Source organism: Natator depressus, chromosome 20 (assembly GCF_965152275.1).
Source record: "Natator depressus isolate rNatDep1 chromosome 20, rNatDep2.hap1, whole genome shotgun sequence".
In the NCBI taxonomy this organism is placed as follows: domain Eukaryota; kingdom Metazoa; phylum Chordata; order Testudines; family Cheloniidae; genus Natator; species Natator depressus.
This window is the reverse complement of record NC_134253.1, coordinates 1,553,479-1,687,673: the sequence shown is the minus strand read 5'-3', so window position 1 is coordinate 1,687,673 and position 134,195 is coordinate 1,553,479. Positions and strand designations below refer to the sequence as shown.

The following is a 134,195-nucleotide window of genomic DNA, read 5'->3' as shown; positions in this document are numbered from 1 at the left end:
AAACAGGGCTTCCACCTAAGCACACCTCTCGATAGCTACAAAGACAGCCTGCCCCATTTGAAATCTGAGCATGGCACATCTGCAATAAGTCGCCTGCTGGGACGGCACCGAGCAAGTTCTCATATCTGTTATTAACCTTGAGAGAAAGCTCCACATCTTATAACAAATACTAAGTCATGGCCACAGAGGCATCCTGCTTGTCTCCAGGCGCTGGGGAGCAGGGAATGCTTTGCATAGCTCAACAGTGTCTCCTCTGGCTGGCTGAGGGGTGGCATTGGCAAGTTTCTGTGAAGACCCATATCAGAGGAGATGTACCGCAGCTGGGCAGTATGCGGCCTCAAGAGCCAGGGATTCAAATGGATTTGGGATTCAAATTCAAACACAGAGCAAGCCCCCAGTCCAAGTTCAAGAGTTAAAGCTGGCAGGCTGAGATGAAGGCTCTGCAACAAGCCCCTTCTCCCTGGGTTTCAGGCTGTCTTTGAGGGTCTCCTGGGAAAAGGCAGTTGTGCCAGGAAAGCAGCAACCGGTAGCCCTTGCCCTCCCAGAGTGTTTTCTAGGTGAGTGTGGCCCTGCTAAACACGTCGAGCAGGGTGCTTTTTGCATCTGTCGGGCCCATCTGCGGGACAGAGCGAGGCCCGTCGACTGCTGTTTGGTTCCCTTGTGTGTGCTTTGAGGAGGGGGCCTTTCCAGGTGGGGGAGACAGGCAGCAGGCTCTGGCCCACCAGCAACCTGCGGCTTTGCCTTGCAGCTTTTTAAAAGGCCTGCACTGCAACCATCGTCCAGTGCCCAGGCCTGCCCTGCCAGGTCCCTCCCCCTAAAACCTTATGTGGGTTATAAGATTTTGGCACTGCAGATACCTGTCAAGTTTGCAACACGCCACATGCCCACACGCCAAAGGCTCACAAGAGGGCACAGGGGCTCTCACTGCCATTATCACTCCACACCACTGAAGTGCAAATAAATATCGCTGTGGAGCTGCTCTAGCTGGACTGGCCCATCCCCAGCAATCCCCCAATGCTTCTGCCCTGCCTTCAGTGACAGCAGAGTCAGCTCAAACCCAGGCTCTGTCACCCGCCAGTCACACCTCCCAGCTGCAGGCAGGTCCCAGAGAAGCCCAGGTTTGGGAATAAAGAAACTAGACCATGTAGCCCCTTTTTAAAACCAGGTTATTATTATTGGTGCCTATGGACTCCCCCCTCCCCTGTTGAGGGGGCTACAGAGGGTGAGAGCCCTTGCCCCTTGGCCTCTGGGCAGACTGGGTGCCGTGCAAGGGGGGGGAGATGGGTCCCCCGCTCCTGCTGCCTGCACTTTGCCTAAGGAAACGGGAATCTAGGCAACGCTGCTAGGCCAGGCTGCTGCTGTCGGGGTGGGCCTTGCACAGAGGTGAACAACAAACCCGCCACGCTGGGGCCCAGCTCCCCAAAAGAGAAGGGGGAAGGGAGCTAGACTCCTCTGGGTGCAACTGAGAAGGCGGAGGCTAGAGGGGAGCTCAGCACAGGGGGTCAGACACAGGGACAGCAGGGGGAAGGAGAGACAGGAGGATGAAAGGATAAGGTAAGTACTGAGGGGTCCAGTGTTTGCAGGAAGATGTTTGCAGGCAGTGTCCCTGGCTGGAGGGGTGTGCTGCTTCCCAGTGTGCCCCTGCCAAGGGGCGGAGGTTACAGGGTGATGGGGGGGGGGTCAGTGCCACAGCGGGTGTCCAGGGGGCAGTGGGTGCTGCTGTGGCGTGTGCCCGGACTGGCAGGGAGGGCGTTTGGAGAAGCACTGGTTCCCCTTTCTCTCTCCCCTGAGCATGCTTCCCTTCTGGCTCGGAGTGTCAATCCGGAGTGCTTCCCCCAGGAGTAACCCGTCTGTGAGCCCAGACCCCGCTCAGCCCCCTGCTCCCCGCTGGGGTTTCTTTGCTCCCCCGCCATGCCCATGGGAGCCAGGCTGAGCCATTCCTGCCCCTGCTGCCGCATTTTTCCTCTGCAGCCTGGAGCCGCAGTCCCAGTCAGGCGGCCTGGCCCGTCTCCCCCGCCCTGCACACAGCTCTGCAGCTTGCTCCATTATTGATGGCATCCGGGAACCCAGACCCGGCTGCCCGTCCTCTTCTTCAGCCAGCCTCATCCTCCGCCCACGGGGTTGCAGTTTTACTGGTTTGATTTTAAAGCTGAGGACAAAGGCTGGCTGTGCTGCCATGCAGGCCGCACAAAGCCCCTCCTAATGCAGCAGCTGCAATTCGCGATCTGGGCGCTTGACAGACGCTTGCAAAGTTGCATTTTTCTCTGGTGGCGCCGCATCTAAGCTGGCACCTGCGGGGAGGGGGCGAGGGGCTGGGGCTGGAGCTTCAGCTGTGGCTCAGCCTGAAACTATCCCAGTTATTTGGAAGCCAAATGTGCAGAGAAGCCCCTGGCAGCTGCCAGACATTTGTCTTCGCCACCCACGGGGGGCCAGCAGCGCCCGCCTGGCTTGGGGGGATCTAGTTAAAACCCCAGCCCGCTCTGGCCTGGACTGAACGGGCCCTTTGTTTCAAACGCTGGTTTCCCACGTGTGGCCCTGGGGGTCTGTGGAGGGGTCTACGGGGTCTGTGACCCGCCCTCATGAGCCTAGATCAGCGGTTCCCCCCCCCGGGGGGCTTGACAAAGGGGGCTGCAGCGCAGGTTGCGGGGGGCTACAGAGGAGCCAGGCTGAGCAGCCTGGTTTATGCAGCCGCCAGCGTGGGGTGCGTACAGCGCCGTGCACATGCACCCACCCACCCACGCCCCGGCCCCCGATCGGCCCCGCCTGTCCCCCTGGCACGGGGGGGGGTGGGCTGTCTGCCTTTGGGGCCCGCCCTGCAATCCGGGGGGCACTGGGGTACCCCAGCTCTGGCTGCTGGGGGGGTGTCCCGGGGTGGGGGGGCGCTGGCTCCTGGGAGCCCCCAGCTCTGCGCTGAGCAGCGGGGGGGGCGGACTCGATTTTGGGGGGGCGCCCCTAAACCCAGATCTTCTGGTGGGGGAGGGGCCGCCTGGGGGGTCAGTTGAGGGAGACCCCCAACGCCCAGCTAAACACGGGGTCGTTTCCCCCCCCCCCAGCAGCCCCCGCATTGTGAGCTGACAGACGGACGGGCCCGCCAGCCAATGGCGGCCGGGCTCGGGGCTGACGCGGGCGGCCGGGCCCCGCCCCCCCGGGGACGGGGGTAGAAAAGCAGCCGCCGGCGCCCGCCCGCCTCACTCGGTTACTTCCAGCGACTCTTCGCTTGTCGGGAGAAGTAACGTCCCCGCCCGCCCGCTGCCTGCGCCCGCCCGCCCCGCAGCATGGTGAGCTGGGGGAGGGGTGTTGGGGGCGAAAGGGGGGGGGAAATCTGGCGAGGTGAGGGAGGGGCCCGGATTGCGGCAGGGGGAGCGCATGGGGGCTGCGGGTTGGCGCCAACTCCTGAGGGGAGGGCGCGCGCCCCCCCGGCTCCCCTTGGCCCCTCCCCGCCGGCCGTTACCTTTCCCGCGCGCGGGCAAGGGCTCGGGCGCGTGGCGGCGGCCGGCTGCGCGCGCACCCCGTCGCTGCAGATGGGGCGGGGGGGGAAAGTGTGAAAAGGCCACGTGTTGAGTCTTGTCTGCACGGGCGTGGCGCCCCGCCGCTGCAGCCGGGTCCTTGCACAACGTGTTGTATAAGCCCCCCCCCCCCCCCCCCTGCAAACTCCCCAGCCTGGGAATGCTTCACCGCCCCTGTGCAACACTCCTCATTGCAGACCCCCCCCCCGCAGTGCTGCCAGCCCCCCCCCCCCCCGGTCCCTGCAAACTCCCTAGCCTGGGAATGCTTCACCGCCCCTGTGCAACACTCCTCATTGCAGACCCCCCCCCCGCAGTGCTGCCAGCCCCCCCCCCCCGTCCCTGCAAACTCCCCAGCCTGGGAATGCTTCACTGCCCCTTTGCACGCTCCTCATTGCAGACCCCCCCCCATCCCTGCAAACTCCCCAGCCTGGGAATGCTTCACCGCCCCTCTGCACGCTCCTCATTGCAGACCCCCCCCCCCCGCAGTGCTGCCAGCCCCCCCCCCCATCCCTGCAAACTCCCCAGCCTGGGAATGCTTCACTGCCCCTTTGCACGCTCCTCATTGCAGACCCCCCCCCCCATCCCTGCAAACTCCCCAGCCTGGGAATGCTTCACCGCCCCTCTGTACGCTCCTCATTGCAGACCCCCCCCCCCGCAGTGCTGCCAGCCCCCCCCCCCCATCCCTGCAAACTCCCCAGCCTGGGAATGCTTCACTGCCCCTTTGCATGCTCCTCATTGCAGACCCCCCCCCCCATCCCTGCAAACTCCCCAGCCTGGGAATGCTTCACCGCCCCTCTGCACGCTCCTCATTGCAGACCCCCCCCCCGCAGTGCTGCCCTAATTCCCCCACAGACCCCCCCACTGCAGCTCCCTCTGCATCCAGCCCTGCGTGGCCCCTTTTGGGGGGGGGGCACCGAAAGCCCTCCATGCTGGGTAATGCTATGGGGTTGGTGTCAAGAAAAACCCTCTCCCCTGGCTGGAAAGGACCAAGTGTGGCACTGAGGGGTGGGGCTACTGGGGAACAGGGTGGCTCTTCCTTGTTGCTTTCTTGCTCAAATAAATCCCTCCTCCTGCAGCCATTTGAAATGAAATGGCCACTGGTCTATTACGTAAGCGCTGCATTTGTGGGGGGTTTTTACTGGATGCTGCAAAAGCTTGTAATTCCCTTGTCTTAGATTTGTTAAACTCCAGAGGGGGCAGTCGCAGCTGAGGAGTGCCATCTGTCCCTGCTGACTCCTTGCAGAGGCAGAGAGAAATGTGTTGGAGCAGGTGATGTGTTCAGCAAGGGTGGGGTGTGTGCCTTAGGAACGTAAGTGGATTGTAAGGGGGAAAGCTGTAGGCTAAATCTAGATCTAGGCCTCGGGTAATCCTAGGAGTGGGCCACTGGTGGCAGATGTTCCTGCAGAGAGTAAATCTGGGTGTAGGAGGAGAGAGAATTTGCTTAGACCTTTCTGCTTTGCAGATGTGGAAGTTGACTGCATCAGTTCCATTTTTTGGGAGTGGGGAGATGGTCTGCTGATGGCTTGCAAGTGGTGTGATTGCTGGTAAACCACTCAGAGGCTGGCTGCAGACACTGCAGTTGCTGCTTCATGCTGAATAGTTCATTCATTTAAAAAAAAAAAATTTTTTTTACTAGACCACAGGGTGGAAAATTCAATGCATATTGCCTCCTTCTCCTCTGACTAAAGACTGTTCTTCCTGTGTTTTTGAGAAATGTGATCATGGTATGAGTTGAAGCTTTCTTTATTTAGCTAAATAAAGAAATTGCCTCCCTGAGTCCGTGGAGGGGCAGGTACAGGGTGGGAAAGGGGGCACATCCAGACCAGAATCTGAATGCAAAATGGTAATGCAATCCCAATGTGTGTCATAGGAAATCTGGCCAGAGATTAGTTCACTAACTACAGATACAAAACTTACTCCTTCATGAACCCAGACATTCAGAGGCCATGCTGTGACTCAAAAGATCTCACTGAAGCACTGACCACGATATCAGGGCCTTTGGTCCCAATCTCCAGTAGCGTGTGATCTATAGACATTGAAGGTGAATTAAAAAAACTATTCCTGGCTTGTTACTGGGGAAAACAAGGCACCGAGCTTGCAATTTGGGGGAGCTGATTCCCTCACTCCCAGTGCTGTGCCGGGTCTGTCCATTGGACCACATCACCCTGTTCCCTTATGTCACAGAGATGGATGCTGCCCTTTGAATACGGTGAGAGGAGGTCCTTGTTCCAAAGGGCATAGTCTAACCTGGAGCAACGAGGTACTTGGGAGTAATGGTTCAGGGACACTGTAGACACTGATTATAATGAAGTCATGGCACTAACTGGTTCCTTCTTTCTCCCCGCAGCGTGAGTGCATCTCTATCCACGTAGGCCAGGCTGGTGTACAGATCGGCAATGCCTGCTGGGAGCTCTACTGCCTGGAACATGGGATCCAGCCTGATGGCCAGATGCCCAGCGACAAGACCATCGGCGGAGGAGACGACTCCTTCAACACCTTCTTCAGTGAGACGGGCGCTGGCAAGCACGTCCCCAGAGCCGTCTTTGTGGACTTGGAGCCAACAGTCATAGGTGAGTGTGCAAAGCCATCATCTTGATTGCTTTCTGGGCTCCCTTGTAAACTCATGTGCCTAGAGCAGACAGCTGCTGTGCATGGACAGCGGGGAGACAAACTCTCTGCCTTTCCTCTCCCCAGATGAAGTGCGCACTGGAACCTACCGCCAGCTCTTCCACCCTGAGCAGCTCATCACTGGCAAGGAAGATGCTGCCAACAACTATGCCCGTGGGCACTACACCATTGGGAAAGAAATCATCGACCTGGTTCTCGACAGGATCCGCAAGCTGGTAAATACCACTCATCTGAGGGGTTTTGTTCAGTGTCTTTATTGGTGTGTGGTGGGGAAGGGAGAAACCTTCAATCTGTAGGACCCCTCCCTCTGGTTACACTTGAGGGAGCAGCTGCCATACCAGAAGAGTCTAGAGACCGCACTTGTCGCCCAGCAGCTTGGTGGTTCGTTCCTGGAGGGTTCGAGATCTGTACTGGTGCGAGCTGGGCGTGGCTCTGAAGGAATGTTTACATTTGGTGGAGATCTCTGCAACTTCTAGCACAGGGATGTCTAATGTCAGGGCCACTTGATATATTTGTGACTCAAGTGACTTGTGATCTGTAGAATAAGCTTTCATTACAACAATGTTTCAATCCTCATGGCTGTAAAGTTGACCTTTCACATATGGGACTGTAAACCAATGCAAGGCACTGTCTGCCTGTGTCTGCAGACTGGCTGGAATGGCAGCTCTGAGAGGTGAGAACTCCTCTTCTCTTCTTCCCCCCCTCCCCTCCCCCCCAACACAGATGCTTCTACCAACCTCTCACTGGGTGGTCGCTCAAACTTAACAGTAACATCTTGCCTGTCAACCACTCACATTCCTGAGCACTTTGTCTGATAGGCTAGGACGTGGCATGGCTGGGAGCTGGTGCAGGTGAGGAGAGGTAATTTAGGCAGGGAAACAAAGGATGGGGAAATCAGCAGCCCTAACCGGAGCACATCCTCCCCACTGATGATCAGAGTGCAGTGAATACTGAGAAAATAACTAGAACCCTAATTACTGCATACAAGAAACGTGCTACCCTTGGTCTCTGCAAATCTCACACTGACACAACTCCTTTACCTATACAACTGGAATTTGGCCCCCTCAAAAGTGGTCTGCCTGCTGTCCTTGCACCTGTATGTCTAATGGGAGGGAGAACTGGTGACTCTGGGTGATGCTTGCATTGAGAGATTCATCCCCCTTCCTAGGGTATCTGATCTGCTTGAGTGACTTTGGCTCTCTTGTAAAGAGGAAGGAGCTGGGCGACACAATTAAACTACTCTGTGGCCCTCCTAAGACTGCTGCCCTAGAAAGGGTTTTCAACAATGTGAGGCTGAGGGAGTCTCCTGCATCCCAGCTACTGCAGCCTGCGGAGTTAGATGTGTGCAGTAGCTACACTTCGTTCTTTCTCCTTTCTAGAGAACTGAATTTGCTGGCTGACCTCCAGCAGCTGGGCAGTGATCATTGCTAAGGCAAATCTTCCACTGTATGTAAAAGGAGGCATCTCATGGGATCAGGAGGAGGAGCCATGTCTTAGGATGAGCTTTCTATGGGGTGGGAATTTCCACCTGGCAGATGTCACCAAAGAGGAGCAGTATGGCCTCTGATACTGCAAATCTGTTCAGACCCCCCACAGCCCGGAGGCATAGTGGTATCCCTGGCAGTGTCTCATGCTACAGCTCCATCTAGGGATGAATGCTTGACAGTTCAGTACGTGTGATGGATCAGTATTAGGTGGATCTCTAATCAAAGCCAGTCTGTCTGGAGTTTTCTGCCCCCAGCACAAAAGGGACAGAGGTGTAGTGCATTTAACTGACTGGGGACTAACTAGAGCCTGTGCTGTAGCCAAGATTTAAACTATGCTGGGGGTGAGGAAAATACACTTTGTCTCCAACCTCAAGCCCTACATTCAGGCATCTCATCTTCAACAAACACTTAAATTTGGAAGAAAATTGTCAGCGGTGTGGGATGGAAGACTGTGTTCTTCTCCCATTCTAGATTGTACAAGTTGTGCCGCAAATACAGGCTAACTCCTCTTGCTTTTCTTTCCCCTTTCTTCTAGGCCGACCAGTGCACAGGTCTCCAGGGCTTCCTGGTCTTCCACAGCTTTGGAGGTGGCACTGGTTCTGGGTTCACCTCCCTGCTGATGGAGCGTCTGTCTGTGGACTATGGCAAGAAGTCCAAGCTGGAGTTCTCCATCTACCCCGCTCCTCAGGTCTCCACCGCAGTGGTGGAGCCCTACAACTCCATCCTGACCACCCACACCACCCTGGAGCACTCTGACTGCGCCTTCATGGTAGACAACGAGGCCATCTATGACATCTGCCGCAGGAACCTGGACATTGAGCGCCCCACCTACACCAACCTGAACCGTCTTATTAGCCAGATCGTGTCCTCCATCACCGCCTCCCTCCGATTTGATGGTGCCCTGAATGTAGATCTGACAGAGTTCCAGACCAACTTGGTGCCCTACCCCCGTATCCACTTCCCTCTGGCCACCTATGCCCCGGTCATCTCTGCTGAGAAAGCTTACCATGAGCAGCTTTCTGTAGCAGAGATCACAAATGCTTGCTTTGAGCCAGCCAACCAGATGGTGAAATGTGACCCCCGCCACGGGAAATACATGGCCTGCTGCCTCTTGTACCGTGGGGACGTGGTGCCCAAAGATGTCAATGCTGCTATTGCCACCATCAAAACCAAGCGCAGCATCCAGTTTGTGGACTGGTGCCCAACTGGCTTCAAGGTTGGTATCAACTACCAGCCCCCCACTGTGGTTCCTGGCGGTGACCTGGCCAAGGTGCAGCGGGCCGTGTGCATGCTCAGCAACACCACAGCCATAGCTGAGGCCTGGGCTCGTCTGGACCACAAGTTTGACCTGATGTACGCCAAGCGTGCCTTTGTTCACTGGTACGTAGGGGAGGGGATGGAGGAAGGCGAGTTCTCGGAGGCTCGGGAGGACATGGCTGCCCTAGAGAAGGATTACGAAGAGGTTGGTGTGGATTCTGTTGAAGGGGAGGGTGAAGAGGAAGGGGAGGAATAGAGTAATGCTCTTAAATCCCTGCAGCATGTTCTGTGTCCACAAAGCTTCATCTTAAAACACTTAGCTTACTTGTTAACTAGGGAAGCGATGGATGGTATCACAATGGTATGAAGGAGCCTTTAAGGAGTACAGCAATCTGACTAGTTCCCACTGTTTCAGAATCTGATCATGTCAGTTTTCCATTTGTCTTTGTAAACATATCATGTTTGTGAAATAAAGGCTTTAAAAAAAAAAGGTTGCTCTGTGTGTCTAATACAACTAGAGTGTATGTCCCAGAGTGCATGTGGAGTCCCAACTGTAGGCCCACAGAGCAGCCGTTTCAAGCTGCAGTGAACAACTCTGGCCAGTTCCTTCCCTAATGCCTCTGTCCTTAAATGTTGGCTTCCAATGAAGACTAAACACAAGCCCTGGGCGTGGGCATGTGCCTCCTGCCCCTCCTTCCACTGAGAGCCACCCTGTGAATGAGAATCTCTGCTCTCCCTTGCTTTAAGCTGACCTGCCAAGCTCTCCCTCGAGCCGCTTAAAACAAGCATGGATGGTAAAGCACTTGGCTGCCTGCTTTTCTGCTCTGCAGGTTCTGTGCCTGGCAAGCTAAAAACATGAACTCAAGACCCCACATTGTGAACAAGGGCCTTCACTTACTCAATTGTGGCATAAAAGGGACCAGCTGGAATGTTCATAATTGAAAGCTAGGCTTTACTACACAACCGTCCCACCTGCTGGATCATGGTGTATGCAGAAGAGGTCCAGTCGGGCCTGATGAATGTGCTTCTGGCTGACCAGCCCTTCCGAGTGGCTCTGCTTGTTACAGGTTTCACAGAGCCGTGTATTGAACACTAGGATTTAAGATGCTCTGAAGGCCGGCTCCATGCATTGGACACTTGCCATAGTCCAGCAGAACCGAGCTCCAGCAGCACTTCAAATAAAGCAGTTTGTGACATGGCAGCCGGGCCTCTCACCATAGTCCCAGGAGCCGAACAATCAGGTAAAGATTCAATGTCTACCTCGGGTGGGAGGTAGATCAGCTTTCTTGGCACAAACTCCAAGCATCCTTTGCTCCACAGCATCTCCCAAGTGAGGTGTGGGAATTCCTGTCCTGCCGAGGGATTATGCAGCAGCTCTTTCTGCCAAGCAAGCGTGGGGAGCTGGAATCGCTGTCTAAGTTGGTGCGTAACAGAGTATCTGATAGGCAATGGGGCTCTTTTATTCCTTGCTTCTATTCCTTGCTGCTGCTGCAGCACCTCCTTCCCGCCCTGGTCATCTGAATCGCCTGCCTTCTGTGACTCCAACTCCCCCGCTTGCTGCAGCTCCGAATGCCCTCGGTTCATGTAGACGCTAGTGAAAGTCCTAGGGCCTGTCTGCATTAGGGGACCCTGCACCAACGTAGCTCTCTTACTGCATCTACGAGGGAAGTTTATATTGAACGGTGATCTGCTCTGGTAACAGAGCTGAGCAAGCACCATCTTCTACTACCTAAGCCCCAATACAGCTACGCTGGTGGAAAGGCCCCCATTGTGGATAGACTCCAAGGACTTGCTGTTGTCCATCTTAAGTGATCGCTCTCCTTACAGGGTATATGGTAACACCCATTGTTTCATGTTCTCTGTGCATGTAAATCTCCCCACTGTATTTTCCACTGCATGCATCTGATGAAGTGAGCTGTAGCTCACGAAAGCTTATGCTCAAATAAATTGGTTAGTCTCTAAGGTGCCACAAGTCCTCCTTTTTCTTTTTGTTGTCCATGGTCACCTCTGGCTCCATCCAGCCATATCACTATTTCTTTTAAATGAAAAACACAATTGAGGGTGTTAACCATCCCCTAAGTGCTGTATTTCTGAAATGCTGGGGCAGGCCCTAGGTCCCAAGCATAAAATGGAAAGGAGGAGGTTAGGGAGTCATTTTTTTTTTTTTTTTTCCTCCCCACTATTTCAAAATAGTAAAAAAGTACATTTAATTTTTATATATATCTTTCCTGTAAGGGGAATTGCCATTTTAAGAAAATATACCCTAGGAGTGAACTAGGGGATGTAAATACAACCATGTTTTAAAATATAATATGCATAATCCTATACAATGTTTTATAATCTATAAAGCAGATGAGAGCATCCAGCAATGCTCATGTTGTGTGCTGGAGACAATAGGCTTTCCTGTGCCTGGCTATACAGCTAATGGCTGTTCAGGGTTAGCATGTGGTCTAACGGGTTTGGACATTCTCACTCCTACCAGGTATCGCCTCCCAAGGAAATTCAGCAAGCACTGTCAGCATGGGATTGCTTGTAGAAGTAGGATCACGTGTTCGCTGCCTGAGACCGTTAATCTGCTTCAGCCGGAACACGGTGGCTGTTACATCATGGTATATAATGTTCCTGGGAAAAGTGCTTCTCTTCTGAAGTGAGGGAGTGGGAAGGAAGCAAGTGTGTCTTTGGAGCATGAGAAGCAACTTGTAGAAGGTGGGGGTAGCAGGAACACATGCAGAGGGATTTGAGAAGCTTGAAAGTAAAGATGAGAGTGGGGAGAGCAAACAGGTACTGGGATTTGGAGTGGAGAGAAATCTGGAGTAAGAGGAGTTGCACAGAACTGGCCAGGTTGCATGTGAAAATGTTTTCAGTTTTTACTTAGAAGGTGAGACCTCTGGGGCAGGGGCTGTCTGTGTTCTGTGTGTGTGCGCGTCGCCTGACACTGGGGCTCCTAGGCATGGCACAATTCACATAATTAAATAATCCCCATTCGGTAACAAAGATCGCAAATCCAATTATCGTGGAGATCATTCTTGGTGGGTGAGGTCACATCTTTTACTGGACCAACTTCTGGTGGTGGGGAGAGACAAGCTGTCGAACTTACACAAAAGACCTAAAGATGAGCTCGCCGTAAACTTGGAAGTTTGCCTCTTTCACCACCAGCAGTTGGTCCAGTCCCTCACCCACCTGGTCTCTCTCATATGCAGGGACCAACCCGGCCACAACAGCAGCAGCCTCCCGTAATTACTGTTCTTCTCACTCCTCCTGGGCCGGCAGATGGTGCTATTTGCACATGGCTCTTCCTGGGGAAAGCCAGGCCTGGATCAGGGCCTGGCCTGGGTGGTGTGAGCTCTGGCCTGGGAATTGCACGAGCTATGACTGGTCATCAGAAGAGAATGAAAGCGGGATGTTCTTGCGGCAGGCCCTGTGTTGTTACCCTGCATTATATAATAACCTGCTGTTTGCATTTCTACTGGGCCTGGTACCCCCTCATTAGGCGACATTACATATTCTAGAACATGGACCCTTCTTAATGACAGATATTGTCCGGTTTTAAGTTTCTGGGTTTTTTTTCCTCCCCAACTTTGTTTTTTGAAGAGGTAAAATGCAGTTGCTCACCGCATGTATTAAAAAAATCAATTTTTAGTCTCCCCTACCCCCCCCCCCCAAAAAAAAAAAAAACCCATGTGCTCGGCTTACAAGTCATGAGGATTGTAATAACAGCTGGGGTGGTTTGATTTGCCTTTTGGTGCTGCAGCCTTTCACGTTTACATTTTGTGCGTGACCATGCAGACTAGAAGCCGTTTTGTTAGTTACAGGCGAGGTTCTCCTCTCAATGATGTGACCCTGCTTTAAGAAAAGCACCGAATACTGTGAGACTATAAAATCATGAGACTGGTAACAATTTAGTCATTTTCCAGCCCCCAGTTTCAATTCCTGGGGAAAGCACTTCGGGGGGGCCAGACTAGCACTGGAGACAGAGAGTGGGAGCAGAAGCAAACCCAGGTCAAAGGGCAGAGCCAAGCTTAGCTCTGGCTTGACTCTAGGCTCCTGGGTCTTTCTGATCCAGTTTAGTGCCCCTCTCTATCCATTACCACCCCAGCACCTGTTAGGGCATTAGATTCAAAGTAGTAACCCCCTTTCCAAAGCCAGTGTCTAAGAACCATTTATATTTCTTATAGAATGAGGCCAAAGCTTGAAATTTACCCCCCTCCTTCCCATTGGTGAAATCTGCCCACAAAGGGTGTCATGAAACCAACTGAATGGGCCTGCCTCCCACCCCCTCCGGCTTCCGAGGGGCTCATCCCAGGAGCAGACACACCAATGAAAACCCATGCCTAACTGACAGCTGGGGGAGGAGGGGCTGGGGGGTGTACGCCCCCCAGGGTGGGTGTAGGGAAATCCGCTCTCCAGGTACCAGCCACCTGGTAAAGTGGGGAACTGAGGCACAAGCTCAGTCACGCGGGAAGCATGGGGTGACCCCAGCTCTCCTGGGCTCGTGGCCAAACACGGGCCCCACCCCGGTCTCTGGGACCGTCCCCCAAGTCTGCCGCTGCTCGCAGCCAGCTGGGCCCCGATCCTTGCCCCGGGCCCAGCCTCGGGCGGGGGCGGAGCTGCGAGCTCGGCCTATCGGGTACAGCTCCCGTCCCAGCCAATGAGCAGCGGCCGATTCAACCTCCTGCAGCCAATGAGCCCTTCGCATTGCCGGCGTCACCCCGCCCCCGCGCCCCGCCGGCCTGGCCCGCGGCTGCGGGCCCTTTAAGAGTGGAACGCGGCGCGCCCCGCGCGGATACAGTGTAGCCAGCGCCGGGCAGCGCCTTAAAGGGGCCGCCGCAGCCGGACGGGCCGCCGCGGACTGAGCCGGGAGGCGACCCCAGCCATGCGGGGCGGGGAATGGAGCCGGCGGAGCTCGACGTGCTGGGGCTGCGGGAGCAGCTGTTCCACGAGCGGGTGCGGGAGTGCCTGGTGAGTGGGGCTAGAGGACCGGGGGCCTGAGAGGGTGCGGGGCGATACCACGGGGATGGGCTCGGGAGAGGCAGGGCCAGCCTTGTGGTCCGCATCTGCTGCTGGTGGGGCACGTGATGGGGGGGGGAGCTGGGCAGAACAGGGGGGATGGAGGGTCTGAGGGGTCCCAGGGGGGTCCCTGCCCCCTTGGTGGAGCCCTGGGGTGGCAATAATGGGGGTGCTGGCCAGGGCCCTTGAATCCCGCCAGGGGTTCAAGTGCCTGGCCCAGGTCGGTGTTGGTGGGGCTGGGCCAGCGCTGGGAGAGGGGCTGGGAAGTGCAAGGCGAATGCAGCCTGATCTGGGAAAGTGCCTGGCTCCGAGTTGGAGCAAGAAAAACAAAACTTTTCCCTCCCTCCAGCCCCCCGGCTTTGGTGCCCTGCCGAACACAGTCTGTGGGTTTGTAACGTGTTTCACCCCGAACCAGCGTGTGAAGTGCCTGCAGGAGCTGCTGCTTCGGCCCTGCTGACATGCAACCACTTCTGGTGCGTGGCGTGGCAGGACCCCGACAGGTGCACACGCTGCCTGTTGGGATGGGACATTGAGAGTCCTTGGGTCAAACTGCCCAAGCCTCCATGTTGCCACCCTCCCACCCCACTGTCCCACAGAAAGGGGGAGCCTTTGGGAGCCCTAGGAGCAAAGAAGCAGCCGGGTGAGGCTCGGGTCTGAGTTACTTGTGGTCGCTGGGACTTGCCTTGGCCCCCGCCCTGTGCCGTTACCCCCGGCTTTGGACATCTTGCTCTTCTGTGACCATTCTCTCTGCTAGACACCTCTCCCTCTCCCCATGCCCTGCTTATCTCCCTTGGAGGCATCTTGAGCTGTGGCTTCCTTTAAAGATTGCGCCCTTACTGAGTCTGCCAAGCCCTTTCCCCCAGCCCAAGAAGGGCTGCCCTGTGGTGGATCAGGGGAGCCACCCGTGGCCGACACCCGTGTCAAATATCACGGTTGGCCCCGTGTCAGTGGGGACCAGGCTGCACTCGGGTGCAGGTCACAGTGCTGCTGCGTCACGACAATATCAGCTGAGGGCTGTGTTTGGACACCTGATGCCGGCCGTGGCTCAGTTTCCCAGCGTCCGCTAGAAAGCAGGGAGGTCTAACAAGAAACTTTTTTTGGGACATGCCTCTGCTCCCTGGGCATCTAACCCATCCCCGTGTGGCTGGATATTCCTCACCCTTGTCCAAGGGGACTCCAGCCTCTGAGCAGGGTTTCAAGTGTGGTAGCAGCGACCATGATCTGCTTCGCAGAGAGAGTTAGCTGGGTTTTGTGCAGTGTAAGTGGATGTCCTGAGGGCACCGTTTCTGCACAGAGACTGGACTTTCACGGGGTATTGTCCCCGGTACCTGAAAACATCTAGGCAGATGAATTCTCCCTCCGCAAACCATGCAGTGCCATCTGGGAGTCCTTCTCCACGGGACAGTGCAGCAGCACCAGCTTGTACAGCTGGCACCAAGGTGATAGCTTTCAGCAAGATTGTAGCCAGTTTTTTTGGGAATTTGGACGCTCCTGGCAGGATCCCCGCCTCCCTGGCCAGCTGCAGTCATGAGTAGGAACATGCCCTCTTGCCAGCAGGGCTCTGGGGTCAGGGGGAAAAAACATGCTAGAACCCTTTGACATCTGTGTCCTAACCAGCCCACAGAGACTCCAGCGTCAGCTGGGTGATGGGGGTTTCTAGCCCCCCCTCTGCCAGTGTCGGCAGCCCCTTGACTTGGGTCCTGACGACGCTGTGACACTAGCTGTGTTGGGGAGTGGGGAGCCTTGGTTACAGATGGCAGCCCTCTGTTACCCCAGGGCTCAGTCTTGCAGGAATCCTGGCTCCTGGCATTTGTACCCCCCCACCCCCAGCCCCACATGGTGCATTGGGTGGCTTGGAGGGGGCCTTCCCGAGTGGAGGCCCTTGGGTCAGCTGGTCTGAAACAGCCCAGTGCTTGGAGCAAGGCAGACTCTGCTCCCGAGCCAACCCCGCACTGCGAGCTGTGCCAGAGAAACTGGAGCTGAGGGCCCAGAGGCGGGCAGCTGGCACACCAGGGCCCGGCTATCCTGCTTGGCAGGCGAGGGGGAGCAGGAGGGAAGCAGCTGGGTTTGTTTTTCCTGCTGAATTGACATCAGTTAAAGGGTTCAGGGCTGAAGACTTTCCCAGCCTGATCTGTCCGCACGTAGCCTGAGCCCCTCCCGTTGGACTGGGAGGTCCACATGGCTGCTGCTCCATGGGGGAGGGGCGCTATTCAGTGGGCTCCCCTCCCCCCCACAGGTTGGTAAAATAATGTTACTTTATTAAGACTGAAGCACCTCCGGGCGAAGGTGGGTTGGCGTCAGCGTGAGGGGACAGGGGTCACAGAACACTCAATGCTGAAGGGAGTCGAGAACCCAGGAGTCCTGGCTCCCTGTCCCCTCCTGTAACGCCTAGGCCATGCTCCCTGTCTGGGGAAGAGAACCCAGGAGTCCTGGCTCGCCTATCTCTTGCTGTAGCCACGAGGTGACGCTGGCTCCTGTCAATGGCGGGTCCCCCGAAGAGGAGCGTTGGTGGCTGGCTGTTGAAGGTGGCGCTAGTGGGAGCCGCCAGGTTCTGTGGCGGGCACAACCATTCATGGAGTCGTGAGGGCTGGTTGCTTGGGGGGGCCCCACAGGGTTGGGCAGGCCTGGCAGCTAAAGCAGGGCAGTGGCTTCAGGATGCCTGGGTTCTGGTTTCCCTGCTCTGCCACTGACTCACCGTGACACCTTGGTTGAGTCACTCACCTGTGTGGGAAGGGGATGAGGATGCTGCTCTGCTGCCCTGGGTGGGGCGTGGGGGAGGAGAACCGTCTGGGATTGCCCGCGATCCCTGGAGGAAGGAGCACTGCTCTGTTCGCCCTGGCCTGGGGCCCGTGGCAGGGAGGGAGGGGGAAGTCAGAGTCCAGGACCCGCTCAACCCTTCCTGTCCCCTCCCCCCCGCCCCACCCAAGCAGAGCCCTGCCTGGCTCTGTTGCTGGGGCAGCACAAACTCCTTCGCTTGGCACAGTGACGGGGCGCTAACTTGACCTTCCAGCGCACACGCTGTGCCCTGCCTAAGACTTAGCAGGTCGGTGCCAGGGGAGCTAACCCTGCTGGGAATGCAGGTGCCATGCACCAAGTGTCTCTGCTTAGCCCTTTCTCCCGGGGCTGTAAGCTGGGGGACCCCCCGGATCATTCAGCAGCTTTGCACCAGGGTCTGTGCTCACTGGGTGGAGGCAAAGGGGGAGCCCTTGTGGTCACCGTGGTGCGCGGGCGCTGCTGAATGGCAGTCGCGCTCAGGCTCTGCCCCTCTCCAGCCCTGTCGCACATCGAGGATTCCTACTGACCCCATCGCCCCGGGGGCGCTAAGGCATGGGGCGGGGGGGGGGGTCGGGGCAAGTCTGGATGGTGCTGAAGGCTCTGGGAGTGTTGGTGGATTTGCAAATGGCTTTTATTTCCCTGCATCCCCGCTGCTCCCGTCACAGAAACCCTGTTAATTCCTTTCCTGCCTGGCATCCCTGGAATTCCAAGCTGGAAAAGACTTACCTGGGTCCCCCACTCCCTCTGCCAGTAGAGGAAGGGCTAGGGGCATGCAGGCCAACGCGTGTACCGGCCCTAGGGCTAGGGGCTGACGTGGCCTGCGGTGGAGGGAATGGGGCCTGGGCTGTCCGCGCCTGCCGGTCCCTGAGGGGGGTATAAAGAGCCACGCAGAGCATTAGCTCCCTGCGGGGTGCGTGGGTGTCAGGGAGGGGAGGTTCTGCTGAGAACCGAGGTCACAGCCCTTCAGCACTTGCGGCTGCATCTGGGAGCTGCAGGCTGCTGCCCTTTATTCCCCGCTGGCTGCGCGCGCTCGCTCTCTGGCATGGCGTGATGCCCCGCTGGGGTGGCAGGGGAATTGCTGTGGAGCTGGAATTGCTGCTTCCCCTCGAGCAGGGCTAGGGGCCGAGGGATCCTCCCGGGGGGCTGAACTGGGGCAGAAGGGGGACCCTGGACAGCTCTCCTTTCAGGATCCATCGACCCGGAGAGGGGCCAGGCCAGGAAGCTGAGGCCCAGCTGGCCCCTTCCAGCCCTCCAGAAGGCCCCCAGCCTGAGCCCCCCGTGCTGCATCCGAACCACCCTGCTGGCTGGACCCTTGAGCCGTCCTGTGTGGGCTCAGGAGCCAGACTGTGCCCAGGGCTCTAGCAGCTCCCTGCTAGCTAAGCTCCTCTCACCGCTGCTCAGACCCGCACTAGAGAGGAGGGAGAGTTCTCTGCTCTCCTGGGATGAATCTCTCGTCCCTTCCCTGAAGCCGTTGGCACTGATGGTCTAACACTGGGTAGGTTGGTTGTCCATGCAGCTGTCCAGTCCCTTTTTGAATTCTGCTAAATCCCGTGGCAGGGAGTTCCACAGGCTAATCAAGTATTGTATGATTAACAGGTTTCCTTTGTACGTGTTGAACTGGCCACCCTTTAATTTCTGAACCCCTGTGTCCGAAGGATCCTGGGTAGGGCTGGGCTGCAGGGCCCGCGGGGCCTTCCCCCGCCTGCTCCCTGCTGGAGGTGCTGGCTGGCTCCCAGCAGCAAGAGAGAGGTCAAATCAGTCTCTGCCAGCTTCCAGCACTGACCTACTAGAAGCATGTCAGGATCGGCGCAGCCCCGAGCCTTCAGGCGGGTGCGGCCTTCGAGGGGTTAACCCTGGGCCAGTTCTTAGAGAGCCCTAAATTTCAACCACCCAAACCTGAATGGCTGGGTGGCTGGCGGCTGCTGTGAGCTCCAGGCTGGGACGCCTGATGGGTGCAGCCCCCGAGACCAGCTCGTTGGCACTACAGCCGCTGCGGCCTCTCTGCAGGGGCATTCCCTTGGCCCGGGGAAGCAGAACCGGCCGCGCTTGGACCCGACCTGGGTTTTCTCCAGCCGCTGAGCGCTTCGCAGCGGTCGGCCTCTTGTGTAATTGGGGTTTTATTTTGCCCTGTGGCTCTAGGGGGGCTGGCCTGCCAGCGGGGCATGCTGCTTCTGGAGGGGTTCAGGCTGTGCCGGGGTCCAGGGAGTCCCCATGCCTGCTAGGGCACGATCCAGAGTGCAGTGGGAGTCAGCCGGCACTCTCCTGGCGAGCCCGGGCAGTCGGCACTTCTCAAGGCAGGGCTCAGAAACAGACCTGGCGGGGGGGGGACAGGCGTGAGCTGGGGGGTGGGAAGGGTAATGAATCTGTGCTGATGCAATGAAGCCGATGGGTTCAAGTCAACCTTTGCGCCCGGCCTGTCTGACACACGCTGCGAGTGATCAAAGGTCCTTGTGTTCTTAAACGTAGCCCTGCTCTGCTTGGACCTCGGAGCGCGGCTCGGGGGCGGGTCAGCCGTGTGCCCGGTGCTGCCTGCCGGCTTCCTTCCAATCACGGCAATGGCTCTAGTGCTGGTGGCAGGCGGGACTGACCACACCGAGCCCCGCTGTGTGTATAGCACAGGCAGGGGCTGGCCACGCTTCCCTGGACCCCTCGGAATCCCCCAAGAAGGGGCAAATTACAGAGCAGGGGCATTCCATGTGGCCAGACATCTGCCACCAGACATTTTCTGGCCTGCTTGGCATGGCCTGGCTTGGACCCGGCAAAGAGGAATGCCAGCAGTGAGCGTGAATGGCCAGCCTGCCAGCCCGACTGCCATGTTGCGGTTAGCCAGGCCCCGGTGACGCAAATTCGGAGCCTAAACACCTTTGTGGGCCCGGGCCAAAATGTACCCTGTTTGTTCAGAGACTGATTTCTCCGGCTTGCCGTGAAATTTATCTGCCCCCGCTACGCCCTGCTCCAATTGCCCCTGCAAAATGCAAACCCCACCAACACAATACCCTCCCTCCCTGCCTTATCCTGTCCTGTTGCCCTCTGCAGCAAATACCCACGCGGGCAGGTTATGGGCTGAGCTCACAGCCAGGCCTCGCGGGTCATTTTCGGGCGACGGACGCTGTGGAGCGGCAGGGCGGGGACGTACCTGAATAGAGCCCAGCATGGTGCAGAGTCTGACAATGAACCTGGGGGCATCCTGAGCCTCTTGGCCAAAGGAGCCCCAGAAACATGTCACGGGGGCATCCAAAGATACTGGCAAAATGTCTGGAACTTCTGGCGTGTGCATGTGCGGGGCCTCTGGGCCGCCATGCTGGTCGCGTCCGCAGTGCAAAGGCTTGGTGCTGGGGGTGGCCGCTTCGTGGGAGGTTCCCTTGTGGGTCCAGGCCCAGACTTCCGAAAAGAGCCCCAGGCTGGCAGCTCTGGATTGGAGGGTACCTTTAAACTGGAGTTGTCATCCCCCCCACCCCCCCTTCTGCTCGGCTGCAGGAGCAACCTGCAAGGGCCTCCAGGCTTCAGGGCGTCCCATTTCCAGCTGGCATGGGGTCAGGCAGAAATCCGTATAGAAACCCTGCCCCCAGTGCAGCACTGGGTATTGTGTGGCGGCAGGTGGGGGGCTGCTGCCCTGAGAGACACCCAGCGCGAGCTGTTCCTGGCAGGGGCACCAGAGCTCGGAGCTGGGATTCCTGCCCGGGGTGTCAGCGCTTTCCCTGCAGCTGTTCTGCAGGGCTTGGATAGTAGCAAATGGGGGCGTGGGGGTGGGTTGAGGAGGGGAGGATTGGGGTGGGAGGGAATGGGGAGCACGACGGGTGTGATCCAGCTGCCTGGGCCACCTCTGACCCTCCGTCCCTCCCTCCCTCTCTGCAGATCTGCACGCTGCTCTTCGCCAGCCTCTATATCCTGAGCCACTTCGTTATAACCTGCTTCAAGAAACACACGGACTTCGCCACAGGTAACCGGCCTGGCTCTGGCCAGGCCCCTGGCTCTGGCTGCCCCCTCCCTGCACGGGGCTCTTGTTGAATTCCAACTCCAGGGCCCCCAGCAGCTCCCCCCTCCCCCGGGGCTGCTTGAGCCAGGGGCCAAACCTCCTGCAGCAGCTTTGCTGTGTGCTGTTTGGTGCATCCCCAGGGGAGACCCCGTCCTGCTGGGGAGGGCCCCCCTTGGTTTGTTTACATTGCTGCTGTGTTGCGGTTGCCATGGGCAACATTCCCCCCCCCCCCCGGGGGATCTGGGCTCAGAGACCAGCATCTCCCGAGTGTTGCCCGGTTCTGTTGCTAAGCGTGGTGTCGTCACCATGGCGCTTCCCTCCCCGGGGCTGTGCAGCGAGCCCAGAGCCAGATGCTGGGGGGCCTGGGCGGGGAGCAGGGGGATGGGGCCGAAACACCAGGCCCCCTAGGCAGAGCCCGTGGCAGGAGAGCCGCATGGTGGCCCCTCCACCTGACCCCGCACCGTCCTTGCCCTCCCTGAGGAGTTGTCTTACCAAAGGCCGAACCCGTCCCGTCCCCGGGGGTCCCCCCACCATGCTGGGGGCTGAGTGGGATGGAGCCAGGCTGCCCGGCATCCTGTGAGCTGGGGTGGGCAGGAGCCAAGGGCGCATCTGGGCACAGAATGGGAGAGGGGGCTGCAGGTTCTGTTGAGAGCCAGGAAGGGGGACCCCTCTGCCCTCCGCCGCCCCCGCATCTCGGAGCGGAAGCTCCACTCCCTGGGGGGAAGCCCAATGGCGAGGATCCTCACGCTGCAGGGTCAGCCTGGTGCTTGTGCCATGGGTGTCCTTGGCTGTGCCTTGTGCGTTGGGGTGGGTAGCGCATTCCCCGCCAACGGGGCCCCCTTGCACACGGCTCCCCTGCAGGGTCTGCGGACCCATGGATCTGGCCCGATGCACTGCGTTCCCCGGGGCGCAGACCCCCATGTGGGCAGGGACTCATGTGCTGAGGCCAGGACTTGGCTTCTGCTGTGCCTGGCAGGGGTCCCTGGGCTGCTCCCCACTGGCTTGGGAGGGGACCCCGCGTCTCCCCGTGATGTGTGCACCCCAGCTCTCGCCAAGGCCCTGCTGGCAGGCCTATACATAAATAAGAATTGACCCATAGGTGTCGTCCCCCCCCCCCCGCCAATGCATATGTTGACCCTGGCTCCTCTGGCCACCTGCTGTCTTACCCTCCCCCCACTATGCTCCTTTGCCCCCACAAGCCAGCCCGGGTGGCTCAGGGCCCAAGCATCTGGTCTGAAATCCAGGGGGGACCCCCCCAGCACCATACACACACGGCCCCTGGGTTCCTGTCTCAGGTGGGCTGGTGCAGCCACTCGCGCTGAGGCGAGTCCGGAGTCCTGTCGTCCCCCACCCCTCCCAGCCCCATCTGCGTCTTTCCAGATGGTGCATTTCCCGGTCGAGTGACAGCTCCACCGTCTGTCGTGTCTGGTGAGGGTGGAAACGCCTGGTGGAGATTCTGTCGGGAGAGCGCTTCCCTCTGAGCCGAATCCGGTCTCTGTGGGAGGGTGTGAAACCGAGCTCCTGGCCCGGCGGTGGAGATCCTGGGACCCTTTTCAGGAGGGTCGGGGTCTTGTGTCCGACACGCTGGCCAAATGCCACATCTGGGGAGGCAGAATGTGACTCCTGTTGCGGCCATTTCAGTGGGCTGCAGGATGGGCAGCGATGCTGTGGGCCATTAATCAGCGGCTGTGCCCCACCCCAGAGGTGGCTGCTTTTCAGGCTGGGGGAAGCAATACCTTACCTGCTGTGCACAGAGGATGTGAGGCTTAACTGGTGTCTGTAAAGGACTTCAAACCTTTGGCCGAGAGAGGAGGGGGTATTGCAGTGGCTGGGGGTTGCCTTACAGTGCTGACAATGCCTGTGTACCCTGCTCCCCTTCCCCACTGCGCTGCCCCAATGCCCCTCCCACCCCCCGTGCTTGCTGGCTCTTTTCCATGGGAGTTGCTACCCCTGAGGAAACTCTCTGCCCAGAATAGCTTTCCTGATGGGACCATTCCACCCTCTGCCAGGGACTCTGGGTGCCCTGTGGGGCTTGGGGATTCCTGTGCCAGGGTGGGGAGTGACAGTGCCCCGCTTTCATTTCGGTGTGCTGCCCCTGCTTTGGGGGTGCTTGGGGCCAGACAAGCCCTTGGAAACGCAGAGCCACCCCGGAGCAGGAGCGGGGTTGCGACCTGGGGGTGCAGCTGGGGACAGAGTCGAGCGGGCTGTTGCAGCCTCGCTGCCCCGCGCTCTGACTGCGTCGCTGGGCCGCTTTCACGCAGTTCTTTGTGCAGCATTTCTGTAGTTTTTACTGCTGCCCTGCAGCGGCCACGGTGCCGAACCCTGTGCCGTGTCAGGGCTGAAACGCCCGGCGCTGAGCCGCCTGCCGCACGGACGGCGTGCGGGGAACGGCTGCCGGGGTTGGGGAGTTGGTGAGGGTCAGGGGATGGGAGCTGGCTGTGAGCATTCAGCTTGGCACGGAGCCAGGCGGGGCTGGCCAGGGAACGGGGAGAGGAGACGTGTGACCTGAATACGGATGGGAGCTGCTGGCGGCTTGGTGGGAGCGAAGGCGGAGTGGAGATGGGGGAGGGGGCTGCTGAGCCCTTTGTTAGGCGGTGCTGTCTTGTCACTTCCCCCCCTTCCCCTTTTCCCATCGCTCAGCCCCCCGCAGCCTTGGGCCATCTCTGTTTTGACTCTGTGAAATCCAAGCCCAGGATGATTTCTGGGGGTCAGGGTGGGAGCTGCGCCCGGGCTGGACAGAGCTGCCCCCCGCCCACCTGGCCTGGGTCAGCTGGGCCTGGCCTATGTGGCTGCCAGGCCCTGGGGGGTGGTCAGGCAGCCAGGTGCAGCACATGGGAGCCTGCCTTTGGGGAGACACCAGCGGGCACCTGGGCTTGTCTGAGTCACCCATGCCCCCGTCTCTGTGTGGCACGTGGGTGGAAATCGATGAGCCCACGTTCCCGTCCCTGAGGTTACTCCTTTGATTGAACCCGCTGGGGGTGCCAGTCACTGCTTGGAGGGTCGGCTCCTTTACTAAGAAAATGTCAAATAATCCCAGTCAACCAGATTTACTGAGTGTGAGCCAGATTAATTGGCACAAATACGGGAGGGGGGGAATCTTCCCCGAGCCAGGGGTACAACCAGCAGTGCAATGCTGCCAAGGTGTCTGTCTACACACACACCTGAGCCTGCTACCATGGGCACAAACTCCCCAAAATGCCTTGGTGCCCTCTGACCCTAGTACTTCAGTTCCCGGGCACAAGGCTCTTGGAAATCCGCGCCGAGTTTTTAGCAACAATTCTGTCCGTTTGTATCATTGTCACAAAGCTCAGCACAGGTCTCTGCGTGCCCCCAGAACAAAAGCTTACGGGCCGTTTTTAATGTGGTTCGGTACAGAGATGCAGGGGCCGTGGGCTCGCTTTAGCATAAACCTGGATTCTCTTAAAAACACAGAATATTGGCTGAATAATTCTGGACATCTGGCTGCAGGGCAGCAAGGGAGGGATCTGTCTGGGACAAGCTGCTGGCCTGGGTATGCTGGCATCACCTGGGACCCCCGCTGTGACCAGGTGCAGAGAGACCCTGCCCCCGAGCAGTGCCCATTTCCCGTAGGCGAGGCAGAGGCCCCTTCTTCCCATCTCAGAGCTGGGGGCAGAGGGGCTTCGCCCTGGGCCTTGCAGGAGTCTAGCAGAGCTGAGTCCCGGCCTGGCAACCCCTGGGCCATGAAACCTCCCGCCCCACCCACGCCCCCACAAAACCTTGTTGTGGCTCTTGGCCGAAGCTTCCCCGACTCTGTCCCGTGAGGTGTAACGAGCGTGAGGGTCTCTGCCGAGCTAACGGCTTTTCTCCCCCATCTCTCTGCAGTTGAGGATGACGAGGATGCCGCTGTCGACAGAATTGCGTAAGCTCCTGGCTGTCCTTCGCCCCTTCCCGTATTGACGCATTTCCCCCCCCAGCGTGCTGGGACAGGGCAGGTTTGAGGATCGCAGGTTGAGCAGGGTGATGGGGCTCAGGACTCCTGCGTTCTCTCCCCAGCTCTGGGGGGGGCAGCGGCTAACGCGTCTCTCCCCGAGGCACGTGCTGGTTTGAGTCTCGCTGAGCTGCTCCACGCGCTGAGACCTGGCAGAACTCGCGTCGCCGGCTGCCTCGAGGCGCGGCCGGCACTCCCACCCCTGGGTGCTGCCCGCTCACATTCCAGCCACGGCGGGTCCCCTCGCTCCCCGCTGGCTTTGCCCTGCGCCCTGGGGGCCGTTCGGGAGGCTGGCCAGGGAAGGGGTGGAGGAGCCAAGCTCATGCTCACCCCCCGCCCCCCTCAGGCTGTCGCTGTGCACCTTCACGCTGGCCGTCTCGCTGGGCGCCCTGCTGCTGGTGCCCTTCTCCATCCTCGCCAACGAGGTACTGCTGCTCTTCCCGCACAACGACTACATCCAGTGGCTGAACGGCTCGCTGATCCACGGTGAGCACCCGCCCCGCCCCGCCCCACCCCGCCCCGCTCCGCCAGCCTGGGTGTGGCCCGGGGGGCTGGGCTCGGGGGGGCTCACCTGCCCGTCTCTCTCCAGGCCTCTGGAACCTGGTCTTCCTCTTCTCCAACCTCTCGCTGGTCTTCCTCATGCCCTTCGCGTATTTCTTCACCGAGGCCGAGGGCTTCGCGGGATCCAAGAAGGTACCAGCTGCCGGGTCTGTCTCCCCTGCTGTCCTTGGTGCCACCCGCACCGTGTTAAATTCTACCCCCCCCCCCCGCAGGGCATCCTGGCCCGAGTCTACGAGACCTTCGTGGAGCTGCTGCTGCTGACCCTGCTGGTGCTGGGGATGGTCTGGGTGGCGTCAGCCATTGTGGACGAGGACACGGGCAGCCGGGAATCCCTCTACGGCGAGTGGCCGGGCAGCGCGAGCTCCCCACGGGGCAGTGATGGTGGGAGGGGGGTTGGACAGGACGGAGGGACAGGACTCCTGGGTTCTTTTCCCAGCTCTGGGAAAAGGGAGTGTGGTCCAGGGGCTAGGGTCCAGACTCCTGGGTTGAATTTTTCATCTCTGCCAGTGGCTTGTTATGAGGGGGGCAAAACTCTGCCTTGCCCCATGCCTCAGTTTCCCTATCTGCACAGTGGGGTGATTGGTACCCAACCCCCCTTGCTGTGATGCTCTGGGGTGACAAGCCTTATCAGACGTGCTAGTTAATGTCCTCCCCCCCAGCCCACCCATACCCTGCTCCGGTGGGAGTGACCATCTCCTGAGTGCCAAGGAATCCCATTCCCGGCCCCCTGCCCAGCCCTGGCACTGAGGGTCTTCTGGGCCCCATGGCTTACCCCAGCCTGGGTGTGTAATGTTAACCCTCTCCTCTCCACAGACCTGTGGGAATACTACCTCCCCTACCTCTACTCCTGCATCTCGCTCTTTGGGGGGCTGCTGCTGTTGTGTAAGTGGATGGTTTGATTTCTTTGGGGGCTGAGGGGGGATCTGTGGGGTCCAAGCTGAGTTTCCAGCCCTCCCCCTGAACAAATGCAAGGGGGCAGGCCGGCCGTATGGTTCCTGGCTTCCGTTCCTGTCTGACACAGACTGCTCGGGTGACCTGGGGGGAGTCTCTGATGAAATGGGGCTTGCGTAGTTAGACTGGGAGCTTTTTCGGGGTGGAGCCTGTCCCTTCCTCCAAACAAAGGCCCATGCAAGCCTCTGTAGCCAGACTCTGCCTCCAGCCCTGATCCGTGTGTCTCCTGCTCGGTCTGGTGGACGTTTTCCAGGAGCTTCCAAGCTGGCTCTGGTCCGGAAAAGTCTGAATGCAGGGGCTGGAATTCAGGATCTCCCTCCCCCGCCGCCCCACCCCCCCGCCCTGGATAACCTGTTGGATTTTCCTGACCAATCCCTTTTGGGTGGTGCCGGGGTCTCCCTGACAGACGGGCTGATGCCAGGCCAGGTACCCACGGGGTGGAGCATGCACTCTAGCCAGGCCTGCTCCTGGGGGGGCAGTGTCGTCCCCCCCCACCCCCCGGACACCCTGCCACGCCTCATGGCCACAGAACCGAGCGACTGTGTGTTCATCAGAGGTGTCTCCCTCTGCTCTCGGAGCCCGATGCGGGTTCGGAAAGGAACTGTGGGAGGGGGGCTGATTTCAGGGCAGGGACCTCTCCAGCTCTGGGTGCCGAGACCATGAAGGCCCCAAGCTTGAACCCGCCCCACTGGCAGACACAGAAAGGGCCCGATCCCTTTGGTTCCTTTTGCCAATAGAAGGGGGGGCCGGTGCCTGTTCTCACCCTGCTCCTTTGCTCTCTGCCCCCCCCGCAGTGTGCACGCCTGTCGGCCTCTCCCGCATGTTCACCGTCACCGGGAAGCTGCTGGTCAAGCCCAGGGTAAGGCTCCCTGTTCCTGCCCCGCCCTCGCCCCCACCGGGGGACGCTGAGTGGAGAGGTTAACCCCTTGTTTGCTGGGGGTCGAGCCCACCGTGGGGGAGGGATGGGGTGTTGCTGTCCCAGCTGCGTGGTGGCTAACGGGCGCCGTGCTCTCCCTCTGTCGTCCCCCCTGCAGCTGCTGGAGGATCTGGACGAGCAGCTGAACTGCACAAGGTTCGAGGAAGCCGCCCTCTCCCACAAGATCTCTGCCAGTGAGTGTGTCCCCCATGCCCCGCCCCGGGTGCTGGAGGGGCGTGATCCCGGCTCACTCCAACGGGCCCCTTCCCGGAGGGGCTCAGGCCCCCCATCCCCCAGTTCACCCCTCGGGACTCTCTTCTTCTGCAGGTCCCACCTCCTGCTGGCTGAACTTGAGCGCGGCCGTGCTCCAGGAGCAGTCCCTGGCCATCCAGAGCCGGAGACTGGCGCTGGGTAAGGAGCGGGGCTGGGGAGACAGAGAGCTCGGGGCGGGCGGGGGATGGAGCGGGACTCCTGGGTTCTCTCCCCGCTTGCTGGGCGGCGAGATCAGTTGGATGCTCTGGTCTGGGTGGGGGAGGGGGGCAGTGTTCATTCTCAAGGGGGCAGGCGGTGACCACTCTTGACCACTTGCTCACCCGGGGCGTGTCCTGTGCTTCCCGGCAGAGCTGCGGCGCTGTGCCTCGCCCTGGCAGCGGAACCTGGCCTACCCCCTGGCCATGTTGTGCCTCCTGGCGCTGACGGTAGGTGCTGGGGGGGGAGACGGGGGGGGCCTGCCTGATGTCTGTGCCTCAGTTTCCCTGCTTGTCGGGGGTGGGGGGGTTATTCTCTGTGGAGCTCCCTGGGGAAGGACCCCCGAGGGTGCGAGGAGGAGGCCGCACTGACCTCCCTTCTGGTCCTTCCCAGGCCATCTCTGTGCTCGTTGTCTGTTTTCACACGCTGGAGCTGCTGCTGGATGATGCCGCAATGCCGCGGGGGATTCAGGTACCGCGGGGGGGGGGGGGGGGTCTGAGCTGAGTTTAACCCTTCCCTCTCTGCCATGGGCCCATGCATGGGACGAGTTTGCTGGGTCTCAGCCCAGCTCCCAGTAGACGCACCATCAGCAATGGGGAGACCCAGCTATCTAGCCCCCTACCGGGCCTCTCCAGGTCTGGGGGTTCACCCTGCACTGCATGGTCTGTGCCTTCCCCATGGATCCATGCGGGGGGAAGTGCTCACCAGGTGACAGCATGAAGGGGCTCTGGGACATGAGCCCAGAGCTGGCTGATCGGTTCCTGCTCCAATCTGCCCCCCACACCGACCCTCTTCTCTGCTCTCTCTCCCTGCAGGACGCACCCCTGGGGCAGGTATCCTTCTCCATCTTCGGGTCCTTCGGCGCTGCCCTGCAGGTGGTTCTCATCTTGTATCCTTGGGATGTGCAGCCCCAGCCCCTCCGTCTGATCCCTGCAGGGGGGCTGCTCTCTCTGGGGCAGGGCCTGGGTTTGCTAGCCCAGTCCCCCCTTCCCTGTCCCTCTGGGTGCCGTGCCCCCATCCCAGTCCCTGCATCAGCTCCCTGGGCCCAACAGATTCCACCCCCCCACTCCGTTATTCCTCCTTAACCCCTGGACTCAGCTATCTGATGGTCTCCTCCGTTGTGGGCTTCTACAGCTCCCCCCTGTTCATGAGGCTGCTCCCCGTGAGGCAGGATACCCCCATGACCAAGGTAAGTGGTACCTGCCCCTCCGCCACCGGGTGCCCCCTGCCTCCATGCAGCCAGAGCCGCTTGCTACCCGCGTGGAGCCACTAGGGACACGGTGTGGTGGGCCCAGCACCAGGGCTGCACTCAGGACGCCTGGGTTCTATTCCCAGCCCTGGGGGCGGCTGCATTGCATCATCTCGCCACACGAGGGCGCCATGGCTCCGGCGCCAGGCTGGATGGGGAGAAGCCTCGCTGTGAGCTGCCCCGTCAGGTGCCCCCCAGTTAGACATGGATGCGCAGCGGGAGCCCCCAGCCTGCCCCAGAGCCAGAGTCCAGCTGGGGATCTTGGTTCCCTAATTCCAGGGGTGGGGCTGCTGATCCTGGCCAGAGGGGCCCGCAGGTGTCTTGTGGCTCGCTGGGTGGCGGATACGGAGTTGTGGCGGGGTTCTGGGGGGCGGGAGGGGTCCTGTGCCCACACGTGGGGGGAGGGGGAGTCTGGCTCCCAGGTTCAAGGCCTGTCTCTTCCCCCTCCGCCCAGATCATTGGGAACTGTGTGTCCCTGCTGGTCCTCAGCTCCGCGCTGCCCGTCTTCTCCAGAACGCTGGGTGAGTCTCCTGCGGCCATGCTGGGCTCCGGGGAACCGCGCGCCCCTGGGGCGGACCTGAGTGGCTCCCAATACGCACGCGCACCCCTGGACTGGGCCAGCAGAACTGCCCCACCCTGGAGGCCCGTCCCGTTGGCCAGGGGTTGGAGCTCTGGAGCAGCCGCTTAAGGGCTGTAGGCTGGGATTGAGGGGCAGAGGCATGGCTGGAATAACAAGGGGCTGTGGGTCAGGAAGGGGGGTGTTGGGGGAGCCCAGGCCTGGGGCTGCAGGGGGAGGTACAGTGGGGTCCAGCCCCCCTGAGGGGAGCGCTCAGCCTCTCTCTCTTGCAGGAATCACACGGTTTGACCTCCTGGGCGACTTTGGCAGGTTTAACTGGCTGGGGAATTTCTACATTGTTTTCTTCTACAACATGCTCTTCGCTGCCCTCACCACACTATGCCTGGTGAAGAAGTTTACGTGGGCAGTGCGGGCCGAGCTCATCCGAGCCTTCGGTGAGTCCAGGGCCTGCCGCCTGCACCCCTGGGGGCAGCTGGTCCCCGGGCCAGGGAGCCTGGTGTGTCCGTGTCACAGGCCTGCAGGGCCCTGGGGGAGGCGATTTGCCGGTGAGCCAGGGCTGTGGGTGAATGGGCCCCTGGCCCCAGCCCAGGCTGCCAGCAGGGGGATGGACATGGAGGGGAAATGTCACCATGGCCCCTAACCCGTGTCTCCCCTGGCCAGGTTTGCACAAGCTGCCCCTGCCCGTGACGCGCACCCGCCAGCCCAGCAAGCTCTGCTAGGACGAGTCTGGCGCCAGCCAACGACTGGGAAATGGGGGCTGCTGCGGCCCCTCCAGGCCGTGGGGCGGGGGGCAGCCCCCCCCTCCCGACTCGATGGATTTATTTGTGTCTCCTGCATTCTGAGCCGAAGGGCCGGGGCCTGGCTGACTCCGCCCAATGGTCTGCTGACGAGGAGGGGCCAGTATCCTCCTGTGGTGCGGATGCTGCAAAGGGATGGGGCGGATTGAGGCCCCCCCCCTCCCCTTGCATTCGATCCCCGGCGGGGGGAGACAGGAGAATTCTCTGCTGGGACTGCTGCTGAGCCGTCACCCCCCCCCCCCAGTCCTCTCCCCACTGCTGCAGCCTCCTGGGGGGGAAGGCAGCTCCAGGCACCCTGCAGGAAGATGTTGGGGACTATAATGGTTGCTGTTGGCCAGCAGGGGGCGCTGTGGGGGCAGCTCCCTGCGAGTCCAGTCCCAGCCTCTCCCAGCAGGGGCCGCTGCGGGGAGCGGGGGTTTAGCACTAGAGTTGTTGCCCCGAGCCCCCCAGGGCCCGGCCCTGCCCCGTGCAGACCCCCCGGCGCCACGGTTACATACCTCACTCAAGCACACTAGGCGGCCACGGGCCGCGCATTCGTCTGCTTCGCTGGCTGCGTTTCCTGTGTGGGCAATTTTTATTTTATTTATTTTTTTTTTGAACAGCTGCTGCCCTGATGTCTTATGGGTGAAAGACCCCCCCTGCTCTGAGACCCTCCCCACTCCCCTCACCCAGTGAGCTCAGCCCCTCCCTGCTCTGTCTGCCTGCCCCCCTCAGCCCCAGGCTGCTCCTGTCTCTCTGACACTAAGTGACTTAGGACTGGCCTTCAACTGAGCGGGGCTCCCGGGTGGGGCAGGGACCCAGGGAGGTGTCGGTGGGGGTGGGGAGGTTTGTCATTCAAACACCTGGGGGCTTCTCTTTCTCACCCTGGGTTGTAGGGGGAGGAGCTCTGGCTACAGACACATCTTAGCCAGCACGGGTCAGGCTGGTGCCTGATCCTGCCTCTGAGGGGGAGGAGTTGGGGGGGAATGTATTTGTGTGGGGGGGGGGAAGGCTGTAAATGTGAATCCCCCCCGGCATTAGCATTGGGGTGGGGAGACAGAGCTGAAAGGGGTGTGGGCCTGGATCTCCAGTCCTTCCTGCTGTGTTCCTGCCCTGAAGCATGGGAGCCTAGGGCAAGCTTTGCTTTGTCTAATGAGTGTGTCAGGTCTCTGCGCTGTCAGCTGATAGTGACAGTGCAGATCAGCTGTCAACTGCTGTGTGTGTTTTTTATTTAAATAATAAAAAGTGTCTTTTAATACATGGTGGGAGGCTAGCGGCTTGTGAGACACCAGCTCCCTCTGTTGAAATTCCTGCTGGGAAATGTGCTTCCCAGCTCCTGGAGTGCTGTGTGGGCACACACCCACCCGCTGCTGCACCTGGACACCCCTGTGCCTGCCCCCTGGTTTCCTGCTGCTGGAGCTGGGCACAACTGGTTCCTTCCCCAGGTGCTGGGGCATGTGCAAAACTGCACCCACCCAACTCTGGGCCTGCTTGGGCTGTTGGGGGAAGCTGGGGCTGCTGCAGCAGGAGCAGGCTCTGCTCTCTGGCGTATCCAAATGGGTGTGTGAATATACACCCCCAGCTTCCCTCCTCCCCCCACCCCATCCTGGAAGGTGCCACACCCTGTCTGACTCCCCCTTTGCTTTTGGGTGTAATTACCCATTTTCCTGGCTGTAGCGAACAAGCCTCTTCCACCCTCCCCCCAGCCCTGGGTGAGGCAGCAGAAACAGAGTCAGGGCAAAGGTGAGGGCTGGGCTGCTGGGTGGGTTCCTGGCTTTCAGGGGCCCGTTTTCCCTGCTTTCCCCTTCCCCGTGCCCATAGTCAGAGTCCCTGGAGGGTTCTATGGGCCAGAGGGGGCCCAGGCTGGGCTAGAGTGCCAGCAGCAGCTCCGGGCTAGCTGAGAAGGGGGGCAGGCAATCTGTCACTGGGAGCTTTGGGGCTCTAGGTTGGGATTGAGGGGCAGCAACAGAGCTGTGGGGGAAGGGAGACCAAGGGGGGCTGTGGGTCAGGACTGCAGGGGGGAAGGGAGCCAGGGGTGCCATGGACGATGACTTGTTCACCTTTCAGCCCAGCTCCAGTCTGCTCCATAGGCCTCTTGGGTCCCTAGCCCCGTGTGCCTTTTGAACATCAGAGGGGGTCAAACCCAAGGTCTGTCCTGTCTGCCGACAGTGGCCAGGGCTGGGGCTCCCGAGGGAACGAACAGAACAGGGAGTCCTCAAGTGATCCATCCCCTCACCCATTCCCAATCTCTGGCAAACAGAGGCTAGGGCCACCATCCCTGCCCAGCCTGGCTAATAGCCAATGATGGACCTGTCCTCCAGGAACTGATCTAGTTCTCTTTTGAACCCTGTCATAACCTTTGCCTTCACAACACCCTATATTGGGGGGGGGGGGAGGTTGTGTGAGGGGGCAGTGATGCCTCCGGCTGCAAGCCCAGTTTCATGGGGTGTTTGTCACTCTGAGCACAGAGGAAACTGCCCTAGTGCCAAACCTTCCCACCCATCCTGCCCCGGCTCTCCGGATGGGGGGAGCGGCCGCAGGGGGCTGGGAACCGGCCTGGCCTGGCTGTCACAGCTGGGAGTTTGCTGTCTCTTCCCTGCCCTGCCCAACCTCTCCTGTTTTTACAGGGGCTGATCAGGAAGCTGGGTGTATATTGCAGGAAATGTGGCCATGGCTACCCGGCTTCCCTGGAACATGCTCTTCTCCCAGCTGCCCCGGCCTGGCACTGATCCACCCGCCAGTGGGCGCTGCTTGGTGCACCTGCCCCAGCCTGTGTCTCCCACCTGGGGGCCACGGCACTGGGGGGAGCTGGCTCAGCCTGCTCAGAGCTGGGCCCCCCCCACCGGGCCTTGGACCTCCAACCTGCTCGGTAGGCGCCCAAGTGACCCTGGGGACCTGAGGGGGGGAGGGCCCTGGGGCACAGGTCCGGCTGGGAGCCCGGGTGCCCGGCCCAGGGGAGGGCAGAGGTCGCTCTGGGCTCTTCCCCTTTCGTGGTGAATTTATTCAACTTTGGGTCCTTTGAACTGCAACAAAAGGCAAATTAGGATGAGAGGAGCCTGCCCTCTGCTGGCCAGAGCCGGAAATGCTGCTGCAGGACACGCCCCGACCCCCGCCCGCGGGGGGGGGGGGGGATCTGCAGTTTTCAAAAGTGGCTGCTGAATTTTTGGGGCCCCCACCCTGGAAGCTGCACCTCCCCCGCTCCTGGGGCCTGGCCGCCGACTCCAGCAGGGACCCCCTGGGCGAGCAGGGTTGCCAACCCTCCAGGGTTGTCCTGGGGTCTCCAGGAGTTCCAGGCCTGTGGCACCGGATAGACTAACGGGTATTGGAGCGTGAGCCTTCGTGGGGGGACCCCCACTGCGTCGGATGGCATGTGAGGACGCCGCCAGGAATACGCCTACCGCCTACCGGGCGAGGCAGGTGCTGGATGTCGGGGTGCGGGGGAGACGGGGGGACACGCCCTGGGGCAGGCCAGGCTGGCTCGGACCAGGGCCCATCTCCCCGGGTCTCCAACAGTGGCCGGAGCCAGCGGCTCCAGAGGAGAGCGCCGGCGGTTGAGGGCCCCCTGCTCCCAGGCTAAATTCTCACTTGACACCCCCCCCCCCCACGAGAGAGACAGGCCCCGGCGTGGGGGGCTATAGCCCTGTGGGGGAGGGGGACTCCAGATCAGTTGGGGCGGCCACTTTCCCCCCTGAGAATTAGGCTCTTTAACTCTCCTGGCTGGGATGGGGGGGGGCCTAGATCTCCTGCAATGGGGGCACCCGAGCTCCCCCTCCCTGGGTGCAGGCAACCCCTGGGAGACCAGAGGTGGGTTTACACTGACCCGTAGGGGCCTGCTGCGGACTGTGCCCCGGAGGATAGGGGGTGCAGGAGACGAGGTGCAAAGGGGAGCTGGGGAGCGAGAAGGGGAGAAGGAAACGCACTGGGGTGGGAAGAGGGAAGGGGGGGCATGGGCTGGGGTGCTGAGAAGGGGAGGAGGGTGCAGTGGGGGGTGGAAGACTCCGGGGTGCAGGGAGTGGGGTGCGATGAGGGCTTGGGGGGCCGGCAATGGGGGTGCGCTGGGCCGCACTGTGACAGGGGTAAGGACACCTGTCAGGAGCGCGCTTCGGAGAAAGGCAGAGCCGCGTTCCCGCTGGGGCCAGGTGGGGCGCGCCGCAGGTGAAAGGGCGGGAGCGCGCTCAGGTGCACCGAGGCCGGTAGTGCGCGAGGACGCGCATGCAGGATCCAGAGGGGTTACGCGCGGGAGCACAAGAAGAGGTTACGCGGGGACGCGCGCTGGGTGCTGGGTGCAGGGCGCGCCAGTGACCGCTGGCCCGGGCTCCGCGGGGGCGGCACCGGGGGGATGTGGCCGCCGCTCCCGGGTGACGGACTCTTAAAGGCGGAGCCGGGAGCCTGGCAGGGGCAGCAGCAGCGAAAGACCCGGCGGGGCTGCCCAGTGCCTGGCAGCAGCAGGGGGATGCTGCCCGGGGCGCGCGGCTGGCACCCAAGGGTCCCCGCAGCAGAGGGCGCAGCCGAGCACCCAGGGTACCTGGGCATGGCAGTGCCAGGAGGGGTCCCCGGGCCCTAGGGGAAGCGGTGCCAGGAGAGGTCCCCGGGCCCTAGGGGAGCGGTGCCAGGAGAGGTCCCCGGGCCCTAGGGGAAGCGGTGCCAGGAGGGGTCCCCGGGCCCTAGGGCAGCGGTGCCAGGAGAGGTCCCCGGGCCCTAGGGCAGCGGTGCCAGGAGCGGTCCCCGGGCCCTAGGGCAGCGGTGCCAGGAGCGGTCCCCGGGCCCTAGGGGAGCGGTGCCAGGAGAGGTCCCCGGGCCCTAGGGGAAGCGGTGCCAGGAGGGGTCCCCGGGCCCTAGGGCAGCGGTGCCAGGAGGGGTCCCCGGGCCCTAGGGCAGCGGTGCCAGGAGCGGTCCCCGGGCCCTAGGGCAGCGGTGCCAGGAGCGGTCCCCGGGCCCTAGGGCAGCGGTGCCAGGAGCGGTCCCCGGGCGCTACGGGCTGGCGGCGCCCGGGGGGGCCCCGGGGCTGTCGGGGGTACCTGGCTCCGCCCCGATGCGGGACCCCGGAGCCGCGGGAGGCAGCTGAGCCGTCGGCCAGACCCCGCGATGCCCTGGCACGCCCCGCTGGCGCTCAGCCTGCTCTGCCTGGCCTGCTGCCTGCTGCCGCCGGGCCGGGGCTGCGGGCCGGGCCGGGGCCCGCCGGGGCGCAGGCGACAGGCCCGGAGACACCTGGTCCCACTGCGCTACAAGCAGTTCGTGCCCGGCGTGCCCGAGCAGAGCCTGGCTGCGAGCGGGCGGGCCGAGGGCCGGCTGGGGCGCCGCGCCGAGCGCTTCGGGGACCTGGTGCCCAGCTACAACCCCGACATCATCTTCAAGGACGAGGAGAACACGGGGGCCGACCGGCTCATGAGCCAGGTAAGGGGCGCCCGGCCCTGGCCCCCGGGGGCGCCCCTCTGCGGGGGCTGGTCCCGCCCTCGCTGAGCCGGGAGCTTTGCCCCGCTCCCCGTTACCCATTAACCCGGCCCCTGGCGGCTTGTCCCTGGCGCGGCTGGTGCCCGGGGCCCGGGTGCTTTGCAGGGCGAGTCCAGGGGCCGGAGCCGTCCAGGTACAAGGGGGAGCGAATTGGGAGACCGGGGTCGCTCTCCGGGGGGCTGCCCGGCAGCGAGACCTTTGGAGCTGGATCCCGAGCGGCTGGACCCCCGCCCCGCCCCTCCCGGGGGGGGGGCTGTTCCCAGTCCGTCCCCCGAGTCGGCGGTGACCGGCCTGGACCCGCCTGCAGCTTGTTCCCAGACCGGAGCGGGCTTCCCTGAACCCCCCGGCGATTTGCTGCCCCTTCGCTCCGGGATTTGGCTGGGTTGAGAACTCCCAGCGGCTGCGCGGAGCTGGTCTGGCGGCCCCCGTCCCTTGCACCCCCCGACTCTGCACCCCCCGCCGGCCCCCCGACTCTGCGACCCCCTGGCTCTGCACCCCCCCGACCCCTCGACTCTGCACCCCCCCCCCGACTCTGCACCCCCGGACTCTGCACCCCCTCCCCGGGTGTTCCAGCCCCAACTCGGAGGGCTGGGAACCCCCTCAGCAGCAAGGACCGCTGGAGGCTCCGGGGAAGGGTCCAGCTGTTGGGGGGCGAAGGGCTGGGGGCCCCTCCCGCCGTTCTCTGTGACAGGTGAATAGCGGCCGATGGAATCGCTGCTCTGTCCTGCCCCAGCCCCGGGAGCCGCCTCGGACCCTGATGCCTTGGAGCATCCCGGGCTCTGAAAGCACCTGGCCGGCTCCAGTTCAGCGTTTCCACCTCCTCAGAGCCTAGCTCCTACAGACTCCCCCATTTCACCGACAGGGACACTGAGGCAGGCCCCTGGGCCCAGGTGATATGGGGCATCTGTGCTAGACACAAGCATCGTGGCTCCCAGCCCTGTGCCCTGTGGCCCTTGCCCGGTCTTCACCCAGGGCCTGCTGCAGGGCTGAGCAAACAGGGGCAGACCCCTCTGTCTATGTGGGGTGCAGAGATTCGATCCCAGACCCCCCAGGCTCCCCAGGGACCCATTGGAGCCGAAACGAAGTGAGAAAAATGAACACGAAGTGGTTTGTGAGACCTTTTGGGGAGACTGACCCAGCGCTGGAGGGAGCCTGGGGGGGCTGCAGCTGGTGAGATGGGGGTTGGATTAGTGCAGAGGAGCTGGGGACTAGTTCTGGCTCTGGTATGTGGAGGTGGGGCGGATGGGGGAGAGGTTGTTCGATGTAAATCTGGAATATCTCCCTTGAAGCCAGTCCAGATTTACACTGGGAGAGGAGCTCGGGACCTGGTCCTTGGCGTCCCCATCTGACTCGGACCCCGAGATGGTTGGCACCCTGGTCACTTTGTCTTCAGCGGCAGCATCTGGGCTGCCAGCAGACTGGGGGAGGAGTCCAGCAGGGTCACCCCTGGGTGCTTGCTCTCCCGCTGTCAGAGCCCAGTGGAGACAGGGCCCAGGGAGCTTCCCCCCATGTTGCCAGGCCGGGGCGTGGCTCCTGCCCACGACCGATTTGGCCTCACCATGGCACGGGCCCAGCTGCCGGAGCCCTGTCTCCACTGGGACGCAGTAATAGTCCCACTGCAAGAACCGCCCTGTCTCGGCAGCGAAGCTCGGGCCGAGGTGGCAGCTCCTTGGGCGGGGGGAGAGCAGGGACGTCCCATCCCATTTCACCTCCCCGCGGAGGGCTCCATGGCTCAGCAGGGGTGGCGAAGCGGTGCCAGGGGCCTGGCGAGCAAGAAAGCTATTGCTGGCCCCTGCTAGCTGGGTTCAGGGTTGCATGCACTTTAACAACAGGGCCCAGGGAATCCTGCACCTGACCCCATTTCCACCCCTCCCCTGGACGTGTTCTCCAGGCAGAGACGCGGGCGGCCCTGGGGACATTCACTGGGGGCTTCTGTGTTGCTCTGGTTTGTTGCACAGGTTACGAGGAGACGGCTGGCCCAGTGGCTTGGCCCTGGGAGACCCGGGGTCCGGTCACAGCTCTGCCACAGACTGTATGAACACAAACCAGTCATGCGGCTTCTCTGTGCCTCAGTTTCTCCACTGCACCAATGGGGATAATGGCCCTGCCCAGCCCCCCAGGAGGGTTGTGACTAGAGAGGTGCTGGGACACTACGGCAACGGGGGGCAGATAAGTCCCTTGCATGGCTGGAACAGGGCCCCTAACAGGTCTGTTAGCTAGGGAGTGGCTGCCTGGGGGCTGAAGGTTCCAGGGCTGAAACATGTACAAAGCAGAGTTTCAGATCCCAGCACAGCTGAGTGCGCTTTCTGCGTCTGAACAATCCTGGGGCAGTGAGTTCCACGGGTGAACATGATGCTAGCAACACGTAGAAGTAGATGGGCCAGGACTGGCTAGCTGTTCCATCAGCCCCACCCACCGGGACTGACCCCATTGCAGTGACAGGGGCCTGGCAATGAGCAATGTAATACGACGGAGGGGCTGCAGCTGTGCGGGAAGCCCCCCGGGCACCCTGGCGGGGGAGGTGCAGGCCCTTCTGGGGGCAGGAGGTGCCCCAGGGCCAGGCTGTGCCCCAGAGAGGGGGACATGGTCGTGCCATGCCCCTTAGTCATGATAGTTGATGTAACCGCCCCCAGGGTGGCCAATGCCAGGTCCCAGCGGTGCCAGGGGAACTGTGGCTCCCGGGCTGTGCGAGCCGGTGACATTTCTGCCTCTCGTGTGTCCGTGGGTGGGCATGCTGACTGCATCGCAGATTCATTTCCTCCTGCTGAGTCACCCGATGCCCGTTGCCTGGGCGAGGGGGGAGGCTGGCAGCCAGACTGGGTCTGGATGGCACAGGGTGGTGGGCGCGCCAGCTCTGGGAGGAGAATGAGCTGGCTGTGCCGGAGGAGAGACAATGGGGCGTGGGGGTGCATGGAGAGCGCCAGGAACCTGGAGCGCCGGGGTGGGTGTTTCCTGCCGCTCATGCTGCAGCACTGGGGTGAGGAGGGGAGTCTGCGTTCGGTGAGGGGGCCACACTCTGGGGTGGGCCCTTCCCTCCCAGGAAGGAACCAGGACGCTGGACTATTCAAGCCTTAGCAAACCGGGAGCGGGAGGTTGATGGGATGTGTCCGGTGCTGGTTGCCATGGGAGCTGGGACTCCTGGGTTCCATTTGCAGCAGTGGGAGGGGGTGGGGTCTAGTGGCTGGAGAGCCATAGACACTAAAATTGGAAAAACCCGAAGTCCCTCTTCCTGGGCGCATTAGTCCACTACAGCCGCTCCTCGCCTGACCGATTCAGCTCCATCCTTGGGGTTTGCACTTTGGGGATCCTCAGCGTATCAGCCCCGGTGCCAGGTGCTTCAGAGGGACTGGACGGAACAGGGAATTAGCGAGTGATCCACCCCCTGTGGGCCAGGCCCAGGTTGAGGGTCCCTCTCAAGTTCCTCACGGTCTTCACTAACCTCAGCAACGTGGTGTCCTCCTTCACCCCCTGCTCAGCTCCTCTTCCAGGTCATTAATAATGGCTGGCTTCTATCCCTGCCTGCAGCCTGGACTCACTGGCTAGTTCCTGCCCTGCTCTGTGCCTCAGTTTCCCCAGCTCTGAAGTGGGGATACAATGGTACCTATATCCCAGGGCTGCTCTGAGGCATCAGGACTGTGCTTGGAGAGTCTCAGGTGAGGGGGAACTGGCAGGTCACTGGGGCGCGAGCTGTGCTGGGCAGGGTCTGTGCAGTGCCCAGACTCCTCCCGCAGAGGGGTTTTGCAGTTGGGGTGTCAATCCCCTGCCCCGGCAGCACTTGCTGCTTCTCTTGGTTTCCCCGTCCCTGCCTCAGAGGTGCCTGAAAATGCCCCTATTCAGCTGCTCCAGGACCGTGGTCCTGGCAGCCTCTGGCCCTCGGAGCCAGGCAGCTGGTGACCTGTGGCTGCCTCTGCAGGTCAGAGCTCCCATGGCCATGCAGCTGGGCTTGGCCGGCTGCCACGGGGGCGTGGGGGGACTCGGAATAGAAAGCAAAGGTCAGGGGGTCCCATGCCCTCACTGGGGCAAATGGCCGGCGGGGAGAGCTGGCAGGAGGGAAGTTCTGTGTCTCCCCATCCTAGGAGGCTGGGGCAGCGAGGGGGATGCCCGTATCCTGTTGCCATGGTGATGGAGGAGGCTGCCTCAGGCTCCCCTGGTCCAGGCTGCTTGGCTCTGTCTCCGTTCTCTGTCCATCCACCCTTCCCTTGTTCTCCCGCTCTCGCTCTTTTCACTGCCTGTCCCTCTCCCTCCTTCCCATGCTCCCGGCTGCCCTGCCCGCCGCACCAGTCTCGCCCTCCTGGTATGAGAATAATGTCAAGGCTATAGCGAAGTGGTTACTTTTTTCTTTATTTGATTATTCGTTTAGTGATAAACCTCCTCTCCCAGCCGGAGCTTCCCAGCTGGTACGATTTCCCCTTGCTCCTGTCTTGCCTTCTTCTGGGCTGCTTCCCCCTGAGGCTGCCATGCTGTGGGCAGGGACCCAGAGGGCATCGTATTCTTGCTGGGGCAGGGCATTGGGGTATCTCAGGGGGATGGAAGGAACCCAGTTTTCAACAACCCCTAACTGCAGCCCAGGGGTCTGTGGGAGGACTTGAAAGGCAGCTATCCCCACTCCGCAGCCATGTGACAGATCACCCTGGCAGAGACCCCATCGCCCATGCTACTCAAATGCCGCCACCTCTGGGGCAGAACGCAGAAGCTGTTCCAGAGTCGCACAGCAAAAGGGATCACTTGCCCAGCACTGAGATGCAGCCTCCTCTGGGGTGGAGTGTGGCGGCTGTTTAGGATGAATATTATCCAGCTGTAAGTGTGGTGGCCGGTGGTGCTGCTGAGTGGATTAGCCACCTTGAAATTTGGCTGCTGCACCCTGACTTTCATGGGGTGTCTGGCCACTAGGGTTCAGGGCCTGGGAGTTCATCCATCCTTTGGCTGATCTGGGTACCCCAGCCACTCTGTTCACCCCTATGGAAAGTGCATGCTCTGGGGCAGGGGGATCCCCAGCCTAGGTGCATGCTGGGAGGGTGAGTCAAGCTAAAAGGGTCCCCCCCCCCCAAGCACTCCTCCCCGCCAGGGGATATTCTGCTCTCCCTCCAGCCCGACACCCCCTGGTGGCCAGCACACCAACCTCTCCTGTCCACTGCTCCAGCCCCCACCCTTGCAGGGCCCCAATCCTGGTCAGTGGCTGCTGCAGTCCTGCAGAGAGGGAGACTGGCCGGGGAGTGGGGTCCCGTGGCTGCCCCTCCCACGGTGCGCTGTCCCCCTTGCTGACACCGGCTGGGGGGTGCAAGGCCGCTGAATGGGCCCTTTGTGGCAAAGCTGATGACTTTGCTGTTCTTTCTCTGTTGAACCGGAGGATCTGAAATTCTCGCCGAGTTAAGTAATTCTCGGGCTGGAAAACAGCTATTGTGCTGTGAGGGGAGAGAAGCGCGGCACATTCCTGCTCCGGCCCTTCCCTCCTCCCCGGCACGCCATCAATCTGACTTTGTTCCCTTTCCAGTTGGTTTAAATGCCACCCATGCCCCCCCGCCATCTCTCCGTCTGTCCCTCTCTCGTTCCTTCCCCTCACTGCTCCCCGCCCACCTTGCCTGCCCCCAAGGCCCCAGCTCTGCTATCCGGCTGCAGGACTTCCCCCGACTTTTCCTAGGCCTGAGCCGGGGTGGGCTGCAGCCACAGGTCACTCAGCGCTGAAGGGGTCAGTGGCAGGAGCCCAGGAGGAGGGAGGGAAGAAGGAAGGAAAGCGGCTGCCAGGAGTGAAAGCTGCAGGAGATAGTTAATGATCCTGGGGGGGACAGATCTGGGGGAGTGCTGGGGGTGAAGAGAAGAGGCAGTATGGGCTGAGACTCTGGATGTTTGCTGCCACTCCAGCCTTTCTCTTTGCCTCTCCTTGCTGAGCTTATCTCAGGCTCTGCCTCTTGTTGCCAGTTGTTGCAGTCCCGCATCGGGAGAGACTCGGCGGGATTCTGATTTTCATGCACTGTTTTTAAAACAATCTGCTCTGCAGCGTTGGTGTTATACAGAGTTGCTCCACCTCGCCCCAGAGGTGGCTGCAGTTCTGTGCGGGAGGAATGGTATAACAGATAAATAACCTGGAAACTGTTTGAGGGCAAAGTGTACATGGGTCTGCAGCAGGATGGATGAATCTATCACCTTTCAATCAAGAGTTTCATTGCTTTGCAAAGGCGGGGAAGCATGGCTATCCCCACGGCCCCCGAAAAGGGGAGTGATTGGCACAAGGTCACAGAGGGAGACAATTCCAGAGCCAGGGATAGGACCCAGGAGTTTGGGTTCCCGCCCGCCCCCTGCCCAGCCCGGCTCAACCTCAAACAAGTCTGATGCTCCTGAAACACGGATTAGCCATTCCCTCTGGGTCTGACCCGAGTTAATGAATCACCCATTAAGGATCTGGTCTGCGTGTTTCTGTGGGGAGCTGGTGAGCTCTGGTTTGGGCCGGGTGGGGGCAGACAGACCCAGTTTAATCTTTATTCTCTCTCCCCACCCCCTCAGCTTTGGTTCTTCAGCCAGACCCAGGCATGTCCCGTCCCCGGGTGGCGCCATCCCCAGCATGGCTCTGTGGGGCCGTGCGGCGTCTGTGCCCGCCGGGGTCCCTGCCCAGGGGATTAGGTTGCCAGCTTCTGACGACAAGCCAGGGCCTGGAAAAACGCCCCCCTGGCCCCCCCCCGGTCTCACTGGAGAGCTCAGAATTGGGGTGGGGGGGTCACCACAGCCCCCCCTGCCTTTTGTCCCACGCAGGAGCTCGGGGAGCCAGCCTGACTCGGGGGGTAGGGCACTGGCCGGGTGGTTCTATCCCTGGCAGTGCTGCTGCCCCACGGCAACGTCCCTTCCCCTCTGTGGGCTTATTCCCTGCCCACCTGCGTCCACCTGGTCCATAGGCCTTTGCTGTGCTGCAGAGACAGGTGTGCCCTTCGCCCAGGCTGGCTCCGGGCGACCCTGGTCTGCCAAGCCGGGGGAGTCAGGCGGGTCTCCTGGCGCTGAGCGCATCTTTCATTTCTTACTGGAGACCAGGCCCTCGCCGGTGAGCCGCTGTGGGTCTCAGTGTCTGTGCAGGGCCCGGCATGACAGTGCCCCCGTCTCGGCTGAAATGCCTCTGAAACCCTGCCCCCGCACCTGGTGGCACTGCCTGGCTTTCCAGGGCGTATGTGCGCCAGTCGGGAGAAGGAATTAGGCTTGTGAACCCGCAAAGCTGTGGGACCATGGGGATGCTGCTGCCTTTGCCCTCCCCTGTCTTCCCCCTGCTCGCTGTCCCTGTCAGTGAAAATGGCCTGGCCTCTGCCCCCTGCAGCAGCATCTCCTTCATCTGGGTGCCCCCCGCAGCACCCCAGGGCAGGGCAGGGCTGTCCAAATCTCTTAGCACAAATCTCAAACTGGGGGTCGGGACCCCTCAGGGGATCGCGAGGTTATTACATGGGGGGTCGCAAGCTGTCAGCCTCCACCCCAAACCCTGCTTTGCCTCCAGCATTTATAATGGTGTTAAAAATATAAAAAAGTGTTTTTAATTTATAAGGGGGGGGTCACACTCAGAGGCTAGCTATGTGAAAGGGGTCACCAGTACAAAAGTTTGAGAACCACTGTCTGACCGTTCCTCCTCTGATGTCAGGGTCCCCTCTCCTTGCAGCCCCCCGGCAAGCTGTGCATTCTCCTCTTGTAATGCAGCTCCCTTCCGTCTGCCCCACTGCATCCCCCGCGCCTCCGGAGCAGTAAGGGTTAATGTATGAGGAGAGATTAATAAGGCTGGGACTTCTCAGCTTGGAAAACAGACGACTAAGGGGGGATGTGATAGAGGTCTATAAAATCATGACTGGTGGGGAGAAAGTAAATAAGTGGTATTTACTCCTTCTCATAATACAAGAACTAGGGGCCACCATATGAAATGAATAGGCAGCAGGTTTAAAACGAACCAAAGGAAGTATTTTTTTTACACAACACACTGTCAACCTGTGGAACTCCTTGCCAGAGGATGTGGTGAAGGCCAAGACTATAACAGGGTTCTAAAAAGAACTAGATAAATTCATGGAGGATAGGTCCATCAGTGGCTTTTAGCCAGGATGGGCAGGGATGGTGTCCCTAGCCTCTGTTTGCCAGGAGCTGGGAATGGGTGACAGGGGATGGATGACCTGGTGATTCCCTGTTCTGTTCATTCCCTCTGGGGCACCTGGCACTGGCCACTGTTGGCAGACAGGATACTGGGCTAGATGGACCCATGGTCTGACCCAGTCTGGCCGTTCTTATGTACTTATGTTCATGCTCTCCCTTGCCAGCGCTGCAAGGACCGTGTGAACGCGCTGGCCATCGCCGTGATGAACATGTGGCCCGGTGTGAAGCTGCGGGTGACGGAAGGCTGGGACGAAGATGGGCATCACCTGCCCGACTCGCTGCACTACGAGGGGCGGGCGCTGGACATCACCACGTCTGACCGGGACAGGGAGAAGTACGGCATGCTGGCGCGCCTTGCCGTGGAGGCCGGCTTTGACTGGGTCTACTATGAGTCCAAGGCCCACATCCATGTGTCGGTGAAAGCAGGTAACAGGAAGCAGGGTGATGACGTGGGGGACAGAGACCCTGGCTTTGCCACCGTGCCAGGTGGCATGTGTTCCTTGACTTCTTCAGGTTGGCCACTCCTTCTTTGAATTCAGAAGTTTGCTTCTGTTCACGTGGAAGAGTACAAAATGTGTCACTGATGCTCAGCTGTGTGATTGCTCGGGGGGGGGTGTTCTGAGAGTGGGGAGCAGTGCTGGAGAGTGTGTGGGGAGCGGGAGGGGACAGATTTTCTTTGCCTTCATTTGAAATAAAATTTTCAACACCTCACGACCCTCTCAATTGCCTTTTATGCCCCCGCCCAATACCCCTGGTGGGCAGAGCACTAGGCTGGGACTGTGGACTCCTGGGTTCTAGTCCCATCTCTGCCAATGACCTGCTTTGTGACCTTGGTTGAGTCTCTTCCCAGGTCCATGCCTCAGCTTCCCCTCCCACCTGTTGCCTATACAGACTGTCAGCTCTTTGGGGCAAGCCCCGCCTCTCACGGTAGTGCTGTGCAGCTCCTGGCACAGCGGGGCCCCGATTTTTGGGGTGCTTCTCGGCACTGCCATAATGGTAGCAGCAGAATTCCTTACTCACCCCGTTAGCATTAAGGATTTCACAAAAATCTAACATGAAGAGAATCGTTCTTATGGTTTTTGTAAAGAAATGCAGTGCAGAGAGGGTTCTTAGTTAGTAATTATTGTAGTAATACTAACTAACTGCTAATTACTAACTAAAGAATTAGTAATACTCGCTAAGAATATTTTGTTAAAAATCCCATCTTCCCTCCCACACCCCTTCCAGCAGCCCCAGAAAGCCCCGGGCGTGCACTGGTGCACAAGCCAAACTGAGAAGAAACAATAAGTGAACCTGGCCAGGCTAGTCCTTGTCCCCGAGCCAGCCCGGGGTGAGCAGTAAAACAAAGCATGCCAGCGCTGGAGAGTCCTCAGGATTCGAAGACGCAGTTTGAGTGTGAATGATTTCCTGTGTGGTTAGTGACCTGCGCAGAGAGACTCTGTGTGCTGTGTCGTGCCTGTTGGTGTAAACACAGGCCGTGTCTCTTGAGAGCTAGTTTGAGTTTGCTTCACGTCGAAGCGCAGTTCAAACCGCCCCTCTCTTTGTCAGATCTACGGTATCTTTCCACACTCACTGTCCAGTTCACTTGTGCTCCCTGCAGGCAGCAGACAAAATCCCGCAGGGCCTGCGTCACCAGGGGCTGTGGTTTGGGGCCTGATTCTCCGCACCTTGCATTGTTGGCTCTGCTGATGCAAAGTGGGGGTGAAGGAGCAGCAGCTCACAGGGGAGGGGTGTGCACTGGTGTGGCCAACACCCCCAAGGGGCAGCACAATCAGGCCCATTGGGTTTAACCTCCCAGTGACAGAGCTGGGGGAGGTGGATACGTCGCTAGGGTTCCTCACCAGGCCGTAGCACTTTCAGACGGGAGGGGAGAAGACGCTGTCTCTCGGGATCCCTCTTGAAGTCCCCTGGTAAACGGGGCCTTCCCAAGCACCGGGCCCTGATGGTTTGTTTCTGGGTTGAGCCCGCCAGGTGCGAGCTCTTCCCCTCCCTAGAACCATGGCCAAGCCAGACGGCAGAACGAAGAGGCTCCAGACACGGGAGGTGCCCACGGCTCCCGCTGCCTTCGCTGGCGGCTGAGAGCGTGCGGCGCTTCTCGGGAGCTGCTCCGCCTCGGTGTGGGCACGGGCAGGCCTCACAAGCCCGGGTCTGTCTGTGCTGGGCACTGGTCTCTCAGCTCCAGTGCGTGTGAGCCAGGCCTTGTGCTGGATTTAAACTGCCCAGGTGCTAGCCCTGTTTTCACCTGGTCCACCACCTCTGCTCGGGGGAGGGCTGGCACCGTGGGAGTGAGGCGGGTGCAAATATCCCCCACGCCTGCCCGCCTGCTCCGTGCCTCCATCGCGGTGTTTTCTGGCCCACTTGTGCCACCGGGCTGACAGGACCCTCTGTCTTCCCGCAGAGAACTCCCTGGCCAGCCGGGCCGGCGGCTGCTTCCCGGGCCACGCCACGGTGACGCTGCGGAGCGGCGAGCGGAAGGGGCTGTCGGAGCTGCGCCGTGGTGACTGGGTGCTGGCCGTGGACCGGAGCGGCCAGGTGGTCCCCACTGAGGTGCTGCTTTTCCTGGACCGCGACCTGCGCCGGCGTGTGTCCTTCGTGGCCATCGAGACAGAGAGCCCTGCCCACCGGCTGCTGCTCACGCCCTCCCACCTGGTGTTCGCTGCCCAGGCCCCGGCCAACGGCACGGCCAGCTTTGTGCCCATCTTCGCCAGGCGGGTGCGGGCGGGTGACTCGGTGCTGGCCCACCACGCTGGCGGACGCGGGCTGCAGCCGGTCCGGGTGCTGCGGGTGTCGCGGGAGGAGGGCATGGGGGTGTTCGCCCCACTGACGTCACATGGGACCCTCCTGGTCAACGGGGTGCTAGCCTCCTGCTACGCCGTCCTGGAGAACCACCACTGGGCCCACCGCGCCTTCGCCCCACTCCGGCTCCTCCACGGCCTCCTCTCACTGCTGCCCCTGAGTGGCGAGGGCAAGAACTGCAGTGCGCCGGAGACGGGCCTGCACTGGTACTCGCGGCTGCTCTACCAGCTGGCGTGGGGGGTGCTGGGCCAGGACTCCCTCCAGGCCTAGCGGCCGCGTTACAATCAGTGACTCGGGCAAAGTTGATGTAACAAACGGGAAGCAGGAGGCACTGGGCCCCGAGTGGCTTCCAAGCTTTCCTGCAAGTGCCTTGGGATCCCTGCAAGCCTTGGGGGCAGGGAGGGGGAGGGGATGGGAACCCGGGCCCCCAGCAGGGGAGCGAGGGGGTACTGGGTTCCTTGTTACAGCGTCCCAGGAGGTGTCCACGCTGACTGGGGGGGCGAGGGGGTACTGGGTTCCTTGTTACAGCGTCCCAGGAGGTATCCACGCTGACTGGGGGGGCGAGGGGGTACTGGGTTCCTTGTTACAGCGTCCCAGGAGGTGTTCACGCTGACTGGGGGGGCGGGGGTCTCACGGCCAGCCCGTGTGGGTGGGTGCACGCTCTGGCACCTGCTGCTGGTGCTCCGGCCGGTGTGACTGGCTCCGTAACCACGCCCCTGCAGGGCGTCTGGCCCCTGCCGCCTGGAGCCGACGCTGCCCCTCGGTATCTGTTCAGGCTTCGTGGCACTCCTGGGGTGACCCTGTCCGGAGGGGGTGGGTGAGCCCCAAACCACACTCCTGTTGGGGCACCTCTCCCCAGTCCCTGTGTTTATTGCTTCACTTAACCAGCATGACTGGGCCTTGGCTTGCTGCTTTCCCTGCTCGAGATGAAATCCCGAGGCCAGTTTTGGGGTGGTGCCCACGCGGGCTGACCCAGGGGCAGAATCGGGCCCGGAGGGTTTGCAGGCCCAGCCCAGCCCATGGCTTTGGGCATGTGCCAGCCCCAGGCTGAGTTCTCTGCTGCGCTCCCCAGCTGTGATTCCACCGAATGCAGCAGGTCAGACCTGGGCCATCCCTCCCTCCTGTTACTAATGCTCCTGCCAGGCCCCTGCCCCCCTGCCCTCACCCTGCAGCCACCCCCCCATCCTGGCATGACCCCCACCCCACGCTTCTCCTTGGGCACGGCACCCACCTGCCCACCCTCCTCGTGTCCCCCCGAAGCGTTCATCGAGGGATTCTGCCCCGGCCCACTCTGCTGCTACCCCACAGTGCCTGGGAGATCCTCGGAATGGTCATCGCCAGCAGCCAGCTGGCACGGCCGCCCCCTTTGCACCCTCGGGAGGAGGGAGTGGCGGCGCTGGGCCCAGTTAGTGCCCCGCCAAGGAGTTCGTGCAAGGGAGGGGTTGCACAGTGGCTGCCTCGGGGTCCTTGGAAGGAGGAACGGAGGCAGGGCCCCTGAGCCCAGATCCCACTGGGGAGGGTGGGGTGCCGTGCACACAGTCACGCTCCCGCAGGAGGCTCCGAGGCTGCGTCATCACCCCAAGACCCTCTGCCCAGCTGTGGTTCTCGGCCGCGCAGGAAGCCATGCTCTGCTGGGCTCTGGGCTGGGTGGGCCTCCCCCGCATTCCTCCACAGCAGGGCTCAGAGGGAATGAGCTCCCCGGGGCCGGCGGGGCTCCGGGTAGGCTCTCTGGCCCAGCCGCCCCACAACTGGGGCAGGAATAGGGTGGCAGAGGGCCCCTGAGCTTTGAAGTCAGAGGGGTTCCCTTGTGTGGGGGTCACTCATTGGCTTGAAAAGCCAGACCCTGGCCATGCTCTCTTGGAAACTGTGGGAGCCAAGTGCTAGTGTGGGCTAGTGGCTGGAGGAGGGGGGTGGGCATCAGGACCCCTGGCTTTTATTGCGGGCTCCAGGAGGGGAGTCCGGGCTAGCGTTCACACTGGGGCGGGGGGGTGCGTGACTCCTGGGTTCTTTTCATGGCTCTGTGAGGGCTGCACAGTGACGCTCACGTGTCTGTGTGTCCTGCCTGGCAAGGGTAAGCGCCCGGCTTCCTTGCCAGCCTGTTCTAGGCTGACTTGTGCTGGTCCGTGTGGGCAGTGCCAGGTCGGGGGATGGGACTCTCTCTCCTAGCCGCAAGGCCAATCAGCAGCAGGGGCAGGACCCGCGTACAGGGGCAAGTCGTTCCACTGAACTCGGGGGGGGAGTGCTAATCGGGGTGGGGGGACTACTCCCCCGCTCTGTCTCATGCAGGGGAGGCGAGTGGGGGGACGTGTATCTTGGTAACCGGTTAACTCTGCACTGCTGGGCCCTGTCACTCTAACCCCCTAACCTTGCCCCCCACCCCTGGCTTAAGAGTTTTATTTTTATATTTAGAAAGGGTAATATAATGGTATACGCGGTTCCTCTCTCCCCGGGCTACCTCTGCTGCACACGGGGGGTGGCAGGGTGCAGGGGAGGGTTAAAGCTGTTTTAACTGTTTGGGATTTTAAAAAATAATATTTAATTTTTGTTAATTAAGAGATTGTGTCGCCTGGTGCTGGAGAGAGGCTGCTAACGGGCTGTACCTGTGTCCTACCCCCACAGCTGCTTGGACCCCTCCATATGGCTAGTCCCTCTTTCTCCTCTCCAGCCCAGGGGGGTGGGGGGTGGGGGAGGCTGGAATTGCCCAGATTGCCCCCTCCCGCCATGGCTGGGGATAGCCCTAGGGGCACCTCAGGCCTTGGTTTTCCATGCCTCACCTGGTGCCTGGCCCCTGAGGCTCAGCACAGGTGACCCCCCCCCCCCAGCACTAACACCACCTGCATCCCCAGGTCTCCCATCCCACCTTTGGTCACGCCCAGTGCTGCTTAGGGGAAGCACCAGGTGCCTAGCCACAGGCCGGACATGCCCCACGCTTAGCAGCAGGCCCCTTTCTCCACGTCTCCCATGGGGTGGCTGGGCCCCACATCGCCACCCCCAGCCCCGCTCTCCGACTCCGCGCCACCCCAATCCCATTGCACATTCCTTGCTTCACGTTTGCATAGCGAAGGTCAAGTGGGCGCGGGGCTGTGAGAGCAGCCAATGTTTGCTCAGAGGGAGGCAGGCTGGGCCCCCCGGACGGGCCTGCTCCCTTCTGGCTCCTCTCCTGGGGCGATCACATGGCTCAGCACCCCAGGGACCTGCTGCCAGCAGACCTGCCTCCCAGCTTGCTTTTGGCGGGGGGAGGAGGCATCATTGGAGGAACAGCTCCTCCTCCCCCAGCCCTCCCCAGCTGGCATCCAGCAGCTCCCATTCTGCCCCAGGCACAAGAACACTGGTCTTTTTCTCTCTTGCATTGACCCCCCCCAGCACTGGGGCGAGATGGGCGCTGTAGCCCCCTCCTGAGCCCCCAGCACAACCCATCGGCAGGGGGAAGGGGGTGACTCCTGCTGGGAGACCCGGAAAGGACCAAGCCCAGAGCTTTTTGGCTTCTGAGCCAAAATGAAGTGTGGAGACTCTTGGGAGCAAGGCCGGGGGGGGGGGGGGCGGATTCTAGGCCCAGAGAGAAGGGGGCTGCCTGGGGGGTTGAATTTGGAGGGCCGGGGACTGTGTGCAGAGGGGAAATGCCCCCCCCCAACCCCAAACACCAGAACCTTTTGCACTGAGCCCCTTTAAGGAAGTGATGCAGGAAAATACTGGGGGGGGAACTGACCCAGATTCAGGTCTAATCTCAACCCACACCCCTCCCAGGTGGCAGGAGCCCAGCAGGAATTAGCAGATCCCACCCCCCACACACACTGGGACACCCCCCCCCCCATGATCACTGTGGGCACCTTTGCATAATCAACCCCCTTCCCCACCATTTGCTGTCCGACCCCTGCCCCAGCCAAAACCAAGCAAGGCCTTACTCATGAGAGGAATGGCTCCTCTGGCGAGCAGCCCCTCCGGGCTCTGTCCCCAGCGCCATCCCCTGGGACACGGGCAGGGCTGGTAAGGGGGGAGGGTGGGGAGGCTGAGTTGTGCAGGAATTGGGATAAGACAGGCAGAACCTCCCCTGCCCCCACTGCCCCATCTTCCCCTTTTCCCAGCGCCCCCCATTCACCTGGTTCTGCCCAAGCCCCCTACACCGCTGCAATCTCATCCCTCCCCATATCACCCCCCCACCCCAGCCTGCCCATTTCAGCCCCGCCCCCATGCTGTCAGCCTGGCACAACCCAGACCTTCCTTCATGTCTCTGTGACGGGGCTGCCCCGTGGGAGCTGGGCTGAGAACTCCCCAGACTCATCTCCCGCGTGAGCGGCCGCACACCAGCGCTACGGCCAGGCGCTGGGTTCGAACAGGCGGCCCAGAGGTGGAAGGGTCCATTCTCCCCCCAGCATCTCCCAGGTTTGGGTTCTGGCCAGCTCCCATCTGTCCCCCGGTTCCCTGGGGGGGCGGGGGGGGGCGTACAGGTGTTTTGAGACACAGATATGGCTGAGCTGGTGTGGGCTGCCCCCTAGTGTCCCAGCAGAACCGTGCAGGAGACTGGCCGGCACCTGGAGGCAGTGGGCCCCTGCATGGCCCTGGCCCGCCAGCGCCCGGAGCTGAGCCCAGGAAGGGCCCTGGGACCTCGCCCCTCCTTTGTCCTGGGCAAAGGGGGCAGAAGCAAGACGGGTTCAATCTCCGTGGCTGGGATCCCCACACAGAGCCAGGCCCGGCACGGTGGGGCAGGATTCTCCCCTCCAGGCCCCACCCCCACCCTGCTGTCAGGGTGCCCAGGAGGCCACGAGGGACCAGCACACAGGCAGGGAACTAGCCCAGGATTGCTGCCCTGTAGTGCATGCATGGCCCTCTGCTGAGCACATGTCACCGGGAAGGGCAGAGCGGGGCCCTGGGGCTGGGAGCTGCGGGGCCCACTCAAGGCTCCTGACACCGGTGCCACAGACCTCAGGGATCCCTGCCCTGCTGCAGAGAGCCTGGTTTCCTGCCTGGGCCCCTCCGGTTACACAACAGGGCAAGACCAAGAGCTTCCCCAGCCCTGGCCCCTAGGCCGTGGGGGGGCTGTGGCTGTCCCAGGTGAGAGGCATGTTTCAGTCTGATACAGACTAAAAGGGGACGCCGGATAAGGAACCCCCCTTCCCCACCCTGAGCCCACCACAGCTGCTTTCCTCCCTGACCCAACCCGCCCTGACGATGGGACAGCCGAGCACTGTGCCATGGGTCTGTCTACACTGCAGTCACACCCCCGCGGCTGGCCCGGGCCAGCTGACCCAAGCTCGTGAAGCTCGGGTTAAGGAGCTGTTTAATTGTGGTGAAGACATTCAGACTGGAGCCTGGGCTCTGGGACCCTGCAGGGGAGAGGGTTAAACAGCCTCCCCAGCCCAAGCCCGCTGACAACTGCAGTGTAGACAGGCCCTGAAGCTTCCCGCTGGGTTTGCAGTAAACAGGGCTGATTGCGGCAGACAGGCCCAGCAGGCGCTGATGTGCTCAGACACTTCCCTGAGGAAGGACCCAACCCCAGGGGGCAGGCTCCAGCCAGGACCTTTACACTTGTTTACAAGCAAAATTCTTCCACCACCTCCACCTATTTCCCCCTCCCCGTGCCCACCCCCCCCCCTCAACTGCCTGCTTTGGAAAGAGCAAAACAGACTCCCACCTGCCCCAGTCTTATCTGGCATGCGGTTTATTTACAGGGGAAGTTAATTTATTACACCCCCACCCAGGCCAGGCTCAGGGCAGCTAACTGGAACAGAACAGCTTGGGATGTTTCCATCCCAACATGGGCAAGTCCCAACTCCACTCTGGGCTGGGAATCCCTGGATACTGGGGCTGTCTCTCCCCATTGAGATGGCCATCCACCCTCTCCCTAGAATATCTGCGAGGGCTGTTCGTGGTCTCTCTGGCCAGCCATGCCCATCATGTGAGCATGGAGACCAGGGGACCTACAGAAAGGTGGAGGGTATTGAGCTGGCAGGGTACCAGGACCAGTCAAATTGTTTGAAACTGTGGTAAAAAACAGAGTTATCAGCCGCACAGATTAACATGATTTGTTGGGGAAGAGTCAACATGGCTTTTGTAAAGGGAAATCATGCCTCACCAATCTATTAGAATTCTCTGGGAAGAGAAGAGGTCAACAAACATGTGGACAAGGGTGATCCAGTGGATATAGTGTACTTGGCCTTTCAGAAATCTTTGATAAGGTCCCTCATCAAAGGCTCTTAAGCAAAGTAAACAGTCATGGGATAAGAGGAAAGGTCCTCTCATGGTTCAGTAACTGGTTAAAAGATAGGAAACAAAGGGTAGGAATAAATGGCCAGTTTTCACAGCAGAGAGAGATAGCCGGGTCTCCCATGGAGTGATACTGGGATCAGTGCTGTTCGACAGATTCATAAACGAGCTGGAGAAAGGGCTGAACAATGAAATGGCAAAGTTTGCAGATACATAATTAGTTATGCCCAAAGCAGACTGCAAAGGGGATCTCACAAAACTGGGTGACTGGGCAAGAAAATGCCAGATGAAATTCGATGTAGATAAATGCGAAGTAATGCACACTGGAAAACACAGTCACAATTATCCATATGAAGTGATGGGGTCTAAATTGGCTGTTAGCATTCAGGAACAAGATCTTGGAGTCGCTGTGGATAGTTCTCTGAAAGCATCTCTCAGTGTGCAGCGGCCGTCAAAAAGGCGAATAGAATGTTAGGAACCGTTAGGAGAGCGATAGATAACAAGACAGGAAATATCATAATGACACTATATAAATCCCTCGTACGCCCACAGCTTGAACGCTGCCTGCAGTGCTGGCTGCCCCATCTCAAAGAAGATATATTAGAAGTGACGGAAGTACTGAGTAGGGCAACAAAAATGCTTAGGGGAATGGAACAGTTTCCATCTCAGGCGAGATGAAAAGGACTGGGACCGTCCAGCTTGGAAACGTGGTGACTGAGGGGGGAGATGAGGGAGGCCTGTGAAATCATGACTGGTTTGGAAACGGTGACTCAGGACGTGTTATTTACCCCTCCACCTGACACACGAAGCAGGGGCCACCCGATGAAATTAATGGGCAGCAGGTTTCAAACAAACAAAAGGACGTTCTGCTTCACACAACGCACAGTCACCGGTGGAGCTGGTTGCCAGGGGATGGGGTGAGGGCCAAAAGTACAAAAAGACAGATCAGTTCCTGGAGGACGGGGCCATCAAGGACTATCAGCCGAGCTGGGCAGGGAACCTTGCCCGATGCTCCGAGTGTCCCTAAACCTCTAACTGCCAGAGCTGGGAATGGGCGACACGGGGTGGATCACTCCGTAATTGCCCTGGTCTGTTCATTCCCTCTGGGGCCCCTGACACCCGCTGCGGGCAGACAGGACGCTGGGTCGATGGACCATTGGTCTGAGCCAGCCTGGCCGTGCCAAGGTTCCGGGTGCAGAAGTGGGGCGGGGGGGCAGAGGTGGAATTGCGGGGGGGGGGACGACAAGGCGACAGGACTGCAAGGAGGAGGTTGGTCCCTGTGGGGCAGAGAGGGGGACCAGAGCCGGGGGGGGGGAGCAGAAGGAGGCAGATGCACAGCACGGGCGTGGGGGGGCAGTTAGTGTGTGGAAGCAGCCCTGGAAGTGGGGGGGGGTCAATTCCGGGGGGGGAGTCAGGCTGTGGAAACAGCCCTCCCCCCACGTGCTCTGTGCCTGTGTGTGTGTAAAACCACGTGGTCCAGTTTCCGAGCCTCCGTTTTCATGAATGGAGCCTGCCCTATCAGCGCGCATGCGCCCTCCCCCCTCCCCGCCCTCCTCGGGGGAGGCTCCGCCCCTCCGGCCGGGTCGCCGGCCAATAGCGGCGGCGGCTTTCGCAGTGTTTTGGGCACGTGGGAGGCCGGGTGTTGTGGTTGCGGTGGCGGCCCCGCCCGGGCGGGCTCTTATCGCTCAGGTTGCCGGGCCCGCCCGCGTCGCTCTCCCCCGTCCTGCCGCCCCCGGGCTCAGCGGCGCGGGTGCTGTCCGCGCGGGCCATGCCGCTGGTGCGCTACCGGAAGGTGGTGATCCTGGGGTACCGCTCCGTGGGTGAGTCCGGCGGGGCGGGGCTCCCCTGCAGCAGCGGGGGGAGGGTGCACGGAGCCGGCGGGGTGGGGCGCAGGGTGCATGCGGGGTCTGGGGCGTGGGGGCACGGGGGGCTCTGCACGGACAGGTGGGGGGTCTGCTGGGGGGGCGAGGGGCTGCAGAGGCTGGGGGGGGCTGCTGCTCCTGTGAGGAGGGGACGGGCCCGGCTGCGCTGCGGGTTTCCTGCTGCTTCCCGGCCCAGCTCCCGCACGCTTCGAGCTGCCCCGCAGCATCTGCGGGGGGGCTGGGGGGCTGGGAGCAGGGGGTCCTTCCCACCTGCCCCCAGGCGCGCCGCAGGGCGGGGGGCGGGGTTATGGCCACGTTCTGGGGTGTGCAGCTCCGTGTGTCTCTGCTGGACCCCCCCCCCCAGCTCCGACCCCGGAGGGGCTGGGGGGAGAGGTCATGCGGGGTCAGTTTGCCATTGAGCCACATGGCAGGCGAGGGAAGGGAGGAAATGACCTGGAGTCAGACTCGTTTCCTTAGATCTCGTTTATCGCTTTCAGGTGTTTGTGTGTGCGGGTGTCCAGCCAGGGGGCCTGCCCGGGCAGGGTGTGTGTGTGTGTGTGTGTGTGTGTGTGTGTCTGTCTGACATTTCCTCCCCCCCAGGGGCCATGGCAGAGTGGGGTCTGGGCGGGTGGGTTTGCATCCCTCTGATCTGCTGTTGCCTAAAAACACCCACCAATGGGGGCTGATCCCCCCCCACCCCCGCGCTACAGCAGAAAGGCCGCCCTCGGCCCGGGTGCGCATTTGGACGTCCCCCGCGAACCTGGACGCGGTTGTGAACTTGGCAGGCCTCGCCCGGTTGTCTCTGTGGGTGGCTCGTGGCAGCAGACAAAGCAGGCTTTAAGGGTCACGTCCACGCTGCAGTCAGACACCCGCGGCTGGCCCGTGCCGGGCTGGCTCGGGCGAAGGGGCTTGTTTAGTTGTGGTGCGGCCGTTTGGGCTCAGGCTGGAGCCCTGGGCTCTAGCCCCTGGTTCCCACTGCAGTTAGATAGCCTCTTGGCCCTAGTCAGCCGGCATAGGCCATCTCCGGGTGTCTGACTGCAGTGTAGACGTACGCTAAGAGACTTGCGGCATCCACAACAACGAGCTTTCAGATCTCTTCCCTCCAGGTAAAACTTCCCTGGCTCATCAGTTCGTTGACGGGGAATTCCTGGAGTGCTACGACCCTACAGTGGAAAGCAGTGAGTGCAGGGCCCTTGGAGGCCTGATTAAATCAATAGCGGGCATCTCTACCGTGGGGATTGTAGTTGTCTTCACACATTATTTATCCCCCTCGTGTCTAGAGGCCTCACCAAAACCAGTCTCCACTGGAGGTGCCATTGTTTAAAGGTGGGGTGGGGGGGCACCGAAGAAGGACGGGAGGGGAGGAGACTTGGCAAAGTGATGTGGCAGAGTCAGGGGCAGAACCGACCCGCTCGACCAGGCTACAGGATCCACGTGTTGCTGTTCTTGGATGGGACTAGGAATGTGCGGTGTCCACGCTACAACTCGCACATGTGTTAAAACAAACACCAGCCAGGATGCCAGCCGTTGGGGAGGGAATGTGGGGAGAAGGTGGCTTCCCTGCCTGGAATCCAGAGCCTTCTGCAGGGGGCAGGGAGGGGCCCGGGGCGAGGTATCCATCAGGGCTCTGTCCCCGGCTCCCTAAAGCGATCGGTTAGTTTCTTTTGCCTAGTATGAATGGAAACCACTTGAGCTCTGCTTGGGGTTTCACTCGAATAGATCTCGACCGAGGGCGAGAATCCGGCTCAGAATAAAAAGACAAGGGGCCTTTAAGCTGAAAGGCCACGTGCTGTGCGTGGGGGGAGGGGGTGGATGTTTCCTTTTGCTTTTGTCGTGACCCCTCCCTCCTTCCTGCCCTGGGCTGTTTCCAGCCCCTTCCTGCTTTTCAGAAGACCTCAGCCCCGATTGGCGGTTGGGTGGCCCTTTACTCAGGCCTGCCTGTTGTCAGGAAACGCAGCAATTCCTCGGGCTAAGTGTGTCCGGAGCAGCTAGTCCTGTGTGTGCAATCGCAGGAGACCTGCTGGACATGCTCCAGTCGCAGGGGGCGTCAAACGCTCAGCCCTGCTCCGGTCCTTAGCTCACCGCGGAGCCGCTCTGGCCCGCCCCGGGGCTGGGGCTGCATCAGGCTTTGGGCTCAAATCCATCATCGACTGAACATCCATGGGGATGGGGGAGGGCTGCCAGAGCCGCTGGGGTCCCTCCAGCTCAAATGTCTCCGGGCTCGGCTCTGGTTCTGTTGTGTGGAACTGGCTGGGCAGGACGGGAAGCCGTGGCCAACGGGAGCTGATTTCAGCTGAGCTCCAGAAGCTTCCAACATCTTCCTTGCGGCTCCAGGGGCCTTGTCTCCTTCAGCACCCGGAACCTGGGGGCGGGAGGGGACATCCAAGGCCAAAGGACCAGGCCTGTTCGCTATGGGTCAGTAGCGGACTGGTAAACCAGCCACCAGAGGGCAGCAGGGAGCCGTGGGGCTGTGTGCGGAGGGCCACACCCCGTAATTGACTTGTGCGCTGTTGATTCCCTCCAGCCTACAACAAAATGCTCATGGTGGGAAAGGATGAATTTCACCTCCAGCTAGTGGATACTGCAGGGCAGGTAAGGCCTTGGGGCAGCCAGGAGGGACTAACTGTAGCTTTTCCCCTTGGTGCCTTGTCCTGGTGGGTCTTCCCTTTCCACCCCCAAAACCGATATGTGATGCAGCCATCTCTGGGGCGGAACCCGTCACCTATCAAGGCAGCAGTTTAGGTCAGGAAGGGGGAAATCATGTCTGATGACCAGAGGGTGTTTAGGGAGGGGGGAATTTGGTCAGGCCCTTCCCCAAATAACGTTGTGAAAGGTTCGGTGTTTCCAAAGAAATGAATGTCCAGCAGCAACGCTGTCCCTTAGCATGGTGCTGGGGCAGGAGGGGGCACTCGTGAAACACCTGCTGGGAGTCTCCCCTCCGCCTGCTGGCCTGACTCGATTCTGCTGCCCCTGGGCTGGGCGCCTGTGTCTCAGTGGGGTGGGGTCCCTTAATGAAGGGGGGGGGGCGATCTTGTCTGTCTTTTTCTCACCCGACACTGTGCCCGGGCTCACCAGGACGAGTACACCATCCTGCCCCCCTCCTTCAGCATCGGGATCCACGGATACCTGCTGGTCTATTCGGTCACCTCGCTCAGAAGGTGAGGGTCTGTCCGTCCCCCAGGGGGGTGTGGGGCAGGGGTTTGGCTCCAGCGCCGGGGAGGGGATGTGCCCTGCGGCGGGGCTGGGAGCTCAGTGAGCCCCCACGCTGCAGCCAGCCCCGTGTCCTGGGCCGTGACTCCGGATCAGAGAGGCGGCTGTTCTCCCAACTGTCCCAGCAAACTGCCCCTGGGGTAATGGGTCTGGAGGGGCCCTTCCAGGCTCACGTGACGTCACCAGCACTACAGCGGCTGGCCCCCCCCCCCAGGGTTGTGTCCCCCAGTTGTGGTGGAGCTGCTGGCCAGGCTAATCGATGACGGTGACCCTAGACCCGGCTCAGCCAGCTCCAGGCTGGGATCCAGCCAGCTCTGAGGGCGATCGGGCCCACCCTGGCTCCACCCGGGGATAGGCAGAGTCCAGAGGGGCCAGGTTGGAGCAGAACCTGCCCAGCCCTGGTGTTGGCCCCGGATCCCGTCATCAGGGTTGCTGGGCCGTTCTGGGCCACGCCTGGCGGCGGAGCAGCGCGGCTGCAGCTCCCTGGCTTCTCCTTAGAGACCGCTCCCCGTCTCCCCTCTGCAGCTTCCAGGTGGTTAAGACCCTTCACAACAGGCTGTACGAAAGCAGAGGGAAAACCCGGTAAGAGTTCCCCTCCCCTGTCCGGGGCCCGGTCTGTCCCAACAAGGGGGCTCTCGGGGAGAGGCTGGGTCTGCAGCTGCACTGGGTGGATCTACTCCATCCCCGGCCGTCGGACTCCAGTGGGGCGTGTGCCTGCATCTCAACCCACCGAGGCTGTGGGTGCTAACTGGGCCTCTTGACTGAACGGGCCGTGGCCTTGGGGGGCCTCCCCAGGCAGGGCTGGACACCTGGCCTGCTGGGTGTGCATGGGCCGTGGCCCACTGGAGTTGGGGAGGCGGGGGCCGGAGGTGGCTGGATGCCACCAGCTCACTCTGCTCTTCTGACTCTTCCCCCCTCCGCAGGATGCCGGTGGTGCTGGTCGGGAACAAGGCTGACCTCTCCTTGGAGAGGTAAGAAGTGGCTCTGGGGTTGCGAGGCCCGGTGGTCTGTCACCCATTCCTCCCTGCACCCCACCTCCCTAGAGCTCCCTGCTGAGCTCCAGCCCGCTGCTCCTCCCTCCGCTTGCGCGGTCGCGTTCTTGGGGGGTGGGCAGCTGTGGTCTAAGGGGTCTTCGCTCCTCATCCAGCTCCCATTCAACCCCCTGTCGTGTCTCTAGCCGGGAGGTGAAGACGGACGAGGGCAAGAAGCTGGCGGATACCTGGGGGGCCGTGTTCCTGGAGTCGTCGGCCAAAGAGAACCAGGTCTGGTGTATTTCACCTCTTGGTCCTGACTCTCAGGGGCGCGGGGGGGAGTGAGATGCTGAATTGCCCTGGGAGCCTACAGCCCGTCTCTGCAGCATCTCCTGGTACCTGCAGGCTTGGGGGGTGGGGGGAGAATCTGCCCCTTCCAACAGAGCTGAGGGGTTGTGGGGAGGGCAGGGGGCTGCACAGAGGGGTCAGGTCCATGCGCTGCGGAGACAGGAGCGACTGGATTCCCCGAGAGCGCAGCCTGGTGCAGCTCTGCAGCTGCTGCCGAAACAGAGGCGCTCCTGGGGGGGGGCGGGGGGGGCCGCAGATGCTGGGGATCAAGAGCCCCATGCCTGAAGCACTGGGCAGGTGGATTCCTTCAGGACCTCCCCCAAGGGGGCGCCCCAATTATCCCATCCCAGCCCTCCCGGCTGTCACTCAAGCACCCCTCCCCGGCTCCGTCCCCGCAGATGACCCGGGGAATCTTCACCAAGATCATAGAGGAGATCGACCGGGTGGACAACTCCTACGGCACCGAGCGCAGCTGCCTCCTGATGTGAGCACTGTTGCCTCGAGCTTCCTCGCCGGAGGCGGGGCGGGGAGGGTGGCCACCTCCCCGCCTCTACCGAGAAGTTTCCTTGCAGCCCCGGGACTGGTGGAATCCAGGGCTAGACACCACCAGAGGCACCTGGCCTGGCGTTGTTACGGGTAACCCACAACCACACTGTACCTCACTGCCTGGCCCCGCCGGGGCTCCCCGGGGGGCAGGGCCTGCGTTTGCACATTCCCAGGCTGGAAGCAATCTGTGTGTATCGGGCACTCTGTGTTTATAGAAGGGGCTCTTCTTACCGAATGTATTTATGTTTCTTGGGGTGGGGTGGGGGACTTTGGATATTTATCGCCGATGTCTAAGCCTGCACCCATATGTTTACGGCCGTCTCTGCCCCGGCCCCCAGCATGGGCTCAGTTCCCCTTGGCTGGGCCTCTGGGGCAGAATGGGGCTCCCTTTTTTTTCCACCGCTGCTGGAACTGGAATTAGTTTTCCAGCCCTTCCAAGACCTGGTCTGGTCTCGGTTCGGCTGCCACCGGCCACAGCCGAATTCTGATCTGGCCAGGGTTGCACCCACCCTCCTGCCTCGCCATCTGTTGCCTTAGTTCTCCTTAAAACCAAGAAACTGTTGTGAATTTCAGGCCACAAAGGGGATGTTAATGTGGATTCTTTTCTGGTGGGGGAGTTTCTTCCCCAAGCCCTGTTGGAAGGGCAGCACTCATGGGTGGGAGCTGGGGGTGGGGGTGGGGGTGGCTGGATCAATTAAACTTTGTTTTGTATGCAAAATGAATTTCCTGGAGTCTTTGTGCTCAAGGTCTGAGAGAGAAAATGGGGGGCATGGGGAGCATCCGCCGAAGCTGGGCAGCACTCTGAGACCAGGGTGCTGTATATTAAAACCTTAGAGTGGTTGGGGGAGGGGGAATAATTGGTGGTGTGCATCACCCACCATCTCAGAGCAGCTGCAAAAAAGATCAGCAACGAAATGGTGTTATCATTAGGTTTCCGAGTCAACGTTCACTGGGCCTGGATTAACACTCTGGATTAACATAGTCCTGTCAAAAAGAAAAGGAGTACTTGTGGCACCTTAGAGACTAACCTTGATCCGATGCATCCGATGAAGTGAGCTGTAGCTCACGAAAGCTTATGCTCAAATAAATCTGTTAGTCTCTTAGGTGCCACAAGTCCTCCTTTTCTTTTTGCGAATACAGACTAACACGGCTGCTACTCTGAAAATAGTCCTGTCAGCGGATCTTACAGTGCTTTGGAAGAACTGAGCCAGCCCTTGGAGGGGTAGGTCAGAATTATTTCTGGTTTGGGGGAAAATGAGTTAGAAGGAGTAAGTGACCTGCTCGGGAACACGCTGCCTAGATTGGAACCCAGGTGTCCTGGTGCCCCTCCTCTGCCTCAGCTTGTCTGAAGAATGAAGGGAAGGCTTGGTTCTCCCCGATTCGCGCTGTTGAGTCACTGAGCCCCCAGGGCTGGGACAAGCCGCAAAGGAGCACGCAGAGCCTTTGCTGTGGGGGGCACCTCGTCTCTGCACTGCTAAAGAGGGGCTGGGCAGCGACACCATCTCTGGGTCTCACAGGATTGGCCCCGTTCGGCCTGGCTGCTTTTTGCTGCGACTCCTTGTGAGCGGGGCTGGAGGGTCTCTGGCTCCGTGGGTTGCGGCCGCTAGTGTAGACGGTGCCCTGCTGCTGCACAGGAACCTCCCCCTTCTAGTGTGGTGCGCTGGGGGGTCTGGCGAAGGCGGTGGGGGAAGGGGAACAGGAACTAGGAAATAAAGGTTCAAAAGGTGAAAGCAATTGCCTGGACTGTTTCTAGGTTAACTAGCCCCATAAATGTGTGGGGAGGGGCCTGCCCCAGCCCAGAGAGGGCCAGGCTCTGCGCAGGGTGCATGGGGGTGGATCCCATTGCCAGGAACTGAGAGGTGTTGAAGGGGGTGCAGAGGAGGAGCGGGGAGGGGGGTAGACAGTTCCTGTGGAGGGGACAATCCCTTGGTGGTGGTCCAAGCACTGCACATCTCCATAGCTAATTACACCGATCCCGTTGTTAGCAAAGAGGCAGTAACGGGGGGCCCCTGCCTGGGAAATCTGTCCCCCTTAGGATGCCACCTGATGTGCTGAGATACCACTCAGCCTGCCTGTCCTGCCAGCCCGGGCCCCCTTTTTACCTGTCTTGCTGAGCCAGGCTATTGGTGTACACGGGCAGTCCGAGGGGTGGGTCCAGTCCCACGTGCCTCACGCCCATGTCTCTGCAGGGTTGTGGCAGTCACGGCGCAGAGGCTGCCTGACGGGTCCACAGGAAGACTGAGCTCTTTCACCCTCCATTGTCTCTGCGAATGGCCCATTAGCCCTGTCTGGCTTCTCCATTGTTTTACAGAAGGGCTAGGTGGGGGTGATGCCCAAAGTAACCCAGGTACATAGTTAACGTTCCTAACTTCAGCTCCAGAAAGGATACAGGCACGCACACTGGATAATCGCCTGCAGTAAATCAGAACCTTGCCCCTGATACCTCACACGGGCTATCTGGCCTAGAGTACATCTCACTTATGTCAGATCCATCTTCTAAGCATATTTTCATAAAGAATATGGACTGAAATGTCTCAACCTGGTGTGAGATTATTGGAAGCAAAGAGGCCTACACCCAGTGCGCGGCTGCCCTCTACAGGGAGAGGGACCAGCCTAGGGCAATAGGAGCAGATGCTGGACTGGTGTTGGGGGGACAGGGGTGAAGCCTCTCCTGCCCCCCAGAGCTGCTGTCTCTGTTCTGGCTGGAACTAAACTGCTGCTTCATGGCTGATGGCCGTGATAGGGTTTGGCTGCTGTGAGCAAGGGGCCCTCTGTGAATCAGCGTCGGCAGGCTCCCCCGGGTGAATGTCCCAGGGCACTGGGAGCAGATGGCGGCAGCAGGGTTCTATGCCTGGCTCCTGCGGGCGTCACTCCCACACTGCGTGCCTCAGTTTCCTTTCTTGTTGGAGCGGGCGAGTCCCCGTCTCCCACAGCACAGGGAGGTGTAACTCATTCCTGCCTGGGAAGAGCTCTGCCCTTCTGAGCTGCGGTGAACATGTCTGTATTTTAAAATGTGAAACAGCTTTCCGCTGACCTGGCCAAATTCCCGCTGGAGCGGCCACGGTCCCGTTCCCTTTAAAATTCCTCAGAAGAGGGATCTTCCTCCTAAACGTTGCTGTACAGGTGTTAAACAGCTGCTGCACTCCACCCCAGCTGTGGCTGCATCTCAGGGGTGGGTGGGTGGGTGGTCTCTGGGGGCTTGGTCCCGCTAGTTGGGGATTGGTCCTGCTTTGAGCAGGGGTTGGACTAGATGACCTCCTGAGGTCCCTTCCAACCCTGAGAGTCTATGATTCTATTGTGCTGCACCCAAAGGTGGGTGAAGCGGGGGTGGCGGATCATCTCTGTTAGGAACAGCCCACTGGCTGTGCCCATTCCACCAGGGCCGTTGTCTGTGTTCGGAGCTGGCTTCCAGAACCAGCTGCACCATGAGCAGGTCACATGTTGGAAGGCTCTCCCTCCTCGGTTCCTGGGGCTGGGACCTGGATCCCCCCGGAGAGTGAGCACTTAGCTAAAGGGATGTGGGGCGCAGGCCTTTCAAACGGCTGAGCGAGGGAATTGGGCATGGAAACTCTGCCCTCTCGTGGCTGACCTGTAGCTGTTCACCCTCGTATCTGGGCTGTGTTAGGGGCTGATCCTGTTTGTGTTACGCTGCTGAGCCCCCCAGTCGCCAGCGGCAAGAGGGGAGAAAGGAAAAACTCACCACGGAGGGGGAACTGGGCACAGAGAGAGGCACTGGGGCATCGAACAAGAAGTCTGGGTCAATGTTCCTTCTAATTTTTGACAGGCCTTGTGCGCAAAAAATTTCTTCTGCGCAAATTGTTGTGTGTGCAGGGTTTCGCCGTGTGCACGGGGTTGAGGATCTGTGTGCACCCAGCTTAGAGGGAACAGGGGTCTTGGGTAGGGCTTTTTGAACCCAGGTGGCCTGACCCTGGACATCGGGGATGGATAGCTCAGTGGTTTGAGCATTGGCCTGCTAAACCCAGGGTTGTGAGTTCAGTCCTTGAGGGGGCCATTTAGGGAGGGATCTGGGGCAAAAAAAAAGTGGGGACTGGTCCTGCTTTGAGCAGGGGGTTGGACTAGATGACCTCCTGAGGTCCCTTCCAACCCTGAGATTCTATGACCCCCAGCCCACACGCCGTCTCGCCTGCTAGAGCTCTGGCCTGGGGTGACGTCTCGAGGGGTGGCGTGGAGCAGGGGTTCACGTGAGGCTTTCAGGCCTGTGCTCGGCGCTCTGTTAAAGCAGCAGAGTTAATGTGCCACAAGAGGGCAGGGGTAAGATGGGACGTGGCTCAGCCTGAGAGCCAGGGGGCGGGCAGTGCTGGGGCATCAGCAGCCCCGCCTGGGTTGACGCTGACCAGGGTGCCTGGGCAATTTGCTCTGCAAAGCGGGAGCCCTGGACTCAAGCCCCAGGGGGCTGCGTGGATGCGGCCGCGAACGCAGCACGAGTAAGAGACGGGCTTTGCACTAGTGCGGCTCACCCTGGTGCAAGCTTGATTTTCCGCCAGTCTAGACAAGGTCTTGGAAGCAGCTGCCCAGGCTGGGGCAGGACGGGGTCCTGATGCTGGGCAGGGCCTCCGGGTGCTGCTGCAACGCAAGTGCAGCCAACAGCTTTTTGCGCTGTGCGCCGCTCCCCTCGGCTATGGGTACAGCCCCCCTTTGTTGCAGGGCCAGCTGCACGTCCCAGCATCCAGCCGCTCCTCAGTGCCACAGGCCTCTGCAAATCCTGAGCTGTAGAGTGGGGAGGAGGCTTTTCCCCCGGGGAGCTTGGTGCCTTCCCGCCTCTATTCCCTTTGGAAACACCCCCTCTCTGTGCATTGCAGCGCAGCTGGGCTGGAAAACGGCTCATGCCAAGCTGCCTGCTGGGGCAGGTGGGAGAATCTGGTCATCAAATGTTGTGAGATCGGTGCAAGGGAACTACCTGGGATGAAAAAAACATAAAGGGTAACACACTGACAAGTCATAAAAGATTATTCAGTGTGAAAATAACCTGTGGAACTCACTGCCACAGGATCCCAAGGCCAGGCGCTTAGCTGGATTCAAAATCCGTCTTGGGCATGTAGAGGGATAATAGGAACAGTTACAGTTAGGCTAGCTAGGAAGGGCTTTTTTGTACCCCTGGAGGTTTGATGGTGTTAACTAATAATGCAGGCCCGTTCCTTCTCGGAGATAGGACCCCTGGAGCAACTCACCACCCAGAGTTTCTGCACCAGAGCTGCTGGCTTTCTTGGCCATGCAAAATTGTCATGGAAAGGAACCAGCCCGCGTTTAGTCGCCTCAGACCCCTCCTCTAGGGCAGGAGGGGTCTAACGGGGGAGGGGTTGTTTTACTTCTCCAGGTGAGGCAGCCAGGGGAGGAGAAATTTGTGGGAGGTTGGAAGGAGGGAGGAAGGTGTTGGGCACTACGCAGCCTTGTTAATAGCTGACATCGTTTGAGGGTGGGTGGGGGCATCACCCCTGTTTTGCAGATGCAAAAATGGAGGCACAGAGGGGGGCAGAGGCTCACCCGAGGTGATGCAGTGAGTCAATGGCAAAGCCAGGGATGGAACCCAGGAGTCCTGGCCAGTCTGCTGCTGTAACCCCGCCCCCAAGCTGGAAATGGAAGGCCGGGGTCCTGCTTCCCAGGCCTCCCTCTCTGGCAGCTGGACTCCGCTGCCCTGCTCAAGCTGGGACTAGAACCCAGAGGTCCTGGTTCCCACTCTGCCCCCTGGGTCAGGAAGTGGGGAGCTGTGTATTAACAGCCCCCTCCCTGGGCACAGCTGGGGGCCGCCCAGCAGAAGCTGTCCCGGTGGGGCTGTGGGGAGGAGAGCCAGAGCCCGTGGGTGGGAGATGATCACACGGGAGCCTGCCTGCAGTAGAACGGGGGAGCTTGGGGGACGGATCAGACGCTCCAATGGGGCAGCAACAGGGCGGGCAGCCATGGACTGGGGGAGCCAGGGTCTCATCCCCAACAGGAGCAGGGCGCCAGGCCCGCTGGGATCCACTCCTGGGCCTGGAAATCTCAGTGCCGCAGGATCGGCAGATGGAGGCTGTGCTAATCCCACTCTGCAGAGCCCAGGAGGCTGGTGGGGAGAGGGGAGCCGGCTGCAGGCGCTAATGCGGGCCCTGGCTGTGGCTCAGGGTGGCTCCCTGCTCAGCCCCAGGCCTGTGGCTCTCCCTGGCCCCTAAGCCCCGTGCTCTGTGTTTGCTTTTCCCTGGGTCTCTCGCTGAAATCCACGGCTCTGTCCATCCATCTGTGGCACTGTGCTGCAGCCAAGTGGAAAGTCCCAGGCTGAGTCCTTAAGCTGGGCTTCTGCTCCCAGGAGCGATTTACACTGCGTCTTATTGGTAGTGATTCTCCGACTGGTTGGATTGTCCCTCACCATTTCAGCCACTGTCTGCCTGTCCAGCCAGGGCTCGAACTGGGCCAGTGCATGCCTGCACCGTGGATCAGCACCTTTCCCAAACTGCCCTTGTTCTCCACAATCTCAGCTTTCGTTTATGAGATTTCTAGCCATCGTGGCTCCCCTGGGAACCGTGACTCAGGTGTAGTGGGGCAGCAATGGCTGCTTGAGTTTGCAGAGAGCCTGAAACCCTAGCTGTGAAGTGCCCTGTTCAACCCAGTCCCTGCTCACTCCAATGTCAAAGATGATCCTTTCAGTATGACTGTTATCTAGCCCACTGCCCCTCTAAGCCTCTGGTGAGTGATTAGGAGCAGGATCAGACTATGAGGAACTGCACAGTCTAGTTTGGGTAACTGCTCAACCTCGGGGAAGGGGAGGGGCTTTGGATACCACCAAACTCTTATGTTTTTCCTCCAGTCAAGCAGGAGCCCTTGGGCATCTGAGCTCCCGCTATGGTGCTAAACACAAGGAGCCCAAGCTGGCGAGATCGGATCGTACTTGGAACATCTGCACAATCTGCTTGGGCCCTTGTCTGGCATCTTAACTAGGCGAAGTTGTTTAGTGGGTGGGGCTTGGAAAAGTATTTACTGTTGTTTCCCCGGTTCAACCCCTACATCCACCCTATCTAATTTGTCTGTCCCACACACCCCCATCTAATCTCTCCTGGCGCCCATCCCCTGGGCTCTGATCTCTCTACTCCCTCTGTCGTTTCAGTGGGATACAGGATGATACGCCACTTCCTGTTTTAAACCATTGCAGAGTGTGGCTGTCAAACAGCTGCCCATTCCACCCCAGAGGTGGCTGCATTTCAGTGGTTGGTGGAGCAATTCCTATGTACAGCACCAGACTGGGTTTAGGAATTTCCTTCCTATTGGCTTTTCCTTTTCTCCCCCACTCTCTGTTTAAGAACAGATGCAGCTGGTGGTGCCCTGACCCAGCGTCAAGCAAAGCCCCAGGGCATGAGGTTAGACATCCGACTGTTGTGGAAATTGGTTGTAAGAGAAAGTTCGTAGAGCACATTGTAACGTAGGGCAGCAGCCTGCGTTAGTGATTAGAGTCCCAGTATTTGGAGTCAGGACTTGGTGGCTCGATTCCTCTCCCTAGGAGGGAGTGGGGTCTAGTGGTTAGTGCAGGGGACTAGGTGCCAGGACTCTGGGTTCTATTCCCAACTCATCGGGGGAGTGTAGGCAAATCTCTGCTCTGTGCCTCAGTTTCCCCCTCTGTAAAATGGGGGTCATGGTGTTTACTTCCCTTGGGACATGCTCTGAGCTCCGTGACTGAGAAGCTGCTTGAGGAGGGCACAGAACCAGCTGGACTATTACACGCTATTGTAAAACTCCCTTGGCCGTCACTGCTCTTGGCTGGGAGAGTTGGGGTTTCATGTCTCCCTGGTTGCAGGTCTCCAAGGAATGCCTGGCTAGAAGGGGCAGTAGCCTCAGGTGAGTGTGCCGGGGCTGCCTTCTCCCTTCCAGCCCCAGGGTGTGGCCCTCTTCCCCCTCCTCCCAGAGCAGTGTCGGGATCAAGGCTCAGGCTCCAGCCTCGGCTCCCTTTGATATGTCCCTTCATTGGGTAGTTTTGATCATGGTTATTCCCCTGGGCTGGGGGAGCGGATCAGCCTCAACCCAGCACCGACTCCACCCCCAGTAGGGCAGCGCTCTCCAGCCTCCTGCTTGCTCTCCATGACCCTCCAGCTGGGGTCTGAGCTGGGACCCGATTGTCCAGGGGATCACTGGCTGGAGTTGGGGGGATTGAACAGGCCGGGGGACTGCACCACCCAGCAGCAGGAGAGAGCCAAAATGACCAGGTGAAGGCTTGGCTGGGAGTGGGGGATCTGGCCAAAAGCTTCAGGTGGGCTTGGGGCTCTGCTCCTCTGCAGTCAGAGGGTGCTCTGGGGGTCTGCATGGGGCACGCAGCTCTTCCCCGGTGGATTGCCAGGGCAAAGCCCAGCTGGGGACCGCAGCAGGAGCTGCTAAATGCTGCTCCCATGTGATGGCTGTTCAGTGAAATGTGCTCACAGCCTCCCATAAGCGCCAATATCTTGCCATAAGCTCAGCCATGTGTTGAGGATCAGGTATTTCCCCACTACTCTGGAATCAGGTTTCAGGTGTGCATAGCAATATAATCTTTAAAAAGTTTAGTTTAGTTAAAATTTTCTACAGATAAGGCTACAGCCTTGCAGAAGACAGAATAACAGAAAATAAAAAAAACCAACTTAAAAAAACCCAAAACATGCTGGTTCCTGAGCAGCCCTGCCCCCTATGGGATGGAATCAGAACTGCTCAACCATGCATCCTAGGGTCTATGCTGCTAACGCTTGATGGGGATTCCCCTTCATCTGGAGTGGTAGGGGCTGGGGCTTTTGGCACAGCGGAAACTCTGTCCTGCTCCGGATCTGAAGGTGAGGTCCCTGCAGCTCGAAAGTTGGCCTCTTTCACCCACAGAAGCTGGTCCAATAAAAGATATTACCTCACCCACCTTGTTTGTGAAGTACAGACATTCACCAAAGAAGCCACGTCACCCTTCTGCAGGGGCCCTGTCCCCTGTTTTACAAGTGGGGAAACTGAGGCACGGATCGGCACAGCAGCTTTCCTTAGCTCGCACAGCAAGCTGGGAACAGAACCCAGCTCACAGACAGTGAGACGTGCCGGACGGACAAATCTCCCGCCCCCCCCCCTCGGGCTTGACCCCAATCTCCGTCCTATGGGGCACGCCTGTTCCAAAGGCTCCCGTGCCAGCGCGTGCGTGCGGGCGCGAGGCCGGGCCCTGAACAGCACCAAGGCGGGCAGAGGGGCCCCAGGGGGCAGGGGATTACCCCGGCGGGGGGGCAGGGGGGCAGGGGAAGACGGCACCCGGCAGGCAGAGCTGACAAGGGGGCGGGCTCCCACCGCAGGGGGCGCTGTGGGTCAGCCGCGTCCGGAGCCATGTGCCGGGGGCAGGGCGCCCCCCTGGGCCGTGCAGGGGTATTGCACCGGCACGGCTGGGCGGGGGGGGGCGCTCACCAGCCCCCCCCCGGGACCCATCTCTGCACGCTGCGGGGCCCCGGGGGCCGAGGCGCTCCTGGCCCCCATGTTTTGTGTGGGGAGGGGGCGCAGCCCCAAAGTCCCCCCCAGCTCCAAGGTTGGGGGGGAGCAGCGCTCAGAGCTCGGCCCACGTGCTCGCCACCAGCCGGCCCGGGCAGGGCAGGGTTAACCCGCGCGGAGGGATCCCGGCGAGCGTGCGCTGCGGTTCCGTACCGTCACAGTCCCACTTCCTCGCTGCCGAAGGCTGCGTGAGCGTGTCCCTCCGCCCGGGCCCAACACAAAAAATAGAGCCTCGCCCCCCCCTCCCCCCGCGAAGGGGGCCGGTGTGGAGCGCCCCCCCCAGCCCCGAGCCCGCCCGCCCGCCCGCGCGGGGTCGCCCCCGGGGCAGCGGCAGGGGCCGGGCCCCACGCGGGATCCCCCCCTCCCCTGGCGGGGGGGGGGCCCAGCAGGACTACTTTCCTCTCCGAAAATGGCGGCCTCGGCGGGCACTTTCCGCTCCGCTCCCTGAAGCCCGGGCGGCGGCGGGGGCGTCAGCGGGGGGGGCCGCCCGCCTCGCCCCCTTTGAACCCCCCCCCCTGCAGGAGCCGGGGGGGGGCCGGCCACGAGAGGGGGGGAGGGGACTTCACACCCCCCCACACCCCCCCCCCAAGTCCTGCCCCCCCCGCTGCCGCCCCGGGCCGGCGCGGGGGGTCGGCGGCTGCTGCGTGTCCGCTTCCGGGGCGGTTACAATGTAGCCAGGCCCGCGGCGGCCGCTCGCTTCCCCCGGGGCGAGAAACTTCCCAGCCCCCCCCGCGCCGCCGCCTCCCCCCCCCCGGGCCGGGCTCGGTCCGCCCCCCCCGACACCCTCCCCCCCCCGGAGGGAGCGGCCAGGCCCGGCTCCGTCGGATGCGGATCAAAGGCGACGCCGGAGCAGCTCCCTTTGTGTCTGCCCCGGGATCCGGCGCCCCGCTCGCGCGGGCTGGGGGACGCACCGAGGGGGCCGCGGCCGTGCAGCCCCCCCCCCCCGCCCCGCCAGCCAGGGCCGAGGAGGGCTGGGCCCTTGCCCCCCCCCCACTCCCCCCGGTGTGACCCCGGATTTGGAGCTAGCCGCGTTTCCACACCACCGAATTCCGCTGCGGGTGACGCTTTATTTTTTTTTTTGCGGGTGGGGGAGGAAAATCAGACCCCCCCCCCTCTTTTTTTGGGGGGGGTGTTTTAATTATTTCGTGGACAATGTTCTCCGCGGCCGCCCGCCGGCGGCTGGCGCTGGGTGCGGGTTTCTGGACGGCCTTGTAACGCGGTAAGTGGGACCCCCTTGGCCTGGCGCCCCCTCTCCCCGGGGCGCGGGGGGGGCCGGGGCTGGGGCTGGGGGGGGGCGGAGAGGAAGCGAGCGGAGTAAACTGGAAATAGCTTCTGCTCCTAGGCCTCTGCGCCGCGCCGGGAGCGGTTCGAGCGCCGCCGCCCCCCCCGCGGGGCGCAGCCCCCCACAGCCCCCCCTGCGGCTTCCGGAGGAGTTGGGGGGCAGGCGGGGGGGGCGGTGTGGGGTTCCGTGGCTCACCCCACACGCAGGGCCCTGATTAAGTTGGGGATCCCTTTGCACAGCGGTGGATCTTGGCGGAGGAGGCTGGGGGGGGAAGGGGGGGAGATTGGGGTGTGGTGAGGGTAGGAGGGGGCATGGGGGGTTGTTTGTTTTTTGCAGGGGGGCCTGGGGGGAGCTTTTTGTTATGTACAATTCCTGATCGTAGGCCTAGCTTGAGCTTTCTCTCCATGGGGCAGGGCCTGTCTGTGTCACCCCCAAATTCTGCTGCATTTGGAGCCTGTGAAGAGGGGCTGACCCCTGGCCTGAAGGGGGGTGCAGGGAGGTATTTGGTGTGGGGGGGCTAACTCTGGTCACTCCCTTCCCCTTCCCTCCTGCCTTTTCGAGGCTGTTGGCTGTGTTCTCCCTACTGCTTCCTGTAAACATATTGGGGGTGAGGGAACGGGGCTCCCCCCCTCCAGCTGCTCCCCCCTAAATTCGTCACACTGCCCCTTTACTAGGAAGTGTACACTGGGGGGTGGTTCCCCCCAGAAATGGAACGACCCTCAGTGCGGCCTAGCGGCCTTCAGCTGTCCTGGGCTGAGTGTAATCTCCAGCGGATTAGCAGGGAGCCCTAGGAGATTTACTCAAACAGAAAGTGGTGGGATTTGGGGGGTGGGGGGGGAGCTCTTGCTTATTTCTTCCCCCTTTCCCAGGCAGAAATGTGGCTTTCCAGGCTTTTGTTCCCCAGCAGCGTCTCTGATCCCTGAGCTTCAGGGGAACAGAACCAGCAGCCCTGGGTAGGCAGTTCCCACCCCTCCCCCATCACCGGCATCAAACCCCGAAGACCGTGGGGCCCAGATTCTGCGCCTCTCTCCCCAGTTAAATCCGGCTCCTGTCTGAGCTTCCCTGGTGTGGTGGAATCGTGAATGAGAGTGTGTGTGTGGGGGTGGGGATGGGGACAGAGACGGGGACGGACCCTCTTCCCCAGCAAATCCACAAACACTTTCTCTGTCTCTGCTCTCAGGACAGGCTGGGCTGCACCTGTTGCGCTCCCTGTCTGTGCTGGCGGTTCCCCGTGGGTGCCACCTCCAGCCTCCTGCGGCCTCGCCTGTCACATGGGGAAGAAAGGCTAGTGGGGTGGGGGTTGGGTGGGCAGGGCATGCAGCGGGAGTAATGCTGGATCTGCCCCCCCTATAAACAGACACAACAGCCAGGAGTCCCAAGGGCTGCGGTGTCAGGGCTGGAGCTGGGCCGTGCGTTCTGCTTAATAAGGCCAGGCTTGCTCAGATTTAACGAGATGAATTCACTGCACATCTCACCTCCAGAGGCCGGGGCCGGGCAATCCCCCGGACCTCCCCAATCAATCAATCAATATAAAAAGACACCATGTGTGGCTTAAATTAATACCAGGTTAAAACTGCAGCAGGCCAGGTTAATCTTGCTAGTGGAAAGCGGGAGCAGCTCTGCTGGCATTGTTACTCCGTGTTTACGCCGGCAGAGCCGGGGTCGGAGGGAAGGGATCGTGTGTCGGGTCTGGTTAGGCTGCAGTGTTTTGTGTCCCCGCTGTCACAATCCACCTACACCCTGTTATTGGGTCTGTCTTTACCAAAACCCTGTTCTTGTGGGCAGGCTCCTCATGTCTCTGTTTTGCTGACCAGATGCCCAGGCCCTTGCTCCAACCACTTGACAACACTCCCCCGGAGCTGCCTCTAGAACACAGGAGTCCTGGCTCCATCCAGGGCCTTCACCCTGTGTGGCTGTGTGGCTATGCATCTCCCATGAGCCATTTTTCTGTGTTACGAGGGGGTCTGGGGCCCCTTCTCTGATATGGTCTTTTTAGGGTGAGGTGTTGCAGGGCCTAATTAAAAACAAAACACAAAAAACCCCTTGGGGTGAGGCCCAGTGATGCAATGAAATTACAGCCCCCTGCCCTGGCCTATGGAGCATGCACTAGAATGCTACCCCTATGGGAGAAGGACCGGGGCCGGGGGGTGATGCTCTGAGGGGGTCACAGGAAATCCGCCCCGACACAATCCCTTGAAAACATTTCAGTTTTGGTGCCAGCTCGGAGCTGCCCAAATTGCCTCTTAATCTAGAACTTCGTTGTTGTGGCAAGTCCTGCTGCTCGGGAATGAAACCTGTCTCTGGGAATCTTGAGGGCTTGGGTTTTTGGCTAGTAGGCCCTTCAGTGTAGGGTTCAGTGGGGGGTTGTCTATATGGCCCTCCTTCCGCAATTGGCTCAATGCGGGCTGAGACCTTGCCCCCCTGCCGGGCCGCTGTGGATGCTGGGATCTGCCCACAGGGGATCTGCCTGTGGGAACGGGGCCCAAGGTGTTTGCACTGATTTTGCTCGCTGAGACCTCGAGGTCTTTTGCATCTGACAGAGAAACAGCCGGTGATGGTTCAGTCCGTTTTCTCCCCGCCCCCCCCCGATGGTGCCGAGAGGTCTTGTTCTCAGCCCCGGTTTTCCGGGAAGGTCCGTTGCTGACCACGGTGGCACCAGCGAGAGGTTGGTGATGCTGGCAGGGGTGTACCCGGGCCCTGCCAGTCTGGAGTACGGCTCCCTCGTCCTTGTCCCACCTCTGGTGCCATCAGTTCCGTCCCACCTGGCGTTTTCTCCAGTGACTCTGTTTTAGGGGACCTCAAAGCAACTGGTGAATGCCTGGCTTGGCCCTGGGGGGCTGAGTGCCCCTTGGGTCCTGCTGGAGTCAGTGGGGAGCGGAGGTGGCTTGGCAGATCGCCGGGTCATGCCCTATCTACCCACTTTCTGTAGTGAGGAGGAGATTGAGGTGCTGAGAAGTAACTGGCCCAAGGTCACAAAAGGAGTCAAAACAGAATCCATGTGTTCCAGCTCCCAGCCCCCCTGCTCCAGCCACAAGACCCCTCCCAGAGCCAGGGAGATAACCTAGGAGTCCTGGCTCCCAGCCCACCCGTCTCTAACCCACCAGACCCCGTTCCCCTCCCAGAACCAGGGAGAGACCCCAGACAAATCTCCTACTCTGAACACTAGGCCATACTGCTTCCCACGAGACACAGATGTGGTAGCTGGAGCGTGCTAACGTGGGAGCTGCTCTGGGTGGGTGGGGGGAGCCCTCCAGCCCTATACTTTGACCTAGTTCTCATCCTCTCCCACCATCATGGCTGGCGATGCCCGGCGTGGGTTGGGTAAAGCTGCGCTTGGCTTGCCAGGAGTCTGGGGGCAAAGGCCATGTGGGGGTCAGAGGGCTCGTGGCCCACTCCACCTGCAGGTGCCCCTCCTCCCAAGGGCGCTGGGCTGGGGAGGTTTCACAGAGCATCCCTCAGGGTCGTGAGAGGGGCGGCTCCAGCAGATTGGAGCCGTCTAGCCCAGTGCCCCATCTCTGACCGTGCCTGGGGCCAGCTGCTCCAGGGCCAGGGGCAAGAAGACCTGTCTGGGCCATGGGGGAGGTGATGTCTCCCCCCCATCCCCTGGAGCTCCCAGGTGATCTGTCCATGCAGCCAGCCCCAGCTGAGGGCTCAGTGGATCTCAGAAGCTAAGCATGGTCAGGGCTGATCACTGCCCAGACGGGAGACCAGTGCAGAGCAGCTTGAGATGTTTTTGGGGGCATGCTCTTCCCCTTCTGCCATTGTGCCGGGGGACCTTGCCCCAGGAAGCTCTGTCTTCAGGCCAACACTTCAACCCTGGGTGCTCGCAGGGAACAATCCCCTTTCAGTTCTTACAAGAGTCTGTGCGCCTAGGGCAAGGTCAAACAAATGCTGCCCTCTGATCTGACGAGCTCATTAGTGACTGTGCCGGGGAGAGCAGCATCACCCTGTGACACTGATGGGGAAACTGAGGCACGGAGTGGCAGAAGCTTGTCCAAGATCCCACAGTGGCAAGGGGTGGAGCCCAGGAGCCCCGAGCACGTCCCCACGCCCTGGGCTTTGGGCTTCACCCAGCGGTTGCATGGACCCTGCAGCGTGCTGGGTAAGGTGGCATCGCCTGGTGCCCCCAGCTGCTTCTCAGCAATGCCTGGCCCCCCGAACCCATGAGCCAGCTGGTGTCTGGGGGTGCCCACTCCTGCAGGCTGTGCTGGGAAGGAAGCTGGCTGCTACCACCTGCGGTGGCTCTAATTGAGGTCTGTCCATACAGATGCCACCGGCCTCGCCTGCAAACACCCTGCCCCAGATAATCTGCGCCGACCCCTTCCTGGGCCCACGTCCGCCGCAAACTGGCAGAATTACATCTCCCGCCATGCACCTGGGTGCAAGCTGCAGCTGGCCGGTTCCGTTTGTCCTTGGGTAGCATTGTAGGAGAAGCGGGCAGCTGGGGATGTGGGACCCGGCAGGGGGTTCGGCGTGCGGGAGGCCTGTCCGGTTGGAACAAGGCTCCTGTGAAATGTGTGCGTGGAGCAAAGCATGCTGGGATCCCCCCCGCCCCCCAGTTTGTCTAGTCCTGCTTACATTAGCACAAGCCTGGGATTTGGCCAGACCTGCCCAGAACAGACCCTCCGTGGGGCGCACGCTGGTCGTTCTTGTGGTGCTGGCCGGGGCCTGTCTGACCGCCCTGGGGACGGAGTCCTGCCTCCAGCTGCCCCACCAGCCTGGCCCTGCGGAGCCCCCACTGGGGGGGAGAGGAGCTTGCTCTCCATGGCCCCACTGCTGATGCGCGGGGTCGGTTCTGATGTGGGGTGGGTATTACGTGATGAGCCCGGTGGGCACCATGAGTTTGCCAGGGCTCAGTACACATACGGGCGTCTCTCTGGGCCTTGTCTGGCGCTGACGATGCCCCAGCGGGGGTGGGGGACAGCCCCGCTGGCTCTTGGCAGGCGAGTGACGGGGTTGGGGCCATGTTTGTGGCTGGGAAGCCTGTCATGTCTCTGCCCTGGCTGTACCCCCTCTAGCCAAGCAGAGAACTGCAGACTCCAGGCTTGTGGGGCTGGCACTGCCCCAGGCAGGCCTTGGGGTTTGCAGGTGGTTGTGAGTTGACCCCTGTGGGGTGGGAGCAGGGAGGGGGCTTGGCTTGCTGGAGGCTGTGGGGCCCTTTCCTGCAGGGAGCTGGGCTGAGACCTACCCCACTCGAGCGGCTGTCCAGTGGGAGCGACGCCTGCGGCTGCTCTTCAGGGCTGGGGCAGGTGGCTCCATCTCACGGCGCAGGGTCTGTGCCAGCGGCCGAGGGTCTGGCGTGCCAATGGGAGGAGGGCTGGGGTTAGGTCAGAGCTGGGAGCAGACGAAGGGCACGGTGGGTGAGGCCCCGGCTGGTGTTAATGAGCTGACATGTCCTCTCCTCCCCGGCTGCAGGTCTCTCAGGGAGGGACGGCAGGAGACGGGATGGATGATCGGAAACCGCCCAGCCAGGCCAAAGACTGTGAGGTGCCAGGTGAGTCCGGGGCATGGGGGTGGAGCCAGATGGGGCCTTGCTGGGGGCACCTATTGCAGCTCTGCCGGAGCCGCCTGGCCTGGAGGCTGTTGGCTGCCTCAAGCCATTGCCAAGGGCTGCAGCGTGGCATGGCACAGGAGTACAGCCCATGCCCGGCCAGACGGAGTCGCACCCCTCTGGGGTGTTGAGTTTCGGGGCCACACGTCCCCCCCTCCGTCCCACAGAAACAGCCAAATTGGCCGCATTTTACCTGGAGTTTTGGGGCATTGTTACATGGGAATTGCCAGCTCTGATGTGACTCCGGCTTACGTGAAACTCCTTCCCCTAAAGAGTGGGGTCGAAAGGTTAGAGCTGGGGGGCTGGGAGCCAGGACTTCTGGGTTCTATCCCCAGCTGTCTTGTTTGATCTTGGGCCAGTGCCTCAGTTTCCCCATCAGAGCAATGGGTCTGAAACTGGCCCAGTGCAGTAACCAGGGGGCAGCGGTGAGCCGTGGGCGAAGGGCCTGGAGGGGGCCGATGGATGAATGATCCACGACGTGTCAGGGATGTGGCTGGTGAAGCAGGTGTCTCACTAGGCATTATATTGTCCTGTTAGGGGCCCCGTGGTGCTATCCGGGCAGCTGCCGTGGCTGAAGGGGGGACGACAGGCAGCCGCCTGGTGCAGAGTCCTATGGGGTGCGGTTACAGGGATCCCCCAGTGGAATGGCCTCTGCTGGGTGAGGGGGATGCACTCGGTGCCCTGAAAACAGAAGGGCCACGCTGAGCCATGGCCCAGTTTGTGGCAGGAGTTGTGTCTGTGGGGGTGGGGAATCTGTGTCCTGGGGGTTGGGCACTTCTGCTGCTGGGATCCTGATGGGGCAGCTCCCCTGTTGCAGCCGACGGGGGTGCGTCTTCAGAAGAGCGGGGTGGCGCGGAAGGAGACCCCCTGAAGCCGCCGGAAGGGGCCCCCACTGCCCCGCAACCAGAAGCCAAGGAGCCTCCCCAGGCCTGTGGGTGAGTGTTGTGGGGTGGGACACCTGCAATGCTGAGAGCCAGGAGTTGGGTGCTGTGATATAGGGCAGGGAGCAGACGAGGGGAGTGAGTCTGCCCCTCTCAAGTGATGCCCCCGAGGGGCCCAGCCTGGAGCTCAGGCCCCTGGTCCCCTGTCTTGTAGGGAAGCCAAATGGAGCTGCGTGATTGTTGCTGGGACCCAAAAGCCCAGGGGATGCTCTCTGCCCCCCAGGCACGGGAAGGAGGGTGCAGGGGGACATTGGAGGGGTCGGGAGGGGAGGTGACTGGGGTGGCGGAGAGGGTAGTTTCGTGGAGGGGGGAGGGGGGTGTGTTTCTGGGAGCCTCCCGCCCTGCCCCCACTGACTCTGCTCTCGTCTCTGCCCCCAGTGCCCTGCCCAGGCGTTGCGCCCTCTGCAACTGCGGCGGGTGGAGCTTGCATGGGCAGCGGGAGCTCCAGCGCTTCGAGCCGGCGCCCGACTGGAACAAGCGTCTCTCCGAGCTGCCGGACGGCAGGGGCCCTGGCGAGACTCGGGCCCCTGGGGACGACCTGTCCCTGATCGGCTTCGCGGAGGGGGTGTCACCAGGAGAGCTCTTCGAGCCAACGGGTGAGCAGCGCGGGGCGAGTGTCTTCCTTCTGTGAGGCCTGCTGGTGCCCCTGCTACCCCTGCCCCCCCAGCCCTAGGCTGCCTCCTGGCCCCCCAGCTCTGCTGGTGCCACTGCTACCCCTGCCCCCCCCCCCAGCCCTAGGCTGCCCATCCCCAGCTCCGCCGGTGCCCCCTGCCCCCCCCCCAGCCCTAGGCTGCCCATCCCCAGCTCTGCCGGTGCCCCCTGCCCCCCCAGCTCTGCTGGTGCCCCTGCTACCCCTGCCCCCCCAGCCCTAGGCTGCCTCCTGCCCCCCCAGCTCTGCTGGTGCCACTGCTACCCCTGCCCCCCCCCCAGCCCTAGGCTGCCCATCCCCAGCTCTGCCGGTGCCCCCAGCACTAGGCTGCCCATCCCCAGCCCTAGGCTCTCTCACCCCCTCGTTCTGCCCATGCTCCCCCGGCCCAGGGACACAAGTACAAAGGCTGCTGTGGACCTCGGGCGTCTCCTTCCTTTTCAGGTGCTTTGTCCGCCCTGTGGGGCCCCCGAGATGGCTCGGGGGAGGGCTCCCCACCTGCTGGGCAGAGTTCTGGAGAAGGAGAGCCGGGGGGGGGGGGCTCCTACCCTGACCCCCTCCTCCCATTAACCCCTTGCCTCCCCTCGCAGGGCACTGCTGGGCCCACCACTGGTGCGCGGCCTGGTCGGTGGGGGTGCAGCTGCAGGCCGGAGCCGGGCTGAGCGACGTGGGCAAAGCTGTTTTCTCAGGGATCTCGCAGGTGAGGGGGAGGGGGTGAGCAAATGGGAGGGAGAGGGAGGGTCTGCAGGCCCCCTGGCGTTGGGGTGGCTGTGGTCGGGTAGGCGACCCCTTGGGCTGCGTTGCTGTGGGATGTCTGCCTAAGCCGACTCGACCCAGTGCCTCCCCTGGGAGGGGAGACCTCTGAGGAAGGTCTGGGGCTCGAAGCAGGGGGTGGGGGACATTCCCCCCTGCCAGCCCTGGGGTCCCGGTGCTGCCACGGGCACCGTCCTCCAGAAGAGGTGTTCAAGCGAGGCCCTGCCCCTGGGGCTCTTGGCACAAACCCTGGCCTCCTGGACAAACACCCAAGGGGTGTTTGCATTCACCTCCCTGATTTCCCACCCACAGGCTGCGCCCGGCTACAGGCTTCTCCTTCACTTCCTGTCCTAAACTGCCAGGCTGTGAATCAGCTGCCCTGCTCCCCTTGGGGGGTGTCTGCGTATCTGTGCTGAGTGAGAGATCCCTGTGCGAGCAGCTGCCGTGCCCCACCCCGGGGTGGCTGCATCCCAGCCCCAGTTGAGGGATCCTTGCCTCATGTTGCTTCGTAGCTGTTAAGCAGGTGCTGCACCCCACCCCGGGGCTGCGTATGGGGGCTGGGGGCTCTCGGGGATCGCCCCGGAGGAGCCGAGCTGCGACAGCGTCCGTCCAGCCGCATCTCTAACCCGCGCTGGGGTCCCTGCTGCTTTCAGAAATGTGAACACTGTCGGAGGATGGGTGCTACCATTCAGTGCCACTCGGAGGGGTGTCCGCGGCACTACCACTTCCCGTGCGCGGCGGCCAGCGGCGCCTTCCAGTCCATGAAAACCCTCCAGCTCCTGTGCCCGGAGCACGTGGCCGAGGCGGTGCAGATGGGTAGGTGCCGCCAGGGCCCCTGGGCAGCGGGTGCTGTGGGACGTGAAGAAGGGCAGGGACAGGGGCTGATTGAGCGCACCTCTGCCGCTTGGGTGGTGGAGTTTTGGAGGGGCTAGGGACTCCTGGGAACCTTAAGGGGCTAGGGGGAGCGGGGTCTAGTGCTTAGAGCAGGGGGCTGGGAGCCAGGACTCCTGGGTTCTATCCCTGGCTCAGATGGGGGAAGGGGGTCTAGTGGTTAGAGCAGGGGCTGGGGGCCAGGACTCAGATAGGGGAATGGGGTCTACTGGTTAGAGTGGGTGGGAAGGGGCTGGGAGCCAGGACTCCTGGGTTCTCTTCCTGGACCTGTCACTGCTGTGATGGTGGAGCTGGGGGTCCAAGTGGATGTCGGTGAGGTGCTGTGAGATCCTTGGGGCGGGGGCTGAGGATGCTGCTGGCCGAGGGTGCCCTAGGGGGTGGGCAGAGCACGCGCAGGGGTTGGGGGCAGAGGCTGTGGGAGAGGGCTTTGAGGAGGGGGGAAGAGGCTGGGCATCGGGCAGTGTGGGTGCAGGAGGGCTCATTTCCCTGACTCCCTGCCCCCCACGCCCAGAGGACTCGCGATGCATGGTGTGCGACGGGCCGGGGGACCTGCGCGACCTGCTCTTCTGCACCAGCTGCGGCCTGCACTACCATGGCACCTGCCTGGACGTCCCCGTCACGCCACGCAAACGCTCTGGCTGGCAGTGCCCCGAGTGCAAAGTCTGCCAAACGTGCAGGTAGGTGGCAAAACTCTGGGCATGGGCACTGTGTGACCCGCACCAGCCTTCCTGGTCTGGGGAGTGGGGGCTGGGAGCCAGGACTCCTGGGTTCTATCCCTAGCTCTGGGAGGGGAGTGGGTGAGAGTGGCGGGGGAGCTGGGAGCCAGGACTCCTGGGTTCTATCCCCAGCTCTGGGAGGGGAGTCTAGTGGGTTAGAGCAGGGGGGCTGGGAGTCCGGACTCCTGGGTTCTATCCTGAGCGGTGCTCCTCTCTGTGGCGAGGCCGGGGCGGCGGCACTTGGTCCATCAAGGGCCTGGGGCTTGTCTGAGGGCAGCGTCTTCCCTGCAGACAGCCCGGCGCGGACTCCATGATGCTGGTGTGCGAGGCTTGTGATAAGGGCTACCACACGTTCTGCCTGAAGCCGGCCATCGAGAGCCTTCCCACGGACTCCTGGAAGTGCAAGGTGGGCTCCACACCTACATCGCCTGCAGGGAGCGCCCCGGGGAGGCCGGGCCCGGCCGACTGCCAGGGCGGCATCTGCTCTGGGGCCCTGGCAGCTCGTCCCATGGAGCCAGCCCTGCTTTGCTTCACCTGATGCCAGTGCCCCCAGCCGGAGTCCCCGGGGGAAGGACAGGGACCCCCAGGCTTTCCCAGGCCCACAGCCCCCATAATCCAAGGGGAAGAGATCTCTGCACAGCACCAACCCTGAGCCAGCCAGTCCCCAACTCCAGCCCTGGGGCCAGGTCAGAGCTGGGGCCACCCAGAGGGGAAATGCCCCATTCCCCACCCCACTGAGCCAGCCAGTCCTCTCTCCTGGGGCCAGATCAGAGCCAGCATTCCTAGAGGGGGAAGGCCCCATGCCCCATTCTCTGGCCCCTGTGCCAGCCAGCCCCGCTGACTGTCTGTCTCCCTGCAGAACTGCCGGGTGTGCTCCGACTGTGGGTCGCGGCCGGCAGCGCTCGACCCCGGGTGCCACTGGTATGAGAACTACTCGGTGTGTGAAGGGTGCCAGCGGCACCGGAGCGCGGCAGGAGGCACCGATGCCGCCCGGTGCTGCCAGAGCTGCCAGAAGTGAGTTGCAAAGGGGTCCCCCCTGGCACCTGCATGGGGGTCCCTGCCGGGGGGGCAGGAGGGTCTGGGCCTGGCCGTGCCAGATAGCGCTCTCCCTCCCGTTATAAGCTGCTGAGCCCAGTGCTGCGGGTACCGGGGGAGGGGCCGTGGGCACCAGCGGGTGGGTGTTCGGGGGTCCAGGGTGTGTTCTAGCTGCAGCCCCGGTGTAGGGGCCAGGGGAGAGGGGAGGATCCCTCCTCCTCCAGCACCTCTGGCTGGCTGGATGGGTCAGGGGCTCTCAGGCACTCCTCACGTGGCTCATCCCCTCCAGGCCCTTGCCCCCGGATTGCAGTGATGCGGCAGGGGGTTCCGCCTGCCCGGCGTGTCAAGGGCAGCAGAAACACCCGCAGCCGGATGGGGCCGTGCCCCAGGAAGAGATGCCCTCGGGGTGTGAAGCCAAACCACTAGGTGAGCGCATGCCCCGCCCCACACCAGCCCCACAGCATTGGGGGTGCCCTGGCCCCAGCGTGGGCCTGTGAGAATTACCCCTTGGTGCCAGGAGTTTCCACCTGCCTCCTCACCACCGGCTGGGAGGAAGGATCCCTCTGGTGAGAGCCAACAGTCCTGGCGTCTATTCCCAGCTCCAGCACTGACCTGCTGCGTGACCTTGAACCAGTCCCTCCACCCCGTGCCTCAGTTTCTCCACCTCTTTAAGCCAGCGGTCGTATTTACCTCTGTCTGGGTGGCCCTGCCGAGAGGCTGAAGCTTGGGGGAGCTTAGGGAACGTGGACAGGTGGGGTGTTGTGTTGAGTGTCCCCAAGCTGCGCCCCCGTCCCCGGGGGTGGGGGGGGAGCCCAGGCAGAGCCCAGTGGCCCTGCGCTGCCTGCCAGGAGGCGCTAGGTGGCGCTGCTTGGCCTGTGGTTGCTGGGCGCTGCTGCTGACCCAGGGGGGTGGGTGAGGCAGGGGCTCGAGGGCTCCCCCTCCTGCCCCCCCAACCAGCCATCCTGTCCCCCAGGTCCTGCTCCGGAGCCAGAGGAGGCGCCAGGCCCGACAGCACCTGCCAAGGACGAGGCGACGGAGCCGACACCCCCCGAGACGGCCCCTGAACCGCCAGCCCTGCCCCCGGCCCCCCCAGGTGAGGGGGTGCCCCACGAACACCCCTGGGGGCGGGTCTGCCAGCTCTGCCATCGTCTGGGGGGGAGGGGGCATGTGGGCCAAGGCCGCCCCAGAGCATTCTGGGAGTCGGGCCCTTTGCTTGGAAGGCTCCGAACTGCCCAATGAAGTGAGGCGCCATTAACCCTCCGGGTGCTGGGGCGGAGTGTTCTGCGCCCCCGTGAGAGTGACCGTCCCCCTTGATTCTCTCCCCAGACCCCGCTGTTGCCGCATCGCCCGCCCGCTCCGAGGAGCCGCCACCGGATGCCAAAGAGGAACCGGCCCCCAAGCAGCCAGCGGGACCCCCTGCCATCACCGCGGCCCCGCTGGAGCCTGCAGGCAGCCCCCAGCCCCCCATGGACAAGGAGCCTGCCTCCCCACCCTGGACAGAGACACCCCCCACAGTCCCTCTGCCAGGCTCCCCTGCTCCCCAGCTGGGCTCCCCACAGCCCAGGGAAGCGATGGAGTGTGGGGAGGAGGAGGGGATGGACACGGCAGGGGGCGAGGCGGGGTCCCTGGCCAGCCCCGCCGGGGATGGTGCCCAGTCCACCCCAGCTGTGGCCCTGGGGCCGTTCCCAGGCTTGGCGCAGGAGGAAGAGGAGGAGGGAGCCGCTGGGCCGGAGCAGGCGGGGGCCGGGGGGAGGTGCTCTCCACCACTGAGTGAGGACGGGATAGAGGAGAGCCGGGGCGGGGGGGACCCTGAGTCCAGCCAGACCCCGGTCAGCTTCACCAGCGAGCCTAAGGGGTCCCCCATGCTGCTGGAGCCCGAGGAGCTGGGCCCGGCCACCCCGATGGAGGTGTATGGGACGGGCGGGAAGCTGCTGGAGCGTGGGGAAGAGGGGGGCCCTGAGCCCCCCGTCTTGCGGCCCCGTCCCACCCTCATCAAGTCAGACATCGTCAACGAGATCTCCAACCTGAGCCAGGGTGACACCAGAAGCAGCTTTCCTGGCTCGGAGCCCCTGCTGGGCTCTCCGGACCCTGAGGGCGGGGGCTCTCTCTCCATGGAGCTGGGCATGACCTCCACCGACATCAGCCTGCAGAAGGACGACGCTGGCTCCCTGCCCCACTGCACCGACTCGCTGGCTGAGACGGACGACTCGCTGCTCTTCGAGCCCAGCACTGGGGCCAAGGGCGAGGGGGAGAAGGGGCGTCGGCGCAGCTCCCCGGGGCGCTCCCGCGTCAAGCAGGTAACAGGGGGACCGGGGCACGGGCAGGTAAGGGGGGGGCATGTGGGCACAGGCTGTGGCAGGGGCACCAGGATGGGGGTCTCTCTTGCTGTCCCTGCTGGGATCGGGCCTGGCTCTGGGCACCCCTTCACCACATGCTCCCTCCAGCCCCCTGTTGTGCGCCACCCCACCCCCGGTCTGACACCCCCTGCCAAGCTGTGGGGCAGGGAGGGGAGCACTGTCTCCATCCTGAGTCAGGCTGGCCCCTGCACCCCATCCCTCCGCTGTCAGCGCCATCCCCCGCTGGCCGTTTTGCTGGGGTTCAGGGTGGGGGACAAGTGGGAACGGGGCAGCCCCCATGGGTCCCGCGTCCCCCCCCCCCATGTGAGTCCCAGGGGCTGTGCCATCTCCTGGTGCTCCCTGGAGCGGGCGGGGGGCCATGCCGGCTGGAGCAGGTCCCCTGGCTCTGGGAAGCCTGGGTGTTGCTGTAACCCCCCCTCCCCTCGGCCCTAGGGTCGCAGCAGCAGCTTCCCAGGGAGGAGGCGGCCCCGAGGCGGGACCCAGGGGGGCCGGGGCCGGGGCCGAGCTCGGCTGAAGTCGACCACCTCGTCCATTGAGACCCTCGCGGTAAGGCTGGGCTGGGGGGGTGGTTCTGCATCCCTGCGTTGTCCCCCCGGCCCTTGGAAGCGGCTGCTGTGGGGCCCCTCGCTCCCCAGGGTCGGATCTGTGGGGGGCCCAGGCCACTCCCGATGTCTGGAGCACTGGGGTTGGCGAGTGACCCCTAAGAGCGTTGTGCTGGTGGGCTCTGATTCCCCCTCCCCGTGGCTCAAACCAGAGCTGGTAGCCTCTCCATCGGGCAGTCAGTGGGATTGGTTGGGTATGCGGGGGCTGGCTCAGATCCCAGGCCGGGAAGACTGGCTGGCTGGGGGGGGCATGCCTCCAGGGGGCTCTGGGTCTGATGAGCTGCAGGGTACGAGTGGGGACAGGGCCTTTCCCCTCGTGGGCTGTGGGGGGCTGCAGTGCAGGTTTCGGCACATTGTGCTGTTCTGCTCATTCTCCCCCAGTGTCTAAGCCAGGCCCCACTCCAGCCTTTCAGGGGGAACCTGGTGCTTCTGTCTCCGGCTCAGCTGGCCGGATTGGCACAGACCAGCGCCCTTGGGGTGCCTGGCTCGGTCCGGTGGGGGGGGAGGGGGCGTCCGTGCCTGCTCCATCGGTGACATGTTCTCACCCTGTCTCGCCTGCTCCCCCAGCTGGCGGATATCGACAGCTCCCCCAGCAAGGAGGATGATGAGGAGGAGGACGACACCATGCAGAACACTGTGGTGCTTTTCTCCAACACGGACAAGTTCGTTCTCATGCAGGTGGGGGAGCAGATGGGCCCCACGGGGAAGGAGGGGGTTCTGGGGAGGGGAGGAGCCAGGTTCCGGGGGGAGGAGCCGGGTTCTGGGCTTGGCCGGGGGCTCTGTGTGTCTCTGCCCAGCCCCCCGACGTCTGTCTCTCCCCCGGCAGGACATGTGCGTGGTGTGCGGCAGCTTCGGGCGCGGGGCGGAGGGGCACCTCCTGGCCTGCTCCCAGTGCTCCCAGTGCTACCACCCCTACTGCGTCAACAGCAAGGTAAGGTGGAGTGGGAGGCCCTGGATCCCCCAAGCCCTAGTATGGGCCCCCTGGCCCTGGTGCACCTTTGGGAGCAGCTCTCCTCCTGCACCCGGGTTCTCCCGTCAGCTGCCATTTCACATGGGCCCCAGTGCCACTGGGCCCCTTCCAGCATGGGGCTGAGTCCCTACAGCTGGTCCCACAGGCTGCGTGCCTGGCCCTTGGACACTTTCCTCTCTGCCCTGGCAGAAGTGCTCTGAGCTGGGTCCAGTGCCACGGACAAGGGTATGACCTCTGTGCCTATTGATCCTCCCCCTCCCTGTGCCAGCCCTGCGGGGGGCAGGGCTCCCCTCCCTGCCCCCTCACAGTGCCAGCCCCGCTCTGCTCCCCAGATCACCAAGGTGATGCTGCTGAAGGGCTGGCGCTGCGTGGAGTGCATCGTCTGCGAGGTGTGCGGCAAGGCCTCGGACCCCTCGCGCCTGCTGCTTTGCGACGACTGCGACATCAGCTACCACACCTACTGCCTGGACCCGCCGCTGCACACCGTGCCCAAGGGCGGCTGGAAGTGCAAGTGGTGAGCGCCAGAGCCGGGGCCCCGACCCAGCCGCGCCACGGGGGAGTCTGCTGGGCAGCAGCAATGCTGGGCTGGAGCCAGGGCAGCCGTGGGGCTTGCCGAGGGCGGGGGGAGCCTGTTCTGACCCCCAACTTGATCCGTCTCTCTCTGTGTGCAGTGGGGCCTGGGGTGGGGTGCAGTGCGGCATGAGACGGGCAGTGCGTGGGGGGCTACTGGGGGGACGGGAGAGGCCGGTAGGGGTGCAGTGTGGCGTGAGACGGGCAGTGCATGGGGGGCTCTCGGTGGGGTGGGGCAGGCCGGTAAGGGTGCAGTGCGGCGTGAGACGGGCAGTGCGTGGGGGGCTATTGGGGGGACGGGAGAGGCCGGTAGGGGTGCAGTGCGGCGTGAGACGGGCAGTGCATGGGGGGCTCTCGGTGGGGTGGGGCAGGCCGGTAAGGGTGCAGTGCGGCGTGAGACGGGCAGTGCGTGGGGGGCTATTGGGGGGACGGGAGAGGCCGGTAGGGGTGCAGTGCGGCGTGAGACGGGCAGTGCGTGGGGGGCTATTGGGGGGACGGGAGAGGCCGGTAGGGGTGCAGTGCGGCGTGAGACGGGCAGTGCGTGGGGGGCTATTGGGGGGACGGGAGAGGCCGGTAGGGGTGCAGTGCGGTGTGAGACGGGCAGTGCGTGGGGGGCTCTCGGAGGTGCCGGGGGGTGAAGCGGGGTGCTGGTGCTGACCCGTCTCTCTGGTAGGTGCGTGTGCTGCGTGCAGTGCGGGGCGGGCTCCCCTGGATTCCACTGTGAGTGGCAGAACAACTACACGCACTGCGCCCCCTGCGCCAGCCTCGTCACCTGCCCCGTCTGCCGGGCGAAGTACGTGGAAGACGACCTGCTCATCCAGTGCAGGCACTGCGACCGGTGAGGCCCAGCCCCCTTTCTGCCTGGGGGAGGTCGGTGGGGGGCTAGCCATGGGGCTGCACACAAACGGTGGGCAAAAGTTTTGGCCCGAGGGCCACATCGGGGTTGCAAACTGTACGGAGGGTCAGGTAGGGAAGGCTGTGCCCCCCAAACAGCCTGGCCCCCGCCCCCTCCCACTTCCCGCCCCCTGACTGCCCCCCTCAGAACCTCCAACCCATCTAACCCCCCCAATCCTTGTCCCCTGACCGCCCCCCCCCCCCCCGAGACCCCTGCCCCTAACTGCCCCCTGGGACTCCACTCCCTGTCCCCAGATTGCCCCAACCCCTATCCACACCCTTGCCCCCTGACAGACCCCCCGGGACTCCCACCCCCTATCCAACCACCCTCTGCTCCTCATCCCCTGACTGCCCTCTCCCGGGACCCCACACCCCTAACTGCCCCTTGGGATCCCATCATCCAACCATCCCTGTCCCTTGACTGCCCCCCCCGACCCCTATCCACACCCCCGCCTCCTGACAGGCCCCCCGGGACTCCCACTCCCAATCCTCCCTGTTCCCCGTTCCCTGACTGCCCACCCCAGATCCTCCGCTCCATCCAACCTCCCTCTGCTCCCTGACTGCCCTGCGGGACCCCCCGCCCCCTTACCATGCTGCTCAGAGCAGCAGGAGCTCGCCGCCCGGCTGGAGCCAGAGCGCAGCGGTGTCACTGCGCAGGAGCGGCCGGGGGCCAGCCTCCCCGGCCGGGAGCACAGGACAGTCCCGTGGGCTGTAGTTTGCCCTCCTCTGTCCTAGGGGGTCTGACACCCCAGCTGGTGTTTGCCCCCTGGAGCCCGTGCCAAGCCCCCTTGCTTCATGCAATCTGCAGCTGGTCCCTGGACCTGGGAACAGCCTCTGGGAATTCTGGGACAACTTCGAGTGAAACATGCAAATGGCCAACACAGCCCTCGTAATCCCTGCTCCTTGGGCTATTGGGTTAGAGACAGGATCTTATCCACACTGGCACACATCTTCTCAGCTCGATATGGCACCATTAGGGTTCAGAGTCAACAGCCTTGGTGAGGAGTCAGGTCAGTTCATGCCTCCAAGAGCTACTGTTTCAGGCTCTCTGCAGGCTGTTGGGTGGCTCATATTTTTTTAAATTTTTTTTTATTTTTTTGAAAGGTTTCTGAAAATATAAGGGCCAGAAAGATGTAACCGATCTGGAACAGGGTTCTGCCTCGGGGGACGCACACAGGGCTGTGCTTGGGGCCCTGCCCCTGCTGCAGGAGGGTCTAAGCGAGAGACCAGACTTGCTTTTATTGAACGGGTCCCTGCAGAGCTCCCTGTTGGGGGCTGGGTTCCCCTGGTGGAGATCAGCTTGTTCCTTGGCGTCCCCAGGACAGGCAGCTGGGAGGGTTCCCTGGGGCGCTCGGGGGGTGCCTCCGGGAGCAGCATCGAAAGGAGTTCCTGAGCCAAGCGCCTTTCCCCCGGGGAAGCGCCGGGCCCCATGCTGCGCCCCGTCCCTTACCCGTCCCTGTGCCCCAGGTGGATCCACGCAGTGTGCAGCAATCTCTTCACGGAGGAGGAGGTGGAACAGGCAGCAGACGAGGGCTTCGACTGCAGTTCCTGCCAGCCCTACGTGGTCAAGCCAGTCGGTGCGTCCATGCCTCCCCTGCGCTGGGAGGCAGGTGCTTGGGGCAGCAGGGAGGGGCCGAGGGACTGGGCGGGGGGAGTGGGCCGGGGACTCGAGTGGACTCACTGCTGTGTGTTTCCCTCCCCAGTTCCTGTCGCCCCCCCAGAGATCATCCCGGTGAAGATCAAGGAGCCGGGTAAGTATGTGGGGAAGGGGACACGCTCTCCACTCAGTGTGACCGAGCTGCACTCGCTGCCCCACTTGGGGGGTTCCAGTGTGTGCCCCGTCCCCCCGAAGGGCCTCTGGCTGAACCAGGCCCCCAGCCCGGGGGCACAGGAGAGTCCATCCCTATCCCAGCTGGAAGGAAGAAGCTGCCATGGGGGCTCTGAGCCCTGCCAGTGCTTGGGACGAGTCGGTCTTACTGGGGCTGCATCACCTTCTTCCCAGGGAGGGGTGTGCTGCAGAGGCCAAGACTCCTGGGTTCATTCCCGGCTCAGGAAGAAGAGTGGGGTCTTTAGCAGTTAGGGCTGGGAGCCTGGACTCCAGGGTTTTGTTCCGGCTCAGGAAGAAGAGTGGGGTCTTTAGCGGTTAGGGCTGGGAGCCCGGACTCCAGGGTTCTGTTCCGGCTCAGGAAGAAGAGTGGGGTCTTTCGCGGTTAGGGCTGGGAGCCCAGACTCCAGGGTTCTGTTCCTGGCTTGTGGGGGTGGGGAGGGTTGTGGAATCCAGTAGTTGGAGCAGGGGGTCAAGGAGTCTCTCTTGCCTTGAAGAGCTCACAGTCTGAACGGGCTAGACAAAGGGCACAGAGAGGCTCAGGGACTGGCCCAAGGTCTCCTAGTGGGTCAGTGCAGAGCCAGGAATAGAACCTAGGCATCCTGACTGGTGCTATGAGGCCAGCCTGCGTCCTGCAAGTGGAGAGCGTGTGATCCGTAACTCTGTCGTCTGGCCCTGCCTCCTTCCCCCCACAGAGCCCCAGTATTTCCGCTTCGAAGGCGTCTGGCTGACGGAGACCGGCATGGCTGTGCTGCGCAACCTGTCCATGTCCCCTCTGCACAAACGCAGGCAACGCAAGACCCGGCTGGGCCCCCTGAATGGGGAAGGGGGCCTGGAGGGGGGCGACCCCCTGGGTGCGGACGAGAAGAAGGACGGGGATCTGGATGCGGACGACCTTCTGAAGGGTGAAGGTGCGCTCCCCTCATGTTGCCCCTGCTCCCCACCGCCGGCTGGTGCGGTACGCACGCGTGCCGGTGCCTGCTGCTTGGGCTGCCACCTTACTGTGCTTGGAGAGGAGCCAAGATGCCAGGGTTCGTTGCCAGGCCTGGTCAGCCCCTCGAGCCCACCGAACCGAGAGCTCTTGCCGTGCCTGGGAGGGCAGGTCTCGGCTCAGTGCCTGAGGGCGTTGGCGCTGTGATGGGTGGGTGGGAGGTGGCTGCAGCTGGGATCCTCCAGCACTGGGGCGCAAGGGGGACATATACATGTGCGGGGAGGGGCGTGTGCGCAGGGGGGGTGCAGGTGAGAGGGAGGGACGCGCACGGGGAGGGGTTGGCACGTTGGCAGAACTGCATGGGGTGGGGTGGGGAGAATGTTGCTGGGCCCAGCTGGGTGGCTGTTGGCTTTCAGGGGCCCATGGCTGGTGGGGGGAGGATGCACCAGAGAGAGGGGTACCCCTCTGTCGCTGATGGGCTGAATTGGCTCCTCCAGGGTCAGTGTCGTGGGGAGAAGGGGCACAGCTTGGCAAGCAATGTGTGGGGCTGGGTGTAGGTTTGGGGAGTGGGGGATTCAGGGGGTCTGGATTGTCAGTTGACTTTCCCTCTGCCGTAGTGGGACTGGGGGGCATGAGGGAGTCCTGCTCTAACGTCTCTCCCCCTCCCGCGCGCAGGGGGTGTGGAGCACATGGAGTGTGAGATCAAGCTGGAAGCTGCTGCCAGCCCCGACCGGGACGGGGGCGCCGACGTGGACTCGGGAAAGGGGCTGGAGGATTCGGAGGAGTGCAAGAAGAGGAAGCGGAAGCCGTACCGCCCCGGTGAGTACTCCTGCACCAATCCGTGACAGGGGGATGGCTGGGCTCTTCCGGGTCTTGTCCATGGTGGCTGACGGAGCCGTCCCGCCGAATCTAGCCCATCAGAGCGGGGGCTGGAGGGTGTCGGTTCCAGCATCTTGTGCCCTGGGTTCTGTGCAGTGAAACCCCCCGGCTAAGCAGGGCTGAGGCCTCCCTCTGTAACCCCCCAATGCTCCTCTTCCCCCACAGGGATCGGCGGGTTCATGGTGCGGCAGCGGAAGTCCCATACCCGGCTGAAGAAGGGGTCGGCGGCGCTGGTGGAGGCATGTCGCGAGGTGCTGAGCGCCGAGGGGCACCCGGAGGACGGTAGGAGCCGCGTGCTCCCAGGCAGTGCCTGGCCCTCTGGCATTAACCTCTGTGTCGTGGGGTGTAGCTGGGACAGAACACCCCCCTCCCCAACCCTTAGTTCTGGGGATCTCATGGGGGGAGGTGGGGCTGCACCACAGCTTGTGCGGGGAGGCGATGGGGAAATCCCTGCCCAAGGCAGGGCTCGTTCCAGGAGGGCCCCAGGTCTCCGGGGTCCTTTACTCCCTCCTGGGGAGGGCGGAAGTAACGGGAGCTGCTGTTCACAGGGGCGCCGGCGGAGATCCCAGCGGAGGGCGCTGCGGAGCAGGGTGCCACGGAGGTGGACGAGAAGAAGAAACGCAGAGGCAGGAAGAAGAGCAAGTTGGAGGATATGTTCCCTGCCTACCTCCAGGTAAGCCAGGCTGTGGCGGGACAGGGCCATGTCAGCCCCCGCTGCTGGGGGCAGAGGGTAGGGGGAGGGGAGGGTGGGGGAGCTTCATTGGGCAGAGAGGAGGGGATGGGGTCTGGCTCCTCTGTTAACTCTGGTACGTGTCCCCTGGCTCCCTCCCGCCCCCTCCCGTCCCCTTCCCCACTCCTTCGGCAGGAAGCGTTCTTCGGGAAGGCGCTCATGGACCTGAGCCGGAAGGCCCTGCTGGCTGCGGGGGGTGTAGGGGATGGAGCCGCCTGCCCCCCCTTTGGCCAGGGTGCTCCCAGACCAAGGGTGGACTCTGGGGTGCCCGGCACACTCCAGAAGGCGCCTGGAGATGGGAAGGAGACCCCTGCCCATCTGAAAGGTAAGGGGGCTGCAGAGATGCCCTTGGCTTCTGGGCGGAGGTTGGCAGGGGGTAGGGCTGGCCGGTGGGACTTGGCTTGGTGGGGAGGGATCTGAGGGGCTGGGCATGGTCACCTGGACTGGGGGCGGGTAGTGCCAGGAGCCGGAGATCACCCTTGCCAAGGGGCTGGCGTCACGGGAGGGAGGGGCCGTCTGCTGGCTCAGCGTCCCCCTCCTGTGACACCCCCCCCAGGGGACAGCAGCATGGACAGCAGCACCCTGGTGGCCCAAGAGGAGGACCCGAAAGGGGCGGAAGCGAAGGCCGAGGACCCAGGTGAGCACCTCCCACCGGGCTGGCCCGCGGGTGGGGAGCGGGGGTTGGGGGGGGGCTGGTGTCCGGCCCGTGGCTGGGGGGTGTTCCCTGTGGGGACGGGACTCAGCACTATGGCAGGCTGGTACAGAGAGCTGGGGGGTTATGCAAATAGAGTGACCCTCTCATTTGAATATCTGAATATGCAGGACCTCATTTGTATAACCTCCACCATGCCTGGAGCTCCCCATCTTGTTGACCAACTCCCCTGACCATAGAGATCCTGTCTAGAGTGTACTCTCCAACTGGCCTGTGGCCATCGAGCTGTGCCACTCTATCCATCATGGCTAAGCACTCTAGCTACAGCTCTATGGCTGTGGGCTATTATCTAGGCAGGGTGCGTCTATGGTCAGTCCTGGAGGACTCCGGAGTCTCTATGGTTGGGAGTCCTAGAGTGATTCCCCCACCTTCAGAACCATAGAGATGTAGCCCTAGAACATCACCCTCAGTTCCTACTCTTTTCAGGGAAGGAGGGTGCTGGGGGGGACGGGGACTCCCAAGCTCCCAGGTCACGACCCTGGCACGCCCGCCCCCCAATGCGGTGGGGGTCACAACCCTGGCACGCCCGCCCCCGATGGGGTGGGGGTCACAACCCTGGCATGCCCGCCCCCGATGGCATGTCTGCCCCCATTGTGCGTGGGGTGGGGCAGGAAGATATCTGCAGCGGCACCCCCCCGGCCACGGGTGCTGAGCTGGGGTGATGTGGGTGGCGTGTGCGTTTGTCTCCCAGGGGCAGAGGAGCCGAAAGGTTCTCCGGATCCTGGGGACAGCGAGAAGCCGGCGACGCCCGGGGAGGGTGCTCTCAGCTCCGACCTTGACAAGATCCCCACAGAAGGTCAGGCTGCCGGACGTCCCCTCACACCTCCCTTGGTTCCGTGCTGGTGCCAGCCGGGGCTGGCGAGAAGGGCAGAAATGGGATAGTTAAACCAGGGCCCCAAGCTGAGGGGGCCTCCCAAATGCCTGTCACTTGGGTGAAATGGGAGGGGGTGGGGCCCCAGGAAACATCTGCTGGAGCCCACAACGGGTCTTGCCAGCCTGGTGCCAGCTCCCCCAGAGGGTGACATGGGCTATTCCCAAGGCAAGGGACTTGCCAAGACCAGCTTCCCAGGCTAGTGGCTCAGTCCTGTGAGGGATCCTTAGGGATCAGAGGGCAAGTCCAATCCCTTTGGTCCCCTCTGCTGAAGCCCCTGGTGGTCCGGGGAGACCAGTTCCTGCAGCTTGTTGCATAGAACAGCTGCCGACCAAGCAGGGGATGATGGTGACCCTGTTTTCTCAGCCTGAACCAGGTGCCATTTTATCTGGTTCAAAAGGGCTCTGAGAGGGGGTGGGGTCTAGTAGAGTAGAAGGGACCCAAGAGTCAGGACTTTTCCAGCTGCGCAACTGGCGTGCTGTGTGAGGGGAAGTCTTGTCCCTCAGTTTCGCCCTGGAAGATGGTGAGACTGGGACGGGGTGGAACCGCACACGGGGCATGAGGCCATGCAGCTCCCCAGCCCTGTGCTCATTGTGATCGTCCCTCTTCCCCCAGAATTGCCCAAGATGGAGAGCAAGGACATCCAGCAGCTCTTCAAGGACGTGCTGGGTTCTGCCGAGCGGGAGCAGCAGCTGAGCTGCGTGGCGGCGGGGATGGAGGCCGGTATGGGAGGGCGAGACCCCAACCGGGCGCAGCTCTCTCAGAGGCCCTTCCTGCAAGGTGACCTGTCTGTCCCGTGTGGCGAGTGTGGCTGATAAATTACAACCCCTCTCCAAAAACTCCTGGTGTGAAAGGGCTGCTCTTGGGACCGGTTGTGAGAGGGAGGGCCAGCAGGGGGTGCTGTCTGTTACGCCGGGCAGGACACAGGAGAGCAAACCTGGGCGTGTTCGGTGTGCCCCATCTCCAGCCCTTTGCTGTGCAGCCTGGTTTGAGTAGAGGCAGCACCATCTAGGGGCTGGAGGACAGCATTGCGGGACCGGACTCCTGGGTTCTGTTTCCTGCATTGATGTGTTGTGTGATCTGTGGGCAGGTCACCCCTCTTGTGCCTTTGTTTCCCTATGTGCAATAAATAGGGTGATTCCTGGGGGAGGAGAAAGTGTTGTTAGGACTCTTTAGGAGCTAGGCATTCACCTGGCTTGGCTCTAGGAGCCCTCTTGGGGCAGGTGGTAGCGGGAGTTGGGGATTGGGGGGCTGGCTCTGACTCGCATTGCCAGCTCTCTGCCACATGGTTTGGCTTCCCTCACAGGGAGTGTTTCTCTGGGCTCTCTCTCCTCCGCCGTCCCCATGGAGTCCTACTCAGGAGTCTGCCAGTCCCCATTCCTCGATAACAGGTATGTTGGTGCGTGCCAGGCGGGCAGTGCTGGTGCTCTTGGGAGGGGCAGGGCACGGGGTTCTTCAGGAGATGGGGTGAATGCGGGTCCCTAAGGCGCTGGGGGCTGCTTCAATCCAGGGGCTGGAATCTGTCCCAGGTGGCATGTGCCCTGGGCTTTGCCCGCAGCCCTGGTGACTCAAGCCATGTGCTTTTTCCCCGGTGCAGGGAGAGAAGTGGCTTCTTCAGCCCAGACCACTGCGAGCCCGAGAGCCCCTGGGCCAGCAGCTCGGCTGCCACCACCCCCTCCACGCCCACCACCCCCACCACGGAGGGTGAGGGGGATGGGCTCTCCTACAACCAGCGGAGCCTACAGCGCTGGGAGAAGGATGAGGAGCTGGGCGAGCTGTCCACCATCTCGCCCGTACTCTATGCCAACATGAACTTCCCCAGCCTCAAGCAGGATTACCCAGGTAGGCAGCTGCTCTCGCCCCTCTGGCTGCCCCCTTCGGGAGGGAGGGGTGCTCAGTAACCAGCCTGTCTTGACCTCAGTGGCCGAGTGAAGGATCTTACCCATAATACCCTCTGGTATGAGGGCACTGAGCCCTTTCTCCTATTGCGGGAAGAGTTCCTTGCCCATAGTCCTCTTGGCATGAAACTGCCGTGTTGGCTAAGAAGCTTTTTACCCAGAGAGCTCTCTGGCATGAGCCTCCATTGGCTTCACGAAGCCCCTGGTCATGCATCTTGGGGAGCCCAGGCTGGGGGGATGTCCCCACACCTGCCCTGACCCGGCTGGGGCTTGGGATGTAAACCCCGGATGCTCCAGAGACTCCAGCTGGAGGCTGCCATGGCTGGTGATTTGGGGCGATCGTAACCTCTGTCTCTGTCCCCCTCCCAGACTGGTCCAGCCGCTGCAAACAGATCATGAAGCTCTGGAGAAAGGTCCCTGCCCCGGACAAAGCCCCCTACTTGGTGAGTCTCTTGCGTGGGCCCGCTCCCCGCTGGGGGCTGTGGCCAGGGAGCGTGACCTGCTTGAGGGGGATCGACAGGGAGTCCCACAGCCTAGCTCTGAGAACTGATTGTTTTTTTGTGCAGCAAAAGGCCAAAGATAACCGGGCGGCTCATCGCATCAACAAGGTGCAGAAGGTACGTGCCGGGGGAGAACGCTCCGGACACGGGCAGGAGCCTCGTGGGGCTCCTCTCTGTCCTTCCTTCCTCTCGGGGACCCAGACTGGGCCAAGGAGGAACTGGAGCAACTGGCCCCTCCTCTGACTCTGCCGGATCCTCCCTTCCCTGCCCCATCCCCCTTTCACAGCCCAAGGTGGTGGGTGGGTGTGAGGGCGGGGGATCCGACCTGATGCCGTCTCAGGCTCTCTGCAGTGCAGAGAGGATGCCCTGGCAAGCTGACCCCCATCCTGCCCTGTCTCTGCAGCAGGCCGAGAGCCAGATCAACAAGCAGACCAAAGGGGAGGTGCTGCGCAAGCCTGAGAGACCCGCGCTGCACCTGAGGATCCCGCCCCAGCAGGGGGCGCTACCTGGTGCTGCAGGGCAGCCTGTCTACATCAACAGCCCGCTGGCCCTGCCTGGCTCCACGGACGGGTTCCTGAAGTCCCCTGCTGGCGTTGAAGCAGGGGCCGAGTCCAGCGAGCTCTCCCTCAAGCTTCCTTCCCAAGTGCCTTCGCACGACCCCTATAGCATGGCCCCCACCTACCCGCTGGAGCCCCGCTTCCCCTCGCCCCTGGGCCAGAGCCCCACTGCCGGAGCTGCCTTCCAGCCCTTCCCCACACAGCAGCAGCAGCTCCTGCCCACTCCCCGGCCGGCCCTGGGCCCCCAGCCTCCGGAGTTCCACCCCACCTCCCCTGGACCCCCCCGGCACCAGCCCTCCACCCCAGACCCCTTCCTGAAACCTCGCTGCCTCAGTGGCTCTCAGGACAACCTGTCGGTGCCAGGGAGCCCTGGGGCCAGGCCCCCCGAGCCGCTGCTCTCACCCCCTCCATTCGGGGAGCAGAAGCGGAGCCTGGAGGCTGGGGGGCTGCAGGTGAAGAAGGAGGAAGGGGGCCCGGGAGTGTGTTCTCCTGGCTACGTGGCTGCCATGGGCTACGCCGATTCCCCGTCCCACCTCTCCTCCGCCGAGCTGAAGGCGGCTGACGTGTTCAAAGCCCCGCTGACCCCACGGGTCTCTCAGGTAGAGCCACAGAGCCCAGGGCTCGCACATCCCCATCCCCAGGCTCTGGCCCCCTCACCTCCCAGCCACCCCGACCTCTACAGGCAGTCGCCCTCCGTGTCCTGCTACTCGGACCCCTATGCCCAGCCCCCCCTGACGCCCCGGCCACAGCCCCCCGAGAGCTGCTGTGCCCTGCCCCCCAGGTCCTTGCCTTCTGACCCCTTTTCCCGCATCCCCGCCAGCCCACAGTCCCAGTCCAGCTCCCAGTCCCCCCTCACCCCCCGGCCACTCTCCAATGAGGCTTGCTGCCAGTCACCCGTCACCCCTCGCTTCCAGTCGCCCGACCCCTACTCCAGACCCCCCTCGCGCCCTCAGTCCCGGGACCCCTTTGCCCCCCTGCACAAGCCCCCGCGGCCCCAAATGCCTGACTCCAGCTTCAAATCGATCCCAGTCTCCCACAATCCCCCAGCTGGCGGGGGCTTCCCTCCAGCCCAGCCCAGTGACCCTCACTCCAAGGGGCCGGGAAGCCAGCAGCCCCCCTTTGCCCGCTCCCCCGGAGCCAGCGTCTTCCCTGGCGCCCCGGCGCAGATGCGGTTCACCTTCCCCGCAGCTGTCTCGGAGACCCTCAAGGGTTCCCCCTCCCACCAGCCCCACGGGATGAACAGCCATTTCGCCTCTAGCCAGCCCGTGGGCAAGCCCCAAAGCACCAACTATGCCTCCTCGCCTGGCTTCCACCAGGCCGGTAGCCCCCTGGGGCCTGGCAGCTGCCCTGCTGAAACCTACAGCCTCTCTCCCCTGCGGCCCCCCTCGGTGCTGCCACAGCAGCCCCCCCACCCCCAGCAGCAGCAGGACGGCTCCCTGACCTACTTGCCCCGAGCCGGGATGGCGCTGCCAGCTGACAAGCGGGACGAGGTGGTGTCAGGGATCTCTGCTCTCCCCAGCCGGGAGCTGCCCGAGCTGCCCGTCAGCCAGGAGGGCACCCTTAGCAGCGTCAGCCAGTCGGAGCTGGAGAAGCAGAGGCAGGTGAGCGCTCCGCTTTCTCCTTAACCCTTGGGGGGTGACTTGGCTTTGGGGGCAGTGGCTCGGGGCACCCTTGAGCACAGACCAGGTGCACGGCAAATCAGAGGTCGAGCTGGGACTGCTGGCTCCCAATCCCCCTGCTCTAACCACTGCACCCCGCTGCCCTCCCAGCGCCAGGCACAGGATGTGTGCGTGCAGGTGGGGGCTGAGCCCAGGGACACCGTGACGTCGCCTAGAGGATACAAGGGAGAGCTGGAGCCCAGGGAATGGCTCTTTGCCTTCTAGTCTCTTTTACTTGCATGGACTGGGGCTTAGGTGCTGTTCCCGGCTCTGCCGTTAACTTGCTGGGTGACTTGGGCAAGGCCCTCTCCCTCTCCGTGCCTCAGTTTACCCTCCCACCTGTGTCAGTCTAGTCAACTTAGGCAGAGAGTCTCCAAGCTGCCCTGGATGTCCTGTCCCCGCTCCGTCCCCCAGATGCTCAGGGGTAGGGCGGTGAGTTCCCAGGGTGCAGTCTAGGCCCTGCTGTAACGGTGCATCCCTCATCTCCCAGCGCCAGAGACTCCGCGAGCTCCTCATCCGCCAGCAAATCCAGAGGAACAACCTGCGGCAGGAGAAGGAGAGTGCGGCCGCTGCCACCAGTTCCTCCCAGGCAGCGTGGAGCGCCGAAGCCAGCAGCCCGGCCTTTGAGCAGCTCAGGGGCCTGGCACCCTACCAGCCAGCACAGGTAGGGCAGGCGTGGCTGGGGCCACATGAACATCTCCGTAGCCGTATGGGCCACCTCGTACTGGCCCCAGGGCCGCTGGCCTGGCCTGGCCTGGCCTGGCCCGGCCCCAGGGGCAGTCGGAGCCGGCCAGTGTGGATTTGGCTCTGCACGTTGACGAACACAGGCCTTGACGAACACAGCGCTTCGACAAGCCCGCGCTCCCACGAGGGCCCCTCGGAATGGGGCCGGGGGCTGGGGGCACAGATCTGGAAGTGCCTGTCACCTGGGGAGCTCCCTGCTGCAGGGTGTCACCAGACAAAGCGCATGGGGAGACTCAGATGGGGATGGGGCTAGTCCCGAACGAGGGCAGCGAGGTGCAGTAGTTAGAGCCGCCCGTTGCCTGCAGCAGAGAGGCTTGAGCCTAGGCTGGGGTCAGGAGGGAAGTCAGGATCCCTCACAGCTGGAGGGGAAGGGTGCAGGCGAGGGAGTGATCTGTAGGAGTCGGGGTACAGGTGGAGTCGCTCTTCCTTCCTTCCCAGGACAAGAGCACCCTCGGGAATCTGCCCGCAGCCCCTGGTAGCAGCAAACTCTCTGGGCCAGTTATGGTGCCCGTGGCCTTCGCACCGGACGAACGGCTTTCTCGCCCGCCTCCTGCCGCCACGCCCTCCTCCATGGACCTCAACGGCAGGTGCGTGTCCCCACAGCTGCTGGAGGCGAGCAGTGCTCTGGCCTTGCTGCTCTCACAGCGGGGAGAGGGCAGGGCACGGCACTTCACTTACCCATCAGACCCTGCCCTCATCTACACGTGGGGAAACTGAGGCCCACTAGTACTCAGCAAGTTTGTGGCAGAGCTGGGAATAGAACCCAGGAGTCCTTGCTCCCAGGCCCAGCTAGTCAGAGAGCCTCGCTCCCCTCTATGGAATCCACTGGGGGAGTGGGGGGCTGGGATTTCTGGGGAGGCCCCAGTTGACAGGGTGCCGTCACTGAGCCCCCATCCCCTGACATCAGACGTGGGTGGGGAAAGCTGTTGGCAGGTCTGCTGGGGATTCAGCCTGTCCGACAGGAGCCCCTCAGTGGGGCGATGCCGTGCTGGGGTGTGGCCAGCCCATGGCCGCTTCCAGAAGCCCCAGCTGCTGCTGACCTGCCCCTGGGGCGGGCAAGCGAGGGAGCTCCTTGGCTATGGCTCTGCCCTCGGGCGGATGGTGGCACTGGCACCCTGTGCGGGCCAGGAGCTGCACCTCCCGGGGCGCCCGAGGCAGGGGCCGCTCCCTGACCCTCCCTGTCTGTGTTGCAGGCCGGCGGTGGGAGCCCCCCAGACCTTCTTCCCACGCGGCATGTTCCAGGGGCCCTCGCCGCAGCAGCAGCAGATGTGGCAGCAGCAGGCGGCCGTGCGGCTCCCCAGCCCGGCCCGCTTCCAGCAGCCGCCTGGCCACGAGCTCGGCCGGCCGGCGCTGGGGGGCCTGGCTGGGCGCGTGCCGGGCCCTGCCGAGCAGATCCCGTCCTCGCCCGGTGCCATGGGGGCCCAGTTCATTGAGCTGCGGCACAACTCCCAGAAGGGGGCAGCCGGGGGCATGGGCTCCCCCTTTGCCCAGCAGGGCCCCCCGGCCAGGCCACGCTTCTTCCTGCCCGGCGATGAGAGCTCCAGCCAGGTCCTGCGTGCCTCTGTCATGCCTCTGGCAGCCCCGGTCCTGCAGCCCCCGAAGCTGCCGGCCCCTCTGCCGCCCTCTGCTTCTTCCCCGCAGGGGGCTCAGCGGAGCCACCAGCCTCCCCCCAAAAGTGGCCCTCCGCTGCCCCCGCCTGCCAGCGGCCTGGAGCTGCAGCACGGGCCACCCCGCCCGCTGTCGTCCACCAGCCTGCGCCCCGAGGGCCCCAAGGACAGCCCCGCCATGGAGCCCCCGCTGGCTCCGGCCCCGGCTCCAGCTCCCAGCAAGAGCCACCTGGCGCTGGAGGGCGGGCGGCTCCCGTGCGAGGTCCCAGGGGAGCCCGACCTGGACGACGACTTTGACTCCCACAAGGACCTGGAGGACGACGACCTGGCCAACCTGAGCCTGGACCCGGACGTGGCCAAGGGGGACGATGACCTGGGCAACCTGGACAACCTGGAGACCAACGACCCCCACCTGGACGACCTGCTGAATGGCGACGAGTTCGACCTGCTGGCCTACACTGACCCCGAGCTGGACACGGGCGACAAGAAGGACATCTTCAACGAGCACCTGCGCCTGGTGGAGTCGGCCAACGAGAAGGCTGAGCGTGAGGCCCTGCTCAAGAGGGAGCCAGCTGGGCCCTGCCCCAAGGGCCCCGGGGAGCCCAAGGAGCTGGCACCCCCCAGGGAGGGGCTGGCGCCTGCCCCCTGCCCCTCCAGCACGGCACCGGCTCCCCACCCGACCTTCAAGGCCCAGGCTAGCATCCTGGAAGCCAAGCCGGCCTCCGTGCCGGCCAGCATCCAGCCCAAGCTGGAGGATGGCTGCCTGAAGACATCCCCCTGCCAGTTCAATGCCGGCACCTCTGACCGCCTCCCGGTCCCCATCAAGTCGGAGGCGCTCCAGGGGGCCGAGAAAATGGCTGCCTCCCTCGGCCTGACGCTCAAGCCTGGCCAGAACCTGTTGAATCCCGGAGCGGGGCCTGTGCGGCTTGGCACAGCCCCCTTCCCAAACAACGGCCAGCCTGCCACCTCTGGCTCAGACAAGGGCCCCTACGCTGCCCCGGGCCGCGGGCTGGCACCCAGCCAGAGCACTGCCCTGCTGGAGCTGGATGGAGGGGCCTTGGGCCTGGCCAACGCCCAGCACTCGCCGGCTGATGACCTGGAGAAGATGGAGAGCTCCCTGGTGGCCAGCGAGCTGCCCCTGCTCATCGAGGACCTGCTGGAGCACGAGAAGAAGGAGCTGCAGAAGAAGCAGCAGATGTCGGCCCACCTGCCGGGGGGCGCCCAGCACCTCCAGACTGTGCAGCAGCACTCCATGCTGGCTCACCCTGCGGGGCCAGCCCAGCCCCCGGACGGGCAGGCTCCCCGCCTGCTGGGGCCCCAGCAACAGCTGCAGCTGGGCCTCATCGCCAGGCAGCAGAACCTGGTGCCCACCCAACAGCTGATGACGCAGCAGCAGCGGATGGTGGGGCCGCAGCAGGGCCAGGTGCTGGCCCCACACATGGCGCAGCCCCAGCCCCAGCCCCACGTCCTCGCGGCCCAGCACGGCGTCCAGCCGGCGCTGACCCCGCAGCCAAACCAGCAGCAGGTGCTGGTGCAGAAGCAGATACCTGGGGTGCAGCCGACCCCCATGGGCATGAAACCCCAGCAGCTCGTCATGCAGCAGCACCAGCTGGCCAACAGCTTCTTCCCTGACACAGGTAGGAGCCAGCGGGGGCAAAGGGATGGCAGACTTTTGAGGTCCCAACTTCAGATCTGGCCCCGCATCTGGGGAAACCCCTCCCCATTTGAAGGGAGCTGGGGGGGTCTCGGAGGAGGAGCATCCCCTTGGCACTGGGCGACCACAGCTGACCAGCCAAGGACTGAACGAGAGTGGGAAGCTGAGGGGTGACCCCGTCCGACCTGGGTGGGGCGTGCTTGGGGTGGGCGACTTGCCTCTCCGCAGCTTGCACAGGGGTAAGAGTCACACTGCTGGGGAGTCGTCCTGTTCCCTGCCCCCCACAGGAGCGTGGATGGGGCCTGTGCCAACTGCCCGCTCAGGCCGTGGAGAGCAGCTCCATCCCCGCTTGGGCCCGCCAAACATGGATTCTGGAAATTGGCACCCTTTAGCCACGTCTGTTGTCAGCTGCCCCTCCTCTCTGGGTTGGGGGCACTGGGACTCCCACGCAGGGGGTGGCGGTTCCTCCTGTGGTCTCGGAGCCTGGTGGGCGTTAGCCGGGGGAAGCAGCTGGGTCTGCCGGGGTGGGAGCCCTGCAGCGGGCTCTGGCTGACACTCCCTCTCCATGCAGACCTGGATAAGTTTGCTGCTGAGGACATCATGGACCCCATCGCCAAGGCCAAGATGGTAGCGCTGAAGGGCATCAAGAAGGTGATGGCTCAGGGAAGCATTGGGGTGGCCCCTGGGATGAACAGGTAAGGGGGGGGAGCATGTGTGGGAAGGGAGCAGGCAGGCAGGCGGCTGAGGGCAGGAGCAGTTCCTGGTTCATTCTTCTCTCTTGATTTGGTTCCAAAGGCAACAGGTGTCCCTGCTGGCTCAGCGGCTCTCGGGAGCCACGGCCGAAATGCAGAACCACATCCCAGCTGGGAGCGGACAGGTGAGCACGTGGCTGTCTGGACCCCCCGGGCTGCCTTGCCCAGCAAATACCCAGCACCGGGGCGTCTCCGCCACTGTTCTGGGGCTCGTGTGTGAGATGAGTTGGGTGGGTCACGGGCGTCTGCACCGAGAATCGCCCTCGCAGACGGGCCGAGTGCATGGAGGCTGCAAGGGGGAGAGTGTCAGTGTGAGGGGCAGCACTGGGGGGGGGCAGGGGCAGGGGGCAGTCTGTGGTACTGGGGGCTGGGGTGGGGGGCGTGCACATGATCATAAACATTCTCTATCTCTCCTAGGAGCGAAGTGGCAGCGACCCGTCTCAGACCCGCCCCAACCCACCCACCTTCGCTCAGGGCGTCATCAGTAAGTAGCTGGTGTTGGGGGGCAAGTGTGGGGGAACCCCCTGCCAGGACGGGGGTCACTTGGAGGGTTGTATGGGCTGGCCCTGGGCATTGGGCTGCCCCCCACCCTCTTGGTGCTCTGTGGGGCTTGGCTGTGAATGGAAATGCTGGATTTTCTCTGAGCCCCAGTGACCGAGCTCGGGGGGACCATCTTCCCTGGGGGGCCAGGGGCAGTGTGGGAGAGGAGCGTCTCCACGGCTCTGTCTCACCGAAGTGCCCCTCTCTGCAGATGAGGCCGACCAGCGGCAGTACGAGGAGTGGCTCTTCCACACCCAGCAGCTCCTGCAGATGCAGCTGAAGGTGCTGGAGGAGCAGATCGGCGTGCACCGCAAGTCCCGCAAGGCCCTGTGCGCCAAGCAGCGCACCGCCAAGAAGGCCGGCCGTGAGTTCCCCGAGGCCGACGCTGAGAAGCTCAAGCTGGTGACGGAGCAGCAGAGCAAGATCCAGAAGCAGCTGGACCAGGTGGGGGACTGGGGGAGGGGGAACAAGCGTGCCAAGGTGGTGGGGTGCTGGAGGAAAAGCCTGGGGATAGAGCAGCTGGAGGAGACTATGGCAGTGCACGGGGGACAGCCTTCACCTGCAGGTGGGGCGAGTTTGTGGTTGGAGGTTGGCCGGGCTGGTGTGTGATGGGTGGGGGGCGCACTGTGTATGGCTGTAGCAGGCATGGGGGGGCAGGGCTGGCGTGTGACAGGCCGGTTGTGGGGGCACTGGGTACAGCTGTGGCAGGCGGGGAGCTGGGCTGGCATGTGACGGGCCGGTTGGGGGGGGCACTGGGCATGGCTGTGGCAGGCGGGGGGCCGGGCCGGCATGTGACGGGCTGATGGGGGGGCGCCCTGGGCACGGCTGTGGCAGATGGGGGGCCGGGTGTTATACCAATAAATTAAAAACCAGCAGGATCTTATTAAAGGGGAAAAGGCAAAATGCCACATTTATTGTGAATACAGAAAGAATCATAGTAAGCAGTGAGTTATAGCTATAACATTCCATTCAATCTCATATTTATTCACACACTCATTCCTACAAACACACACACACAGGTTCTGCAAGGCTGTTATCATAGTCACCAGCCTTAGAGTTGCTCATGCCAAGCCACTGGCCAGGTGGCCTGGACATGAGGAAGGAGCAGGGCCTTGTCAGATGCTCATCGATATGCTCGTGGAAGTTGGTTTGCAGAATCAGACCCCCAAGTTCTCACTTTCTAGAGTCCATTTTTATAGGAATTTCTTCTTAGGCCAGTCTATGGAATTGCTTCATCACGCTGTTGCTGAATCAATCAGCAGACAGCATATTCCTGACGGCTCCGTGCTGCCAGATGTGATCTTGTCCTTTGGTTCTCCCATCCTTGAGGCTGTTGGGTGGATTCCAGTCTGCCCTCCAGGGGTCCTCTGGTTATTTCCACTTGACGCCTTCTTCGGCCAATGGACACTGGATTCTTAGGCTGGCACCTCCCTGATCATTCAGTTATTATTCACACCAAGCATCCATCCACATACATCCTCTATCTCTATTTTAATCACAATTGTTAACAAAGCGAGATGAATACAACAAAAGGGTGGGGAGTCTCTGGGTGCTGTTTCTGTTGTTACAGAGTATTGCTTTGAGTCTCTCTCTGTGTGAATTGCTTTGAGAACAGACTCTGACTTAGAATGTACTAACGCAATTAGCAGCTTGCAAGTCTCACACATTGTGGGAGAGAAACAGTACCAAAAACCAAGAGACCTCTTCATTAGTAATACCCTGGAATTTAAACTATGGGGAATCAAACTCATTTGTGATTTTAATACAGAACTTCTTTAATATGATCCAACACGGGCTGGTGGGTGGGGGGCGCCCTGGGCACGGCTGTGGCAGGCGGGGGGCTGGGCCGGCGTGTGACAGGCGGGTGGGGGGCACCCTGGGCACGGCTGTGACAAGGCGGAGGGCTGGGGTGGGGGGTGCCCTGGGCACGGCTGTGGCGGGCGGGGGCTGGGCGGCGCCCTGGGCGGGGGCTGGGCGGGCGGGTGGGGGGCGCCCTGGGCGGGGGCTGGGGCGGGCGGGGGGGGCGCCCTGGGTACGGCTGTGGCGGGCGGGGGGCCGGGCGGGTGGGGGGCGCCCTGGGCACGGCTGTGACAGGGCGGGTGGGGGGCGCCCTGGGCACGGCTGTGACAGGGCGGGCGGGGGCCAGGCGGGCAGGTGGGGGCGCCCTGGGCTCGGCTGGGGTGGGCGGGGGCCGTGCGGCTGCGCTGCTGGGGGCCCCTGCCCGCCGGGCTGACCGCGCTCTCCCCGGCAGGTGCGGAAGCAGCAGAAGGAGCACACCAACCTGATGGCCGAGTACCGCAACAAGCAGCAGCAGCACCAGCAGAGCGCCGCCGCTCTGGCCCTGAGCCCCTCGCAGAGCCCCCGGCTCATGGCCAAGCTCCCGGGGCAGCTGCTCGCCGCCCACGGTGTCCAGCCGCAGCTCCCCCAGCAAACGGGGGCCATGGTGGGGGCGCAAGGCCTGGGCCAGCAGCCCAACCAGCTGGCAGGGCAAGCAGGCGGTGTGCGCTTGCCCCAGGGCGGCGTCTCCATGGCGGTCCAGCAGGGCCTGTCCTTCCTGGGGAACGCCGCCGTCCCCAGCACGTCCAGCAGCTTCTTCCCCGGGAGTCCCGCGCTCCGGGGGCTGGCCGCCGACACCCGGCTGATGCAGGAGAGGCAGTTGCAGAGGATGCAGCTGGCTCAGAAACTGCAGCAGCAGCAAAGCATGCTGGGACAGGTGTCCTTGCAGCAGCAAAGCATGCTGGGACAGGTATCGCAGCAGCAGCAGCAGCAAAGCATGCTGGGACAGGTGTCATCGCAGCAGCAGCAGCAGCAAAGCATGCTGGGACAGGTGTCATCGCAGCCGCAGCAGCAGCAAAGCATGCTGGGACAGGTGTCATCGCAGCCGCAGCAGCAGCAAAGCATGCTGGGACAGGTGTCATCGCAGCCGTCGCAGCAGCAGCAGCAGCAGCAGCAAAGCATGCTGGGACAGGTGTCATCGCAGCAGCAGCAGCAAAGCATGCTGGGACAGGTGCAGCAGCAGCAGCAAAGCATGCTGGGACAGGTGCAGCAGCCCCCTGCTCCCCAGCAGGGCGGTGGGGGGCAGCCCATGGTTCCGAAGCAGCAGGGCATCCTGGTCCAGCAGCTCTCGCCGCAGCCGCAGCCAGGGATGATGGGGCCCTCCCAGGCGTCCATGCTGCAGCATCAGGGCGTTGCGGGCCGCCAGAACCCCCCGAGGCAGCTGCTGTTGGCGCCCCACCAGCAGAGGGTGCTGGGCTCGCCTCAGCTGGTGCAGCAAACTCAGGGCCTCCTGGGCCACCGGCTGATTTTATCGCCGGCGCAGCAGCAGCAGGCCGGACTTCTGGGCCAGTCACGGCCCTTGCTGACACAACAGCAGCAGAGCTCTCGGGCCCAGCATCAGGCCCTGCTGGGACAGGGGCAGGGGCAGGCCGCCCAGCCGGGCCTCGTGGGGCAGGGGCAGGCCGCCCAGCCGGGCCTCGTGGGGCAGGGGCAGGCTGCCAAGCAGCAGCTACAGCACTTTCCACAGCATGGGGCCCTGGGCCAGTCCCCCTCCATGCCACACTTGAGTCAGGGAGGTCAGCCAGCCCCGCAGGGCGCGGCCGCCAAGGAGCAGCAGGGAGGGGCAGAGAGCGCTGTGCTGCCCCCAGAGGGTCCCGAGGGCAGGGGGCAGCATCAGGTTCAGCTGACTGCCGCCGTGGGTGGGCCGGGCAGCCAGGACCTCGGGGGGCAGCCGCACATGGGCCCTCAGGAGCAGCCGGGCATTCAGAACCTCAGTCCCCTGGCGCTGGCCGGCCAGGAGCAGCAGCTGCAGAAACACCAGCCTGAGCTGGGGCAGCAGCCGGCCATGGCGAGCTCCCTGCAGCTCCAGCAGCCGCAGCGAATGCAGGGGGGCCAGCAGCAAAGCAGCCTGCTTCATCCGCCGCTGCAGAACAGCGGGGGGCTGGCGCAGCTGGGGGGCGCCATGAGGCAAGAGCAGCCGCACTCGGACCCTGCCCAGGGGCCTCACTTGCTGGCCCCGCAGGGCTCGGTGGCAGAACAGCAACAGCAGCCTGGGAGCGTGACGAGCCAGGCGCAAAGGATTGCGGGCCAGCCGCCAACACAAAGCCAAGAACAGCAGCCGAAAGGGCTGGGGAGCCAGCGGCAGCCGACCGCGGGCCAGCGGCTCCCCAGCCTGGCAGGGCAGCACAAGGCTGGGCCGACGGGGCAGCCGCAGCAGAGCCTGCTGGTCCCGCAGGCATCCCATGCACAGAGTATCCTGAGCCAGGTGTCCGCTCCGGTGATGGGCCAATTCCGAGCTCAGCTGCAAGGCGTCATCTCCAAAAACCCGCAGCTGCGGCACCTCACCCCGCAGCAGCAGCAGCAGCTGCAGGCCATCCTGGTGCAGCGCCACCAGCAAAGCCTGCTGCAGCAGAGCCAGGCACTGAGGCAGGCTGGCCCCTTCCCGGGGCAGGCCCAGGCATCGCTGGAGCAGGGGCCGCACCCTCCCTCGGCCCTGCAGGCCTCCGTGGTGCACCAGCAACCGAGGCAGCCGGGGACGGTGTTCCACGTCCGGCCAGCCGGCCCCTCCGCTGCTGCAGAGCAGATGCAGCCAGGGTTTGTCATGGAGCAGGCGACCGCCGGCCAGCAGAGAGTGCCGCTGAGCGCCCCCCAGCAGCCGCTGGCGGAACTGGTGCACACGGCACTGGTGGGGCGTAGTCCCCAGCAGGGGGTGCTCAGACTCTCGGCCCCGCCGGCGGCCACCCCGGTCCAGGCACCCATGAGCATGGTCAGCCTGGGCTCTGTGCATCAGCACCCCCCACCCAGCCGGGAACAGAGCCCCCAAGAGCCAAAGGAAGCCTCCCCACCCACCCTGGCCAGGCCGCCCAGTGTGGCACAGAGCCCTGGGGCGCAGCCCGAGCACAGGCTGACGCCCATGCAGAATAGCTTCCTGGTGGAGCCGGTGCCCGCTGTCCCAAAGCCACCCCCCAGCCAAACAGGGGAGGAGTCCTTTGCTGGGACCCCTGGCCACTGGGAGCCAGCAGCGCAGGGTCCCAACTCCTCTCCCAGCATGGAGCCCATGGATGGATCGAGAAAGCCCCTGGACCGCAGCCTGGCCGGGAGTCAAGTCAACGGGCAGGTGGTAGAAAGGCCGGGCCCACAGGCCTCTCCTCTGGAAGGGGAGGCCCTGCCAACCGAGGCCCCCGGGGTCTGCATCAAGCAGGAGCCCAAGGAGGAGACGGCACCGTGCGTGCTGGGCGGGGGCCAGGCTGTGAAACGCGAGGCCAACGGGGAGCCGGCGCCCACCCCAGCCAACAAGCTCCTGATGGGTAGCCAGCTGCTGGCGGGCGCCAGGTCTGAGGCTGGGCACCTGCTGCTGCAGAAGCTGCTGCGGGCCAAGAACGTGCAGCTGGCGTCGCAGCGCTCTGCCGAGGGGCTGCGGTCCGAGCTCAACGGGCACAGTGACAGCAAGCTCTCGGGGCTGGAGCAGAGGCTGCAGGCAGCGCCCCCCGGCAGAGAGGTGAGCGGGGGCCATGCCGGGTGTGTGTGTGGGGGGGTACGGCGGGGGGGGTAAATGCAGTGGTGTGCAGAGCACGCACCCGTCCCCTGCCCTGCAGTGTGGGTGGGGTGGGGCAGCAGGCAGCCCCGTGACTCACCCTCTCCCCACAGGATCCCTCCGCCAGCAAGAAGCCCCCGGCCCCGAAGCCCAAACGGGCCCAGAAGAGCGGGGAGCGAGTGGCCGCCTCCCGCAAGAAGCTGCGCAAGGAGGATGGGCTCAAATCCAGCGAGGCCCTAATGAAGCAGCTGAAGCAGGTAACCGCCGTCGCCCCGCCCCGCCGTCGCGTGCCCCCCAGCACCTCGCGCAGCCCAACCTGGCCCTGCCATTTCCAGGGGCTGGGACTGGTGGGTCTCTCAAGGCTTCCTGGTCTGGTCAGGTCGCACACTGGGGGGCCCCAATCCGGGGGTGGGGGCCAAGTTCCCTCTAAGCTGGGTGCTCCCGCAGGGGCTCAGGGCTGCAGTGGGGGGGTGGGGTCTCCCCGCCAGCCCCTGCATGGACCTGCTGCAGCTGGGGAGGGCTGGTGGGAGTCCTCTCTCCACACCGCAGCCCCTGGGCAGACTGCACCCCAGAGCCCTCACCCCCACCCCAACCCTCTGCCTGAGCCTCCTCCCGCATCCCTCAGCCCCACCCCAGAGCCCGCTTCTCCCCCCCCCCAGCCCTGAGCCCCCTCCCACACTTCAAACCCCTCGGCCCCACCACACATCACCTCCATATGGGTGCACATAACAAAATTCATTCCGCACATGGACTTAAAATCCGAGAGGGAATGCTGGGGGGTACCCTATCGCCTGTACCAGCCCAGAGGGGTTAAGCTGCTCACGCGTTCATGCCTTGAGCAGTTCTGGGGGTTTCCTCTCCCGACAGGAGCTCTCCCTGCTGCCCCTGGTAGAACCCACCATCACGGCCAACTTCAGCCTCTTTGCGCCCTTCGGCAGCAGCCCCATCAACGGCAAGAGCCAGCTGAAGGGGGCGTTCGGCAGTGCCGTGCTGGACAGCGTCCCCGACTACTACACCCAGCTCCTCACCAAGGTACTGCCCGCCCCAGCCTGGGCAGGGCCCCGTGCCTCAGTCTCCCTATCTGTGGGTGAACTAACAGAGCTGAGCCATCCACTTTGGGGGGGGAGGCAGGAAGAGCAGGGATTGGGATTGGGGGGTGAGGAGGGGGTGGGGAGAGCAGGGATTGGGTGCAGGGAGGGGGCGGGATGCTGCCTGATAGTGACCATCCATGATGGATCCTCTCCCGGCAGAACAACCTGAGCAACCCGCCCACCCCACCCTCCTCGCTGCCCCCCACTCCGCCCCCCTCCGTGCAGCAGAAGATGGTGAATGGCGTCACCTCCTCGGAGGAGCTGGCCGAGCAGCCCAAGGAGCCGGACCAGGCCCGGGAAGCCGAAGGCCGGAAGGGTAAGGCGCGCGAGGGCTGCGCACCCAGCCCCACAGCTGGGGCCCCGGGGGGAGCTGCCGACCTACCCCCTCCCCAGGGGAGCAGAGAGCTCTGGTGGGGGGTTGTGTGGGTACCCCGGTGCCCCCTGCTGGCCAACCCGGGAGCATCACTGATGGGATGTGGGAGGAGCTTCTGCCAGGGCGAGTGGGGCTGACGGGGAGGTGGGCGGGGCTGATGGGCCGGGGGCGGGGCTGCTGTGCTGGGCAGCATGCCCATGGCAGGCAGCGTCTGGCTCCGCGCGCCAGGCCTTGGTGCTTGCTGACTCTCGCCCTCCTTCCCTTGCCCAGATGCGCCCGCCGTGGAAGTGAAGAGCCTGGACCTGCTGGCAGCCTTGCCCACGCCCCCGCACAACCAGACGGAGGACGTGAGGTGAGGGGCCGGGGGAGGGCTCCCGTCCTGGGCTGTGCCGTTGCTTTGCCCCTCCCCAGCTCCCTTGGGGAGGGTGGGGGTGTCCTCTGGCCGTGCCAAACACCGTGCTGGGGTGGGGGGGCGGGCTGGGGCTGTGGGGAGTCTCCTGGGTGCAGTGTGGGAAGGGCGAGGGCCCCCCCGGCCTCTCGCCAGTGATGGCAGGAGGGGCCAAGGGGTCCCTGGTCTGCGGGGTCTCACCAGCGTCTCCCCTCAGGATGGAGAGCGACGAGGAGAGCGACTCCCCCGACAGCATCATCCCCGCCTCGTCCCCAGAGAGCATCCTGGGCGAGGAGCCGCCCCGCTTCCCCCTGCTGGCCGAGGCGAAGCCGGAGCTGCAGGAGCGGGTGCTGTCGCCAGTCATCCCCATCATCCCCAGGGCCAGCATCCCAGGTGGGCACGGGCGGGGGGTGAGGGCCCCAGTAAGGTGGGCTGGGTACCTGGGGGGAGAAGGTGGGCTGGGATATCCTGGTGGGTGAGTGCCCCTTTAAGGGCTGGGTTGGCCTGGGTGCAGTGTGGGGGGGGGCTGGGTAAAGTGTGTATGGGGAGGCCCTGGTGGGTTGGCCTGGAGGGTGGGCTGGGTCGCCCTGGGGGCTGGGTGAAGTGTGTATGGGGAGGCCCTGGTGGGTGGGGCTGGGTCAGCCTGGGGGCTGGGTGAAGGGTGTATGGGGAGGCCCTGGAGGGTGGGCTGGGTGGGGCTGGGTCGGCCTGAGGGTTGGGTGCCATGTGCAGAGGGGTCCCTGGGGGCGGGGTCCCTTCACGGGGCTGGGGGCGGGCACAGCACGCACCTAACCTGTCTTTTCTCCTGCTCTCAGTGTTCCCCGACCCGAGGCCCCCCGAGGCACGGGAGCCCTTCGGGGAGCACGGCGGGAAGGTGGCCCTGGCGCAGGGCATCGCCTGGGAGAAGGGGAAGGGCAGCGAAGTCTCTGTCATGCTGACCGTCTCGGCCGCGGCTGCTAAGGTGGGGGAGGCGCCGTGTGCGGGGGGAGCGGGGAGGGCCGGGGCTCCCTTCAGCCCATGCGGAGAGCCCCCGGCATCGTCTCGCCGGGCCCTGCCCCTGGGGAGCTCGGGAGCAGGGTCCTGCCCTGGCTGGGGCCGCAGCGGCGTCTCTGACCCAGCCCTGCCTCTCGCCCCCCAGAACCTGAACGGCGTCATGGTGGCCGTGGCCGAGCTGCTCCGCATGAGGATCCCCAGCTCCTACGAGGTGCTGTTCCCCGAGAGCCCAGTGCGGGGCTCCGGGCCTGAGGCCAAGAAGGTGGAGACGGACGGGGCTGGTGAGTATCGGGCAGCCTGGCGGGAGGAGCCCTGTGGGCAGAGGGTTTCTCCATCCCCCGCTGGGAGCAAGCAGTGGAGCCATGGGGTCCCGTCTCTCTCGTAGGTGGGCTCGGCGGCAAGGCCAAGGCGGCGCTGGCTGGGAAAGCCCCCGACGCTGGCACCGAGTGGCTGAAGCAGTTTGACGCCATGCTGCCAGGGTACAGCCTCAAGAACGAGCTGGACATCCTGACGCTGCTCAAACAGGTCAGTGACCCATGGCGGGGGGGCAGAGGTGTCTCTTGGCCTGGGGCCAGAATGGGGATGTGGGGGCAGCTCTGAAGGACAAATCCCAGGGCCAGCTGCACTCTGGCTTGGCAGCCTGTGGCTGGGCTGATCTCCTGGGCGAGCCCCCCGGTCTCCCCAGCGGGGCTGTCTGGCTCCGTGGGGGAGGGAAGGTGCTGGGAAGCCCTGGGCCCAGCGCCCTCATGCCTGGCCGCTGCGCCCGCGCTCTGAGCCGCCCTGCTCTGTGCCCCCAGGAGAGCCCGGCGCTGGAGAAGGCCGTGCAGCACTGCTACGTGAACAATGTTTCCAACCTGGACGTGCGTCAGCTCTCCGTCCTACCCCAGGAGCCATCCCCACCCCTGTCCCCCTCGCCCCCTCCCTGCCAGCCCCGCCCCCGGGGACAGGATCCCCGAGGCGCCCCCCGAGGTGGCCCCCGCGCCCCCCTCCCCGCCCGCCCTCTCCCCGCCCTCCAAGGAGGAGGCAGCTCGTTCGCCGCCCAAGCTCAAGCAGCGCTCGCGGCCCCCCGGAGGAGGAGAGGAGCCCCGGCCCCGGCTCAAGAAGTGGAAGGGGGTGCGGTGGAAGCGGCTGCGCTTCCTCATCACCATCCAGAAGGGCGGCGCCAAGCAGGACGGCGAGAAGGAGATCTCCGAGTTCATCGAGAAGCTGGGCACCACCCTGCGGCCCGAGAAGGTGCCCCGGGACCTGCGCAAATGCTGCTTCTGCCACGAGGAGGGGGACGGTGCCACCGACGGGCCCGCCCGCCTCCTCAACCTTGACCTGGACCTCTGGGTGCACCTGAACTGCGCCCTGTGGTCCACCGAGGTGTACGAGACGCAGGGCGGGGCGCTGATCAACGTGGAGGGGGCGCTGCACCGAGGGCTGCTCACCAAGTGCTCCCTGTGCCAGAAGACGGGCGCCACCAACAGCTGCAACCGCATCCGCTGCCCCAGCGTCTACCACTTCGCCTGCGCCATCCGGGCCAAGTGCATGTTCTTCAAGGACAAGACCATGCTGTGCCCGCTGCACAAGCTCAAGGGCCCTGCGAGCAGGAGCTCAGCACCTTCACCGTCTTCCGGCGCGTCTACATCGAGCGGGACGAGGTGAAGCAGATCGCCAGCATCATCCAGCGCGGCGAGCGCCTGCATATGTTCCGCGTGGGCGGCCTGCTCTTCCACGCCATCGGCCAGCTGCTGCCCCACCAGATGGGCGACTTCCACAGCGTCACGGCCCTCTACCCCGTGGGCTTCGAGGCCACCCGCATCTATTGGAGCTTGCGCACCAACAACCGCCGCTGCTGCTACCGCTGCACCGTCTGCGAGAGCAACGGGCGCCCCGAGTTCGTGGTGCAGGCCATCGAGCAGGGCCTGGAGGACCTGGTCTTCACCGGACGCCTCGCCACAGGGTGAGGCCGGGCCCGGCTCTCCGTTAGCCTGCCGCTGCTCCCCGCCCCAGAGTCAGCCGCAGCTCGGCATGGGGTGGGGATCCCTCTGTAAACAGCTGCTGTGTCCCACCCAGAGGGGCTGCACTGGCGCACTGGGTGGCCCGTCTCTGGCAGCATAATTCCGTGGCTGTTAACCAGCTGCTGCAGCCCGCCCCAGAGGTGGCTGCCTTTCACTGTGGTGGGGGAGTTGATGCCTTGGGCTTGTTTGCCAGGCCATAGGGAGTCGCTGCTAGGGGTGAGGGGGGCTGGTGGGGAGCAGGTCCGGAAGCCAAGTCTCATCTTTTTCCCTCCCCCCCCAGCCGTCTGGAACCGCATCATCGAGCCAGTGGCGGCCATGAGGAAGGAGGCCGACATGCTGCGGCTCTTCCCCGAGTACCTGAAGGGCGAGGAGCTCTTTGGTCTCACGGTGCACGCGGTGCTGCGCATTGCCGAGTCTGTATGTACCCGGGGGGAGCCCTGAACCCCTCACCCGACGGGAGGGGCAGGCTGGGGGGTCTCCCGACAGCGAGGGGCGGGAGGGACACAGCACCCGGCCATATGCTTGGAACCACATCGGCCGGGACCCCCCTGGGACTGTGGCCCAGCACAGGGGCCGGTGCCAGCTGGGCACATTCAGGGAAGCACTCGCACCCCGAGGGGTGGCCCCCCTGCCCACGGCCCCGAGGGGATGGGGGTGCGGAACAGGGCTCGTCCTTTTCAGTGGATCCCCTCCAGTTACCGGGCCTGGGGTGCTGTCAGCCAACCCACGGTGGGTTCTGCTTGCTCCCTCCCAGCTGCCTGGCGTGGAGAGCTGCCAGAATTACCTGTTCCGCTACGGGCGCCACCCACTGATGGAGCTGCCGCTCATGATCAACCCCACCGGCTGTGCCCGCTCCGAGCCCAAGATCCTCACCCACTACAAACGGTTAGCGGGGGAGAGGGAGGGGGGCCACCTGTGGGGGAGGGGCCCTGGCCTGGGTTGGAGCTGGGGTTCCCCAGGCCTGGGGCTGGGCGGGAGGGAATTGCAAACTGAGCCTCAACGGGCTGGGCTCTCCCAGCCACTCCCTTGGGGCCCCATGTGCTCGGGGCTGGGGGAGGTCAGTGCTGGTCCCTCCCCCCACCCCCATCTCCCCACTGCCGCCGTGCCCATGCTGTCCGCCTGCTGCAGGCCCCACACCCTGAACAGCACCAGCATGTCCAAGGCCTACCAGAGCACCTTCACGGGGGAGACCAACACGCCCTACAGCAAGCAGTTTGTGCACTCCAAGTCCTCGCAGTACCGCCGCCTCAAGACCGAGTGGAAGAACAACGTGTACCTGGCGCGCTCCCGCATCCAGGGGCTGGGGCTCTACGCCGCCAAGGACCTGGAGAAGCACACCATGGTCATCGAGTACATCGGCACCATCATCCGCAACGAGGTGGCCAACCGGCGCGAGAAGATCTACGAGGAGCAGGTGTGTGTGAGGGGCGGGTCTGGGGGGGGAGGGAGGGGGAGACACCACAGGGACTGGGTGGGGGCCTGGAGCACCCTGTGGGCTCAGACCCAGGGTTGTCCCAAGGACACCCTTGGCCCTGCGGCTGCATAACTGGCTTTCTCTGCTCTTCTGGCTCCCAGAACAGAGGAATCTACATGTTCCGCATCAACAATGAACACGTCATCGACGCCACGCTGACGGGGGGCCCAGCCAGGTGAGGGTGTGGGGCACATGGCCGGGGGGGGGGTGGCGGCGGCGGTGCTGGAGTTTGGGGGAAATGCCCCCGTGGGAGCCGCTTGCCCCCTCTAGCTTTCTTCAGCTGGGTGCTCTGCAGTCACTGACACCCTCTCCCACCCCCGCTGTGCGGAGGGCAGTGGCTGAGAACTTACGGCACTCGACTACAATCCGAAAGGTGCTGGGTTCAAGTCTGACGCGATCTCCGGTTGAAAGGCCAGCTGCACAGGGGGTACCTGCCCCGTTGGGTGAGCGCAGTCACGTTGCTCCCTGTAAACCTGGATGGCCTAGCCCGCGTCAGCCCCATGAGCTGGGGGCTGTGGGGAACTTGGAAACCGAGGCAGAGTGAGGAAGGGATTTGGCAGTGGCAGAGCTGGGAAGAGAACCCAGGAGTCCTGGCTCTAGCCCCCCCCATCCTCTGGTCTGTATGTCAGGCACCCTGTCTCCCCTCCCAAGCTGTGCAAGGGGTCTCTGGCATTGACTCGACATATCAAGTCTCGTATTTCGCCCCCCAAGCTGTGCCTGAGCATTCCTGCTGGGGGGCAGGGGGATGCAGGGCCTGACCCGCTCACTCTGGGCTCACCCAGATCCCCACTCTGATGCCTCCTCTCTGCCCTTCCTGCCAGGTACATTAACCACTCCTGCGCCCCAAACTGTGTGGCTGAGGTCGTGACCTTCGACAAGGAAGATAAGATCATTATCATTTCCAGCCGCCGGATTCCCAAAGGGGAGGAGGTAGGGAACTGGGTCCACGAGGCGGGGGGCGGGGGTCCCAGCCTGGCCTTGGGGCTTCTGGCATGCGGTTAGTGCTGCCTCCTGGCTCAGGGAGCTTGGCGCAGCGGGCGGGGCCCCCCTTAGCAGCATCTGCCCAGCAGGTCACCCAGCACGCACGCACACGCCAGCCTTCCCATAGGCGCACCCCGAGCTGTTCAGAGCACTGGGGAGAGATCAGCCACTAGGGGGAGCTCCGGCCCCACAAGAGGACCCAATCAAAGCAGAGTCTGGGTGGGCCAGGAGGGGGCAGGGCTGTGGCTGGCCCCCTGGAGATAGGCGAGGAGGGGGGTGGGGTGCACCAGGGCCCCCCTCCTCCCCCCACAAGTTGGGCCAGGACGGGGCGGGGCTGCACGGGGCCAGGACGGGGCAGGCATGGTGTGGCTCGGCAGCTGGTGATGTGAGTGCTGCCGATCTGCCAGGGCGTTGCTGGCTATGTAACGCTCTGCCCCTTTCGCCCCCAGCTGACCTACGACTACCAGTTTGACTTTGAAGACGATCAGCATAAGATCCCCTGCCACTGCGGAGCCTGGAACTGCAGGAAATGGATGAACTAGCCACCACGGGGCCACCAGTCACAGGCAGCCCCGGGGGCACAGCAGAGCCTGCTGAAGGAGGCCTCTGTTGCGGGTTCTCCTCCCCCTTTGCCATGCTGGGGGCGGGGGGCGCAGAGATGGCGCAGGGGAAACGTCCCCATCTGGAACCCAGGAAGCGAGGTTGGTGCAGGTGGGTCAGCCGGGGCCACCTTCAGTTCCAAAGGCGAGGTGGCTCCAGGGGGCGCCCGTCCTTGCTCACACCCATCGGATGCTGCCCGCCTCACCTCCACAGGGAGGGCATATCGAAAAGACTAGGGACCTCGGTGCTCTCCCTAGCCACTCCAGCCCTGCGCGCCTCGGCCCTGGGCCTCTGCTGGCAGGGCGCTGCTCTCCCCGGGTGGGTGGCCGCAGCGCCATGAGTGGAACTGATGAACTGGCAACTCAGGGTTTTCTTTGTTTTGTTTTGTGAGGAGGGTGGGGCCTGTGGCACCAACAAAACCTGCCCTGTCCACCTTGCTCACTGTAAATAACTGGATGGATGCGGGGTGATCGGGGTGCTCCAGCTTGGAGTCCGGGGCGGGGCGGCCGAGGTATCGGACCCACGGGGAGCTCAGATCCAGTCTGTCTGTTTAAAACAAAAACAAACAAAAAAAAAACTAATAATATTTGCTCGCTAACTTACCAAGGTAACAAAGAGACTCCTTGAGCTTGACAATCCCAAACCTCCCAGCCCGGCTCTCTGGAGACAGACAGAGCTCGCTTGGGCTTCGGTTTATTTCTTGTTCCGTCAACGAAAGCACCGTGAGCATGTGAAGGAGGCACCCACTGCTGGAGCAGAGCTGGGGAGAGCCGCGTGCAGAAAAGGGCTCCCCACCCCCATGGACGCAAGGAGCCTCTGCACCCAAACCTACCTCATTTTAAGTGTTAGATTCTGCTGTTTTCAATGTGACCCTCCCTCCGAGACTGACCACACGCAACCTTCCTCGTTCTGAATGAGAACTAGTGGCCGTGGGGGGAGCCTGGGGCAGAGGGAGATTGTTGCCTTGAGCTCTGACCTGGTTCTGCCTGGAAGGAGAGAGACCATAAAATATCCCAGGATCCCCTCCCCCCACCTGTGGGGCCCGCCCGGTTAGGTGCACAGGTGTGTTCCTGGTGACTCCCCCACCGTGCACAAAGCTGGGCACTCTGCTGCCAGCCCAGAGGCAGAGCCCAGGAGAGGTGGGGGTTCGGGGCTTGAATTAGAACGTGCCAAGACCCTGGCCCTGCTTCCACCCACCTTCCCAGCCCGGCACAAGCAGCCCCCGAGCGCCGCTGCCGGACACTGAGCCCAGCGTGTCGGGGAGACCAGGTGTCCGTTCAAGCCCCTGGGGCTGGAGGAGCTGAGCTCCATGGGGGGCCTGGTTTCAGGCTGAGAGTTGACTGCTGCTGCCATACTCCTGAGTCTGGGGGTAGGGTGGGGGGCCGAGCTCTGCTCTGGGCCCTGCCTCAGCCACTCCGCTCCCCCACTAACCAGCTCCCCTTTCACTAGCAGAACTGCTGCTCCAGGCTGGCCTGAGGAGGCTGTCTGGGTCTGTAATGTCGGCGTGGTATGGGGGGTATTTATCTATTTATACCTTAGCTTGTATATATTAGAATCTTGGGGGGCTCTCTTCTGTGCTCTGCTTGGCTGAGATTTTGGACTGTGCGGGAGGGGAGATCTTGGGGGGGAAAGGGGGGGCATGTTCCATAACTCAACCAGGGGGAGCAAACATCCTCCCCACTCCCTGCTCTTGTCTTCATTGTTAAATAGAAACCCCGTATGTGAAGGGGTCCAGGAGCCTCCTGCCAGGCGTGGGCTCCCCAGGGAAGGGAGAGGATTGGTGACATTACAAACTGGGCACCACGTCTCGCCCTCCAGCCTCCCCCTGCCACAGCACCCTCTTGCTGACGGTTGAATGCTCATCCGGGAGGGACCTTCTAAGACTGCTGTAAACCAGATGGGGCAGGAGGTCCCGCTCTCGCTGCCCCTTTCCAGTAAACTGTATCGTTTGACATCTCTTAACGCACAAAGGCCTGACACCCCCACCCCCTCGGGGACGGCATAGGGAATAGCACAGTTGTGAGGAAAGAAGCAGAACGAACTCCTGCAGTGCTCTCCCATGCCACAGCTGCCTGGCTCAGCTGAGGAGGGGTCTCTTTTGTATTAAACTTCCTTCCTCTCCTGGGGCGGGAGAGGGAATGAAATGAAGTGAGATTATTTTGGGGGGAGTGAAATCTGGGGGAGGGGGCCCCAGGGCATTTTATGTTTTTAAATCAAAAGATTTTGAGTGAGAGAGAAGTGGTGTCGTGTTTTTAAAAAGCTGCTTCTGCAACTATTCAAAGCTGCAAAAGGTTTAAAATGAAATGTTGGAACTCGGGGTGAGGGCAGGGAATAATAAAATAAAAACTATACACAAAATTTAAATTTAACCCTGTAAATAAAATGGGAGCTGTGTAGAGAAAAAAACGTTTTTACCAATAATAAAACCACTGGATGTTATTTTAAAATAAAGATGTGTGAGAGAGAAAAAGCCAGTATAACTTTTTTGTTTTTTTCCATTAACTTGGAAGGCTGTAAAGTGTATAAAATAAAAATTTAAAAAATTACTACAAAAAAACAATTAAAGCTGGGAAAGAGGAAAGAAAATACCAGAGTATAGCAGGTTGTAAGACTTTTTAGACTATGGTTAGAGTATAAAATAGTCCTGTAGATTTTAGCTGGGGAGGGGGGAACCCTATACAGTTTTTAATTTTTATATAAACTATAATCCAGCCCCAGAGCTGACATTTGATTTTTTTTTAAAGTTCTCTGCTTGTAAAATTGCATTCAAAGCCTTGTCCAATACTTCTGTTTGTTTACAGTTGCAGATATTATCTTCTAAGTTTTACCTTTTATGACCCTGAAATAACCATTTATTATTTTGTTGGGTTTTTTTAAAAAAATAAAGTTTAAAATAAAACTATGGCAAGCGTGGACTCTGTGAGGAATCTTCCTGTGTGTTTTGGGGTTTTATTTTTTGTGTGTACCCTGTACAGCGAGGTGGTCCTTCGTAACAAAGAAAAGAATGGAAAAAATAAAATTATTCCTTTTTTAAGAAAAACAAAAAAATGAACTTGTATGTGGCATGTTTTGTATTGGATATAATTTTGAAATGTATATAATTTATGTTTAAAGAGGCAAAGAGTGAGTTTCAAATTTTGCTTCTCTGAGTTTGTTTTTAAAGGAAAAAAATAAAAGTGCATTTTAAATACTGGGTGATCTTGGACTTCCGCCTGTGGTTTTTTTGTTGTTGTTGTTCCATATTCTCTCTTCCCTCCCCCAAATTTAAATGCAGCTCAAGTTCCCAGCTCATGCTCCTACCAGCCTCCTCTGGGAAAAGATTTTGTAGGAGAGTCGCTGTGCTCCAGTGGTGCATGGGTGCCAGAGCTGGGGCCAAAGGGCCATTACTCCCCCCAGGTTTTAAAGACGAGCACTTTGACCAGAGCTGGGTGGTGTGAGGTTGCCCCTTCTCTGCTGCTATGATTGAAAGGCAGCCATACACACATTTCCCAATCGGTGACAGAAGGCTGCTGAGGCTCCCCTCTACAGGCATCATTGTAGGGGATTGGATCAGTGCCTCCTTACAGCCCAGGCTCTGTCCTCTACCTGGGGTTGCCCCTTGTGAGGTATGAAAACCTGCGACGTCAGGGATGATCCTGAGCCCATTAAATGGGACAGCTTCCCACGTGCACTGAGCACCCTGAGTTCTCGGGCCAGTTACCTAAAAAACAGGACTATGGTTGGAAAACCTGGACAGATCCCGGCCCTATCTCTACCGCATATCAGCACCAGCTGCTTCAAAGGACGGTGCAAGAAATACCCCCCTGGACAATTAGGGGATAACTTTGCCCCAGGGTGGTGCCCTCGAGCTCATGGCTGGCTCCTGCCTGGAAGAGCTTCCAGCCCCTAACTCTGCTTTGGTGTTTCCTACTCTAGTCCCAGCGAGATGCAGCCCTGCTGGGAGCCCGGTGCCCCCTGTGGCTGTGGGGAGATCTGGTGGCAGAGAGTTCCCCAGGCCCGGGGGGGGTAAAGCGCGTCCTTCCTGCAGGTGAGAGTGGGACTGAGAGAACAAGTGTGGAAACCTGCCCCAGCCTGGGACCCCCAGTGCCCAGCTTGTGCCCCCCAGAACCTAGTCTGTGACCCCCCCCCACCGCTATGCCCCCTCAGGGCCTAGTCTGTGCCCCCCCACCCCTATGCCCCCCCAGTGCCCAGGTTGTGCCCCCCTGGGGCCTAGTCTGTGACCCCCCACCCCTATGCCCACCCAGTGCCCAGCTTGTGCCCCCCAGGGCCTAGTCTGTGCCCCCCCACCGCTATGCCCCCCCAGTGCCCAGCTTGTGCCCCCCGGAACCTAGTCTGTGCCCCCCCACCCCTATGCCCCCCAGTGCCCAGGTTGTGCCCCCCTGGGGCCTAGTCTGTGCCACCCCACCCCATGCCCCCCCAGTGCCCAGCTTGTGCCCCCCCGGGGCCTAGTGTGTGACCCCCCCACCCCTGTGCCCCCCCAGGGCCTACTCTGGGCCCCCGCCCCCTTATAATTAAGGGCGGGGAGGTCCCGGCTCCGTGGGGGTCAAAGGTCACTGGGTTCAGGGGTCATTTTATCCGCCGGTTTCTTCCCGCGTCTCCTTCCGGTCACATGACCTCTGCTGGCGGAAGCGGCTGAAGTAGATCCGGGCGGAAGTGAAGCGGCCCCGGCCCCGCCCGCTGCTGCCCCCGGCTGCTCGGCGGGAGCGAGACGAACCGCGGCCATGGAGGCGGTAAGAGCCCGGCCGGCCCCGGGACGGGGGGGGCCCGGTCGGTCCGCGTGGGGAGCCCCCCGGATCGGGCCCCGTCCCGGCACCCGGATCGGGCCCCCCGGACAGGACCCCCCCCCCGGGCCCCCCCGAGAATGGCCCCCCCTGGGTTTGCGTCACCCCCCTTGGACTCCCCCTGCAGTGGGGGGGGCTGCGGGGTCCCCTATCCTGGGAGGGGCCCTGGAGCAGAGACCCCCCCGGGCCCCCCAGCACGTGCCCCCCCCTACGCTGCCCCTGGGGGGCAGACCCGGCCCCCCGGTGACCCCCCCGCTCTGAGTCCCTGCCCGGCCCCCAGGGGCGCCACGTCCTGCCTGGCCCGAGCCTGGCCCCCCCCGCCCTGGCCCCCCCTGCCCGGGCCCGAGATCGAAAGGTCCGCGGGCTCCGGGGCGAGTGGCAGCGCCTGGCGCAGGGGCCCGGGGCCCGGTCCCCTGAGGGCCTCGTCTGTGCCCCGCTGGCCTGGCCTTGCCGCCTCCTCTCCCTGGCGCCTGAGCCGTGAGCCCAAAGCCCTTTTCTCGTGTCTGTCCTGGGAGCTCTCGCCCGCCTCCAGCCCTGCCTGCCTGCGTCCCCCGGCCGGAGCGTGGCCCCGCCAAGGGGCTGGGGGGCCCCCTCTGGGGCTACGGCCCCGACCCGCGGCCGGGCACGGATTCCTCTGGGCGGCCGGGCCAGTGAAGCCAGTGGCGCCGTGGGGCTGTGCGCAGGCTGGGAGCTGCTCTTCCGGAGGGCGCCCCGCGCCCCGGGGGTGTGAGCTCCGTGCCCAGCCCCGCCTGCGCCCAGATCCCTCATTTCCTCCTCCTGGGCCTTTGCTGTGCTGAGCCCCGGACTGGGGACTCCGGTGTGTCCCCGGCCCGCTCCCTCGGTGCCCCGGCTGAGACACTGATGCATGCCTGCAGCCCGGGGAGGGGGTCTGCCAGGATCTGGGGGGCTCCTGGCCTGGAAATAGCGTTCAGGGCTCGGCCGGGCTGTGGTCCCTGCCCACCCACTGTGTGCGTGCCCTAGGGGTTAAAATACCCGCCCAGGGCAACCCGTGGAGGTTGGAGGCCAGAGGGCCGGGTGGGATTTGCTTCCCATTCCTTAGTGCACATCCCAGCCCCGCTGCTTGGCTCCAGGAATGGACCTGGCTGCATGGGGCAGTCCTGTGCCCTGGGACGTGCTGGGGGAGCACCTTGTAACTGGCCAGGCAAGGCTCCCCCATGCGCCCCGAGGCCACGTGCCCCTGCAGCAGAGCGGCCGGGGCGTGTTGCTGAATCTGGGTGCTGGGCAGTGCCCACGGGCCAGTGCTGTCCACATTTCAGGCAGGCTGGTGCAGGGCCTGGCTTAAAGGGACAGAGCCCTCGGATTGGGGCTGTCAGGGAGCCTGCGGCCAGCCAGGCGATCGTCCCTAGGGGGTTTAGCAAGATTGTGGTTGGGGTGCCAAGTCTGGTCTAAGTCCTCTCCGCGTGGCAGTGGCCATGGTGGGATGAGCAGGGGACTCAGTCTGGTTCCTGCTGGAGAAATGTCCATGTGCCTAAAGCCTCGGTGGTCTCCATGCTGAGATGCGGCTGGATCCGGGACTGGCCCCAGGCCTTGGCCGGCCGGCTCTTGGGCTCCCTCCACAGCGATGGTTCATCTAATGGGGCATCGCTGCCAGGGCGTGGCCACCGGGAGCTGTCAAGGTGCTAGGCTTGTGTGCTGGGCGCATCCCACCTGGGGCCTCCTGCCCCCTCCAGCGTCCCTTCTCTTTCTGAATTGGGGGCAGGATTCTCCCTCCCTGTCCCGAGCCCTGGGGCCGCGTAGCTGCACCTGGTAAGCAGCGACCGGGCTCTGCCACAGAGGTGGCTGCCTGTCGGAGGCATGAGAAGCGGTTCCTGGGTGCAGTTTGCAAAGCGCCCTGAGATCAGTTGACATGAAGGAGAAGAGGTCGCTCCGTTGTAGCGGCCAGAGCTTCCTCGAGAGCCCGGCCAGCGCTGGGCCGGAGCCAGGTTCCCTCTCTGAAAAGGAAAGTGAAAAGTGAGGCTTGGCTTTCACTTCCTCCCGGCAGCTCCCTGGCTCAGGCACCTTGCAGCCTGACGGGCATTATGGCCCCAGCCACCCCCCAGCTCACCCACCTTGAAACCCAGCACTGCTCAGCTCCGGGAGCGAAGGATTTGCCCAAGGGAAGGAGCAGGTTAGAGCAGAGGCTGGGAGCCAGGACTCCTGGGTTCTTTTCTCACTCAGCTCTGCCTCGCTGTGTGGGCAAGTCACCTCCCTACTCAGCTGGGCCCAGGAATCGCTGCTTGGGCCGGCAGGAGGTTAAAGGGGCACTGGCTGGGTGGAGTGGGATTTCCCCTGGGAATGGGCAGGGGAAGGAAACCCGCTGCCATGCCTCGTGCGTGCCGTGCCCTGAGCGGGGCGGGTAGCCCCGGGCACAGCGCAGAGAGAGGGGCACAGTGCAGCTGTGTGTGGGGTGGGGGGGACTTTAAAAATGATTTGTTAAAGAGGTTTTTTAAGTTGCTGCAGGAGCAGGGCTGCGTGGGAGGGGTGCCCCCTATGTGTGTGTGTGGGGGGGGGGGCGGGTTGCCATGTTCCTTTCCCAAAGCAATGAGTCCATGTTATGGGGCAGGAGTGCGACCCATCTTATTTCCAGTGTCCCCAGTTGCTTCTCCTCTTCCCAGCAGCTGCTCTGCTCTGCTCTAAGGGAGGGTCTCATCTCAGGGTGGGGGGCACAGCACTGTGGGTCGCTGGGGAGTCTCTGATTTCTGTCTGTCTGCAGGGCCCAGTTCCTGAGAGCATTGCCGAGAAGTGCCCCGTGGCACCCGAAGGTGAGGGCTGGGTCAGGGCAAGGGGGCATCCAGCCATACGGGGGCTCAGACCAGACGGGTGTGTCTGGCCCAGTCCCCTGCGCTGTGTTCGCTAGACCAGCTAGACCTGGCAGGGGTTTGTCTGTCCTCCGGGGATGGAGAACAATCTATCACCCTCCTCTGCCAGCCCTGAAACCGTTCTCAGCCCCCCAGGCTCCTCTTCCCTTGGGTTTTCAGCCTGTCCTCCCAGCTCCTGGGGCGGGTCTGTCGCTCTCTGCAGGACCGTTGGGCCCATCCCCCTGCACACAGCCCCCAGCTGCGGGGAGCGAGCACTCATGGGATGCAGGGGAGGGGGGCATGCTCCCAGACTGGGAGCAAGAGGTGCTCCTCGGAGCAGGACCCCTTTGACCCCCCAGACCTTCCCCTCTGCACTGACAGCTCTTCTGTCACGGCAGGTGGGGGAGTCCGGGCCCTGCACCCCTCTTCCTGGGATTCACTGTGACTCTCAGCCAGCCAGTAAAATGGGAGGTTTATTGGACAATAGGAACACAGTCTAAACGAGAGGTTGTGGGTACAACCAGATGTGACCCTGGGCGGGGGGGAGGGCGGGGGGGAGTGTTGCCCTGGGAATGTGGCAGGGGGGTTTCACTGGGGATGGGAGACCTGAGAGCCTGTCACCTGAGCCGGTAGGGGGAGGTGACACCTCTGCCCGGGAATGTGGACAGAGGCTGCAGGAGGGAGCCTGCTGGGGGGGTTTAGTTTCAGTTCGGGGCTGGGTGGAGGAACGCAGGGAACCCCAGGGCTGCGGTCTAAGCTCCCTGCTCCCCAGAAGGACTTGACTGAGGGGTCCTGGGTGTCCCCACAAGCTCTGTTTTGGACTGTGTTCCTGTTGTCCAATAAACCTTCTGTTTTACTGGCTGGCTGAGAGTCTCAGTGAATCCCAGGAAGAGGGGTGCAGGGCCTGGACTCCCCCACACTCCGTGACACCAGGACCCCTCAGTCAAGTCCTTCTGGGGGGCAGGGAGCTTAGACCCCAGCCTTGGGGTTCCCTGCGTTCCAGCACCAAAGTGAAACCAACCCCCAACCCCCCCCCCCCCCCCAAACAGGCTCTCTCCTCTGGCCTTTGTCCAGTTTCCGGGGCAGAGGTGTTACCTCCCTGGCTCAGGTGACATGCTCTCAGGTCTCCCATCCCCAGTGAAACTCCCCCGCCGCATTCCCAGGCCAACACCGCTCCGGGGGCACAGCATGCCCACTTCCTGCCCAGTCTCACTGCCGGAGCAGGCCCCTGCACTCCCCTCCCCCAGCCCCCTAACTGCGCCTTCTTCCCGCAGACACGGAGCCTGGCAGCGGGGTGTACTCCTGCTTCATGAGGTCCCATCGCTGCTACGACCTGATCCCCACCAGCTCCAAGCTGGTCGTCTTCGACACCTCCCTGCAGGTGGGTGCTCTGCGGGGGCAGCGGGCAGGGCTGGGCGCTGGGTGCGCACCTAGACGGTGGGAAGACTGGCGGTGGCTACGTGTGTGCCCACACCTCAGGTGGGTCCCCCGCGGCACAGGTGGGCTCACCCCAGGGGGCAGGAGGCCCTGAGACAAGCTTCCCTGGGCTCGGCCCCCAGTGCTGGCTGCTCCAGCCGCCTGGCTGCACAGGTTGCCCCACGACCTCTGACAGGCCATCCTGCTTCTGACCCCCGCAGGAGCCCCCTCCAGCCCTCCCCCACCTCCCGGGAACTGTGACAGGCACTGCCCACCCATCCCCCCCAGTCTGACGTGCGTCTGTGTTGGGCTGCAGGTGAAGAAAGCCTTCTTCGCGCTGGTCACCAATGGCGTGCGGGCCGCCCCGCTCTGGGACAGCAAGAAGCAAAGCTTTGTGGGTAAGTCTGGGCCGCAGCTCGGGGGGAGGGGGGTGCTCTGGGGGCCAGAAGGGCCCTGGGGACCGGGCTGCCCGGAGGCTTCTTGCCCCACTCACTTGCTCTCTTCCCTCCAGGGATGCTGACCATCACTGACTTCATCAACATCCTCCATCGCTACTACAAGTCGGCCATGGTAAGGATGGGCCCCTCCTGCCCTGGTGCCAGGGATGGGTACCCGCCCCAGCTCCGTGGGGCTGCGCGGGCCCCTGCCCCTGCCAGCTTTGTTCCTGTGGGGCTGAGGGTTATAACCAAGCCCCCAGCAACGGCCCCACCAGCAACAGGGTCACGCACCTCGTTCCTGGGTGGGGCTGTTAGCGCTGGGGACTGCGCCTCCCACCCCCTGCCCCGGACACAGTCCCCAAGCCGCGCTCGGGCCTACGGCCGAGATGACTGAGGCTAACTCCCCTCCCCCCTGCGTCTAGGTTCAAATCTACGAGCTGGAGGAGCATAAAATCGAAACGTGGCGAGGTAAGGGGGGGCGGTGTGTTTCGGGGGTGAGGATGAAGGAGAAGGAGGGGAGCACAGTGTAGGGGAGGTGCAGTGGTGCCAGGGGGGAGAACCGAAGGGGGAGCTGAGGGGTACTGTGCCATGGGTGGGGGGCTGGGATCCCCTGGGCTCTGCAAAACCCCCCGTGCCAAGGACAGAGCTGGTCTGTTTCCAACCAGAGCTGAAAGCTGCCTCAGGCCCACGTGCCTGCCCCACCTCTCATGACTCCTCCCCACGTGCCCCCCCGCCCTTGGCTGGGACCCCACCTACTCTGTGGCCCCCGCTCAGTGTCTCGCTGAGCGCATCTCCTCTCCCCCACAGAGGTCTATCTGCAAGACTCCTTCAAGCCACTGGTCTGCATCTCCCCCAGTGCCAGGTAAGACCTTGGCTGCTGGCCCCGTTGGGGGGCTGAGGGCTCTGCGTGCCCTCTGGGAAAGGGGGCGGTGGGGGATTATTTATGTGCATTGCCCTAGCGCCTGACAGCCCAGGCCTGGCCTAAGACCCCATGGAGGGCTGGTCCCCATACGATGGTTACAGGCTCTGGGGCTACAGGCTGCCATCCACTGCTGGCCGAGCAAGCCCAGGAGCCCTGCACTAGCCACTGCTCGCTGGGAGGAGAACTCAGGAGTCCGGGGGGCTCTACCCATACTCAGGGCACCTGTCTACCCTGCCCCCTTCTGCCTCGCAGCCTCTTCGATGCCGTCTCCTCGCTGATCCGGAACAAGATCCACCGGCTGCCTGTCATCGACCCGGACTCCGGGAACACGCTCTACATCCTCACGCACAAACGCATCCTCAAGTTCCTCAAGCTCTTTGTAAGTCCTGCCCACCCGGGCCCTCGCTGACGCTCTGCCCGCTGCCCCCTGCAGGGACTCGGGGCGGGGGCGGTGTCCCCTGCTCAGTTGTTGCCCTGGCTCGGGCGCCCGCCCCGTCCAGCTGGCCCCCGGCGGGAACACGCCTTGCCCAGGCTGCCACGTGGACGCCAGCCGGATGCCCCCACCTGGCACCAAGGAACAGCTGCGTGTCCCCTGCTCAGACCGTGATGGCGCCGCCCAGCCCCTGCCGTTGGGCTGAGAAGGTGGTTCGCACCGCTCTCCTCTGGCTGCAGGGGCTCCCCCCCACTCCCAACAGGCCGGGCTGGTGGCACATGACACCCCCCGCTTCCGTATTCCCTGTAGATAGCAGAGGTCCCAAAGCCGGAATTCATGGGCCAAACCCTGGAGCAGCTGAAGATCGGCACCTACGCCAACATCGCCCTGGTGCGCGCCAACACGCCGCTGTACGTGGCCCTGGGCATCTTCGTGCAGCACCGTGTCTCCGCCCTGCCCGTGGTGGACGAGTCAGGTGAGGAGGGGCGGGGGGGGGGGAACATGGCGTGTCCCAGCTCAGGGCCAGCTGCCCCCTTGAGCCCACAGTCTCTGTATCTCCCCCGTGCCCGCCTCTGGCAGGAGCCTGCTGGCCCCCCACTCCGGAGGCGGCTCATTCCTCGGTACGCTGGTCTGGACTGGACTGCCTGTGAGCTCCCCTCCCCCGGGGGGCCATGCCAAGCTGAGACCCCCCCATGCAGAGCCAGACACCCCACCCCCACCCCGGGGCAGCGCGCTGGATAGAAATACGCCAATCCCGAGCCGCGGCTGCAAACCAGGGCTCCCAGCTAAGCTCCATACATGTCCCCAGCTTACCCAGACACCACGCTGGGCCGGGGGCCGCCTATTTCCCGCGCTCCCTGCATCCCTCTCCCACGCTCGGCTCTCCCTCTCCTGCCAGCCCCTCTGTATCCCTGTCAGGAAGCGAATTGATGGACCCTCAAGTTCATGGAGTGCAGTCTGGGACCCCTGAGAATCCCCCGGGTCCCGGGAGCTGCCAGGCAGCATGGGGGAGGTAAAACACGGGTATTGACCTCTGCATTGTCCGTCACCCCCCTGGATGGAACCAATACCAGCCCCCCCCGTCCTCCCCTGGCCCCGTATCCCGCCAGTTCTGAGCTCCCACGACGAGGCCAGGCCCCCAGAGGGCCCTGCAGGGCTGGAACCTCAGCGTCAGCCAGCTGCGGGGAGGGAGGGAGCCAGGCCCTGTCCCCGTCTCACCACCCCCTCCCCTCCTCTGTCTCAGGTCGGGTCGTGGACATTTACTCCAAGTTTGACGTCATTGTAAGTACCATCCCCAATGCAGAGCTTGGGGTGCGGGGTGTACCTACGCCAGCTGGTGGGATTGGGCGTGGGGCTGGTGGGATGGGGGGTGCCTGTATCGGCTGGTGGGACTTGGTGCTCCCCCCACTTGGAACATGGGTGTCACACACAGACGCCCCCTGAGTTGTTGCCCGTGGGTGGCTGTCGCTGCTGGGCATGGCCGAGTTTAGCCCCCACTGGGGGGCAGATTGCTGTGGGGCAGAGTGAGAGCCGCAGGCAGGGTTTGCTCTGGGGCCAGCGAGTGCAGCTCCCCCGTTCGCCCCCCGTCCCCAGAACCTGGCGGCCGAGAAGATGTACAACAACCTGGACGTGACGGTGACGCAGGCCCTGCAGCATCGCTCGCAGTACTTCGAGGGGGTGCTCACGTGCTACAAACACGAGACCCTGGAGACCATCATCAACCGCCTGGTGGAGGCCGAGGTAATCTCCCCCTGTGCGGCCCTTCCTATCCCTGGGCCCACCCCCGGATCCCCCCCATGCCCTGCGGGGCCCCTCCTAGCCCCCATGCCCCTCCGGAGCCTACCATGGCCTCCCCCATGCCCTACGTGACCCTTCCTGTAGACCCCTGGGGAGGGACACAACCCAACCCAGGGACTTGGATGGGAGACCAGGAGCAGGGACAACTCTTCCCTCCCAGTCAGCCTGGCCCCCCCGGGCACTGGCATTAGCCCCCCTGTCCTAGCCAATCCCACCCCACCCTGCCCACGGCTCCGCCTCCCCCCGTTTCCTGGCCCAAACCCCAGTGTCAGTGCTGGGGGCTCCGAGCTCCCTTGGGCTGCAGGGCCCCTGGCTGACCGTGGTCTGTCTGTCTGCCGCAGGTCCACAGGCTGGTGGTGGTGGATGAGAACGAAGTGGTGAAGGGCATCGTCTCCCTCTCTGACATCCTGCAGGCACTGGTGCTCCCGGGCGGGCCGCAGCCCTGAGGGGGGCACCCCGCTGCCTGTTCTGAGACTGTCGCCGCGGTGGGGCTCTGAGGGACAGGGACCATGGATGCCAGGCCCCCCTGGCCACCCATCACCCGCTGGCCCTGCCCTGCTCCACCAGCATCACGCCTCCCGAGCCGCAGCCCCCCAAGCAGGCGGGATGGGGGCTGCACGCCAGCCAAAAGCCAGCAATAAACCCACCCAGTTCTCCCAGGCAGGCTGGAGTGGGGCAGGGCTGGGCCCCCAGGCCCTACAGTGCATCAACACCATGTGTTGGGCATCACTTGGCCGGGGAGATCCTAGCTGGGCACCCTGCACTGGTGCTGCCAGCCCCTCCTGAAATGGCCAGGGAAGCCCTGTGTGATCAGCTGCCCCACGGTGCTGGACCTGTTCCCATTTCTGCGCCCCTCCCCCCCCCCCCCCCCCGGGGGCTGGAACAGTTTCCTTATTTCATCCCCCTCTCCCCCCGGGGGTCAGATCTCAACCAGCTCCTGCCCTGCAACGCCACACGGCCCTGCCCCGGGCATCTGAAACTGCCCTCCCCCCATACCCCAGTGATTTCCCCCCTTCCCTTAAGAAAGTCCAAACTGTTTTTACTGAGCACTGTTTTTGTAGCCTGTTGCTGGACCCCCGGCCTGGGGCAGGGGCCTCACTCACTCGTCCTCTCGCTGGCCCAGGGTGGGAACCCGTCTTTAGTCGGAGTCTGGGCTGGTGGCTGTTGGGAGGTGGGGGTGAGGAGACTCCCAGGGGCTTGTGCCTGGGACCCCGCCCCCACAGTATCTGCACCCATCACTGCTCGGTTATTGTAAGTCTGTAATAAAAACCCGGCCGCGTGTCTAGATGACGCTACTCTTAGGTGGCTGCGTAAGTGGTTGATGGATCAGACTCTGCGTCGTTAGCAAGGGGCAGGGTTCCCCCAGGGCTCGCTCCTAGGGCTGCTGCTCGTCAGTGTTTTCATTAATGACGTGAGTGATGGGGCAGAGGATGCTTAGAACATCTGCCGCTGGCCCCAAGCTGGGCAGGGTTGCAAGCACTTCGGAGGGCAGGATTTGAATCCAGAATGACCTTCCACACGATGAAATTCAGTGAAGACAAGTGCAAAGTATGTCCCTGGGGAAGGAAAAATCGAAAGTGCAGCTGCCCATGGGCAAACTGGCGCGAGGGTCCCATGGCCGGAAAGGAGCCGGGCTCAGCGTGAACCACAAACCGCATGAGCCAACAAGGTGGTGGAGCTGGGAAAAGGGGAGTATCGTTCTGGGGAGGTAGGGGGAGCAGCGTACGGCAGGCACGGGCGGGCGTTGTCCCACTGCTCGGTGCTGGGTCATCGCTGCGGGGGGTCAGCGCGAGGCAGGCTGGAGCAGAGCAGCAGGAACAAGACAAGGGTTCGAACCCCGGCCTGGGAGGAACGGTTCACGCTGGGCCCTGGGAGTCTGGGGCAAGGGAGAGCCAGGGGGACCTGCGAACTCTACAGATGCATTGGGGCTGATGGGCATCAAGTGAGAGGCAGGACCAGCATGGGGCTGCCAGGTGGATACAAGGTCCAAGGGGGGTGGAATCCCTGGCTCTGGAGGGTTTTCAGGCTAAGTGGGACATGCCCGTCAGGGCTGGGCTGGGGGTCCTGGGCCCTACCTCAGCACAAGGGGCTGGACTAGGTGCTTCGGGAGGGCCCGTCCAGCCCCACTCTCTGTGCCTATAAACAAACCAACCCCTGCCCTGCACGCAGGCAACCCCTCCCACTGGGCAGGGCGTGAGATCCAGCCACACAGACCAGATGTTGGCCAAGTCGCCCAGTGCCCGGCTGAAAGGTGCCCGGTACCAGGATGCCATGAGTGGGATGAGAACCTGTATGGAACAGAACAGAATCCCAACCCGCAGCCCCTGCTAGCCCAGCCAGGGCTCCCCCCCCCCCCCAGCCCTCCCATTGCCCCTCACCCCTGACCCGCAGCCCCTGCTAGCTCAGCCAGGGCTCCCCCCCGCCCCCAGCCCTGCTAGTGCCCCTCACTCCCGACCCACAGCTCCTGCTAGCCCAGCCAGGGCTCCCCCCAGCCCTGCCAGTGCCCCTCCATCCTGACCCGCAGCCCCCTACTACCCCAGCCCTGGGCTCCCCCCCCAACCCCGTCAATCTCGCTACCCCAGCCCTGGGGTTTGCCAGCAGGGGGCAGCACTGCACACACTCGCCTGGGGCCTGGGCTCTGCCAGCTCCTGAGCTGGGCCCTGTAAGAGCCTCACTGGGGCCAGAAACAGCTGCCATGGGGGGCGTGTTCGGTGCTGGGGCGTCTCCCTCCTACCCTCCCCTGCCCCAGCACGGGGATTCGAACCTGAGTCGCTGCCCAGCACTGCTTGGGCCCTGGTCCCTTGCGGGGACCCCTGGGAACTGGCCCATCTGGAGCAAAGAGCAGGGCCTGCTGGTCCCCCCCCCCGACCCAGTGGGTCACTGAGTGCTTTCGGCTCAATGGGTGGTGCAGGGGGGGTTGCTTCCCTGCCCGCCCCACAGTGTGACCATCCCTGGGGCGGGGTGGCCGGGAATCCGCTGAGCCTGCGTCGTTGTCCAGCCGTAAATCCCTGTTTGTTCCACCCGTGGGTTTTCTAAAAGGGCTGGAAAGAGCCAGGGGGCGAGGGGGGGTTGTAGGACCCCTCTTCCAGGCGCCAGCCTCTGGCAGCTCCCTCGTTCCCCTGGCTCAGAGACCGGCCGGCCGGGGAGCTGCTGGGCCGGGAGGGGTGACCAGGCAGCCCAGGACAGCAGCCGGTCTGGGGGCGTCTGCAGGGAGGGGCCAGCTGGGGGAGGGGTAAGGAGGAAGGGAGCATGGGCTAGTGGTCAGAGCTGGGCACCAGGACGCCGGGGTTCTGAGCCTGAGCCAGAGGTAAGTGCATGGCTCTTGGAGTCAGGACTCCTGGGTTCCTCTGTTCACAGGAGCCTCCTCAGTGCCCGGGACCCCGGCCTGGCTCTGCGCGTGGCCCCAGGGCCTGGCTAGCACCCGCTGGGTAGCCCAGCTGCTGTCCCGGGCCAGGAGGTCACCTGATTCCTTTGTTCTTCAGCCCTTTAGCTCTCACCTTGCAGGGGGGAAGGGCCCAGGCCATCAGTGGCCAGGAAACAGGGTGTCGACCATTCTCTGTGTCCAGACCCCTGCACACACCTGCCCTCTAGGGCTCTGCAATGATCGTACACCCTTACCCCACCCCCTAGATACTTAAGAACTGCCTAGGGGAAACTGAGGCACCCCTACACTATTCAGAGGAAACATTAAGAACAGTCCCACTTTGTCACATCATGGACACCCCCCACCTCACTGAAGGCGTTGGCCTGTCACTATCTGGGCCTTGCCCCACCCCCCTAAGCAGCCCCCACCACGGTCCCAAGGCTTGGCCTGCAGCCGCCTCTGACCTGGGGCGCGGGGGGAGAGTGGGGACATGGGCAAGGCTGGGAGCTTAAACTAGCTCCCATGAACTTAACTAGCAGCCACTTGTCTTGGGGAGGATCAGGATCAGCAGCGGGGGAACTGGGGGGGTGCAGGGTGGGAGGGGGCTGGGGGGTGCCAGGTGCAGGCTGCAGGATGGAAGGCCTGGGGCTGCCAGGTGCAGGCTGCAGGGAAGGCGGGGAGGGGGTGTGACCCACCAGTGGCTGGGGCAGGTGTGGGGTCGACAGGCTTCCTTGAGCTCCAAGCCCAGCAGTGTCATCAACAGGCCTCTTGGGAAGGGGGGTCTGGAGGCAAGGGACATGGTGGGGGACTTTCTCCCCCCCCCCCAAGTCCTCGCCCATCTCAGTGCCCCAGCTCCCCTGCATGGCGAGCCTTCGCCAGCCCTGGCGCCTCCCCGGGCGATGCTGAGCGAGGCACATTCCCTGCCGGGTGGGAGGCTGCGAGGGCCCGGGGGGGCTGAGGAATAACACGGCCCCAGAGCCGCCTGCTCCTGTCAGTGCTGCTGTCCCGGCTCCAGGGCCCTGCAATCCAGCTGGGGTCGGTGTCCGAGGGCCGCGGCTCGGAGGGGGCGAAGGCGCCGATCCAGCCCAGCCCAGAGCCCAACGAGCGACGGAAACAGGCAGCCAGGTCACGGGGGGCACTGCTGGGGCAGGGCTGAGAGGTGGGCACAGGGTGCGTCTGCCCAGGCTTGTCTCCCGCACTGGGCACGGCCTGGTATCTCCCTGCCCTGGGGGCCGGACCCTGCTTTGGCCCGGGTGGGAGCCCTGAGACTGAGGGGGCCATGACCCCGTCCCGATCTCCTGGGTTCCCGTCAGCAGTACTGAGCAGGGACCCTTGTCCCCAGTGAACACCCCGGGCAGAGCAGAGCAGAGCCCCCCACCTGCTGCTCTGCCCAGAGGGACAAGCCCCCAGCCCGACTCGTTGGGGCCCCCGCTATCGCCTCGGCAGAGCCCCCCCAGCCCCTCTCGGCAGAGCTGGTGCCACCCGTGCCGGGGCCCGTTGCCATGCCGGCGCCTGGTTGCTAGGTTTCGCTCGGAGCCGGCGTGGGCTGCAGCACGTTGTGCCAAACCTTGTAATTTTTGTGATTGCGGCATCTCTCGGGGGGAAGGGGGGGTCCCTGTGTAAAGCCTGGGGGGGCTGAGCCCTGACCCCCCCCTTCAGTAGGTTCATTCCTCCATGCCCCATGTGGCAGGCTCAGGGCTGAGGCACCGTGGCCCTGGCCGGGCGAGGCATCCTGGCGCCCAGCCCCACACGCACCTCCCAGAGCCGGGGACAGAACCCAGGCGTCCTGGCTCTAACCACTAAGCAGCTTTGCTCGGCGCTGCCCCCTCCCCCGGCAGGGCTGGGGGGGTGTCGTGACACCAGCAGAGCTTTGGTGGGGGGGATAGCAGCTGGGAGGCCCTTTCAGTCGTGGGGGGCAGGTACCACGCTCCCATCGCCTTGCCAAGGCCCCAGCGCTGCTGGGTGGAGGGATCCCCATTAACCCAGCAATGACCCCCCCACACACGGGCCCCAGGCTGAGCTGAGCTCCGCCCAGCTGGGCTTGCAGGAGGTGCCCGTCAGCAGGTACGTGGGGGCAGCCCAGGGTCTGGGGCATCACTTGGGAAGGGGGTGTCCCCCAGCAACAAGCCCCCCGCCCCCCATGACCACGTGGTGTCCCGCAGAGCAGTCGGGGAGCGGGCAGCATTCATGGGGTTCAGCTGCAGGTCCTGCCATCGCCCAGGGCCCAGCCAGGCGCCAGTGGGTGCTGGGGGGAGCGGGGTGTCTGCAGGGCACCGGGAGAGGGGCCATGCCAGGTATTCTGGCAGGGGCCAGGCTGCAGGCCCGGCTGGGGAGCTGCGTGTGTTTCAGGGCATGCACGGTCCAAGCACTCTGAGTGTGTGTGTGCATGCTGCGTGCCTGTCTCCCCGTGTGCACGCTCTGTTCCGGCTGCTGGCAGGCTGGCACTCACCCGCCCGCACAAAGAGCTGCTCCCGACACAGCCCTGGCGCAGAGCTCCCAAGCTCGCAAGCAGCCCGTGGGCGCAGGCAGCCCCCAGCCCTCCCTCTCCGCGGAGCGCTCCCTCGTGGGCTCGCCTGGCTCACCACGCCCGGACAAGCAAGTCCCCTGGGACCATGCTGGGCTGCCCAGTGCTGGGGGGCCATGGGCCGTGGGGGGCACCAGGCACTGGGCACCTGCAGATCTGCAAGCGGACGGACCTGCTGGTGGTTGAGATTA

General features: G+C 62.8%; 7 protein-coding genes across 8 annotated transcripts in view; all 7 read left to right on the top strand.

Annotated features, from left to right (window-relative positions):
* The first annotated feature begins 3,147 nt into the window (after positions 1-3,147).
* Positions 3,148-9,269, top strand: TUBA1B (tubulin alpha 1b). Its single transcript, XM_074935212.1, has 4 exons — positions 3,148-3,278; positions 5,854-6,076; positions 6,201-6,349; positions 8,157-9,269. Exons 1-4 carry the CDS (start codon positions 3,276-3,278, stop codon positions 9,132-9,134), a joined length of 1,353 nt encoding a protein of 450 aa, XP_074791313.1. The 5' UTR covers positions 3,148-3,275; the 3' UTR covers positions 9,135-9,269.
* A 4,347-nt stretch (positions 9,270-13,616) lies between these two features.
* On the top strand, positions 13,617-30,316 carry LMBR1L (limb development membrane protein 1 like). The gene is made up of 17 exons (XM_074935055.1): positions 13,617-13,837; positions 20,516-20,600; positions 24,480-24,516; positions 24,932-25,071; positions 25,175-25,278; positions 25,359-25,485; positions 25,960-26,028; positions 26,892-26,956; positions 27,132-27,207; positions 27,341-27,424; positions 27,635-27,711; positions 27,875-27,952; positions 28,297-28,370; positions 28,580-28,670; positions 29,185-29,251; positions 29,580-29,741; positions 29,968-30,316. The coding sequence occupies exons 1-17, from the start codon at positions 13,766-13,768 to the stop codon at positions 30,024-30,026; spliced, it is 1,467 nt and encodes a 488-aa protein (XP_074791156.1). The 5' UTR covers positions 13,617-13,765; the 3' UTR covers positions 30,027-30,316.
* A 4,852-nt stretch (positions 30,317-35,168) lies between these two features.
* On the top strand, positions 35,169-46,809 carry DHH (desert hedgehog signaling molecule). The gene is made up of 3 exons (XM_074935056.1): positions 35,169-35,477; positions 43,805-44,066; positions 46,039-46,809. Exons 1-3 carry the CDS (start codon positions 35,169-35,171, stop codon positions 46,704-46,706), a joined length of 1,239 nt encoding a protein of 412 aa, XP_074791157.1. The 3' UTR covers positions 46,707-46,809.
* Positions 46,810-54,257: 7,448 nt separating this feature from the next.
* On the top strand, positions 54,258-60,202 carry RHEBL1 (RHEB like 1). 2 transcript variants are annotated; one of them, XM_074935044.1, is made up of 8 exons: positions 54,258-54,457; positions 55,606-55,677; positions 57,024-57,091; positions 57,575-57,657; positions 58,235-58,291; positions 58,633-58,680; positions 58,887-58,971; positions 59,427-60,202. In XM_074935044.1, exons 1-8 carry the CDS (start codon positions 54,406-54,408, stop codon positions 59,514-59,516), a joined length of 555 nt encoding a protein of 184 aa, XP_074791145.1. In that variant the 5' UTR covers positions 54,258-54,405; the 3' UTR covers positions 59,517-60,202. The 2 variants fall into 2 exon arrangements, with proteins under 2 accessions (XP_074791145.1, XP_074791144.1); XM_074935043.1 differs by having other exon boundaries at positions 55,591-55,677.
* A 15,399-nt stretch (positions 60,203-75,601) lies between these two features.
* Positions 75,602-118,724, top strand: KMT2D (lysine methyltransferase 2D). The gene is given in 57 exon segments (XM_074935196.1): positions 75,602-75,809; positions 76,684-76,801; positions 77,186-77,403; positions 78,044-78,153; positions 78,860-79,022; positions 79,609-79,774; positions 80,105-80,219; positions 80,673-80,827; positions 81,138-81,274; positions 81,822-81,941; positions 82,175-83,145; positions 83,638-83,751; positions 84,375-84,485; positions 84,634-84,738; positions 85,110-85,291; positions 86,021-86,185; positions 87,709-87,818; positions 87,945-87,992; positions 88,762-88,977; positions 89,673-89,816; positions 90,042-90,158; positions 90,425-90,549; positions 90,742-90,931; positions 91,163-91,243; positions 92,010-92,114; positions 92,805-92,969; positions 93,496-93,580; positions 93,787-94,031; positions 94,457-94,530; positions 94,654-94,704; positions 94,991-96,745; positions 97,293-97,466; positions 97,985-98,133; positions 98,740-100,790; positions 101,379-101,502; positions 101,603-101,684; positions 101,977-102,043; positions 102,311-102,543; positions 104,351-107,593; positions 107,743-107,886; positions 108,497-108,661; positions 108,880-109,036; positions 109,364-109,445; positions 109,699-109,874; positions 110,297-110,442; positions 110,620-110,755; positions 110,860-110,999; positions 111,272-111,387; positions 111,389-112,047; positions 112,050-112,402; positions 112,404-112,419; positions 112,758-112,894; positions 113,232-113,362; positions 113,606-113,891; positions 114,053-114,126; positions 114,773-114,881; positions 115,382-118,724. Coding segments are annotated over 57 exon segments (15,807 nt in total). The 5' UTR covers positions 75,602-75,706; the 3' UTR covers positions 115,475-118,724.
* Positions 118,725-120,172: 1,448 nt separating this feature from the next.
* PRKAG1 (protein kinase AMP-activated non-catalytic subunit gamma 1) lies at positions 120,173-129,390 on the top strand. Its single transcript, XM_074935213.1, has 12 exons — positions 120,173-120,262; positions 123,027-123,075; positions 124,386-124,492; positions 124,844-124,925; positions 125,039-125,097; positions 125,387-125,432; positions 125,772-125,826; positions 126,139-126,265; positions 126,629-126,794; positions 127,563-127,600; positions 127,913-128,059; positions 128,458-129,390. The coding sequence occupies exons 1-12, from the start codon at positions 120,254-120,256 to the stop codon at positions 128,560-128,562; spliced, it is 990 nt and encodes a 329-aa protein (XP_074791314.1). The 5' UTR covers positions 120,173-120,253; the 3' UTR covers positions 128,563-129,390.
* Positions 129,391-133,769: 4,379 nt separating this feature from the next.
* The window catches only part of DDN (dendrin), a 3,019-nt gene continuing 2,593 nt past the window's right edge, over positions 133,770-134,195 (top strand). Inside the window, 4 exon segments of the mRNA XM_074935534.1 lie at positions 133,770-133,947; positions 133,950-133,975; positions 133,978-134,067; positions 134,069-134,195. The exon segment at positions 134,069-134,195 is cut by the window's right edge and continues 106 nt beyond it. Of these exon segments, the coding sequence (XP_074791635.1) occupies positions 133,833-133,947; positions 133,950-133,975; positions 133,978-134,067; positions 134,069-134,195 (358 nt within the window). The 5' untranslated portion in view covers positions 133,770-133,832.

Coding starts and splice junctions, on each gene's coding strand:
- TUBA1B (XM_074935212.1), top strand. Junction 6,077..6,200: donor CTTGGAGCCAACAGTCATAG/GTGAGTGTGCAA, acceptor TCCTCTCCCCAG/ATGAAGTGCGCACTGGAACC. Junction 6,350..8,156: donor TCGACAGGATCCGCAAGCTG/GTAAATACCACT, acceptor CCTTTCTTCTAG/GCCGACCAGTGCACAGGTCT.
- LMBR1L (XM_074935055.1), top strand. CDS start 13,766: ATGGAGCCGGCGGAGCTCGACGTGCTGGGGCTGCGGGAGCAGCTGTTC. Junction 25,072..25,174: donor GAACGGCTCGCTGATCCACG/GTGAGCACCCGC, acceptor GTCTCTCTCCAG/GCCTCTGGAACCTGGTCTTC. Junction 29,742..29,967: donor CGAGCTCATCCGAGCCTTCG/GTGAGTCCAGGG, acceptor TCCCCTGGCCAG/GTTTGCACAAGCTGCCCCTG.
- DHH (XM_074935056.1), top strand. CDS start 35,169: ATGCCCTGGCACGCCCCGCTGGCGCTCAGCCTGCTCTGCCTGGCCTGC. Junction 35,478..43,804: donor CCGACCGGCTCATGAGCCAG/GTAAGGGGCGCC, acceptor CTCCCTTGCCAG/CGCTGCAAGGACCGTGTGAA. Junction 44,067..46,038: donor CCATGTGTCGGTGAAAGCAG/GTAACAGGAAGC, acceptor GTCTTCCCGCAG/AGAACTCCCTGGCCAGCCGG.
- RHEBL1 (XM_074935043.1), top strand. CDS start 54,406: ATGCCGCTGGTGCGCTACCGGAAGGTGGTGATCCTGGGGTACCGCTCC. Junction 54,458..55,590: donor CCTGGGGTACCGCTCCGTGG/GTGAGTCCGGCG, acceptor ACGAGCTTTCAG/ATCTCTTCCCTCCAGGTAAA. Junction 58,681..58,886: donor GCTGACCTCTCCTTGGAGAG/GTAAGAAGTGGC, acceptor TCGTGTCTCTAG/CCGGGAGGTGAAGACGGACG.
- PRKAG1 (XM_074935213.1), top strand. Junction 124,926..125,038: donor CAAGAAGCAAAGCTTTGTGG/GTAAGTCTGGGC, acceptor TCTTCCCTCCAG/GGATGCTGACCATCACTGAC. Junction 126,266..126,628: donor TCAAGTTCCTCAAGCTCTTT/GTAAGTCCTGCC, acceptor TATTCCCTGTAG/ATAGCAGAGGTCCCAAAGCC.